Genomic DNA, 143,548 nt, shown 5'->3' with positions numbered 1-143,548 from the left:
ACCACTGAAGAACATACATGCTTTATCTTACATGAAAAAGTCTGTATTATGCCTGTGTCATTGTACCACAAAGACAATGATTGCAACACTGTGCTTGCAAAATAGAAGAAATAAGATGACCAGCAAATACATAAAAGATGGTAAAAGTGATCCCTGTTTAGTTTCTTGTCTGCTATCAGTGTTGGGGAGTAACAGAATACATGTACCAGAGTTACATATTTAAAATACAAAATATGAGTAACTGTATTCCGTTACAGTTACAGTTTAAAAACTGTAACGGACTGTGAGCTCAGGAGTCGCTGACAGTCCCCTCTGAGGCCTTCCCAAAATTGCAGCCTAAATTCATGCTCCAGCCATCTGCCATTATCTACAAGAAATGCTGTCAAACCTAAAATGAGGATGTGGTCTCTGTCAGAATTAATAATTTAAGATTGTCATTTGTGCTAAGATATATACAACCATTTCTTCTATGTGTCCTAATATGGTTGTCATTGTGCAGAAAGAGCTCGATCAGCTTTAGTTCCATTACTTGCGTGTGTGCTGATTAAAATAAAAATGTACCTTTGTGCAGACAGGAAGCAGCCTCGACGCAATAATTTCCCATTGTAGCTTTAGAAACCAGACTGTTCTGTTCTATTAAAGTGCAAGACTTCACACCTTTAAATGTTCAATAATGTACAAATAAACAATTACAGTCAGTGAGTTAGGTCTGATACATGTAGTCAATCTAATGAATCAATATTAAATATAAAAAGTACAGAACTGAAAATAAAATGAACATGTAATGGTAAATGAACTGGTTCTCATATAAAACTTTTCTACTCTCTACAACTTGCCTCATTCACCCAAGTACTTTTCTCTATGCTTTACTCTGTAAGCGCTTCGAGCCTGTACTTTTTTGCTTTAACTTGAGTAATGAAGTTGAATCAGTACTTTAACTTTCACTGGAGTATTTTTTAACAGTAGTATTTGTTCTTCTACTTAAGTACAGAATGTCTGTTCTTTTACCAACTCTGGCTGTCTCTCAGTCTCAGAACACCCACTTGTTGTCCAGCGGTGTCCTGGGAATATGGGAACTAGACAGACTGGGGAAACAATGGGAGGAGACACAAAGATGGAAACAGTTAAGGGACACGAGACATGGAGGCAGAGAGCGAGAGAGAAGGAACAAGAGACAGAGGGACAAACAGAGAGAGCAAGAGACATGAAGGTGGAAGAGAGGGAAGAGAAAGAGGCAAGACGGACTGGGGAACATACATGAATGCACACGACAGACAGAGGGGACATGGAATGAAACACAAGGAGGGGAATATGTAAAAAGAAAAATTAGACATGACAAACACAGAGAGGCAGCGAGGTACACAGATGATGAAGACACAAAGAGAACCTAATAGACAGTGTTGGGAAGGTTACTTTTAAAATGTATTCCACTACAGATTACAGAATACATGCCCCAAAATGTATTTTGTAACATATTCCAAATACGTTACTCAATGAGAGTAACGTATTCTGAATACTTTGGATTACTTAATATATTATCATGCTTTTTACAACTACATGAATGTACTATTGCTGTGTGACTTATTACTATTACTGAAGGTTACTCTCCATACCAATACCAACTAGATTTTTAAATCTTAATATAAAATGAGTAACAGTAGATGCACATTAGGTAAGGCTGCACTTTTTGCAGCGATCTCGTATGGGAGTGTTCAGTCTGACGTCACTAGCCGTGTCTGGGTCTAAACTCCGCTGCAGGCCCATATATCAAACGATCACTATAGCATTACTGAGAGTTGAAAAACTGTCTAAAGTCTTTCATCTTTAATAAAATGATCAGTGTTCTGCTCTACCAGGTGTAACAATTGAGTTTAACATCCAGGCATCCATGAAAACGGAATTTATGACATTTAACGGAGTTAGAAGTTAGCAGGAAGTTAGCTCGCTAGCTTCTATCTAAATACAATATAGCATGTCCTGACTGCGGGGTTTTGGAAACAAATGAAAACGTACAGCTCTGTTATCACTTCCAGCATAAATGAAGACAGAAAACTAAACAGCAGTGATGTTTGTAGGGTTACTGAAGTTGGGCTAGCTGGTATATAATGATGTGCTACGTGACCGCTAGCGACAGAGCTATGTTAGCATAACATAAACAAGCTTTTTTTCCACTCGATAAAAGTTAACGTGAGTGTTCTCGGTGGTCAGGAACAAATGTAATCGCATGGCAGAATGCTGTAAAAGGGCCAAACTTCAGCCAAGAGAACAACTGAGATAATCCATCCACAATACGAGGTTAGTCATTCATGTACTGCTGCATGGGCTGGGCTGTAGTTACATCCTAAGGTTTTAAAAACTGAGCTTAAATAAATGATTAGCGGTAATAAAAGCCGAGGGAGGTCAACAGTGATCACTGACTGTTTTAGGAGCTTTTTGAGATCAAATAGAAGAAAATGCAAAACATTAAACGTGTTAACAACACAAAAGCCATATTAAACGCAGACTACTTTAGACCCGGAAGTAGGATTCGTCGCGTCATCACTGAACAACCGGATAGAAAACTATTCCGCGCGTATATAAAACAGGTCCGCGGCTCCAAACAGTAGTAAAGGGACCTCTGACTAATCCGTCGGTTTCGGTGTCGGGCTCGTAGCTGAAAACTAGCTTTGCTTTGTTGTCTGGGTCAAGTTTGCTAGCGAGAGACAGAGAGAGGCGTTGAAAAGCTGAGGCTACATTCTTTAGGGCTATACCTGTAACACTTTGCCTATTGCCTTCATATTAAATCATTTTTTGAATAATAATTGTTAGGTTTATATTGTTGATTGTCATTTATGCTTAGAAATATGCACTCATATATGCTTAGAGTCTTATAATCGATTGCATATTGATAGTATGTCTGATCCTTAGCAGTCTGCAAAGACTGTGTGCCTCCCAGAGCACTCTGGCATACACACACATCTTAAGGTCATGAGAGAGGTCGTGCCTTCTCTTACTGATTTGTGGTATAGGAGGACACCTACTCTGTATCTGTTTAATAAGTATAAGAGCCCTTTGTTTAGAAGGACCGCTGGACGCCTGGCACCAGCTTTAAGGAGTCTTCACAGGATCACATCTTGACCACACACACACACACACACGACACACAAACAAGGTACTCTTTGTTTACATGTATACACCTATGTAAGACGTCATATGTTAATGATTCTTATGCATAGTCATATAACCGCAATAAAGAGCAGTGTTACGAGGGAGCAGACGAGAGTGGCTGGGGTTCGAGCGTCAGGAACAGCGCTCGTCACAGTTCTCTCCCTCGTGCACGAGATCAAACAAAGAGCTCTGGTTGGTGTTCAATGCTTTTTGCTGTTGTAGTATAATTGTCTCGTTACAGCGGTGGGTCTGTGCTAGACAGACCCATCAATAATTTTAAAAATGTTTTCTATGGGCAGAAATCTGTGCCATCAGAAACTGAATTTGAATAAGTTCAATTTGAATTTGAATTGCTCAGATTGAATCTGAATTGTAACTTGAATAAATGCTTTTGAAAACTGAATTTGAATTAGTCTAATTTGAAATTGAATTTCTGGTTTGAAAATGATCATCACTAAATTGAAATTGAATTTTATATTTTGAAAATGAATTGATTTGCTTTGAAACTGCATTTTATCCTTTAAAAATTCAGCTCTCGAATAATTTCAGTTTCACTTCTCACCATTCAGTTTCAGTTCTACAATTCAATTTCAGTTCCAAAATTCAGTTTTTTGGAACTTACATCCGGTTCCGGTTCAAGCGCAGATTAATAGAACTACGTTTTACTAGCGGACCGAAAGTGTTACCGACGGGAATCTACAGCGTCTTGAGCTGAATTAAGACTTCAGAAGTCATTCGTCATGTCGAATAACCAGCGAATAAACTCTCAGGTTGGTAATAAATGTATTACATGTATAAGAACAAGCGTCATGTTAACAAATGATAGCCGTATGGCAGAGGTGTGGACTCGAGTCACATGACTTGGACTCGAGTCAGACTCGAGTCATTAATTTTATGACTTTAGACTTGACTTGAAAAAATGTTCTAAGACTTGTGACTTGACTTGGACTTTTACACCAATGACTTGGGACTTGAATTGGACTTGAACCGGTTTACTTGAAAAGACTTGATATTTCACCCCAAATATAAAATTTAACATGCATATTATATAGAGATTGAAAATGTGACGTCATTCACGGGTAGAACCGCAAAGGATTCTGGGAACTCGTGGCAAGAAGTACTAGCGCACGCAGGCTTTCAATTAAAATCAGTTACACAGAGATAAAAAGAAACACAAAAATGTCAAGAAGCTGTTGTATTATTAACTGCAATAGCCGGTCGCATGACAGCCACGGGACGCCGACGGGTAAAGAGATCGGTTGTTATTGGATTACGACGTTTAAGAGAAATTGTTCGAGCCATGTTTCCGAAGTGACAAACAGGCGACGGATGGCCTGGATTGCAGCCATTCAAAGATCAAATATAACGTCCCAGAACCCTCCAGCTCACAGGTTAGTCTGCTCCAAGCATTTACACAAAGGTCAGTCTGCTGTTGTAGTTAATACGTCATTTTCATAACATAATTAGTGATATAGGTTACAAGCAAGTCTGGCGCTGAACAGAAATTGTTGCGCTATGCTCCTTTATTTATTGTGCATAAATAGTGAATTGTCCTGACACAATATTGCGTTTCGCTTCTGTTATTATGGTACATTGACAAAAACATATACTTTTATTCACAGGATAAAACAGGTTTTTTGTATCACTAATTGCCCAGTACGATTACAGCATACAGTATTATTGTCACTGCTACATTTCTGTGATGCGTACCAGAAATTATTTCCACTACTAATTAATTACCGTTGAGCTCAAAGGTCCTATTAATAAACGGTTAACGAATGTGTATTTATGAAGACGATTTGTGAGACTGGTAAACTTATATGATACGTACGATGGTCTTTCGTTCTACACGGTGCGTTTCAAGGTCCTGTACCCATCCGGCGGTAAACTGTACCTGGGCTTGTTGCAGTGACCGGAAGTTACTAAACTTCATGAGTGTATGCACTCACTCCAAGAACCGTATGCTTATAAATATGCATATAAATATGAGATAGCTGACTTCAATTAACTAGCAAATGTTTTCCAGGCTACGTTGGTGATGCAGTTTTTTTTTAATGTGTGTGATATTTTTGTCATGCGATTTTAAAGCCGGTCCTACAACCGCATCCAAGAATAACATGCAGCTTATCTCAGAACTGTCGGTGAAAATTATTCTTGGAGCTAGGTTTAATTGAGCTGCATTCTAAAGAGGTGCAATTTCACAATTTGTGTATATTTTCTAAGTTCACTATTTTGTCATGTGTTGAGAAAAACACAGATTTAAAAATTACATGGTCTAATATTTACATTTAGCATAACTGCAACATGCTTTTTTTCGTTTTTTTTTTAATGACTCGAAAGGACTTGAAATTCAAAATTTCAGACTTGTGACTTGACTCGGACTTTTACACCAGTGACTTGAGACTCGACTCTGACTTGCCTGACATTACTTGAGACTTGACTTGAGACTTGAGGATAAAGACTTGAGACTTACTTGAGACTTGCAAAACAATGACTTGGTCCCACCTCTGCCGTATGGTAACTTTTATGCTTATTGTAGCTGTTAGCTAAAAATGCTAATTTAGCATAGTTTGCCCTGAATTCAGCTTTGACAAACAAATATGATCGACTGTTTCTAGTAGAATTCCAAAGTTGTCATCTTGTACCCTCTCAGAGTACCCCCTCTGTATGCTTGCAGAGACCCTACAGTAGGGAAACACGCAAAACGGTGTCCAAACCTTTGTATTTTAGCTTTATTTATGTCTTACACAGCATCCCAACTCTTTAGCTGACTTAATAACTTTAGCTAAAGTGAATAGTTAGTCTAATTCATTAGTGCAGCCAAATATCCTTGGGCAAGATACTAACCCCAAGTTGCTCTCCGATGCATCCATCGGGAGGATGAATGCGTATTAATGTTAGATAGAAAGCACTTACAGAGAAAAAAAAGAAGTGATTGGGTGAATGAGGCAAGTTGTAGAGAGTAGAAAGGTTTTATATAAGAATCAGTTCATTTTTATATTTCAGATTTATTTTCAGTTTTCTACTTTTTATATGTAATATTGATGTACATGTATCACACCTAACTCGGTGACAGCAAATTTGAACAACTGTAATCATTTCTTTCCGGCATCTGAAATATTAGTTTAGTTTGGGGTTGTTGTTTTTTTTGTTTCCTTTTGGCTCCTGATATTAGTCAACTACTATTTGTCAATGTTGAATAATGATAAATGAATTATCTACAGTTGCCTCAAAGCGGTTTATAATGCAATTTCACCAGCTGAGACCACATCCTCTTTTTAGGTTTGATAGCATTTTTAGTAGATAATGGCAGATGGCTTGAGCATGAATTTAAGCTGCAGTTTAGGGAAGGTCACAGAGGGGACAGCCAGCGACTCCTAAGCTGTGCAGATTGCCGAGTGCTAATGAGAAGTAAACGAATTGGAAAAAGGAGGGAGTGAGGGGCTCAAAAGCAAGAACATACAGCTTGTAGTGCTGAGTGAAAACAAATATGTTCAAATTATACATTTTCACAATTTATTATCAAATGGTCAGAATTTCAAAGTAGTTTTACATGACGCCATGGACCTCCATCTCTCTGGCTCAAAGACAAAGGCCAAGAGCAAGAAAAAAACAAGAGGATGCAATGACAGAAGAAGCTGTGTCAACACACAGCTTCGATGGAAATGATGATGCAGCTTCAATAAGTGGTGCAAAAGTGAACATGAACGGTGCTCTGAGCTGAAACTGCTTTGCAGCTCCCAAAATGTTGATTCTGAAAACGTTACATCCAGATGAAGAGAATCAAAGTTTTCGTTATATGGATGATTGAGCAGCGTTTGATTAAATGAACAATAACTGCTGTTATTTGAATAGAGGAAAAAAAATGACTACAACATAATATCTGAACAGAGATATAACATGTGCTAAATTAACATTCACTGAGCCAGCCACTTGCTTGCATGAGATCTGAGACACTCGAAGCAGTAAAACAGCTTGTAACATGTTGTTATGTTTGATTCAGGTGGACTGAAAGAGTCTAATACGGGTAAACTATTAATGATATCAATAAATGAAAGACTGCAGTCCACTTTAGCTAACTAAATAAGATCCAGAGGAGGCAGAGCATTAACAAGAACACTGTCAGTGTCTGTGTGTCATGGTTCTGGGTCTTTGTCTCAGTTTTGTGTTGGTGGACTTTTGAATGTTGCTTCATCATTATTGTTGTGTTCTTATACTGACTGAAGTTTCCTAGTTTACTTTTCCTGCATTCGTGAATTTTCTGATTATTGTTTTTTTCAGTGTCTCCTGTGGATGTCAGTCTTGTTGTCACGTAACGTCTGTCATAGAGTTCGTCTCTGTGTTCTGTCCTCAGCGTCCCCTTAGTGTCCCCAGCCCGTCTTGTGTCTCCCTCTCTTTGTGTCTTAGAGCTGTCTCTGGGTTTTGTCTCCTTTACCTGTTTCCAGTGTCCCTCTCTTTGTGTTTTGTGCTTGTCTTCTCAGTCCGTCGTGTGTTGCCATGTTTGTTTATTTCCATCCTAGTGTCAAGCTCATGTGTCCTTATCTCAGTCTCTGTGTTCGTGCTACTTCTTGTCTTATTTTGATAATCCTAGTCTATGTTCCCATGTTTGTCCACTCCCTGATCACCCCTCAGTGTATATACTGTCTCTGTTTTCCTCTGTCCTTTGTCAGAGTGTCTGTTCACCTACCCCCTGTGTCTCCATATTCCCAGTGTTCAAGGTTTCCGAGTGTTTTCCCAGTTTAGGTTTTCATGGTTGGTTCTGTTTGCTACTCAGCCAGAATAAACAGCTCGCTCTTTTTAAAAGTAGGCTCCAGAATGGATGATGGCATGTTCGCATGTCTTTATGCAACACTGAGTGTGCTGAACTAAAGGTAGGCCTAGTTTCATTTTCATGGTCATTATTATCAAGACAATGATTACGCCTTATTCTGATTATTTCTCCCTTTTGGAGGTGTAACGTTTACATGAGGGGTGTAGGAACATTTCCCCCTAAATATTTTTAGATAAACTTTTGCTAAAGTCACAGTTTTTGTCGTATTGATGATGCAGCTAGAATAAGTGCTTTTAAATAAAAGAATAACCATTCAAAGTGCTCAGTGGTGAAACTGTAACTCTTTCAGAGTTTGACAGCTGGACAAGTGATGCCGTATTTAAAGAAACATGAGATGAGTGCAGCATATTATCTGAACAGAGATCATTCAATGAGCAAGAATAAACACTGAAAGAGAAACACTTCACTGTTGATTATCATATGAAGTCTAATGAAAGCTGTTAATCTGTTAATATCCTGTTAATCTGCAAATACAGAACATGCGACTTTAAAGCATCCAGCAAAGTGATAACTGTCCTCTGCCCACTAAGTAGTGACTCTACAAAAGATTATTTTCAATATCATCTTTATATTATATTTAGTTATTCTCCAGCGCAACAATGTAAGGAGCTCTGTGATTGGTTAGGAAAGGACAGACTGGCCACCTGGATTTTTCTTCACTGCACATTGATCCATAGCTTTGCTCTGTAAAGGCTAACAAAGTGCTTTTGCTTTACAAAGACATTCAGCGTCGGTATTGTCACGGTCCTGGGTCTTATGACCCAGTGTTTTGAGTTTCAGTTCATTTGCCTAGGTGATTCTAGTTCTTATTAATTCCCCCTCGTGTTTCCAACCCATGTTAAGTCTCCCCTGCTCTTCATGTGTTTCATGTCTGTGTTTTACGTTGTCAAGTTCTGGTTGTCATGTCTGCGTCTCATTATATTTCCTGTTTTATTGTGAAGAGGTCTGGTGTTTCTGGGTTTATCGTGTTCAGTTTACTCTTCCACTGTGACGTCGTTATGTTCACGTGTCAGCTGTTTCTCTATGTGTTGCCACTTTCCTCATTATCCTCCTGTGTCTATTTAGTCCGTGTGCTTTCAGTCATTCGTTGTCAGGTCGTCTGCTCATCCATGTCTCATCTCCAGGTATCTCTGTCAGTTCACTATGGTTAAGGTTTTTCATGTTTTGTTATTAGTTCACCCAGTTTAGGTTATTGTTTAGTTTTCACCGATGCCCTATTATTTTGTACCCTCGTTGCTAGCCTCAATAAACGGCTTGTTTTGTTAATCCACACCACGTTTTGGTCTGCGTTTGAGTCCTCCTCTGCAACACATACGGTCAGCCCCAGCCAGACCATGACAGTACGACCTGAACATACTATGGACTCAGCAGACCGCGAGCTCTATGAGCGTCGGGAGGCAGCCTTCGCCCAACTGGAGGAAGAGCTCCGTTGGAAGCCATGGCGTACTCCCGATTACGAGTGCATTTTCCACGGGACTCGGCTAGCTCTCAGAGGTCCCAAGAGCTGCCAAAAGTCCCCGCCTGTTGCGCTGCCTGCATCCAAGCGTCGCTCGCTTCAGGTGGGAGTCCTCCGTGTGGCTTCAGGCGCTCACGCTCCAGCCTCGGTGTCACCGTTCTGTGCACCAGGGGCTCAGTCGCTCGCTCCGCCAGCTTCCTCTGTTCGCAGGAAGCGGCGCGCCCGCCGCCATAAACTGGACATCGCTAAGCAACTCACGGTGGTGAGTGACAATGACTCCTATTCTCATGTCCCGTCTGACAGTAAAAGTAACATCCTCACCTCTGATCCGTGGGGAACTTCCCTTATGGATGATGACGTGGACTGGGAACAGTTATTTTGCTTTGCTCCCTCTGAACAGGGTGAGATCAAATACAATACCCGCTCGCCTAAGTCCGCACATGCGGTTAAAGGAAAAACTGTGAACACTTCTACCAGGTCTACAACACTCAGTTCAGGTTCTGTCAGTTCAGGTTTTGTTAAGTCTGGTTCAGTCATTACCAAGTCAGCTCACTCTAAGACCGTTAACCCAAGGACTTCAAAGACTGTTAATACCAAGACTGTAAAACATGAAGTGGACGGCGGGTTCATTTTTGATAGATCTGTTTTTGTCGACCCAGTTCATGTTGACCCTGAGCCTGTTAATTCTAAGACTGGTTTTTCTGAGCCTGCTCCTTTGCCTGTTTGTGTTTCTGCTGCCAGGGCAGCTCGGGCCCAGCGTACCCCTGCACCCGTAACAGTTTCTCGGGTGGGGGAGGCTGAGGCCCAGTTGGTCCCTGCTCTGGTTTCCAGGCCGGCTGAGGCTCTGTCCATTTCTGCACCCGTATCAGCTCCTCGGATGGGAAGGGCAGTTGCCCAGCCGTTGCCGGTGCCTGTCCCGGCTTCCGGGGTGAGGGGGGCTGTGAACCAGTCCACCCCTGCACCCATGCCAGTCCCCAAGGTGAGGTCAGCCAGGATACAGCCCGTCTCCGCACCCGTACCTACTCCTCAGGTGGGAGTGGCTAGTGTCCAGCAGGTGCCTGCACCCGTTCCTGTTTCTACTGAAGGCTCAGGAGAATTCAGTCCACAACCAACACCATCACTACTGCATGCTTTTCAGTCTATAGCTCAGTCGTTAGCTCTGTTAGCAGCCCAGTCTGTAGTACACTTTCCTGTGCTTCCGTTAACTCAGCCCTTAGCCCACTGTGCAGCTCAGCCAGCTCCCCATTGTTCAGCTCAGTCATTTGTTCCATCACCCACTCAGCCTTCTGTTCAGCCAGTACTCTCTGCACCTACTGGTCCTGCCGCTGCTTCAGCTGGAGGGCCCGAGGAGCCCGTCCAGCCTCATGCCTCGTCAGCTGGAGGGCCCGAGGAGCCCGTCCAGCCTCATGCCTCGTCAGCTGGAGGGCCCGAGGAGCCCGTCCAGCCTCCTGTCTCCGCTGGAGCGCCCGAGGAGCCCGTCCAGCCTCCTGTCTCCGCTGGAGGGCCCGAGGAGCCCGTCCAGCCTCCTGTCTCCGCTGGAGGGCCCGAGGAGCCCGTCCAGCCTCATGCCTCGTCAGCTGGAGGGCCCGAGGAGCCCGTCCAGCCTCCTGTCTCCGCTGGAGGGCCCGAGGAGCCCGTCCAGCCTCCTGTCTCCGCTGGAGGGCCCGAGGGGCCCGTCCAGCCTCCTGTCTCCGCTGGAGGGTCCGAGGGGCCCGTTCAGCCACCAGCTGCTCCACCAGCAGCCTCATCCACGCCAGCTGCGGCCTCCGTGTCTCCGCCCACGCCGTTGCCTGGTCCGGCTTCTGCCTGTGCTACGCCTGGTCCGGCTTCATCGTCTGCGCCTGGTCCGGCCTCTGCTTCGGCTACGCCTGGTCCGGCCTCTGCTTCTGCATCGCCTGGTCCAGCCTCATTATTACCTGGTGAAGAAAAAACAGAAACAATATTCTGATTGAGAATTTTATCCAGAAAAAGCACAAATTATTGCAACAAATATGTAATAAATTTGAGTCTACATGCTAACTTGTGGTTCCTAAAGTAGAATGGGAAGTGATAGGCTTGTAGCATAAACCTGTTCGCTGGAACGTTCAAGACAGTTTACTACACAGCAAAAAGTAAGACACAAGTAGGCAAAGTTCTTTGTGTTACTCATGCATGAGGGAGGCCTGCCTATGTAGCTGAGGTATAATGTACGAATTGTGAACATTCTCAAAACTGTATTGTACATCGGTTATGTTTTTTTATTGTGTGAACTTAATTTTTGTGGAACTAAGGTTCCGTGTGTCATTGTTGAAGTGGGACATTAATCAGTGTAACGCCACCTGCGGCCACGTTGCGGGTGTGGGGTTTCCTAGCCAGAGCTGTACGGACTCCACACTGGTGAGGCACGCTTTCTGTAGCTCTTCTCCCTGTACTAAATTATCCATCTAAATTCGGTGTATTTGTCTTTGTTAAGTATTGGCTCCTATGGTTAAAAGCTCTCAAAGTGTTTTCAATCGCATTGAGTGAGAAAAATTATATTTGGAACTGTGCTTTATCTGTTATATCATCCGTTTATGTGGAACTGACTTGTGTTAAACAGGGTGAGGAGAAGCCTGCTGCCGCTGTGTGACACTGATTTCGCTGCTACACTTTGTCTTATAGGTATGTGTAAATATGTAGTTTTCGTTTTATGTGTGTAATGAGCTCATGTCCCGAGGCTGCGCTCTGAATAGTATCTCCAGCCATGTTGGGAAGAGTTAAAAAGGTGTTTGAATATGTATTATGTAATTGACCTATTTCAATGGGAATTTGAATGTTATACGTTATTGTTAGTGATTTCATAATTGTCTCTGTTTTGCCCCACTGTAATATTTGATTTTGAAGTGGCGGTTGTGAAAATTGTTATTTTGATAAGTTGTATTTTCTTTTATATGATGCAAGCAGAGCTGTACGGACTCCACACTGGGTGAGGAGAAGCCTGCTGCCGCTGTGTGACACTGATTTTGCTGCTACACTTTGTCTTATAGAAATAAACCCAGTTTTCAGCCAGTCCGTGTCTGTCGTCACAACGCAGTCGACCATTTCACATCTGCTACATAAAAGTGGTGCCGTGACCCGGATGCATCTGATCAGCTGCTGCCGATCGCTGAGGTTGAGCTGAACACTTCTGACACCTGTAATATAAGTAAAATTATTCTGTGGGTCAGCAAAAAATTTCCAGTGTTCTGTTAGCAGGCATTTCTCCCAGTTACACCTGTTAGAGTCTAACTGAGCCGTGTTTACTTGTGTTGTATTTTTCTGAGTGATAGGTATTTTTGTATTCCTTTTGTTTCCGATCCTCTTTGTATTTATTGCTAACCTCCTGTAAGCAACATGGCTGGTAGGGGCCAAGACTCCTTTAACCTTTTCACGCCAGTCGCTGGGAGAGGTTGGAGACTGTCTGGGGCAGATGAAGTGAGAGACAGGTCTATAATGTCGCGTGATGAGCCAGCAGAGTCCGATGACATTATTCGAAATAAAGCTCATGAGCGCCAGTCCTCAACCCCTGCTTTGAGCGACGACAGCACACACAAAGAGCTACGTGAGCTCATTGGTGAATTGGGAACCCAGATAGGTGAATCAATCGCTAGCCGGTTACTATCCAGTCAAGTCCCACTTGCTCCAAACCAGACAGCTCCAGCCGAGTCCCCCAAAGTTAAGAGCCCTGACACCACTCTCGACCTCTCCAAAGTGAACTTAGTGGTCCGACAAGATATCAAAGACCCACCTATGTACAGAGGTGATGATGCAGATAAGTACTCTGTTCATGAGTGGATAGACATGATGGAAGTGTACTTAGAGAAGAGAGGGTTGTCTAGAGCCGTGCAGGTGGATGAAGTCTTAAACCACCTCCTCGGCAGAGCTAAAAACATTGTTAAGGTGGGTTTGAAAAGTAACTCATATTCTGGTGTAGTGACCAACCCTGAGACCATCTATGCCATACTCAGGCGTTATTTTAGTGATAGTCCTGGCTCCTGTCAACCACTGGCTGACTTCTATGCCACCCAAGCAGTTGCAAAAGAGACCCCAGTAGACTATTGGGTGAGGCTTAATATCGCTGCTGAGGCAGCTGACAAGCATTTACAGCGTCAGGGAGGCAAAATGGAGAACATGGAGGCAGAGATAGCCATGATGTTTATCAGAAATTGTCCTGATCCCAGCCTCGCCTGTGTTTTCAAATGTAAGCCCATCAGTAAATGGACAGTAATGGAGGTTCAGGAAGCCATTGATGAACACCAAAGAGAGTGTCATGCAAAAAAGAAGAGCCTGGGCTCTGCCAGACCACATCCCCTCCTCGTGGCCACTGCGACAACCACAAGCGAGTCGCCTGAGTTCGAACTGAACCATGCCCAAGTAGGTACAGTAAAATGTTCCCAGGACAGCCCGGTTAAGGCTACTGGAGCTGCTGCTTCAGACCCAAGTGCTCTAGACCACGTGCTCAGTATGCTGGAGAGGGTGTTAGAGCGCTCCAACCAGCCTGTCCACCCCGTAATTAGACCACAGCCTCTAGCCTCAGCCAGGTTCCCTTCGTGCCAGGTTTATGGCAATAGCTCACATTCCACACACACTCACTGCATGAGAGAGAGGAGATGTCTAGGTTGCCTGGAGGTTGGGCATCAGAGGAAAGACTGCCCCAGAGCAGCTGAGCCCATTATCCAGCAAAATAATCCCCAGGGAAACTAGGGTGCTTGCACTTGAGAGGGGACAGTGTGAGCGAAGAGTGTGAAACCCTCAATCCCAGTGATGACATACAGACTGTATACAAAGAAAGCCTGAAGTGTGCCCCACCTGGTACTGTTGTACTTTCCCAGAATATAGTAAGACTTGATGAGGCAGACAGCCTATTTTACACGAATGCATTGGTGAATGACAAAGTCTCTTTGCAGGCCCTTCTTGATGCAGGTTCCATGGCGTGTACCTTGAGCGAAGAGGCGGAGCGAGAGTTAAAGAGCGCTGGGGTCGCATTGGAATTAAGCGACACTCGTACCGACATTGTGCTAGTGGGCTGTGGTGGAGTTCAGGTTAAACCCAAGAGTATATGCGAGTTGAAGATGGAAGTGTATGATTGTACGTTCAGAGTGCCTGCCCTAGTGGTCCCCGGTCAGAAAGATCAGTTGATTTTAGGGACAAATGTTATCAAACACCTCCTCAGACACTTCAGGCTGTCCCCCCATTTCTGGCAAGTCCTGAGCAAACCCGAATCAGCAGAAGCGCCTGAAATAGTGCAGTTTCTGAATATGCTGTCTGGCATTAACCGGTGGAGGGGTGACAAAATGCCAGATGTCATTGGCACTGTCAAACTAGCTCAGGCAGTGACTCTACTCCCCAAGCAAGAGCACCTTGTATGGGGCAGACTGCCAGCGTCATCACCCCTTTCCGAGGGCAGCGCCATTCTGGTTGAACCACCAAAATCGCAAACTCATAAAAAAGGTGTCATTGTCTGTAGAACTGTGGTTTCTATGAGTGGCGATAGGTGGGTCCCTGTTCGAATCCTGAATACATGTGATAAGCCTATCACATTGAGACGAAACGCTAAGGTAGCAGATGCTTCCGCTTGTGTAGCTGTTGAAGATCTCGAAGTGGCTTCTGACCAAAACCCAAGTGAGACCCTTAGGGTCCAGAGCCAGACAGTGTGTAGCGACGCACAGAGTAGCCCTCCCTCCTGCCCTAGCCTGCGTGACAGCTTGCAGAAGATGGGGTTGGAGGACCTAGACCTCGACTCTTGTGAAGTCTCAGACCACTGGAAGGCTCAGGTACTGCAACTGATCCACAGGTATGAGGATGTCTTTTCCAAGGGTAAGCTGGACTGTGGACTGGCAAAGGATTTTGTCCATCGGATCCATCTGTCTGACGACAGGCCGTTCAGACTTCCCTATCGGCGCGTCCCTCCAGGGCAGTACCACAAGTTGCGACAGGTGCTCACAGAGATGGAGGAGCGAGAGCTGATCCGCAAATCCAACAGTGAGTGGGCGTCCCCACTGGTACTGGTGTGGAAGAAGAATGGAGATCTCAGAATATGCGTGGACTACCGCTGGTTGAACGCACGCACAGTCAAGGATGCCCATCCCTTGCCCCACCAGTCAGACTGTCTGGCAGCCCTGGGAGGTAACGCAATTTTCAGTGCCATGGATCTCACCTCTGGCTTCTACAATATTGAGATGGCAGAGGAGGACAAAAAGCTAACGGCCTTCACAACACCAATGGGGCTCTACGAGTTTAACAGACTCCCCCAAGGCCTGTGCAACAGTCCGGCGAGCTTCATGCGTCTCATGATGGGCATATTTGGCGACCAGAATTTCCTAACCCTGCTGTGTTACCTGGACGACCTGCTTGTTTATGCACCCAATGAAGCAGAGGCTCTCAGGAGGTTGGAGATTGTGTTTAGCAGACTACGTGCCCATGGACTGAAGCTGGCCCACAAAAAATGTCATCTGCTCCGAAGGAGTGTGAGATTTCTGGGCCATGTTGTGACTGAAGGCGGGGTTTCGACCGATCCTGACAAGGTTAAGGCGATCACCGCTATCTCAGAGGCTGATCTCATGATGGAGGATGGGGTTACGCCATCCCAGAAGAAGATAAAGTCATTTCTGGGTATGGTAATGTATTACCAACACTTCATACAGGACTGTTCTAAGATTGCCAGACCCCTTTTTACCCTGACTGCCGCTCCTAAAGGAAAGAAAGTAAATGCCCGAGATGCTGCTTCTTTCCGGAGGCTCAGCCCAAGTGATTGGAAGAAGGAGCATGTTGACTCGTTTGAACACTTGAAGGCTGCACTCCTTGACTCCGTTGTGCTTGCTCACCCTGATTTCAACAAACCATTTATCTTGTCGACAGACGCTTCACAGGACGGCTTGGGTGCTGTGCTGTCACAAGTCCAAGAGGGCGAGAGTAAAGCACGTCCCGTTGCATTTGCCAGCAAGGCCCTCGCCCGTGCACAGAGAAACTATCCCGCCCATCGCCTTGAGTTTCTGGCGCTAAAGTGGTCTGTCTGTGACAAATTCAGCCACTGGTTGAAGGGGCATAGCTTTACCGTCTGGACAGACAATAACCCCCTAACATATATTCTCACGAAGCCCAAGCTTGATGCATGTGAACAGAGGTGGGTGTCAAAGCTGTCCCCCTACGACTTCAGCATCAAGTACATTCCTGGCAGTAAAAAATGTCGTTGCAGATGCACTGAGCAGGCAGCCATTCGTTCACAACCGTGTTAGTCAGAGACTCATGACTGAACCCTATGCAACCCTGTTAGAGGAGTCGCAACAGGTCAAAGAAATCTCGGTTCAGGATGCATTCAGGCTCAGTGCCAGCCACCAAAGTGTTGAGTGTTTGGCCCCTGCAGAGAGCCTGGGGTGTTGTTCCCTGACTAACGATGAAGTTTCCGCAGTCTTCACAGGCCACGCTGAGTGGGACCAAGGCTCAAAACAGAGAGCAATCTCCTGGTTGACTCAAGGGCTAGATCGGCTTCCCTCACTGGGCCAGAACACCTTGTCTGCCTTCTCGCTCCAGGAGCTACAGGAGGAGCAGAGAGCAGATGTAACACTGTCTCAAGTCATTCCGTTCGTCGTACGTGGTCGGCGTCCATCACGAAGAGAAAGAGCCCACTTGTCGCACAGAGCGCAAAAGACGATGAAACAGTGGGAAAAGTTGAAAGTGTTGGATGGTATCCTGTACAGAGTGAGCAAAGACCCGCTCACTGGCAAAAAGCGCCATCAGTACGTGACTCCATCCACATTAATCAGTCAAGTCCTGTCAGGTGTCCATGATGATGCTGGCCATCAGGGCCAAAGCAGAACTCTGTACCTAGCCAGGCAGAGATTTTTCTGGATCAACATGGAGCATGACATTCGCGAGCATGTCAAGTGCTGTAAACGTTGTGTCGTCAGCAAGACACTCGAGCCTGAGGGGAGGGCCCCTCTTGGAAGCATTAAAACTACTGGTCCTCTTGAGCTCGTCTGCATAGACTTCTGGTCCGCAGAGGATCACAGGGGCAAGAGTGTGGATGTTCTAGTAGTGACTGACCATTTCACCAAGCTGGCCCATGCTTTCCAGTGCTCAGGTCAGACGGCAAAACAAGTTGCGCGCCAGTTGTGGGACAGATATTTCTGTGTCTATGGCTTCCCTCAAAGGATCCATTCAGACCAGGGCGCCAATTTTGAGAGTGAGTTGATCCAAAAGCCGCTGCAAGTGGCCGGGGTGCAGAAGTCAAGAACGACACCTTACCACCCTATGGGTAACGGTCACACCGAAAGGTTTAACAGGACCTTGGGAAATATGATCAGAGCCCTACCTCCGAGGGAGAAGCACAAATGGCCTCAGATGTTGCAGACACTGACCTTTGTCTACAACTGCACCGCTCATGAGTCCACTGGTTACGCACCGTTCTTCCTAATGTACGGGCGAGTCCCCAGGTTACCAGTGGATGTCATGTTTCACAATGTTGCAAGGGACAATGATGTAACAGACTATGACAGTTATGTAAAAAGAATGAGAGATGACCTCAGAGAAGCACTCGCATTGGCCCAGACTAACACCGGAGCTAGTCAGCAGCGTCAAGCAGACCTGTACAACAAAAAGCAGAAAGGTGTTGACATTGAGGAAGGAGATCGTGTCCTTTTGGCAAACAAGGGCGAACGGGGTCGTAGGAAGTTAGCTGATAGGTGGGAGTCGACCATCTACACTGTGATCTCCAAGAACCCCACATGCCACACGTATTGCATCAGGAACGTCAAGAGTGGACAGGAGAAAGTTGTCCATAGGAACTTGCTTTTGCAGGCTAATTTCCTGCCCATTGAGTCCGAGGGCGAACTAGAGATGTCTTTTGCCAGTGAATCAGAACTCGGCCAGGAGCAGAGTCAATCTGATGGAGAATCCCCTGTCGCTGATCCTGAGGACGATCGTACTGAACGCACAGCCCGTTGGGTGGCTCAGATGACGGATGACTGTGTCCCGGCTCCTAGAGGACCCCAAGAGTGTGACGGTATTGGAGACGGTGTCTGTGCGCAGTTGGATGATGAGGAGCATCAGGACAGTGACAGTGCCAGTAGTGAAGTAGCTGCTTACCCTGAAGTAGATGATGACAACAACAGCAGGGCTTGCACTACCCCAGTTGAGGAGGGAACACTACCAAGTATCAGTTACCCTGAAAGTCAGCCAGTCAGCGAGGTTGGGAGCCTCGTGAAACATGGTGGTGTACCCCCAAGTAATGCAGCAGGCCAGATCAGGACGAGAGTGGGTCGAATAGTGAAGCCTGTGAATAGGCTAATCCAGACTATGAAGCGAAGAAACCTACAAACAGGCAATGTAGTGAGCAGCTTTGCCAAGAACTTGTTTCTGTGAGGGCTACTTGTTTTATATGTTGGGTGATTTTCATGTCAGATGTTAACACCTATTTTGAGATTGTCTTCAGCTCAGAGTACTATTCATCATATAGTAGCTGTCACCGTGTTGTTTGTTCAGGATAGTGTATAAGGCACTTTCTCTTGCGAGTAAACATTAGGGTGTCTGGCCAACTTTCTTCTGTTTACTTTCCCCATGAGTTGGGAACCATATTTGTTGCACGTATCACTGGGTAGTGAATTTCCAGATCACTGACAGTTACGAATTGTTATATGCGACGCTCAGTTGCTCACCCTTACCTAACGGGTTTTGAGAAGTTCAGGGGGGAGTATGTAGCTGAGATATAATGTACGAATTGTGAACATTCTCAAAACTGTATTGTACATCGGTTATGTTTTTTTATTGTGTGAACTTAATTTTTGTGGAACTAAGGTTCCGTGTGTCATTGTTGAAGTGGGGCATTAATCAGTGTAACGCCACCTGCGGCCACGTTGCAGGTGTGGGGTTTCCTAGCCAGAGCTGTACGGACTCCACACTGGTGAGGCACGCTTTCTGTAGCTCTTCTCCCTGTACTAAATTATCCATCTAAATTCGGTGTATTTGTCTTTGTTAAGTATTGGCTCCTATGGTCAAAAGCTCTCAAAGTGTTTTCAATCGCTTTGAGTGAGAAAAATGATATTTGGAACTGCGCTTTATCTGTTATATCATCCGTTTATGTGGAACTGACTTGTGTTAAACAGGGTGAGGAGAAGCCTGCTGCCGCTGTGTGACACTGATTTCGCTGCTACACTTTGTCTTATAGGTATGTGTAAATATGTAGTTTTCGTTTTATGTGTGTAATGAGCTCATGTCCCGAGGCTGCGCTCTGAATAGTATCTCCAGCCATGTTGGGAAGAGTTAAAAAGTTGTTTGAATATGTATTATGTAATTGACCTATTTCAATGGGAATTTGAATGTTATACGTTATTGTTAGTGATTTCATAATTGTCTCTGTTTTGCCCCACTGTAATATTTGATTTTGAAGTGGCGGTTGTGAAAATTGTTATTTTGATAAGTTGTATTTTCTTTTATATGATGCAAGCAGAGCTGTACGGACTCCACACTGGGTGAGGAGAAGCCTGCTGCCGCTGTGTGACACTGATTTCGCTGCTACACTTTGTCTTATAGAAATAAACCCAGTTTCCAGCCAGTCCGTGTCTGTCGTCACAACGCAGTCGACCATTTCACATCTGCTACACCTGGAGCCAAGTGTCGTTCCACCCGCTTGACCTCCGTCAGACTCTCAGCCAGGTTCCCCATAGCACTCCTTTTATTGTGGTTACATGAATATGCATAGGGTCATTAACATATGAGGTTTCATATAGGTATACATGTGGACAAAGAATAAATTGTCTGTGTGTGTGTGTATGTGTGTGTGTGGGGTCAAGATGTGACCCTGTGAAGACTCCCCAAAGCTGGTGCCAGGAGTCTAGCGGTCCATCTGAACAAAAGGCTCTTACACTCATACAGATATACGTGTGTTTGCTATACCATATATCAGCAAGAGAAGATACGACCTCTCCTAGGAGGTGTGTGACCTATGCCAGAACCCTCTGAAGAGGAGTGAACGCACCCCCCTCTTCATGCTACACAGAGTTGTTACAGACCTCCTAGGATGAGACATTCTTTCAATCTACAAATGAATATATACTTCTAAGCATATATAAATATATATTTCTAAGCATAAATGACAATCCAACAATACAAATCTAACAGGAAGCAGAGGCTTCAACTATCACCCAGCCCTCTCCTGTTGAGCCTGCTCCTATTCTGGCTTCAAGCCCAGCAAGAAGCGTCGGATCAGCTGCTGAATGATTGCTTAGTTACTTTGCTTTTGTCTTTGGGTGCTCAGGGACTTCTCATACACTCCTTCCCCTTCATTCATATTCTACTGTTACATACACTATGTTGCCAAAAGATTCTGTTCCTCTGCTTTCACACACACATATAAACTTGAATTACATCCTATTTTTAATCCATATGATGTCGACCTCCCTGTAAATGCTTTCCACAGCGTTTAGGAGTGTATGGGGAATTTATGAGGTCAGCCACTGATCTCACACATTAACTTGCAGTCTCTGCTCTATTTATGAGCAGTTCTGTCAGGTTGAGATCAGGACTCTGTGCAGGCCAAACTCGCTCATCCATGTCTTTATGGATCTTGTTTTGTGCACTGGTGTGCAGTGACATTGGAACAGGAAGGGGCCATCCCCAAACTGTTCCCACAGACTATGGAGCATGAACGTATCATAAGTGTTTTGGTGTGTAGAAGCATTAAGAGTATCTTTTACTGGAACTAAGGGGCCGAGTCTTAAATTGCTGTTGAATCTAAATGTCTTATAGTGAGACACATTAGAATTTTGATTTTGTCTTTTCACAAACTGATCGCCAGCCAGAAATCTTTACATCACACAATGAAACAATTTGCAAGAACTTAAACGTCGACTCGGACATGAAATCATCATAAATGTAAACGCTGGAAGCTTTCCTCACATCTCCTCGTGTATTGTGGCTTGGTCTGTAATAACAAATCTGCACTGCACATCTGAAAACGAATAAAACTCAACTCAAGAACCTCACGACCTTTGCTGCACTAAAAGGCATCCAGCATGAGATTACCTTATTTTTGCTTCACTGATGAGTGAATGAGTGGTTGTTGGTTGGTTGGTTGGTTGGTTGGTTGGTTAACCTGCAGCGGTTCAGGCACAAGTGGGTCGTGTGGAGCAGCAGGTGAAAGGCTCTGAAGCTGGCGAAAGATTACAATAAATCAAATACATGACTGAATAGGCAACATCTGATAGTCAGTGTGAATGAAAATGAAAGATTATCTAACATAAAGACTGGTCTCAAACTGTACATGCATGTAGCTTATGCAGGATTTGTGTGCTCACAGAACCCAGATAATGTCAGCATGTTTTTAAGCCCGTGTCTGGATTGTAAAAGTAGGTAAAGTGTGGCAGGAGCGAGGGTTGTTATACTTCCTTGGAGGTGTAGAACATGAGCCTGTTGAGAATTAAATATTTTTATTGCACAAACAAAACATTCTTACCAAATGAGGAGCGAAGACTCGAGATGAGCAGAGTGTAGCTGAGACACGCTGTTACGTTCAAGTCAGTCAAACTGGAACAAAGAACACTTGGTTCTTGCCACTTTGATTTTTATACATTTCAGCAGCACCGCCTTATGTAATCATTTAAATTATCACCCGCATCACCAGTGCACCAGTTCTAAGAAAATGTACCACTTCTCTGTTTGTGTTTCAGAAACTTAATGCAACATGACCACAGCATCACGCAAATGTAGTTTGTGACTCATAGCTGGCTTTTCTACTGTTTTACAAAAAAAAAAGTTTTCTTGCATATTTGCAGGCCAAACAATCAGGTTGAACGATCAGGCTTGACGCCTCCATTTCTACCTGTTCGTGTTTCCAAAGTAGAATCACTGTGGCGATCGCTTTAAAGGCTGCATGGCTTTCATTGTTACATTGTGTTCATACCTGAATACTAAGAGAAAGTTCATATGTGTGTCCTCATTAGGACCGGGATTTGTGTTGGTGTGTGGGACTGTTTCCTAAGGTTTATACTGTTACTGGTTATAATGTGACAATGTGTTTCAGCTATTTTACAGAGTAACACAAAAGTAGAATAAAATAGAATAATCCTTTAATTGTCCCACAAGGGGAAATTTGGTTGTAACAGCAGCCAAAAAGACAAACATACAAACAAACAGGACACAGGACACAGAACAGAAACATACACAATTTTTCTTACATATTTACATTAAGGACAATGGTTACTATAAACAGAGAGTACTGTACAGTTATTAAATTAAATAAAAATAATTACAGGTAAGAGGCAAACCAGGTTGTAGTGCGAATTGGTTAATTAACTAACTTATTGCAGTTACAGCATTGATGTAAACATCTATGTTTGTTGGGAGCAGTTCTGATTGTACAGTCTGACAGCTGCAGGGAGGAAGGACCTGCGGAAACGCTCCTTCATGCATCTAGGATGCAGCAGTCTCTCACTGAAGGAGCTCTGCAGTTCAGCAACATCTACATGCATGGGGTGGGAGACTCTGTCCATCAGAGATGTTATTTTGGCCAGAGTCCTTCTGTCTCCCACCACCTGCACTGGGTCCAGGGTGCATCCCAGAACAGAGCTGGCCTTCCTGATGAGTTTATCCAACCTCTTCCTCTCAGCTGCCGATAAACTGCTGCTCCAACATACCACACTGTAAAAAATGACAGATGTAATGAGTAAATAATGCATTGCAATACTTTTAAGAACACTGTTCTGTGTAATGCATTACTTTTTTGACTAGGTTCATGTTTCCCCAGTATTGAACTCTATAAGAACGGGCGATGCCTCCAACATGCACAAACATTTGACCCACAGCATGCAATTCATCTGCATGAATGTAATGCCTTTAATATGCTGCTTAGAGATGGTTGTAGATCTCAACGTGGAGCCAGTTACAACCCAATAAGAATCAATAAGAGAATCATATTGATAAGTGAGAATGCCATCCCTACCTGCTTGTGTGTCACCCTACTTGCTCATAGGGGTTCATATAATTGTTGGGTCTTCTGTTGTCCTTGTAGTAGGGTTTTATCGTACAATATAAAGCACATTTGTGATTTGGTTCTATAAAAATAAAGTTTAATTAAAAATAATATTTTTTCCGCTGTGCCTTGGCTCAGCCAGTTTCTCTTTTTGGTAATAACCTCTCCATCTCTGGAGAAAAACCCTTTCACGTGGTACTAAGTAGGCAGGGGTTTAAGGGTATCCCACAGAAAGCCTGTAAAGATTTGGATAGATGCACCTCTGCTTAGATTATATAGATTAGGTGTTGTTGTACCCCAGTTGCTTGACACACACACAAAAAGAGGTGAAAAAGGTGAATCTCCAACATGAGCAGAAGAATTTTGCAGGGATCCAATAGCACATACAGTGGTCCCTCACTGTTTCGCTGATTTTTTCTTTTTTGTTGCATTTTTTATTTATTTTTTTAAGTGCATTGTATTCTGCGTCCTGACTGGCTGTAGACAATTAGACCATTGTCAATCAATCTCGTGTTGTGTCTCCTGTACAGTACAGAATGCGTTCAGCTGGTCAAATTTACATAAAGCTTCGATCGCTAGCAGTGTGACTCTGACGTGCTGTACTGTATGTTTGTAAGTTTTCTCCCCAACAAACACAACAATGTCGACAAAACATCGTCACCGGCGGGTGCCTTTGGTTTCCTTCTATAACACTGGACTTATTTTTCTACAAGACTTTGAGAGTGTTCAAACAAGAGAGAAAAGTGTGAAAATGTTCATGCCTGCCTGGGAAAAGTGTATAAAGTGTGTAGTGAGGGGTTTTACAGCCTTAAAACATCTATAATAATTGTAAAAAATAAAGTTGGCTACTTCATGGATTTCATCTATCAGTGACTCCTGCGATAAACCAGGGACCACTGTATATGGTCATTAATCACACCAGCACTCAAACCACTTTCTGAAACAGCAAGACTCTAATAATTTTCTTATCAGAGACATTACTCACTCTTAAATAAGCAAGCCTTGATACGTGCTTCATAAAAAACGTACTGGATTTCTCCACAAATGTTCAGTATGTCCCATCATTATTTATTTTCCTGTGTGCAGATCCCGTGGAGAAAACAATGTTGTGGTGAGCTGTTCAGGATTAATTCTAAAGTGTGTGAAGTGTGAAGTGGTTTGGATCTGTCAATGCCCTGTGGAATATCGCTCGCTATCATAATGAACAATAAGCTCATTTTTAACTTTGTTTCTTGAAAGGATATATTTTGCAAACTCTTGAGTCATGAGTTCTGTAGCTGCGTCTTTGGCTCAGTGAATTTGAATATCTTACTTTCACAGCTGTCTGTTGCTTATCTCTGCTCAGATATAGCGTTCTCATTTCTGGTTTTTTAATCAGTATAAAATGGTTTGTAAGGAACTTACAAAGCAGTTTCACCACTGAGCACCATATATGGTTAGTCTTTCTTTTACAGGCATTTATCAGAAATGCATCATCACTACCAGTATGAAGACAATGACTGCAGCGCTATTTGATCAGAATATGTTGTCTTTATATTGCTTGTTTTATGCTAGCATCTTCTTGCAATTGGGGCCTTCATTTGTTTCTCTATTTGGCTCCAGGAAGGAAACTATAAAATACTACAAGGTCAAATATCAACCATGGCTTTCGCTCTAGCATCCACATCACATAGACTATCTAGTCTTTTTATGCGGTACATGATCCCAGTTGTAGCAGAGTAACAAGCACATTACACATTTTAAGATTACTTTGATGCTTTTTTTTCTGATTTTGAAGTTTTCTCAGGTGTATGTTCAGGACAATTACTGGAAGCCACATTTCCTTACCCTTACCTCTAATGAATCTCTGTAGCCAATAAAGGCCCAAATACAGCTGCCCTCAGTTCTTATAACATACCAACAGTTTGTCATGGCCTGAGGCATCTCATAGTAACGTGAAAGGTATCTTTCCGCATCCTTATGAGATGCTCCAGATTCCCATTTGAAAACAACCGAACGCTGCTCGCAGCAGTAACACACACTTGGAGCAGAGGCTCCTAACATTAACTCTATCCATAACTTTAACCTTAACCCTATCAGGTAGTGTTTTTCAAAGCGATTCATGATCAGAACAAAAAGCACATTTACATGTATAGATTCATTCCAAACGGCTCTCATGCCTCCAAACGCATACTGATGATTTGTCACATAGCATCGTTACCTGTTGGGATGAGAACGTGTTGTTTCCAAAGCACCACAAATTGGGGTGTCTGTAGCTCAGGTAGGAAACCTACTAATCAGAAAGTTGCTGGTTCAATCCCCCTCTGCTCCAGCCTGCATGCCAAATATCCTTGGGCAAGATGCTAACCCCAAGTTGCTCTCCGATGCATCCATCGGGAGGATGAATGTGTATTAATGTTAGATAGAAAGCACTTACAGAGAGAAAAAAGAAGTGATTGGGTGAATGAGGCAAGTTGTAGAGAGTAGAAAGGTTTTATATAAGAACCAGTTCATTTTTATATTTCAGATTTATTTTCAGTTTTCTACTTTTTACATGTAAGATTGATGTACATGTATCACACCTAACTCGGTGACAGCAAATTTGAACAACTGTAATCATTTCTTTCCGGCATCTGAAATATTAGTTTAGTTTGGGGTTGTTGTTTTTTTTGTTTCCTTTTGGCTCCTGATATTAGTCAACTACTATTTGTCAATGTTGAATAATGATAAATGAATTATCTACAGTTGCCTCAAAGCGGTGTATAATGCAATTTCACCAGCTTAGACCACATCCTCTTTTTAGGTTTGATAGCATTTTTAGTAGATAATGGCAGATGGCTTGAGCATGAATTTAAGCTGCAGTTTGGGGAAGGTCACAGAGGGGACAGCCAGTGACTCCTAAGCTGTGCAGATCCCTGAGTGCTAATGAGAAGTAAACGAATTGGAAAAAGGAGGGAGTGCGGGGCTCAAAAGCAAGAACATACAGCTTGTAGTGCTGAGTGAAAACAAATATGTTCAAATTATACATTTTCACAATTTATTATCAAATGGTCAGAATTTCAAAGTAGTTTTACATGACGCCATGGACCTCCATCTCTCTGGCTCAAAGACAAAGGCCAAGAGCAAGAAAAAAACAAGAGGATGCAATGACAGAAGAAGCTGTGTCAACACACAGCTTCGATGGAAATGATGATGCAGCTTCAATAAGTGGTGCAAAAGTGAACATGAACGGTGCTCTGAGCTGAAACTGCTTTGCAGATCCCAAAATGTTGATTCTGAAAACGTTACATCCAGATGAAGAGAATCAAAGTTTTCGTTACATGGATGATTGAGCAGCGTTTGATTAAATGAACAATAACTGCTCTTATTTGAATAAAGGAAAAAATGAGTACAACATAATATCTGAACAGAGATATATCATGTGCTAAATTAACATTCACTGAGCCAGCCACTTGCTTGCATGAGATCTGAGACACTGGGAGCAGCAAAACAGCTTGTAACATGTTGTTATGTTTGATTCAGGTGGACTAAAGAGTCTAATATGGGTAAACTATTAATGATATCAATAAATGAAAGACTGCAGTCCACTTTAGCTAACTAAATAAGATCCAGAGGAGGCAGAGCATTAACAAGAACACTGTCAGTGTCTGTGTGTCATGGTTCTGGGTCTTTGTCTCAGTTTTGTGTTGGTGGACTTTTGAATGTTGCTTCATCATTATTGTTGTGTTCTTATACTGACTGAAGTTTCCTAGTTTACTTTTCCTGCATTCGTGAATTTTCTGATTATTGTTTTTTCTGTGTCTCCTGTGGATGTCAGTCTTGTTGTCACGTAACGTCTGTCATAGAGTTTGTCTCTGTGTTCTGTCCTCAGCGTCCCCTTAGTGTCCCCAGCCCGTCTTGTGTCTCCCTCTCTTTGTGTCTTAGTGCTGTCTCTGGGTTTTGTCTCCTTTACCTGTTTCCAGTGTCCCTCTCTTTGTGTGTTGTCCTTGTCTCCTCAGTCCGTCGTGTGTTCCCATGTTTGTTTATTTCCATCCTAGTGTCAAGCTCATGTGTCCTTATCTCAGTCTCTGTGTTCGTGCTACTTCTTGTCTTATTTTGATAATCCTAGTCTGTGTTCCCATGTTTGTCCACTCCCGGATCACCCCTCAGTGTATATACTGTATCTGTTTTCCTCTGTCCTTTGTCAGAGTGTCTGTTCACCTACCCCCTGTGTCTCCATATTCCCAGTGTTCAAGGTTTCCGAGTGTTTTCCCAGTTTAGGTTGTCATGGTTGGTTCTGTTTGCTACTCAGCCAGAATAAACAGCTCGCTCTTTTTAAAAGTAGGCTCCAGAATGGATGATGGCATGTTCGCATGTCTTTATGCAACACTGAGTGTGCTGAACTAAAGGTAGGCCTAGTTTCATTTTCATGGTCATTATTATCAAGACAATGATTACGCCTTATTCTGATTATTTCTCCCTTTTGGAGGTGTAACGTTTACATGAGGGGTGTAGGAACATTTCCCCCTAAATATGTTTAGATAAATTTTTGTTGAAGTCACAGTTTTTGTCGTATTGATGATGCAGCTAGAATAAGTGCTTTTAAATAAAAGAATAACCATTCAAAGTGCTCAGTGGTGAAACTGTAACTCTTTCAGAGTTTGACAGCTGGACAAGTGATGCCGTATTTAAAGAAACATGAGATGAGTGCAGCATATTATCTGAACAGAGATCATTCAATGAGCAAGAATAAACACTGAAAGAGAAACACTTCACTGTTGATTATCATATGAAGTCTAATGAAAGCTGTTAATCTGTTAATATCCTGTTAATCTGCAAATACAGAACATGCGACTTTAAAGCATCCAGCAAAGTGATAACTGTCCTCTGCCCACTAAGTAGTGACTCTACAAAAGATTATTTTCAATATCATCTTTATATTATATTTAGTTATTCTCCAGCGCAACAATGTAAGGAGCTCTGTGATTGGTTAGGAAAGGACAGACTGGCCACCTGGATTTTTCTTCACTGCACATTGATCCATAGCTTTGCTCTGTAAAGGCTAACAAAGTGCTTTTGCTTTACAAAGACATTCAGCGTCGGTATTCACTCTTTTAAAATGCCACTGAACACTGGAGTGAAATGGAGCCCTGATCCTCAGAGTTTTATTGTTGCTAACATTTCTTATAGATAGCACAGATAGTGCCCCACTGCAGTAATCACTCATGTCTAGATATTCCTGTCAAAAAGGAGTTTTTCCTCCCCACTGTAACATGGCAAACATAGCAAACGGATAAACCAGCTGAAGCTTCAGACAGCCGTCAGACAGTGAAACACTGCCATCTGCTGGACTCCAATAACAAAGACGCTGCTTTGACGGGTGAAGGAGTTTCAACAAGTCTGCAACGACTCAAGCATCAAACTACAGAACTATTATAGCGGACATGGTGCTCTAATGACTGCTTCATTAAGAGGGTCCTAGAAAAATGCATACACTATTGGTCTTAGAGCCACAAATCGACCACGCCCAAAAAAGCACTATAAAAAATTTATATATTAATATTTTTTTCCACTTTAAATTAGCCAATCTTTTAGACCTACTTCTCCTTGAAATATTCATGTCAAGTTTTAATTACATTTCGCGGATTTTAACCCTTTATATCCCGGTTTCGTCACATGAGCGCACTGCTTTTTTTGCCCCAAAAAACAAAAAACTTGAATATTTTCCAAAAAAAACATTTGAGGTAATATTCAATTGTTATTATAATTAGGCCTTTGGATGGACTAAAGATTGGCACCAAGAGTCATTTCGATCGCCTTTTATTTTTTTTCCAGGAGCGCATTTCATAAAATGCACACTATCGACCACGCCCAAAAAGTGCAATAAAAATATTAAATATTAATTTTTTTTTTCACTTTAAATTGGTCAGTCTTTTAAAACTACTTCTCCCTGAAATATTCATATAAAGTTTTAATTATATTTTCGTTGTTTTAACCCTTTAAATTACAAAAAAACGAAAAAAAAAACGAAAAAACTAAATATTTTCCCAAAAAAACATTTGAAGTAATATTTGATTGTTATTATAATTAGGCCTTTAGATGGACTAAAGATTGGCACAAACAGTCATTTCGATCGCCTTTTATTTTTTTTTTCAGGACCAGAAAATAGTCTCCAGGCGGCAAATGCTCCTCCTCTAGCCCGGAATCGGTGCATGCTCCCGGGTTGACTCGCGACGATGACCGGGGCATGTTGCGTCGGACCCCTTTTTCCAACACACACATCCGGTACCACGTCACAACAAATACGTCATTTCCTGTTGATTTAAAAAAAAAAATCCAACCTCAAACGGTCCTGGGGCCGAAAATTGTCCCGCACGATCAGCGGGCGAAACCGCGGCAGCACGCCGGAAAAGAGGCGTCATTTCCCGCAGGTCTCTTTAAGCAGCCCGCTGTTTTCCAGCCCCGGGTCAAATGTGGAGCAAGGGCGCCACCCGGTGGACAAATAAAAAAATTACAACTCCAAGGCCAGTACTGCAAGCGGAAGCGGAAGCATTACCGATCGAGATCGATTTGACCGTATTTTTTTTGCCGTGAAAAATAGCGTTTATAATGCGTTTCAATGGGGCACAAATCGACCCTAGGATCAATAGCGTAAGTTTATCGCTAGCTTAGCCCCTGAAGCTAATTTCCGGAAGTCATACTGAAATTTTAACAGTAAATGTGACCAAACTTTTTTTTTTGCAGACTTTCGCTATATTCCATTCAACACTGTGCAAATGGCAGGTAATCAAAATTTGAAAATAGCCGAAAAATAGCCACAAATCGACCCAAGACCCTCCAGGGGTTAACGCAGGTCAGAAAGGATCAAACATATCAATAAATTATAAAACACAAAACGTCTCTTATTGCCCAGGGCTCAGGAAGTGAGTGTGTTCCTTATAGCCTATTAAACCTTAGCAGGTTATTTTGATGTGTTACAGATGAAACAGCTATCCAGTAACATTCAGCTACAAAAATGCTTTTTTATAATTACTTTTTTACAGCTTCGCACTTTTACACAAGTTTTATCATCAGTGTCACAATGGCAGCTGCTAAAATTGAGTACAAGATATTTGTTGGCCTGATTAAAGGTCTTGATGCGTGCTCAATCATCCAGGGAAGTAAATCTCCAAAAGTTGATCCTGTTCTTCTGGACGTAGCGTTTTCAGTCAGAGAAACCAGCCGACTGAAGGAACAATGGGCTGGGAGGTCAGTTCCTTAATCATGATTATGCAAATTCTCATGACCATTGATCAACAACCACTGATCAATGGTCTTGAGTACCATTCACAGAGAGTTGGAGAACGGCTGCAATCACAGCATTGTAAGATGGTGACAGATGTACCCTTAGGCCCCCTCCTTGATTCAGAGAGGGTCTTTCCCTTTTCACGTAAATGGCCTCCTTGACTCCGCCCTCAAACCAGCGTTCATTGCAGTTATTGTTGACAATCACATTGTATCGTGTAACCATCCAGCTCACATATTCAATGTAAATGATTTGTTGAACTCAAGACATGATGAATGTTCCTGCATTAAAACACATCCAGCCTAGTGTTCTCACTCTCCCTAAATGGATCTGTTACATTAGTGATATGTGGGAGTTGTGTTTCAGTCTTTTCCACATGAGGACATTTACATTTAGTTTTTGCTTTACTGATGAGTGGCTGGTTAACCTGCAGTGGTTGAAGTATGTGTCGGTCGTCTGGAAGAGTAGGTGTAGAAGACGTCTTTAATGAATGTAATGCTCTGAAGGTGTCAGTGATTACTGTGAATTCATTATAAAAGTGGATTTCAGTGAATAAAGACAGGCCCTCATGGTGAAGCTCAGGAGTCCATAAAGTGTAACAGGAGAGCTGTGTCATACTTTCAGAGATTTTACATGAGCCAGTCTTTCAAAAAATACATAAATAAATAATTCATTCATTCATCCACAGGAAACACAATGCTCATATCTGAAAGTAAACTCTGATATATATCCCCGACTAGAGTTAGTACTAAATAAAGGATCGCCCCAAAATGACTAAATATATAAAGACACTCTCCAGAAGAAGAAGTTAAAGGGATTTTATTTATTGTACAAGCAATATCTTGATAAGAATTACAAATTCTGCAGACATATTACCTTCTTACTGAACCTGAATAACTCACACACAGACGTGTCTGCTGCTTATCTTTGTTCAAACATGATGTTTTATCTTCTCTTCAAAACACATTACTCATCTTTCTGGCATCGTGTTACATGAAAACACCTGCATTCTACCTGTGTCATTGTACCACAAAGACAATGATTGCAACACTGTGCTTGCAAAATAGAAGAAATAAGACGACCAGCAAATACATCAAAGATGGTAAAAGTGATTCCACCTTTGTGTCTCCTCCCATTGTTTCCCCAGTCTGTCTAGTTCCCATATTCCCAGGACACCGCTGGACAACAAGTGGGTATTCCAAGACTGAGAGACAGCCAGAGTTGGCAAAAGATCAGACATTCTTAAGTAGAAGTAAAAATACTATTGTTCCAGTGAAAGTTAAAGTACTGATTCAACTTCATTACTCAGCTAAAGCAAAAAAGTACAGGCTCGAAGCGCTTACAGAGAAAAGCATACAACAGAATGCTGATCGCGGCAGTAACACACACTTGGAGGAGAGGCTCCAGCCGTCCATTCCAGCCCTATCCCTAACATTAACTCTAACCATAACTTTAACCTTAACCCTATCAGGTCTTGTTTTACAAAGCGATTCATGATCAGAATAAAAAACACATTTACACATACCAATGATTTGTCACATAGCATCGTTACCTGTTGGGATGAGAACGTGTTGTTTCCAGAGCACCACAAATTGGGGTGTCTGTAGCTCAGGTAGAGCAGGAAACCTACTAATCAGAAAGTTGCTGGTTCAATGCCCCTCTGCTCCAGCCTGCATGCCAAATATCCTTGGGCAAGATGCTAACCCCAAGTTGCTCTCCGATGCATCCATCGGGAGGATGAATGCGTATTAATGTTAGATAGAAAGCACTTACAGAGAAAAAGCATAGAAAAAAGTGAGTGCATGAATGAGGCAAGTTGTAGAGAGTAGAAAGGTTTTATACAAGAACCAGTTCATTTACCGTTATATTTTAGTTTTATTTTCAGTTCTGTACTTTTTACATGTAATATTGATTCATTAGATTGACTACATGTATTAGACCTAACTTGCTGACAGCAAATTTAAACGACCGTAATAATTTATTTTCAGCGTCTGAAATATTTATTTAGTTTGTTTTTTGTTTTCTTTTTGGCTCCTGATATTAGTCAACTACTATTTGTCAATGTTGAACTAATAATGAATCTAAGAACAGCTATTTGTCACGGTTGGCCAGCGTCAACCGTGGGGATGTGAGGAAGGAGGAGCCAGGCACGGAGCTCTGAATGCAAGCAGTGCGTTTATTTACAGTGAATGGAAAATAACAATAAATCCGCAGTGCGTTCCCGACTCCCGTGAAATGTCCTCTTCCCACTGCTAGTGTTCCTTGTCTCCGCTCCTCAGTGTCTGAGCACCCCGTGCTCGCTGCCCTCTCGTCTCCACGCTTCTCCTGGGGAGATAACAAACAGGCAGCCGTAAGACACATACAATGCGGCAGACTATCCGTACTGACTGGCCGAGAGACTAACGTGAAGTCACGCAATGATCCAGCGTCAGAGAGAGCGCCACCGCATTCTTAAGTAGCTCCTCCGACAAGGCTTGATCAGCTGTGTGATGGTCTTCAGGTGTGGCCAACCACCTGGCAGGGCCACACCCACCAGGCCTGAAGGTGCCTGTAAACAGGTGCTCTCAGAAACGCCGGCATCCACACACACACACACACACACACACACACACACACACACACACACACACCTGCAAGCAGGGAGAAGGAGGGACAGCACACCAAAAACACACATGTCCATAACTGCTGGGTCGTTTAGACTCCTGAGCTGTGCACGAGGGGTTGAACACCCACTGGAAGGCCGGGCACTTGTTTTCAACCGTAATATACCTGATGTGCTCAGGTAACCTGTAGCGCCATGAAACCTCTGTCACACCAGGGCGCATAAAAAATGATGCTTTAAGAGACTGATGGGATCGGGCAGCAGGGAAAACATCCACAAAATGCTACTTTCAGTTTTTAAGTAGAGTCATTACATGCTTGTTAAAAGCAAACTCTCATATAGTTTTTAATGTGCTTCTTTCATTACAATGACTAGATAAAGAATGTGGCCCTGTCTCTATTTAACACTGGCTACCCCAAAATGTTTCCAAACCTTCAACCGTAACTTTCACTGAGAGATTTTTAGATACGGTTATTGAAGCTGTGGGGTTAATTTTTTAAGTAACACGAGACGAGAGGCAGCAGCATACACACAGAGCATCAGTGATAGAAAGCTAGGCTAACATAGGGTAGCTACCTGTTCAAGGAGAAACATGTATAGGCCCATCTCAAGTGCCAGTGAACATCTAAATGATTCAGGGAAGACTTTGGAGAAAGTGCTGTGGGGAGATGAAACGAAATTATGTGGCTTTAACTGACCTTTTGAAATAGGAGTGTGATGCAAAAAATAGCATCCCTGCAGTCAAGCAGAGAGATGGAAACATTATGATGTGGGCTACAGGACGACTTAGTCGGGGTTCCAAGCAGTCAGGAAATGTGACATCGTCAGACTGCAGGCCACGGATTGGCTTCTCAGTCGCGGCACTCAATGAGTCATGAGACGGTGTCTTTCACTAAAATCAAAACTGCAGTTTTTTTAAAACCCTGCAACAAGGCAAATAGCTGCACAACACCGTGGTTTCCAAGTGTGACAAAAAGCCACAGATACATCATCGCTGCGACGTCTTCCTTTGTTGTGGCATTCGTGTTGCTCATAAATGACAACATGGACATCGGGCCGCTTTGCTGTAATGACCCCACGCACATTAGGTGGTACTTGATTGTAATGGAAAATGAGTCACAGCAAGCTGATCTGAGTATGTACTAATGGAGAAGTGCTATAAGATCACGGAGTGGTCTAGTCAGTCTCCAGACATCAGTACTGTAGAAAATCTGTGGAGGGAGCTGAAGTTTCAACTTTCCAAGTGGCAGTCAAGAAACTTACAGGATTTAGAGAGTTTCTGTAAGGAGCAGAGGGTTAATGTTTGTGTGTCCTCACTGTAAAGACTGCAGGTTACTGGAGCGTGTCGTGTCATGTTTCCTGTTGCTCTGAGGTGCATCCAACAAATACACAAATCATTTACCACTAATAATAACACCTCCCCCACTTAAGTGTGTTCAACAGGAAGCTAAAGACTGGTGCTGTTAAAGTGTTCAAAAAACAGCAGGAGCTCGGTGTGAGGCCACAGTGGGCCAAAAAACACAAGATGACCTCCAGCAAGGACAAAATGTATCTGGACGTCTCTGTGAGCATCTGTCTCACTGTGTAAGTGTAGCACAGTGTCTGTGTGTGCATGGCTGGGCAAGAGAAACAGCACAACTGAAAGCCAGCACTCAGACGAGGACCCGGTGCATCGTCTGTCTCATCTCAGCCAGTTTACTTACAAACTCTTTAAGTTTGAATTTTAAAGCCGACAATGTGCACAGGGCAGTGATATTTAAAATGAAGGTAAACTATTCCAATCTCTGCAGCCCCAATTGTGTATCACACACACACTAAGTTCTCCTCCTGCCTTCAGCCCAACCGTTGAGCGCGATGACAAATAGAGCCGCAGAATTTTGCTGCTGTGTAATTAAATTGAGACGTGGGGTCAAAATTCCCACCTAGATTGAGTGAGATGAAATAGAAATCGGCTCTCCTCTAACTGACTTTATAGAAATAATTACATCAGCTGCATTTATAACTGTTATTAAATAACAGCAGCACACGAGAACTAAAGTGTAATCCCAGCACATTTCGCTTCGCTTGCACTGATTCTTTAGAGATGACGACCGTGGTGGGTAATTAAGGGCAAACAATATACAAGTGGCGTGAAAAATGGAGGCTGCATTACCTTTCCAAAGCTTCCTTTCCCGATGGCCCGCAGTATCTGGAAGTGGTCAAAGTTTACTGTGGAGAAAATGAGAAGCAGTTAGTGAGAACGTGTCAGTTTGAGCTGAGCTATAAAACAGGGAACATGACATGTACAGCACTGTGCAAAAGTCTTGAGCCATCCCTCATTTGCTTCCAGGGATCCGGACTTCCCTGTAATCTTTAAAGTGGTATTAAGGAATAGCTCTCCAGGCTTTTTAAAGTGTTTCTGATTTTTAATCCAGGGCTTGTATTTGACCACTTTTTGTCTGTTAAGACCCTTCACACTAATCTCTGAAACATTCAAACATAAACAGACACCTAAGTCACGGAAAGGACCAGAAAACTTAACAAAGAACCAATTTTAAATTGTATCTGTACACATTTACTTGCAGCCGATTGCAAAAAAACAAAAGCCCACATCATTTGTTCTCACTTCTTTAGTTGAAGAATGCAGTTAATAACACCGTTAACACAGACTGACCTGGCAAAACACGAAAAAATAAGGGGGTGGTTCAAGACTTTTGCTCGGTACTGTATGACAAATGCAAATGTGCACTTCACAATGTATCGATGCACTTCGGCAGTACTGTGCAGATTAAATGTTTTTTCCTTCCCGATGCATGTGAAAGGTTAAGACTTACATCTCCAAATGTACTGGAACTGATTTGAACCAGAGGACTCAGCCACACTGTTACTATGTACTGCATAAACACGTTTACCGATGAAGGTAAATCAGACGCTGTCCTGACTGTGTGGCTAAATTTTGTGCTGAAAGCATCAAATCAATTGAATATGATTAACTTGCTATGAGAGGTTTTTACTCCAAGTGTGACTTTTTCTGGCTTCATACACCTTTCAGGGTCAAATTCAAGCACTTTGTAAGCACGTTTAATGTCCATTTTCAACATTTTCCAGCACATTACCATAAAAAGGATGCATATTTCACTTCGCATCACCTGAGTAAGACCACGTGAAAGGCCAAATGAATAAGTCTTCTCATCAGATATTGATGCTTCTTTCTTATGTGACACAAAAAACAGGAGGAGACAGATCTTTGCTTGTGTTGTTTTTTAAGTTCATTCATTCAAAACTAACTGTAAGACGCTTAACTACATTGCAGTCTGTGTTATTGTTGTAGACCTAATTATCACCTTTAAAGTGTTTGTGCTAATAACATCATGTAGAGTAAGACAGGCATAGAGAACAGCACTGACTGGGAGAGGCTTTGAACACATGACATACTCAGATCAATTCAACACTTTAGACTTTAAAAATGCACAAGCGTCTTTCAAAAACCCATTTATTTAATCTATCATCATTGATATTATTATGTACAGTTAGAATGTACTGTTCATCTCCCTTAAATAAACAGGCAGCCTTAAAGTGTGAAATAGTCACTTGTCTACTGTCTCAGTGGCTGATAGTGCCCCACAGGCCTCAATGTCAGCTCGAAGCCATTATGTTTCAATTGTTTAATGATAAACAGATTTTGAATGAAAGCGAGGAAACTTCGCTAGCACAAAAAAGTGCCTATTCTTTCTTCCCATATGGTTCAGTCATATTACCGTCATTTCCCCCTAAGCTGTTCCCAAAGACACCAGGTTAATACTTGAAAAGGCTGCAGCGATACACAAAAATATCATCAATATTCTGTTTACTTGGTGACAACGTCGCTTTTAGCCTTCAATCAGAAAGCCTGACGTTGGCTAGTTAAGCATCGGGCTAACGTTTAACGCTTTCACTTGAGGGAAGTAACTCGTATTACTGCTACTGCTGTGTAATCTTGGTTCAATTCACAGCATATTCTACAAGTTACCCTGCAATAACTAACTGTTAGAATAGCGCCACCGTATTGTATCGCACTGAGTGCACTTCAATCCTTTATCCCGCGAGTTTGCTAGCTAGCAAAATAATAATACCAATTTTAAACAAATAACATGTGTAACGTACACACTCGAGAAAATTATTTACTAGTACTTACGCAAACTCCCCCGTTGTGAAAACGTACAAATCCTTCTTGTATTTTTCGTTTTCCAGCAAACACTCATTAAAACGGCCTCCAGGCACATTAGCGCACTCACCCCCGACTGATCAGGGAGGGGGTGGGGGGTCACACATTGAAACAGACTAACGTGCAGAGGTACAGCCCAGGCAGACAAATGTTGCTTTTAGACTTTGCGACTCGTTTTATTTCTCTATCTGATAAGAAAACTATTCAATCAGATAGTTCTTTGTGGTGAATGAAATACGGTTACAGTTTCAAGAAGTTTTAAGCACCAAATCCGAAATCCAAGCACTGCAATATTAAAATCCAATTCAATTTCTTGTTTGCTCCGAAATCTACGACATGACTATATACAGAAAAGCTTGACATGGTATGCAAAAAAAAACCCCGAAGACAATACAAATACAAATACATGAACAAAAAATGTTTTAACTGTCAGTTATGTCATTTTAAAATTTTCCAAAACTAACATTTTCTTTGATTGACTGATATTAAATTGATTAGGGTCAAGTTTAGTGTGAACAATATTACACAAACAAGCACGTGTGTGCGCATGCGCACATATTAGAATCCCTTCGATCGCTTCTCATATGTGCGCATGCGCACATATTAGAATCGCTTCGATCGCTTGTGACGTGATAACTTTGCTTTGATCCTTTCTGACGTCATAACTTTGCTTTGATCCAAAACCTATAAATAGAAGCGCTCACCTGTTACTTTATGCTTAACGGACGTTGACCTGCAGCAACTAAAACCCTTTTGAGAAGATTTGAGAGCAATTTACGAGAGAAACCAAAACAAGTTCAGTTTTGTTTCTCACCAATTCACAGCGCAAACAGACACATTACACCATGTCAGCCAACCCAGCCTTCGGCTCAGATGAGCTTGGAATATCTAAAGGGACCATTTTGGGAGATCACCACATGGTGGAGGCTTTCCTTGGAGAAGGAAGCTTTGGTGTTGTAACCAGATGTCGCGATACAAAAAACAACAAAACTGTTGCTGTTAAAGTCAACAAGAGCGACCCTGAAATTCTGCTCCAGGCAAAACTGGAAATTTTCATCCTGGAGCAGCTACGACGCTTGGATCCAGACAGGTGCAACATCGTCGAATGGAACGGCTATTTCCTCGATGGAGAGCGCATTTGCCTGAATTTCGAACTCCTCGACCAAAGCCTGTCAGACTACATAGGGGACCGGAATAACCAAGGTCTCCCAATGAGAGAAATCAGGCCAATTTTGAATCAGCTCGCAAATGCTCTATTCCACCTGGGTTCTGTGGGAATAGTGCATGCTGACCTCAAACCTGTCAACATCATGGTTGTGAACCGCAGTGAGTCTCAAGTCAGAGTCAAACTTATAGACTTTGGCATCGCATGTAACACCTCTGCAGTGATTCCTGGTGACTGTGTGGGGACAATTGGTTATTGTGCACCTGAGATTATGCTTGGCACTCCATATGATGAAGCAATTGACATGTGGTCTCTAGGGCTGGTAGCTGTGGAGCTTGCTACAGGGGTGCCTCTCTATCCTGGGGAAGACGATTATGATGTTTTGAAATTCATAATTGAAACCCAGGGTCAGCTACCAGATCATCTCCTAGAGTCTGGCTTGTACACTGACAGCTATTTCATCGAGGATAACCACAAGGAACAGCGCTGGACATTTAAGACCCCAGAACAATTTCAATACGAGACAGATTATCGATCCAAGGAAACTCGATCGATAAAACTTAAGTGTCTCGATGACCTCGAACAACTGCTGAAAGTTAGGCGAGGACCGGAAAATGGCCAAACATTATTTGTAAGGCTAATCAAAGAAATGTTGGCCTTGGATGCAAATCAGCGCGTAACACCCTCGGAGGTTCTGAAGCATCCCTTTTTCCATCCTGGCCTCTCAAGGACAACCCCCTGCACTGACATGAATAGTACAGGGGGAGAACTCCTTGTGCTCTCTCAGCAGCCTTCAAGCTGGAAAAGTCATGGATCGCAAAAATTCAGCTGCAGTTTCCAAAACTCAGTTGAATTTCCTCAAAAAGGAGACATCAACACCTCAGCCAACCCATCTGCCTCTGAAGATGATCTTCAAATAACGGAAGGGACCATTTTAGGAGATCACCACGTGGTAGAGGCCTTCCTTGGAGAAGGAGGCTTTGGTTTGGTAACCAGATGTCGCGATACAAAAAATAACAAAACTGTTGCTATTAAAGTCAACAAGAGCGACCCTGAAATTCTGCTCCAGGCAAAACTGGAAATTTTCATCCTGGAGCAGCTACGACGCTTGGATCCAGACAGGTGCAACATTGTCGAATGGAACGGCTATTTCCTCGATGGACAGCGCATTTGCTTGAATTTCGAATTGCTCGACCAAAGCCTGTGGGACTACATTGGGGACCGGAATAACCGAGGTCTCCCAATGAGAGAACTCAGGCCAATTTTGCATCAGGTTGCAAATGCTCTGTTCCACCTGGGTTCTGTGGGAATAGTGCATGCTGACCTCAAACCTGGAAACATCATGGTTGTGAACCACAGTGAGTCTCCCGTCAAAGTCAAACTCATAGACTTTGGCCTCGCATGTCCTGCTTCTGCAGTGATTCCTGGTGACCGTGTGGGGACAATTGGTTATTGTGCACCTGAGGTTATGCTTGGCATTCCATACAACGAAGCAATCGACATGTGGTCTCTGGGGCTGGTAGCTGTGGAGCTTGCTACAGGGGTGGCTCTCTATCCTGGGGAAGACGATTATGATGTTTTAAAATTCATAATTGAAACCCAGGGTCAGCTACCAGATCATCTCCTAGAGTCTGGCTTGTACACTGACTGCTACTTCATCGAGGATAACTACAACAAACAGCGCTGGACATTTAAGACCCAAGAACAATTTCAATACGAGACACATTATCGATCAAAGGAAACTCGATATATAAAACTTAAGTGTCTCGATGACCTCGAAAAACTGCTGAAAGTTAGGCGAGGACCGGAAAATGGCCAAACATTATTTGTAAGGCTAATCAAAGAAATGTTGGCCTTGGATGCAAATCTGCGCATAACACCCTCGGAGGTTCTGAAGCATCCCTTTTTCCACCCTGGCCTCTCAAGGAGAACCCCCTGCACTGACATGAATAGTACAGGGGGACAAAACCTTGTGTTCTCTCAGCAGCAATCATCGTTTGGGTGGCCAGAATTCTAGGGGAGCTAGAAATTCTTGTGGAAAAAAAGCCCAAAACAATAACATCAACAAAAAAAAGCAATGAATGTGGTCTTAAACTTGGGCACAATTTGGCTTGAAATCCATCAACTAATCTCTCAATATTCAAAGCGGAGCAGCAGACAACTTACCATCACATCAGTCCTTCAATCAGACCTACAACAAACGTCTTCAGTCTCTCACCCCAACCGGTCGCAGCAGATGGCCGCCCCGACCTGAGCCTGGTTCTGCCGGAGGTTTCTTCCTGTAAAAAGGGAGTTTTTCCTTCCCACTGTCGCCAAAGTGCTTGCTCATAGGGGGTCATATGATTGTTGGGTTCTCTGTATGTATTATTGTAGGGTCTACCTTACAATAATACATACAGCCTTGAAGTGACTGGTGATGTGATTTGCTGCTGAATGAATTCGGAACTAATTGGAAATCTGGATATTAATTAAATAAACCTGCTTTGACCATCAATTAATTGTTGTTTGAAATTCTTTATAAATATATAAATATAGTGCCACTCTTCTACTGTTTAAATTGCAACTGTTTCAAACTGACTAATTTATTCATACACTTGAGCATAAACACACGCACAGTAAATGGCCTGTATTTGTACAGCGCTTTACTTAGTCCCCAAGGACCCCAAAGAGCTTTACACTACATTCAGTCATTCACACATTCACACACACATTCACACACTGGTGATGGCAGCTACATTGTAGCCACAGCTGCCCTGGGGCGCACTGACAGAACATTGCAGAACCTTCAGCACCTCGTATGAAAAATATTTGACTGTGTGTATGCTTTTAGCGCTGTTTGGATTTGAGAAAATCTAAAATAAATTGAAATTTGTCTTTAGAAGTTGTTTTATACATTTCAGTGCTATATTATGCATACAATAGGACATCTATTTAGATTTACATCTTCCACAGAAAAAACTGCACATTACTGAAACTTAGTATACTGGACTTTGTTGTTGTCCCACACAGGTTCAATTTCGAGTGGTAGATGGCTCAGTGCTCAGTCAACCAAGATTTTATGATAGTGGGCACAATGAGATAGATAAGCTGCTTGTAAACAGTACTTTTATGCTCTCTTTTTCCATTTGGATAAGAAAGAAAGAACCAGGAAACAAAGGCAAACAAATAATCTCTGCCTTTATCCCAGATTCACATTATAGGAACAGCTGCTCAATGACCACTGTAGTCTTTGCTTACTGCACTTTTATCTACATCTATGCAAAGTGATCCACTACACCTACTTTTACAGTTAAATCGTTTTATGAGCACTCATGCCATTTTAATCTGAGTTTCTACTCAAATACAATCAGTAAAGAAAAACACAGTCTGTGACGTTTGTTTTGAAGGAAAAGGTATTCCCTGCAAATGTTTATCTGTGTGAGACTATTCAGAAAACAGTAATTTTCAGCTACTGTATAGCTCTGTGTAAATAATCATTCTGTACATTCGATAATCTTTAATCCTACAACTGTTTACAACTTGCATAGTTCCCATTTCTGTATAGCTGTATATCCCAGATTCTGTAAAGTTATTTATTTCATATTCTGTATAGTTTTTCATATTTATATCCTGTTCATATCCTGTACATAGCTTGTACTCACTACAGCCTGTACATACTTATAGTTATAGAATATTCACAACATACTTCATACCATGTACATTATAACATACCATAATAGACCCATTTCTGTAATATACTCACATGTCTATATTATTGCTAATATATATTGTAATATATCTATATCACTAAAGAACTTCTGGATGGATGCAAACTGCATTTCGTTGCCCTGTACCTGTGCATGTGCAATGACAATAAAGTTGAATTCTATTCTATTCTATTCTATTTTGTTTTATAGGTGAGACACTTGGCCTCTTTTTTTCCTTGTTCTACGTTTGTCTTTTGTCCGATTACTCTGGAACACAAGATGGAAAACTGATATTCTCATGTTAAAAATATAGAAAAAGGGTTTTATCACCCATAAATGTTAACTTCTCATGCCTCTTAGCACAAGCAGGAGCAGAAGCGCCCTCTGCAGTTTGTGTGTGGAAGTGCAAAAACTTACAGCACCTGGTATTCCCAGGCGGTCTCCCATCCAAGTACTGACCAGGCCCGACCCTGCTTAGCTTCCGAGATCAGACGAGATCGGGCGTGTTCAGGGTGGTATGGCCGTAAGCGAAAGCAAAGCTGTGAAAAAGACCTTTTATTGGTGGCAAATGTCTCACAGTTTGATCTATATTATTGTGCTAAACTTCATATGTTACAGCGACAACATGCAAACCTTCGTTATTAACTGCAGCTTCAAATTGAGCTGCAAAAATGCTTTTCCCGCAGTAACATCACGATAAGAAGACATGTTCGTTGATTACAGCACAGTGTTAAAGTGACAGAGAGCACACGGTGTGTTGGGTCGATTTGGAAGTCCAACATTTTTGTCGTTTGGACATTTTAACTTAAATATAGAAAACAAAAACGTAAGCGTGTATGTGTCATTACAGCATGTATAAAAACGCCGTTTCTGAGCTGACCTTTCGCTTACGGCCATACCACCCTGAACGCGCCCGATCTCGTCTGATCTCGGAAGCTAAGCAGGGTCGAGCCTGGTCAGTACGTGGATGGGAGACCGCCTGGGAATACCAGGTGCTGTAAGCTTTTGCACTTACACACACAAACTGCAGAGGGCGCTACTGTTTAGTAAGAAACTTCATGACCTCTCTTCTAATTTTTTGCTTGTGTACCGTTAAAAAATTAAAACAACAATCATCTCTGCAGCTTATTGGAGACACCTTTGTGATTCTGTTGTAGAGCAGAGCAGAGGCAGACATTTGATACACCCGGGGCTTAGCCCTAAAGGGTAGTATGCATCTGGGACTTGGGGGGTGGGGGGGAAGAAATGACTGAAAGATTAATTGGCTCTGTTTTGAGTTCATATTCATATAGGGAAAAATATATCACATGTGCAGGACACCTTAAAGTAGTTTTTTAATTAAGCAGCAAGGCAGAACAAAGTCGGGGCTGTATCAAGACACGAGGACTAAACCCCAATTCAACCAGACCCAGAACTGATCCGGAATTAAAACAGGACTACAACAGTTCAGAAGCAGGACTACTTAGGATTTAACCAAGACAGAACCAGAATCAGAGCTAGATGATAGTAGCACTAAAAATCATCATAGACCTGCACTACACTTATTTTTTAATTCTACCAAAGTCCACTATTTAGATTGAGAAAAGTTTAGATAATTATTCAGCCTTGTTGTGCAAACAAGCCTGCAAAACTTAATAAATATAGAATTTGAAAAATAACAAACCTAAAAAGAAACACTAGGTACGAGATACATGAGGACCTATGATACGCTGATACTTTTGGTAAACAACCATTTGACTAACATGTGTGTCTCACCTGCTCTTGTTCATCTCTGTTCTGTCCTCTCTCTCTCCCTCTTTGTGCTGACAATCAAACCAAACACCAACATCATCAAATATACAGTTGAAACCAGATATTTACAAACTCTTCAGATAAAAACAAAAACACTTTTTTAATTGTAACATCAAATCAGACTAAATGTTTATTTTTTATGTTGATAAATATAAAAAACATATTTGTTAACTTTAAGAGTAAAGAGAGAAACTATCTGTATTTCTTAATTGTAAATGGCACCAAATTGTATTCAAACTGAGCCACACTTATGGAGCTCCACAGTTCTTTTCCAGGTGTTTTGGTTGACATCTCTTGATTTTCCCATGTCAAAGAAACAGGCTCTGTGTTTTGCCTTATATGCATCCACAGGTGTGCCACCAACCTATCAGAAGCTTCTTCAGCTCAGAATGGAATCGTCTGGAGTTTTCTTATTAATTAACAATAAACTTAGTGTATATGTGCTCCTAAATTTGGTGAAAGTGATAAAAAAGAGACAGCTCTCTCTCTTTAACTAATTCAAAATATATTTCAATATTTATTTATGCAAAACAAAACAAGTTTACTCTAAATTGATGTTGTACAGTAAAAAAATGTTCTTGTGTTTTCCATAAAGTGTATGTAAATATCTGGTTTCAACTGTGAATGTACTGCTGTGTATTGAAATTCCTTTTGTTTTGCATAGAAATATACTGAACAACATACAAAGCATAATATATAAAATAACATCTACCAGAGTTTTTCTTTGAAAGAAGCTCCTTATGTCCAGTCTTGTATATCAGTGCATAACTGAAACCGATTTATTTAGCCGTGGAGGGAAACAACTGAAAATATGAAATAAACACACATGTAAGCTGAGACTCTCTAAAGAAACAGCATTGTTGTTGTTCGGCTTTTCATTTCACCTTTTGTTGATTCACTTGAAGAGCAAGTAACGTAATATGGGTCAAGTGATCAGTTTGATATCAATCTTTTGTGATGCACCGTCATATTTACATTATTTGTACAGTACGAATGATTTCCTTTGGAACCTGGTCAAACTTCAGTTCTCTGTCTGCCTCGCTGCGCTTCTCCAACAGCGCACTCGCAGGCAGCAGCTGCCCCGCCCCCTCGCTCAGTGCCTGAGCTGGGATCATACCAATATTAAGGGGAAAAGTTCACAGCAAATGTCTTTAGTGGCAGGAAGGATCGATTCTTCACCAATAGTGAATGACTTTTTAGCCTTAGCAATACGGTTAGCCACCAAGTATGATGCTCTTAGTGCACTTGTATTTGTTGTTGTGGAGGCCCTCAGTAATGGCTTCTGTCCCTGTTGTTCCTGCTTTTTTCTTTTAAACTAGTCCAAAGGCTTGTTTTTTAATGTCTCCAAGTGACGAAGCAGTTTTGAAGGCTTCATTGCCTCATTGGAGAGCTGGTCTCCACATATATTATGCAGAGCGGGCTTGGTGCATGGGAATCACTTGTTGCAATATATCCACTTGTTGTCTGTTAAATGCAGCTTTCTTTTTCTTAGTTGTCATAGACTCTTCTTCTGTCTCCTCACTGGGCCTTTTTTCCTTTGCAAAGAAACCCTCCAAAGACATCTGTTTTTTACTAATTTTGCTAGTTTGTGGGTTTAATATTAACTAATGTATCTTGACATGCGTCAAGAGTCAGTCATAGACTGAAGTAACTGAGAGAATTCAGTCTTTTTCCAAATAAAACACTGTTCAGAGTCGGATAATAAATAAAACGGAAATAATGTAAGTTATTTATTTTTTCTGTGCAGTACGAGCTTCAACTCTCTTGACCCGGTACCAAACGACTCAAGGCCTGGTACCGGTCCGTGGCCCGGGGGTTGGGGACCGCTGCTATAGACTACAGTGTACGCTCTACACCTACTTACTGGTTTTTGTTGCACCAGTCTGCATCTCCCAATTACTTTGTGTGTTTCGCTTACAGCTCCGCACCACCCAGGCGGCAAAAAATGTGCATGTTCTTTGTGATCTCGTAACCAATGCCCTCTGCCGTCAAAGTCGAGAATTAGTTAATGGGCATCATGTGACTAGTGGAAGCCAGATCCTTTTATTTAGCAAAATTGGGGTTATTAGTTAAATGTTATTGTTGAGGGGCACAGACAGCACATGTACACAGATTAAAAAATAGTAATGCCTCAAGAACAGGGCTCTTGGGACGTCCAAGAGGAAAGGGGCAAATGCTCAAGCCCCCTCCGTTATGGCAACGACGTTTACACTTTTGTCTTTTAGACATTTAGAAAAGTCTTAGAAATGAATCGCATGCCAAAATGAAAACAAAAAAATTGGATGACATTAAAAACAAAAGAAACAAGAGACAAAGCGCTGAATAAGAACTTGTCAGCTTGTGAGTCTTGTAACTGGTGATGCTCCAAATGTTAAAAAATAAATATATAAAAACCAACAAACACCAAAAAGTGACTTTTATTATATGCTTATTCTGTGATCAGATAAAAAATATTTTATTAGAAGCAAGCTGGATCTAAGAGATTATTTCTACACAGCATCCTACAGTCAGTACAATTAATATGTCGGTATTGGTGGGATGAATATAAAATTCCCTCATCAGAAGGAAATAATAGTTTTATGTTATTTCATGTAACATGTGAAGAAATACAGGTTGATCACATGTTAAAAAATATATACTTATCGCTAAGACAGACTCAAATAAAAACTTATAATGAAGAAGACGTTTCCAGCGACGTTTAGTTAGAGCTGATGATAAATGTTGCTCTTTTGTTATCTCAGAAATGTAAATTTGTGGGTACAGAAGTAGATCGCATGGGGATTTTTCCTATAGTTGCATTATTGGATTCAAAGGTCATTTCATCACCACAATAGTGCACAGGTAACTTTCCTTCACATTTGACCACAACTATTCTGTTAGTGAGAAGTGTGCCTTTATACTGACACTTGGGTTTCCTGGCTCCATTGTTCTTTAGGTCACATCTAACAATGCGAAACTTTGCTACACTCTTTGTCGTGCCATTCGTCTGATCATATCTTCCTTGACCGTTACAAATGGCTTTGACCTGTTTGTAATCACTGAGGATGAATGTGTTAACATCCTTACATTTGTTTCGATCAGCATATATTTTCTTTTTTTTTCATTTCTGTATCACATTTTTTCACGCTCATCTTGGCATCTACATGCTGTCGTCTAAACTTTTCATAATTTGTTTCATTCAGTCGCTTCTCAATTCGGTTGGGTTGAAGATTGGCTGGTTTTGAGAGTCCAGTAACAAAGGGCAGCACAAGCAGCAAACAGGTAAACATGATCCTCATTGTTTCCTGGAGAGAGAAAAACAGGAACATTTTCCAGATCAAGAATTTAATGCAACAAAAGCGTCATCACTGTAGTGGCAGAAGTAAGTATTTGATCCCCTGCTGAATTTGTAAATTTGTTCCCTTATGAAGAAATGAACAGTCTCTATTTTTTGTGGATGTTTTATTTTACTGGAGAGAGACATGAACACCAACAGAAAAAAAACACAATACATTATTTCTTTTCACTGATTTGCATATAATTGAGTGAAGTAAGTTTTTGATCCTCGACAACCCAACAAGAGTTCTGTGGCATGAACTGAGCCCACTTTGTTTGGAGGAAGAGAAATGCTGAGTGTAACCCACAGAATATCATCCCCACTGTCAAGCACAGAAGTGGAAACATTATACTGTGGGGCTGTTTTTCTGCCAAGGATACAAGACGACTTCACCACACTGAGGCGGCCAGTAGATGGAGCCATGTACTGCAAAATCTTGGACAAGAACCACTTTCTCTCAGGCAAAAGACTGAAGATGTGTCATCGATGGGTCTTCCAGCATGACAATGGCCTAAAACATACCACTGATGCAACAAAGGTGTGGCTAAAGAAGAAGCACAAGGACATGGAGTGGAGCTAAGGCAGTCTCCAAACCTCAGTCCTGAAGAAAATCTGTGGAGGGAGCTGAAGCTTAAAGTTACCAAACAGCAGCAAAGAAATCTAAAGAATTTAGAGAGTTTGTGGAAGGAGGAGTGGAAAAAAATCCCTCCTGAGATGTGAGCAAACCCAGTGACCAACTACAAGAAACATATTACCGCAGTGCTGGGCAATAAGGGTTTCTCCACCAAGTACTAAGTTGTGTTTGAGATCAAATACTTACTTCACTCAGTGACATATAAATCAATTCATTTATTTTAGCAAATACATTTTTTATTCAATTTTGGTTGATATTCTGTCTCATTACATCAAAATGAAAATACTTTAAAAAAAAAATTAGAGACTGATTATTTAATATAAGTGAACAAACTTACAAATTCAGCAGAGGATCAAATGATTATTTCCCCCCAGATAATAGCTTCTTTTTATGACCAGCTTTTCTCTTTTTTGTCTTTTTGAAAAGTTGTTGGCCAACAAAGTTTTATTCATTTATTCAAAATAAAAAATAAAAATAATAATAATAAAAAAGTTTTATTCATAGATGTTTTTTTGCATTAGATAAATTTGCAAACTGAACTCCACGCTTCCAGAACCTCTCAGTTTGTTCTTGTTTCTTTATTGACTTATATAGAAACCCACATAAGTTTGTTTAACTTATGTAACAAATGAATAAAGCAACTAAATTTAAGTAAAAGGATAATTTTAGTATTTCTGATCCATTCTTTACAGAATTTTTTCAAATCATTTTCAAACATTCAGATTTGTCTTTTATTTTCTTGTTAAACCTCATAAACGGTGAACTAAAAACCCTGGAGTATGGTTTGAAACGTTGATATTTTAGTCTGAAAAGGAGCATGTTTCGCTTTCTGGAAGCGTTTATGTTGAAACTGGAGCACTAATCAGTACTTCTCCACACCTGTGGCGCACGCGCTGCGCAGAGCATGCGCGCCAGAGGAGGGGGCTGACTTACTTGAGCAGGAAGCGCGGACTGAGAGACAAGTCGAAAAGAAAAGACGGAAGATCGCTGATGAGGAAAAGCAGAAAGAAATAATTTAACTGAGCTTGAAATGAAACAAGAGCTAGCGAATCTCTGCTGGACAGGTAATTACCGCTGTTTGGTTTAATATTCTATTTTAAACAGTGTAACTATGAACTAAGACGAATACGGATCATATATTTTCATACAGGTATGTTCCAGGTTGATGTTTGCGTGTCTTCACTGTAAAGACCGCAGGTTATTGGAGAGTGCCTGAAAGGAATTTATGCGCCAAGGATCATTTAAAAAATAATAATTAAAGTAAATGAAACTAACTAAAAACATGTGTCATTACTTTCTTATTCCTTTTAATGATGACTTTTAAAATCATTAAATGATAAAATAAAATAAAAATAAAAAATCAATATCAATATAACAGCTTCCAAAAATTCAATATCAAAACCAGTCTAATTTTTACTTTAGTAAATATTTTGAAACTTTTCAGAGAGCCACGGAGGACATGTTGAACAATAATATTGTGTAATTTTTAAAAGTATTACTTGATTTTTTTAAAACAGGAAATTGTAATCATTTACATACATTTGGTAGCATGTAGACATTATGAAGGGGCTGCTTTACCTAATAATTTTTTACATTCACAAGATTAAACTTGACTTTTTTCACGAAGACACAAATAAAATTGTGGAGTTTGCTGGTAAGACCTTATAATCTTAGAAATATTTGAATATGCCTGCATAGCAGCTCATTTGGGGTGATCGTGGCTCAAGAGTTGGGAGTTCGCCTTGTAATCTGAAAGTTGCCGGTTCGAGCCCCGGCTCGGACAGTCTCGGTTGTTGTGTCCTTGGGCAAGACACTTCACCTACTGGTGTTGGCTAGAAGGGTCGATGGCGCGATATGGCAGCCTCGCTTCTGTCAGTCTGCCCCAAGGCAGCTGTGGCTACAACTGTAGCTGCCTCCACCAGTGTGTGAATGACTGGGTGTGTAAAGCGCTTTGGGGTCCCTAGGGGGGGACTAGTAAAAGCGCTATACAAATACAGGCCATTTACCATGTGACAGAAGTTTTTATGTAAAGTAGTGGAAATTAACAACAAGTCATTTAAATAAATTTGATGATTTTTTTAACTCTCAGTTGATGAGTTCATGAGTAGGGCAGGGTATCGTCACTGATTTCTAGAATCGATTCGCTTCCAATTCACAAGGTACCGAATCAGTTCGATCCACGATTCGATTCGATTTGAATCTGGGAAATTTGGACAGTCAGAAATATTATAATTCAGATCAGTACAGTACATTTTATTGTATCTATAAAAAGGAAGCTGACACACACAAGACGTTATCAGAGGTGTGAGCGTCACAGCAGATGCCTTTGTGTCAAAGTAGCTGAAGATAAAACACAGAAAAACATGAAGGTGGTTTTACTGTTCTGGGATTTTATAAAAATATTCTGCAGTACATCAAAAATGAAAGAAAACCATTAATCAACATATGAACGTTACCTCTGACATTACCGCGGTTTTATTAGAGACACGGCTAAGCGTTTTGCATTTTGCATAATTTTAAAAAGTTTACATTTGTTTAGTATTGAACGGCAGAAATTGGGTTTTCTTTTTGGAAGTAAGTAAAACAGCAGCTGACAGCCTGTAAACAACGGTAGACTTCTGTGTAACAAGCAAGACAACAGACAGACAGAGAGAGAGAGCTGTGCATCGTGGTGGAAGCAAAACAGCAAAAGTCAGAGTGAATTCATGACGATGTTTATGTGAAGCGTAGTTTGCTGCTTCGTTTGCTGCTGGTTCAGTCAATGTTGTTTGGAGAGAGATAAAACTAACAGCTTTATGATCAGCGCAAAAAGGGCGTGAACACAAAGCGCGGACCCGCCGACAAATCAGAATCAGCGAGCTGTCGGCTTTCAGCCCCGACTGTGAGAAAGGCGACATCTAACTGATTCTGATCCGCGCTCCGCGCTGTGTGTTTACATCTTTGTGCAGAATCCGTGTTCCTGCTCTCATTTACTGTCTTAGCTGTTTGGTGGTTGTTGAAAGTTTGTGATCTTTCACCAGAGATTCTGGCATTTTGGGCAAAATAAATTTATATTAAAAAAAATCAATTCAGGATTTTAATGGATTGATTTCACGTTATCCAAGCCAGAATCGATTTTAATCGATAAATCGATTATAAAAACCCACCCCTATTCATGAGGTGTATCTAAAGACAACTTCTCTACTTGCATCCACACATTGAACCTTACAGAGGGAAACGGTCATTGCACTCAGTCATGACAACATTCTTGCTAAATATAATTATTTATATTATAAAGATATGAAACTTTTAAGCAAACTTTTCCAACTGAGGACACTTACCGTACTTTTTGCTTTACTGATCAGTGGTTGGTTGATTAACCTGCAGGAGTTCAGGCACGAGTCAGTCGTCTGGAACAGCGGATGGTGAAGATGTCTTCAGTAAATGAAATGCTCTAAAGGGGGAATTAAAATTGAACATTATTTGAACATAAATAAAAAAAGATAGGCCTCTGCCTGTGCATGCACATTTCTTATGCACGATATTCATGGTCACAGAACCCAGATGATGCATGTTTTAAAGCCCATATCTGGTTAGTGAATGTGAGTATAAGTGTGGCAGGAGATCGAGTTATTCAAAATAAACATGCTGTCTATAAAAGATTTTAAATATGCAAATAAAAAGTTCTTACCAAACGAGGAGTCAAGATGAGCAGAGACCAGGTCTAGTGCAGCTCAGCTGTTGTTAAATTCTACCCGAGCAGGTTGGAGCTCATTTGTGTCACAGACAAGTAAAACTTTGGGGGCTTCAGCTTTTAAACATTTCAGCAGCCCCACCTTAAATTAACTAGCATCAGTGTCTACATCACCAGCCCACCAGTTAGCACTGCTCTGTTTGTGGTTCAGAACATGCTGCAAACATGATGTGAGGACCAGTGACCACAGCTGCAGATGCAGGTTGTCTTTCATAGCTCGCGTTACAACAATTGCAGCTATTTTTTTTTCAATTCAATAAACCACATGTTTTAAAAATAAGTAAATAAAAAAATATTGACATTTGTGAAAAAAGTGCAGAAACGGCCTTTTGGCTTAGTTTTTGTTAAGTAAATAATGGCACGGTGTAATATATCACGTGTTGTTATTCCCCTGATGTTGTATACACCTAATTTTAAAGTGGGCACTAAGACTCTATTGTAGAGTCTGACAGCAGCTGGAAAGATATCTGAAATTTCTCCTTGCACACTGTTGTTGCAGCAGCGTGTCACTGTAGGAGCTGCTCAGTGCTGCTAGGATGACCTGCATGTGGTGGGAGGTGGGTTTTTGTTTTATTTTTAATATCCTGTCCTATCTGCCAGCTTTTGCAATCAGAATTGTGACCTGAATGCATTGTGGTGCAGAACACATTTTGCTTTTGCAAGATCAGCTACTTAGAATCTCTATAGGCTCCTCTTGTTCATGTGACTATGTTATCTGTTTATTTATTCATTTCTATTTGTGTTATTTCAGTTATTACACTGGTATAGTATGACTATGTCACCTGCAGCCTCCAGCAGTACCAGTTACCTGAGACCACACATCTCAGCGACGTGTGCGTGCCCATCCCAGCAGGGGAAAGAGGGAAGCCCCAGCTGTCCCAGCAGAACACACCATAAAAGATGATTGATGTCACCCCAGAGTCATAGACGGTCTTCAGAAACTCCAAAACAATTGAATCTAGCCTTCTAGGTGTCCATCAGGTGTGATGTCAGAGCCACCAGCCTGCAGCTGTTGTTCATTTACATCTGCCTAATTGATCATTTATCCTCAGCACACTTTTCAGTTCCCTTGCTGAAATTGGACAATATGTAAAGTCTAAATTCAAACAAAGGTTGGGGAAACCTGCACTGAGCTGAGACAGAAGAAGTCTGAAGTCGAACTCGGATGAGTGACAGAGCGTTCCTGCTACTGAAAACTCTACGTCCAGATGAACAAAATGAACTTTTCGGGGCAGGTCCCCAGATGTTTTCTCTTCTCAGAATCCTCTTCACAGATCGTATCTCTTTTATCTGACATACAGTCATGTGGAAAAGAGTGTTTTCATGGGAATCTATAGAGTACTCTGAAAAACTAAGCACTGTACATGAGTGAGTAGCTTGCAGAGCCACCTTTTAGCAGCAGTAGCGTCACCAAATTGTTTCTGTATGACTCTTAGTCTGTCACACGGTTGTGCAGGACTTTTGGCTGACGTTTCTTTACATCGTTTCGTCAGTTCATTGAGGTTTGTGGTATTTGTTTATGTACAGCCCTCTTAAGTTCCCAGCACTGTTTTTCAGGTTGAGTTGTGGACTGTGACCTGGTCATTGCAACACCTTGATTCTGTTGTAGCTCTGCTGATGTGCTTGGGATCTTTGTCCTGCTGCATTACCAAAACTCAGTTTTGACTGTAGACTACTTGGTATACAAGGGAATTCATGGAAAACTCAATGACTGCAAGGGCCCAGGTTCTGTAGCTGCAAGACAAGCTCAAATCATCACCCCTTCACCACCATGCTAACAGCTGGTATGCGGTGTTTGTGCTGTTATGCTTTGCAAATTTGCTACTAAACTTGCAGCCATGCTGTCATGCTGTTTTTAGAGAGCAGAGACTGTCTCCTTGCAACCCTTCCAAACAAGCCACACTTATTCAAACTTTTTCTAATTGTCATGGCCTTTAACATTTAACTTGCTAACTGAGGCCTGTAGAGTCTGAGATGTAGCTTCTGGATTTTTGAGCTTTTTCTGAGAACTGCAGTTTGACCCTGGGGTGAATTTTCTGGGTCATCCGTTCCTGGGAACATTTATGACATTGTGTTAACAAACACCTGAATACTCCAGACCAGCAAACTGACAAAATGTTTGCTTTTATAGAGCTGCTCACATATGCTGATGAGCAATTATTCAAATGCAGTGGATTAGCAGCATCTGGCTGTTAATCACCTTCTAATTTGCATTGAAGCAATAAAGGTGCTTTCTGAATAATATGAGCTGTCTGGTGTGGTATTCATATTTAAAGTGAATAATCAGAATCAGATTACTTTAATAATCCCTAAGGAAATTATGTGGATTACAGTTGCTCCAAGTGTGTGTGTGTGTGTGTGTGTGTGTGTGTGTGTGTGTGTGTGTGTGTCTGTCTGTCTGTCTGTCTGTCTGTCTGTCTGTCTATCTATCTATCTATCTATCTATCTATCTATCTATCTATCTATCTATCTATCTATCTATCTATCTATCTATCTATCTATCTATACACACGAATCACACAATCACAAATATCAAGAGGTGAGGGGAAATGTGTGTGACTGACATTTACAGTTATTCTCAGTCGCTTTGGTGCGTTTCTCAGAACACCATTAACATTTGCACAGCAGTTAGTGCATTTCCCAAAACAATTAGTGCAAACTGCAAAACCTAGTGGATAGCCTGCAAAAGCACGTCACATGCACAGAATTGATTATCCATACCTCAAAAGCAAGTATCCATGTCAATGAAACTGTCAGTGCCATCAAAATGAAAAGTCTTGACACCATCTTTATGAACAAGATAGTCAAATGGCATTGTCATGTTTCCACTATGACAGTTTATAATTTCAGTGTTTCCCATTGCAAAAACAATTGGTGACACCTGAAAATGCTGACGACAGCACTATGGCCTACCTGTACAGCCATCTGAAATGTGCAGTAAAGTCACTGTAGATGTTATGGGAGTCTTGGGAGTAACTGAGACACTGAATACGTACGTTTCACATTTCCATTGTGTAGAAGTGTTTGTAATCCTACAGAATTGTGCAAAAGAAAAATATGCTACAGTCACTTGTTCACTGTAGAATACATGTAAACATAAAATCACCCATTTGGTAGAGCTGTGCACTAATGTGAACAATAAACAGCACATGTAACAGTACAGTAAATCATTCTGGCACATCCAGACGTTCCTGTCTGTCTGGCCACATATTTTCATCTACATCACAACAGATGTTATCCCTCGCAATGCAGCGAGGAAAGTATCTCCTGGAGTGGCGAATCCATCCTCTGCAGGACCCTGCTGTGATGTCGTCACATGCTGCATCCATGGCTGCTAGCAGGGCCATTTGCTCATGTGGATTTAATTTTTCTTGAGTACTCTGTCAATTGTTGAAATTGGAACAGATTCAATATTGCCAAATACCGTGTAATTCTCTATGACAGCGCTTTGTATGTCTCTCAGCTTTATTGCATTGTTTGCAATGACCATTGCACAAATGGCTTCTTCTTGCTGTGGGGTAAAAAGGGGCCCTCTTCCGCCTCCGCGAGGTTGTCTTACAATCCTATGTGGTGCAGAGTGAACTTTTTGTGAAATTGCAAATACAGTACAGTAACATGTGATGTGTCTGAGATGGCACAGTACAGTACAGTGTATTACTGTTTGCATACCTGTTTTCCCTACGGAATGTTTGAATGATTGAACTGACAGTAGTTCTTCCAATATTGGGTTGCACCCTTCGACCAGCCTCCTCCATGGTGAGGCCGTGATTGACAACATGGTCCACAATTGTAGCCCTTATTTCATTAGGAATCCGCCTATATCTGCCTCTTCTCCCTCTTCCCCTTCCCCTTCCTCCCCGCATCCTCACCCCTCTTCCACGTTGCTGACCTTCCATTTTGTGTCACAGAAGTGTAGAAATGGTACACACTAGCTCCTGCGCAGTTTATATATGCTTGCCAATTGGGGATTCACAGGATTCATCCATTATTGACAGTGAACAAGTTGTTTGTCATTGGTTACAACTAAACTTTCACACGCCTCCTCATGAGTGACAGCTGTAATTCACCCGAGATCAATTGTTCAATTTCGGAGACATTTCCAGGAACAATGATACAGGAAGGTATAGGATTTGCTTGACAGATGGCCAATATTTGGCATGTGATAACTAGTTCAACAATTTTGTGTGTGATGACTCAAGCAATGGATGTATGACTATTCGTTTTATTGGGAACGACTATTCAGCATCCATAGGTATGATTACTTTTGACTGACATGACATAAGCAAATGGAAATGTCAGAAAGCAGCAGGGAAATGTATGGAAGCAACTGATTCATGTCCAAAATCATTTGCAGTTTGTTCAGAGAGAGGAGAAATTGCTACTATGATGTGCACAAATGACTGAGTGTTGTGGAGGTTGAACTAATAGTTATGAGAATTTCAATTCTGATCTGAGAAACGCACCAAAGCGACTGAGAAAAACTGTAACTCTAACTTGTGAATTATGTCATTTGTTATTTTACTGTAGAACATGTGCCAGCGGGTATAACTGTATTAGATGGAGGAGTTGTGCAGGGAGATGGCCACGGGCAGGAATGATTTCCTGTGTTGTTCAGTGGTGCATTTGGGTAATCTCAGTCTCTCATTGAATGTGCTTCTTTTCTTGGACGACATCTGCCTCTCAGACACCCTGAAGGAGTCCATCTCCATCTCCACTCATTACTGGCCTTGCGGATCAGTTTGAGTCTGTTGGCACCTGTGACCGTCAACCTGTTGCCCCAGCATGCAACAGCATAGAGGATGGCACTGGCCACAACAGATTTGGAAAAAATCCTGAGCATTGTCCTCAGAAAATAGAGACGACTCTGGCCCTTCCTGTAGAGTGAAGCTGTGTTCTTAACCCAGTCCAGTTTATTATGCATGTATACTCCAAGTCCAGTTAAAAGCATCAGCAACTTAAACATAGTTTTGAAATATACAATTTATATTTTTCAATTCATATTAAAATTGACTGATTAAAAACGTTTTTATAGAGATTAAAAAACATTCCTGCTTAGATTTAGTCCCAATGAAATGATGACTGTAAAGTTTTAAAAGTGAAATATATAAAGGTAAACTCAAAAGTTGTCAAAAACAGCCATTTATAACCTTGACTTCAGAGTTTTACATGACACAAAGTGTTACATTATAACATATGTAGTTAGTGTGATAACATCTAGAGTTATTGCATTCATAGAAGTTTCTTCTGCTCTCAGAACAGATTCAGTTGTTCACAGTTTCGGGTCACGGTGCATTACCAGGTTGCAAACACTCACAAGGTGTTGAGTTGTGGTCACGAAAAGAACAAAGTGTTTAAAGACAAGTCTCTGATGCAGTGTCATCAGACTGTTGACAAACCCTCAGTCTAACCACACTGTGACAGCAGGCCTTTGCTGAAAGTCACGTTTTGCATTGCTTCTCATGAAATGTTTTCTGCTCTTTATTTCACTTGACTTGAATATATTTACTTGAACAAACCTCTGATGTGTAAATCAGATCCAACTGAATGTCATCAGAACATATAATAATTTTTTTTCTTTTGGTAATAAGTCAAGAATGAGGATTTTGAGTATCATTGAATATAAAAGTTTTCCATCTCAGGGGGTCAGTTTCTATGTTGGATTGTAAACTCACTTTAGTGCGGTAGTCCTCCTCCTTCATTATTCATCCATGATCACTGATGAGAAGTTAATAGGCATTAGCCATGTCAATTTAAGACATTGTACAACCTCATATTAAAAGATTTTAATGTGTATACTTTTTAATATTTCACCATGAGATCAAAGCCCATCTCTGACAACAACGAGGCGGCCTACCTGAAGGAGATTAGGAATCTGGAGAACTGGTGCCAGAGGAACAACCTCCTTCAGTAAGACAAAGGAGCTGATAGTGGACTTCAGCACTAAGCAGGAGAGGAACTACCAGACCCCCGTCATCAACGAGTGCCCAGTGGAGAGAGTGGACAGCTTCAAATACCTCGGAGTTCACATCACGCGGGACCTGTCATGGTCCTGTCACATCAACACCGTGGTGAAAAAGGCCCGTCAGCGTCTCTACCACCTCAGACGCTTGAGAGACTTCCAACTGCCCTCCAAGGTGCTCAGGAACTTTTACTCGTGCACCATAGAGAGCATCCTGACGGGAAACATCTTAACCTGGTTCGGGAACAGCACCATGCAGGACAGACGAGCTCTACAGAGGGTTGTGCGGTCAGCTGAGCGCACCATCCGCTCCGAGCTCCCTGACCTGCACTCAATCTACAGCAGGCGGTGCTGGACCAAGGCCAGGAAGATGGTGAAGGACCTCAGCCATCCCAACAACAGACTGTTCTCTCTGTTGAGGTCAGGAAAGCGATTCCGCTCCCTGAAGACCAACACAGAGAGACTGAGGAGGAGCTTCTTCCCGCAGGCGATACGGTCTCTCAATCACACCACCACACAGTACTGACCCACACATATGGTTCTTACACACACACTGGACATTCTGGACATTGTTTTCACTTCATCACTTAAATCACTTTAAGCATATTTGCTCTGCACAAGACATAATGTGGATTGCACAACACTGGACATTATATTTCTTCATTTCCATAAATTTTCATATTTATTTCCTATCTTATTCATAGCCTTTTCTTTTTTCTTTAGGTCACGAGCAGTTGTGTAAGCATTTCACTGCATATCGTACTGTGTATGACTGTGTATGCGACATATAAAATTTGAATTTGAATTTAATGGGATGTTGAAGCTCTTCTAAATCCTCACCAGGTTTTGCTCAAATGCTACTGATATAAACTCACAATATATCGGCAGTAAATAATAGAGAGGAGAAAGGAGGAAACAAAAGCCAATTATAAAGTTAATAGGGCTGCTTGGAGCCATATCAACAGTTTAAATGATAAAGTTACAGATATCAGGGGGAGAAAATAAAACAACAGCTGTGGCTCATCAATAAGGCTCTGCAAAATAGAAAACAGGAGGGAGACTGATATTTACTGTGAGTAAATATCAGTCTCCCTCCTGTTTTGAAACCTAAAGTTAGGAAATAATAATGATGCTCTCTGACATCCACAAAATGTCAGACACTTGACACAGAGCTAAACCTCTGCTGGAAAATACACACCAGAAAAGTAGATAGAGTGAGATGATTATCAACTTTTGCACAAAAGCGAAATGCCTTATTTTTATAAGCATTTTAATGAAGTTTTTTTTTCTGGTTCTGTTTTCTGTGAGTGACCAGCAGCGCCCTCTGCAGTTTGTGTGTGGAAGTGCAAAAGCTTACAGCACCTGGTATTCCCAGGCGGTCTCCCATCCAAGTACTGACCAGGCCCGACCCTGCTTAGCTTCCGAGATCAGACGAGATCGGGCGTGTTCAGGGTGGTATGGCCGTAAGCGAAAGCTTTGCTATATAAAGGGCATTTTATAAGTGGCAAGTGTCTCACAGTTTGATATATATTATTGTGCCAAGCTTTATATGTTACAGCGAAAGCATGCAGCTATTCGTTGTTTACTGCAGCTTCAACACTGAGCTGCAGAAATACTTTTCCCACAGTAACATCTCCATAATAACATATGTTAGGTTATTATAGAACCGTGTGTTTTGGAATTCAAACATTTTTGTCGTTTGGAGACTTTAACTTCTATACAGAAGAGAAAATGTGTGCATGTGTCATCACAGCATGTTTAAAAAGGCTGTTTCTGTGCTCTTCTCTCGCTTACGGCCATACCACCCTGAACACGCCCGATCTCGTCTGATCTCGGAAGCTAAGCAGGGTCGGGCCTGGTCAGTACTTGGATGGGAGACCGCCTGGGAATACCAGGTGCTGTAAGCTTTTGCACTTACACACACAAACTGCAGAGGGCGCTAAAACTCTCACTACTCCTTCCTGTAGTCTCTAGTTTCCTCCTGCTTTCCTTGAAGCACAAAAGCGCCTCAATGATCATTTCCTAGATGCTAATCAAGGAATATTTAAGGAATATTTCCTTTTCACAGTAACTACTATAAAACCTAAAGCAGCACCTCACTGTCAATAACAGATTAAACGAACAAATCACAGTACTATTGCAGAGTATAACATGGAGACATGAAGTAAGTTAGAGAAAAAACAACAACAAGATGTGACATGTTGAATTTAATATATTTATAAAAAGCAGAAGCACAGTTTTGGTTTATAGTTTACAGAATTTTACAGGAAAAAAAAACACTGCGTCATATTCATATAAATGCACCGATCTGACAGACTTGCACAGGTACAAAGCTTTTGGCTGTCATATTTTCCTTTTTAAAAAAACGGCATCTTGAAATATAAAAATGTGCTCGACAGTCCTGCTACTTTAACCACAAATCATTTCCTGAAACTTGGAAAGTGTCCCTGTGGCTGAAAATCACACATCTTCATCATATTTGGAGGAAGCGGCTTGCAGCTCTGGTCGGTAAGATGTTTCCCTGGAGGAGAGAGAAGGACATTTGAGAGATTGATGACTCACAAGAGTCTAATCACATCAGTGCAACCAGTGGCTACTTGTATTAGTTTATTAATTAGAGATGAACCGATCTGATATTACGTATCGGTCTGATACTGACGTAAATTACTGGATCGGATATCGGAGAAAAATAAAAAATGTAATCCGATCCATTAAATATCAAAAAAGCACCTGACAAAACTTGCAACATGGCATAACTCGGCTCATAACCGTAGCACGTCTGAGCAGTGTGCTCATGTGATAGAGCAGCTGTGTGTATTTGTAGCCTCGCTACCAAACCAGCATTTCATCTCCGTGGAAGTGATCCCAGAGAGAAGTAAAGCAAATGTGTAAGTTCATCTCTGAATGTTTGTAAAGCATTCCCACGTTAAGCTTAACAATCAATATATGGAGGGACTGCCTCTTCTCTCTCCCTCCCTCTCCTGCTGCTACTTCAATTCCGTCTCTCTTGTTTGTTTTTGGCCCACTTTCCACCAGAAAGAGGAAACCAGCAGCTGAACAACAGCAGCACGTTTAAGCTTGATAAGCTGTTGTTAGAATTTATTTAATATTACTTTCTACACCAGGAGCTGACAGCTGGTAACTGTGCAGGGGCAGATCTAGCAAAGTTTAGCCAGGGGGGCCGATAGGACATTAACAGGGAAAAAAGGGGGGGGGGGGGCACAGAGACATACTTTTCTTTTATTTAAAATGTCTCGCTTTTAATAAATAATCTGATGTAAAATGTATAGAAGTCCATTACTGTATATAGTAACTATTAAGTCTAATATACCCTAGTAAGCTGTAGTACTTTTTCCTTTTGGAACCATCTGTGCAGTCTGCAGTTCTGTTGAAGAAAGATGTTGAATCTATTTAATTATTGTGGAAAAATAATTGATTTCTGTGCATTTTATTTCACACTGCATCAAATCAAAGTTGATTACGTCGATTAAGCATCATGAAGTGGAGGGTGATTCCCTGGTTTTTTTTTTGGGGGGGGGGGGGGGAGGGGGGGCGGGGTTTGCTGGGAGTTTTAGAACCCTATTAGTTGCTTACTCTTTAAAATACCAGAATAGGGAGGATGGAGTAGTTTTAAGTTTATTAGATTGATCAGTATTGTTGAACTATGAAATATTTTGGGTGCAGTGTATTTTTTGCATACAGGTATAACAGAATAACTTTAGTGTTTCTTTGTTTTTTTTTAACTTGAGTATTAACTTATACAAAAACCAGCAAGATATTAAAAAAACAGTTTTATTGATTAAAAAACACACTATATCGGATTCATATCGGTATCTGCAGATATCCAAATTTATGATATCGGTATCAGACATAAAAAAGTAGTATCGTGCCATCTCTAGTTTGTATACTTTCTGCCCAGTTTGACCCATTTAGCAGAAGTCTGCCTGTTTAAGGCTCTGATATCTATTCTGTATGACTTAAAGCAGTTATGACATGGTCTGATTTTCTCACCCAATAAAGGAATATTTTATATATGAGTCTACTCTTCATTCTATCAGACACAGTTATCACAGCTCGTACATTTTGTTTTTACATATATGTAAGCACTGAGTCAAATTTAGTAATGCCAACATATTAAAAGAACAATATTTGTCTCTTATATATAATACATCTATATATACACTGTTAAAGATACTTGTCTTTGAGTGAAGATTTAAGGTGATAGGAAATATAAATAACTGCAACTTGAATCTTTGACCCCGAGTTCAAGTTTAATGCTGTAATAACTAATAATGATTAATATAATAACTATAATATTGGCCATATTATATTTACATTACCAAAGTGAGTTGACTTTAGTCCAGAGGTAGGCAACTCCAGGCCTCGGGTTGGCATCTAGACAAATGCGATTGCATTTGTCCCTAACCATCAGGAACCCTCACGTTATTTTTTATGGAGTGGAAAAAAGTTAGCATTTATCCTCCAGCTTCACTGTGGTTATGTTATGCTAACATAGTTGTGTCACTAGCAATCAGGTAGCACATCATTATATACCAGCTAGCCCAACTTCAGTACCAAGAGTCACTGTTGTTGTTTTTTTTCTGTCTTCGTTTATGTTGGAAGTGATAGCAGAGCTGTACGTTAGAATTTTTTCAGAAATCTCTCAGTCAGAACATGCTTATGTTTAGATGGAAACTAGCGAGCTAACTTCCTGCTAACTTCTAACTCCATTAAATTTAATAAATTATGTTTTCATGGATGTCTGGATGTTAAACTTAATTGTTACACCTGGTAAAGCAGCAACGCTGATGATTTTATTAAAGATGAAAGAATTTAGACAGTTTTTAACTCTCAGTGATGCTGCAGTGTTCGTTTGACTTTGGGACCTGCAGCGGAGTTTTGGACCCAGATTACTCTGTGAGGCTCATACTATAACCTAATGCTCCGAAAATCCATCAAGCAGTGCGACGTCGTAGCTTACCAAAGTTGTAGTGCAACATTTTTTGACAGATTTTTGAGCAATGTGTACCACATAAAATCAGTTTGAGGTCAGTAACCACAATCAGAATTCATACATAAGGCGCACTATTGATTCTTTAGAAAATTAAAGGATTTTTAGAGCGCCTTGTAATGCTGAACATACAGTACTCTGACATACAGAGTGGAGGAGCCAGGAAGTGAAGCAGCAACCTTTGTAAAAAACCTGATTTGTAAACGACCTGCTCTACCTCCTGAGCCTGAGTTTTATTCGTCAGCAACAAAATACTAGAACAAATGGTTCAGAAGCAGCAAATAGTTTTTATTGTGTTTGCTTTTTTGTGCTGTGTTTGTTTATTGTAATTGAGGACAAAATAAGTACATAGTGGATTCTAATTATACAAGAACCACTGAAACTGCAATTTTTCAATACAACAAAAAATCCTATAAAATATAAAAACACACAGGGCACTGAGCAAAGACATGTCAACTTGTGAGTCTTGATGTTTGAAGTGTTCAAAGAACATTTTTTTTACACATTTACTCTGTGATCAGACAATAAATCATTTATTAGAAGCAAGCAGGATCCCAGAGTTACCAAAATCACCTTTCACATTATTTAATACGTAACTGTACATCTGTATTCTGAAGTCATTGCTATTAATATATCAGTATCGATGATAAAAGAACCAAATAACAAAATTTTACTTCTTTGTTTTTTTTCTTATCAGTAACATTTAATACAGTTTTTTTTTACCTGCATTTGTAGTAAAAAATGTTTAACTGTTTTTCATACAATATGAGTGGAAATGCAAGTTGAACACTTGCAAAACATGTATGCACTTAAAAGACAGGCTCAAGTAAAAACTTATGACATGGAAGATGTTTCCAGTCACTTCTAGTTAGAGCTGATGCTAAATGTTGCTCTTTTGTTATCTCAGAAATGTATATTTGTGGGTACAGATTTAGAGTCCATGGAAATTTTTCCTGTAGTTGCGTTATTGGATTCAAAAGTCTGTATGTTCTTTACATAGTGCACAGGTAACCTTCCTTCACATTGGACTACAACACTCACGTTACTGAGAAGTCTGCCATTATACTGACAGTTTAGTTTCCTGGCTCCATTATTTAGTTTACATATAACAATACTAAACTTTGCTCTACTCTTTGTAAAGATAGTATTCTTATAAGGTGATCCTTTACCATTACAAATGGATTTGACCTGTTTGTTATTACTAAGGATGAACGTGTTTGTGTACTTACAACCATGGTTAACATCGTAGATCCACTTTTTTTTTATTTCTGTATCACATTTTTCCACACTCATATTAGCATCTACATGTTTTCGTATAAACTCTTCATAACGGGTTTCTTGCTGCGGCCATTTGAGTTGGCGATTAGCTAGTTTTGAGCATCCAGTGTCAAAGAGCAGCACAAGCAGCAAACAGGCAAACAGGATCCTCATTGTTTCCTGGAGAAAGAAATACAGGAACATTTTCCAGAATAAGAATTTAAAGCAGCAAAAATATTGTCACTGGTCAAAATAATCATTTGATCTCCTGCTTAATTTGTAATTTTGCTCCCTTAAAAAGAAATGAACAGTCTCTAAAATTTATGGTAGTTTGAGTTTAATGGAGAAAGACAGAACAACCAAAATCCAGGAGAAAAAAACATTACATGAAGGGTTTTAATTGATTTGCATGTTATTGATTGAACTAAGTATTTGATCCCCTATAACCAAACCAGAATTCTTGCACACAGATTGGATTACAATTAATCAGTTACAGATTCTCCTGATCTCAGTTTATTTTGTGTGAACACCTGTCCACAGTATCAGTTTCTTCCATTCCAACTTCTGCACCATCATGGCGAGACCAAAGAGCACTCAAAGGACTTTTTACTGAGGTCTACAGGGACAATACAAGATCATCGACCTTCTTCAGGTCTACAGTTCCCCTGCAACATCTTCCTTTGTTGTGGTGTTCGTGTCGCATATGAACGACATCACAGACATTTGGCCACTTTGCTGTAATGACCCCACGCACATTAGGTGGTACTTGATTGCAATGGAAAACAAGGTGAGTCAGATCAAGCTGATCTGAGTATGTACTAATGGAGGACTATAAGGTCACAGATTGGTTTAGTCAGTCTCCAGGCCTCACAGTCACACAGTCAAGAAACTTAAAGGATTTAGAGAGTTTCTGTAAAGAGGAGTGGCCTAAGATCTGTAAACCAAGAGACGTGAGTACTTTTTTTTTTATGACCATCTCTTGGCCAGACAAAATATGTAAACATATTCGGTGACCCTTTAAAGTCACATACTGAGACCAAAAGCACGCTCCTTTTTTCTCTTCTCTCTTGCTTCCTACATTTTAAGAGCCACTTTTCACTGATTTACGACCATCACGTAATTTTTCGCAGCTCTCGAAACTTCTATTTTGAAACTGAAACACCCCGAAAAGCGGAAGCATGCTTCTGCATGAATTTATGAAGTGGACCTAAAGGCATTTAGAGTTCTCTACTTACATCCACACATTGAACCGTACATAGGTAAATGGCTGACTGCAGTTAATAATAGTACCTGTATCTTAGCTATCACAACAAAATATTATCTTCATACATGTCACAGCTGTGTTAGCACTGATATTTATAATAGATGTGATCATAAATAGACAACACTTTTGCTAAATGTAATTACTATATTAGAAATTTATCAAGATTGAATTCACAATTTTCCAAATGAGGATATATGCCTTATTTTTTACCTTACTGATCAGTGTTTGGTTGGTTAACTGCAGGTGTTCGGGCACAAGTCCGTCATCTGGAAGAGCAGGTGGTGAAGATGACTTCAGTGACTGAAATGCCCTGAAAGTGGAATTAAAGTTCAACTTGATTTGTACATGAATCAATGAAGACAGGCATCTGTCTCGACATGCAGTAATTACATTGCTTATGCATGATTTGCATGCTCACAGAACCCAGATGATGCCAGCATGTTTTGAAGCCCATGTCTGAATGTGAGTATAAGTGTGGCAGGAGAGTAAGTTTCTTTCTTGGAAGTATGCAAAAGCCAACAAATTCTTACCGAACGAGAAGTGAAGCCTGGAGATGAGCAGAGATCAAGTCAAGTGCAGTTCAGACTTGCTGTTATTAAATTCTACCTGAGCAGGTTATAGTTCATCTCAGTTATGGAAGAACAAATAACATTTGGCTCTGGGAGCTTCAGTTTTTATACATTGCTGTAGCACCGCCTTAAGCAGCCATTTACATCAACACCTACATCACTAGCCCACAAGTTCTAAGAAACGTCTCTGTTTGTGGTTCAGAACCTAATGTGACACCAATGACCACAACAGCATGCAGCTGCAGGTTGTCATTCACACCTGGCTTAATGGTAAAGAGGCATATTTGCAGGCAGCTGTTTGAAATTATTTTTATATAAATAAAAAAAAGGTGTCTAAAAAATAGGTAAACAATCAGAATAATTAATTTTTTTAAAATACCGAAAACGCATTTGGCTTAGTTTTTGTTAACTTTGGTGTAATATGTCATGTGTTGTTGTTCAGCTGAAGTCTTCTTCCACACAACATGATGAGTGCTGCCTGCTGCAATCAGAGACAATGTAAAATGCAGCACTGTTAAAACAATAAGATTAACACTGCATTAAAACAAACATTTAGCACATAGAGAGGATTAAACAGATTAAATTGAGTTAATTATTTATAAGGCAGTTGCTACACATTAAAGCTCTGAAACGTCAGATTGGACACATTCAAATGTTAAAGCTTACTCTCTCACAGACTAACAGAAGAGACGTGGAATCACTTTAGTTTGTCTCCAGATACAGTCTGTGCCTCATTCAGTGGAATGGTGCAAAGTTTAAGAGTAAAGACAGAATATAAAAAGAGAATTCAGATATGGCTCCAGTCTGGGACAGATTGGGTCTAAAGCACAAGTTACCATGGCAATATACCCCAGTAAAAAGCAAATCACCTTTGTAGGACATAAAACCCAGAGCTAACCCTAAAGTTACCTGGTTAAGACAAAATTGTGCTTCATTTTCGTGACTATTTACATTGTAGATTCTCACTGAAGGTATCAGAACTATGAATGACACATATATGGAATGATGTAGCAAACCAAAATGTTAAAAATAACTCAAAACATGTTATATGTTAGATTTTTCAAAACAGCCACACTTTGTTGTGATTATTGCTTTGCACACCACCTGAAATGGTTTTCCAAGAGTCTTGATGGAGTTTCCAGAGGTGCTGAGCACTTGTTGACTCTATTGCTTTCACTCTGCGGTCCATCTCATCCCAAACCATCTCAATATGGTTTAGGTCAGGTGACTGTGGAGGCCGGGCCATCTGCCACAGCACTCCATCACTCTCCTTCTTGGTCAGATAGCTCCTACACAGCCTGGCGGTGTCTTTGGGGTCATTGTCCTGTTGAGAAAAAAAAAAGACGGTGGTCCAACTAAATGCAAACTTGTTAGGATGGCATGTTGCTGCAGGATGCTGTGGTAGCCATGCTGGTTCGGTGTGCCTTCAGTTTTGAATAAATCCACAACAGTGTCACCAGCAAAGCACCCCCACACCATCACACCTCCTCCATGCTTCATGGTGGGAACCATGCATGTAGAGACCATCAGTTCACCTTCTCTGTATCAGTCAAAGACATGGCAGGTGGAATCAAAGATCTCAAATTTGGACCCATCAGACTAAAGCATGGATGTCTACCGGTCTAATGTCCATTCCTTGTGTTTCTTGGCCCAAACAAATCTCTTCTGCTTGTTGATCTTCCTTAGTAGTGTTTTCTTAGCTATTTGGCCATAAAGGCCTGATTCACACAGTCTCCTCTGAACAGCTAATGTAGAGATGTGTCTGCTACTGTTTATTGGTCAGATGAACACACTGCTTCTGAGTCCTCTATCTTAATGTTTATTCCCTGTTCACTTTTCTTAGGTGGAGAATGTTTGTCCTACCAGCTTCTTGGTTTTCCCAGTGCTAATCTGGAGGCGGAGCTGCTGGCACCAGTCATCAAAGTCCTCAGTCAGTCTTCTGTACTTCCCGTCGTCCCCATTTACCAGTAATTACTGAATGATCAAATAACTTTTCCAGGAATCATTTATCAAAAGTGTAGGAGAAGTCTATTGTTTATATTGTGATAGAAATGGAGTCAGAACTGTTCCCTGTGACGTACCTATACTGCAAAATTCCCATTCAGACACATAATTATGAGCACTTGTGTACTGAGGGTGGTTGGTAATAGTGATGGGATTTCCGGCTCTTTTTAGAGAACCGGCTCTTTTGGCTCCCAACCGGCTCTTCAGGTTGTTTTGTTGCTTTAATTTATTTATTATTAACAACAATATAAAATTATGGACAAAAGGAATTACTAATGTAAAAAAAGTAGTTTTATTTATATATGTTTATATATAAATATTTACGGTGGCCCCTAGAGACAAAGCACGTACAAACTTGTTACTACCACACACCAAATCTGGTCGTTGGTACTTGCTGGCTTGTGTAGCCACTAGGTAACAAAAGCTCAACACTGCGCCCAGCATCCTGGAGCACTTCTGTTGTGTTTTGTACGTGCTTCGGAGTTTGTACGTGCTTTGTCTCTAGGGTCTAGGGGTCACCGTAAATATACTTTTATTTATTCACTTCACATAAAATGTAATAAATAAATCATATAATACAAAAAACAACTATTTACATTTCAACTTTTAACTATTTAAATTTTCAGCTTTTTCCTTTTAAACAAATTTAAAGTGAAACAACACAAAACACTGCAAACCACAACACAATTAAATATAAATTTCAATATGAAAACAAAAAGAACATGCATATTCTCTGTCATATACAGTGGGGCAAAAAAGTATTTAGTCAGCCACCGATTGTGCAAGTTCCCCCACCTAAAATGATGACAGAGGTCAGTAATTTGCACCAGAGGTACACTTCAACTGTGAGAGACAGAATGTGAAAAAAAAAATCCATGAATCCACATGGTAGGATTTGTAAAGAATTTATTCGTAAATCAGGGTGGAAAATAAGTATTTGGTCAATAACAAAAATACAACTCAATACTTTGTAACATAACCTTTGTTGGCAATAACAGAGGTCAAACGTTTACTATAGGTCTTTACCAGGTTTGCACACACAGTAGCTGGTATTTTGGCCCATTCCTCCATGCAGATCTTCTCGAGAGCAGTGATGTTTTGGGGCTGCTGCCGAGCAACACGGACTTTCAACTCCCGCCACAGATTTTCTATGGGGTTGAGGTCTGGAGACTGGCTAGGCCACTCCAGGACTTTCAAATGCTTCTTACGGAGCCACTCCTTTGTTGCCCGGGCGGTGTGTTTTGGATCATTGTCATGTTGGAAGACCCAGCCTCGTTTCATCTTCAAAGTTCTCACTGATGGAAGGAGGTTTTGGCTCAAAATCTCACGATACATGGCCCCATTCATTCTGTCCTTAACACGGATCAGTCGTCCTGTCCCCTTGGCAGAAAAACAGCCCCATAGCATGATGTTCCCACCCCCATGCTTCACAGTAGGTATGGTGTTCTTGGGATGCAACTCAGTATTCTTCTTCCTCCAAACACGACGAGTTGAGTTTATACCAAAAAGTTCTACTTTGGTTTCATCTGACCACATGACATTCTCCCAATCCTCTGCTGTATCATCCATGTGCTCTCTGGCAAACTTCAGACGGGCCTGGACATGCACTGGCTTCAGCAGCGGAACACGTCTGGCACTGCGGGATTTGATTCCCTGCCGGTGTAGTGTGTGGAGAGGAAATGGCGTGTCACAAATTTAGAGGATCATCATTTAGCCTGGAGAAATAGTTTGCTGCTTTATAAGAAAGCCCTCCGCAAAGCCAGAACATCTTACTATTCATCACTGATTGAAGAAAATAAGAACAACCCCAGGTTTCTCTTCAGCACTGTAGCCAGGCTGACAAAAAGTCAGAGCTCTTGTGAGCCAACAATCCCTTTAACGTTAACTAGTAATGACTTCATGAACTTCTTCACAAATAAAATTTTTATCATTAGAGAAAAAATTACCAATAATCATCCCACAGATGTAATATTATCTACAGCTACTCTTAGTACCATTGATGTTAAGTTAGACTCTTTTTCTCCAATTGATCTTTCTGAGTTAACTTCAATAATTACTTCCTCCAAACCTTCAACGTGTCTTTTAGACCCCATTCCTACAAAACTGCTCAAAGAAGTCCTGCCATTAATTAATTCTTCGATCTTAAATATGATCAACCTATCTCTAATAATCGGCTATGTACCACAGGCCTTCAAGCTGGCTGTAGTTAAACCTTTACTCAAAAAGCCATCTCTAGACCCAGCAGTCTTAGCTAATTATAGGCCAATCTCCAACCTTTCTTTCATATCAAAAATCCTTGAAAGAGTAGTTGTCAAACAGCTAACAGATCATCTGCAGAGGAATGGTTTATTTGAAGAGTTTCAGTCAGGTTTCAGAGCTCATCACAGCACAGAAACAGCTTTAGTGAAGGTTACAAATGATCTTCTTATGGCCTCTGACAGTGGACTCATCTCTGTGCTTGTCCTGCTAGACCTTAGTGCAGCATTCAATACTGCTGACCATAATATCCTATTAGAGCGATTAGAACATGCTGTAGGTATTACAGGTACTGCACTGCAGTGGTTTGTATCATATCTATCTAATAGACTCCAATTTGTGCATGTAAATGGAGAGTCCTCTTCACACACTGAGGTTAATTATGGAGTTCCACAGGGTTCAGTGCTAGGACCAATTCTGTTTACATTATACATGCTTCCCTTAGGCAGCATCATTAGAAGACATAGCATACATTTTCACTGCTATGCCGATGACACCCAGCTCTATCTGTCCATGAAGCCAGATAACACACACCAATTAGTTAAACTGCAGGAATGTCTTAAAGACATAAAGACCTGGATGGCCGCTAACTTTCTGCTTCTTAATTCAGATAAAACTGAGGTTATTGTACTCGGCCCTGAAAATCTTAGAAATATGGTATCTAACCAGATTCTTACTCTGGATGGCATTACCTTGGCCTCCAGTAACACTGTGAGGAACCTTGGAGTCATTTTTGACCAGGACATGTCCTTCAAAGCACATATTAAACAAATATGTAAGACTGCTTTCTTCCATTTGCGCAACATTTCTAAAATTAGAAATATCCTGTCTCAGAGTGACGCTGAAAAACTAGTTCATGCATTTATTACTTCCAGGCTGGACTACTGTAATTCATTATTATCAGGATGTCCTAAAAACTCACTGAAAAGCCTTCAGCTAATCCAAAATGCTGCAGCAAGAGTACTGACAGGGACTAGAAAGAGAGAGCATATTTCTCCTGTTTTGGCTTCCCTTCATTGGCTTCCTGTTAAATCCAGAATTGAATTCAAAATCCTGCTCCTCACATACAAGGTCTTAAATAATCAGGCCCCATCTTATCTTAATGACCTTATAGTACCATATCACCCTATTAGAGCACTTCGCTCTCGCTCTGCAGGCCTACTTGTTGTTCCTAGAGTATTTAAAAGTAGAATGGGAGGCAGAGCCTTCAGTTTTCAGGCCCCTCTTCTGTGGAACCAGCTTCCAGTTTGGATTCAGGAGACAGACACTATCTCTACTTTTAAGATTAGGCTTAAAACTTTCCTTTTTGCTAAAGCATATAGTTAGGGCTGGACCAGGTGACCCTGAATCCTCCCTTAGTTATGCTGCAATAGACATAGGCTGCCGGGGGATTCCCATGATGCATTGAGTTTTTCCTTTCCAGTCACCTTTCTCACTCACTATGTATTAACAGACCTCTCTGCATTGAATCATATCTGTTATTAACCTCTGTCTCTCTTCCACAGCATGTCTTTTATCCTGTCTTCCTTCTCTCACCCCAACCGGTCGCAGCAGATGGCCGCCCCTCCCTGAGCCTGGTTCTGCCGGAGGTTTCTTCCTGTTAAAAGGGAGTTTTTCCTTCCCACTGTCCCCAAAGTGCTTGCTCATAGGGGGTCATATGATTGTTGGGTTTTTCTCTGTATCTATGAAGCGCCTTGAGGCGACTTTTGTTGTGATTTGGCGCTATATAAATAAAATTGAATTGAATTGAATTGAATTACTGATGGTGACCTTTGTTACTTTGGTCCCAGCTCTCTGCAGGTCATTCACCAGGTCCCCCCGTGTGGTTCTGGGACCTTTGCTCACCATTCTCATGATCATTTTGACCCCACGGGATGAGATCTTGCATGGAGCCCCAGATCGAGGGAGATTATCAGTGGTCTTGTATGTCTTCCATTTTCTGATGATTGCTCCCACAGTTGATTTTTTTCACACCAAGCTGCTTGCCTATTGTAGATTCACTCTTCCCAGTCTGGTGCAGGTCTACAATACTTTTCCTGGTGTCCTTCGAAAGCTCTTTGGTCTTGGCCATGGCGGAGTTTGGAGTCTGACTGTTTGAGGCTGTGGACAGGTGTCTTTTATACAGATGATGAGTTCAAACAGGTGCCATTCATACAGGTAACGAGTGGGGGACAGAAAAGCTTCTTACAGAAGACGTTACAGGCCTGTGAGAGCCAGAGATTTTCCTTGTTTGAGGTGACCAAATACTTATTTTCCACCCTGATTTACGAATAAATTCTTTACAAATCCTACCATGTGAATTCATGGATTTTTTTTTCACATTCTGTCTCTCACAGTTGAAGTGTGCCTCTGGTGCAAATTACTGACCTCTGTCATCATTTTAAGTGGGGGAACTTGCACAATCGGTGGCTGACTGAATACTTTTTTGCCCCACTGTAGGCCTGCATGAATAAACTTTCTGAATCCTTTATCATCTGCAACTGAAAATAGTTGTGGATGATTACTATACCTTTCTAATGTGACCTTGTTGTCCCTGGCTCTCTCTCTCTCTCTCTCCCTCCCGCTCTGTTCCTGTGCTACTGAGTGTAACTACCGCCCCTCCCCCCTCATCCCAGCGCAAAGCACAAGGCTCACATGGGAAGCGAAGTGGAAAAAAGTGCGAGAGAGAGGGTGAGAGAAAGAAAAAAAAAAAACATGGCTCCCAATAAGGAGCCGGCTCGCGTCGTTCACTTCAAAGATCCGGTCCTAACAGCAGTTTCGTTCACGAACGACTCATGAGGTAAGACTCACCAGGATCCATGTGGTGATGGTCCACACCTGTGTAACCCAGCCTGTCCTTCAGGATTGTCGGCATAATGGTGTTAAAGCACTGGAGAAATCAAAGGACATGATTCTCACAGTGCTCCAAACAATTTCCAGGCAAGGGATTGATGTCAGAGGTGGATGAGAGCATCATCTACCGTAATGTTGGTGTAGTAGGTGAACTGAAAGGGGTTCAGCAGTGAGCTCACCTGGGGCCGAAGATCAGCAAGGACCAGCTCTCCAGGGTCTCCATCAGGTGTGATGTCAGAGCCTCCAGCATCTAGCTGTTGTTCATTTACATCTGCCTAATTGACTGGACAACATGTAAAGTCTTAATTCAAATTCCGCTGCACTGTTAAGAAAATCATAACTTAATCCTCATAGCACAGTCACAAGAAAACAAACAAACATACAGTCATGTGAAAAAGAGTGTTTTCATAGAAATCTATTGCATACTCTGAAAAACTAAGAACACTCCAGGATTCAGTCATTTATAGAGCCACCTTTTAGCAGCAACAGCGTCACCAAATTGTTTCTGTATGACTATCAGTGTTTCACAAGGACGTTTGGCTCACTCTTCTTTACATTGTTTCTTCAGATCATTGAAGTTTGTGACATTTGTTTAAGTACAGCTATCTTAAGTTCCCTGCACTGAATTTTAAGTTGAGGTCTGGACTGTGAGCGGGTTATTGCAACACCTTGAATCTTGTCTTTTTCAGTCATTCTGGGAACGTTACCCTGCTGTGTGACCCAAACACATTTTTGACTATAGAGTACTTGGTAAACAGGGGAGTTCATGGAAAACTCAATGACTGCAAGGGCCCAGGTTCTGTAGCTGCAAAACAAGCTCAAATCATCACCCCTTCACCACCTGTTGACAGCTGGTATGAGGTGTTTGTGCTGGTATTCTTTGCAACTTTGTTAACAAATTTGCAGCCATGCCGTCATGCTCTTTTTAGAGAGGAGAGACTGTCTCCTTGTAACCCTTCCAAACAAGCTGCACTTATTCAACTCTTTTCTAATTGTACTGTCATGGACTTTAACATTTAACTTGCTAACTGAGGCCTGTAGAGTCGGAGATGTAGCTCCTGGATTTTTGAGCTTTTTCTGAGCACTGCACAGTTTGACCCTGGGGTGAATTTGCTGGGAAGATTATGACATTGTGATTAAGACACATAGCTGAATACTCCAGACCAGCAAACTGCCAAAATGTATGATTTCATAGAGGTGCGCTCACTTGCTGGTAAAACAATTTGTGAATTGCAGTGAAGTTGGTTAGAATTAATAAAGGGGGAACATATTACCCTCGAGAGTCTACAGACAAGCTGGAGCATCCAAATCACATGATCAAGTTAAGATTACTTCAAACATTTACTGAGTCTTGTTTCAATTTGGGTAAGAAGTGCAGACTTCAAACTACATAAAAGTGTTTAAATTGTGCTGATGGATCAAGTAAAACCAGAGTTGTGAAAGATAATGTAGCCCATGCATTTTCGCAAATACTGTCATCAGCTTGAGTGCAGGAAGAAATAATAAAAACTGTTTTATCTAAGGATAAAAAAAACCCCAAAAAACTTTGAAATAAAACATGACTCTTCCTATTGGGAAAAAAATGCAGCATGTCAGGCATTCACAAAATTATATGCCAGAGTGTGGCATTTGGTTGCTGAGGAAAGGGGAAGTTATTGGAGTGGAGGCAAATATATGCTGCGGCTGTGCTAAAAAAAAAAAAAAAGACACCAAACAAGGCAAGATAAGCAGTTTGTAAAAGTGAAATATATAAATAAACTCTAAAGTAATCAAAAACTGCCATTTATAACCTTGACTTCGGAGTTTTAAATTACACAAAGATTGCATTATAACATATGTAGTTAGCGTGATAACATCTAGAGTTATTGCATTCATAGAAGTTTCTTCTGCTCTCAGAATAGATTCAGTTGTTCACAGTTTTGGCACACGGTGCATTACCAGGTTGCAGGGTGTTGAGTTGTGGTCATGAAAAGAACAAAGTGGTTAGCAAAAATTCTGTGATGCATTGTCATCTGACGGTTGACAAACCCTCAGTCTAACCACAGTGTGACAGCACGGCTTCACGGAAAGTCACATTTTGAATATTTTCTCATGCAGTTTTTTCTTCTCTAAATTTCATGTTCATTCACTTGACCAAGCCTCTGATGTGTAAATCAGATCCAACTGAATGTCATCAGAACATATTATATGTCACGGTCCGGGGCAGCGGCCGTGTGGAAAGTGGAAGGAGGACTCAAAACGCAGCACTTATTCAGGTGTGAGGGTGATTTATTGACAATATCAAATATAAAGTGGGGATGGTAAAACAGAACTAAGGATGAACTAACTGGGAGAAACTACACAAAGAAATAGCAAACCTGAGCATGAGGGGAGAACAGCAGGGAGAGCACGCAGGGGATTACACCAGGTATGAACACAGACGACGCGACGAGGAGCAGAGGAAATCACACACTATAAGTACACAAAGAGACACTGGGAAATCACACACAGGTGGGGGAAACAGCTGGACCTGATTAACCTGACGAGACAGGGGAACACTAACACCAGGGACCAACAGAGGGAGCACAAACCCAGAACCCAGTATCTAAAATCCCAAAACACAAACCATCCCAAAACAGCCCATGAATAATAAAGAGAATAATAACAATAAGGGACACAAACACAAAGTCACTCAGTCATGGCCGCAAGACCATGACATTATATGTCAATAGAAAATTGTCAGTATAATCTTTTAATAATATAAGTTTGCAAATGGTAGTGATAGGATGTGCGATCCTTAATAGTCTGCAAAGGCTTTGTGTGCATTCCAGAGTGCTCTGGCATTCACACCCACATCCTGGGAGCATGGGAAAGGTTGTACCTTCTTTTATTGTTTTACGGTAGGATAAACGTAGCTATGTCAGTTTGAGTCTAAGTGCCTTTTTTACTTATAGATGAACTGTTGGATTTTCCAGACCAGCAGGTTAAGGGAAGTTGTTTATGGGGTCACACTCTGACACACACACACACACACACACACACACACCAATGTAAGGAACAAACACCCACTGATGTATAAATAAAGACCAGGGCAGTCTCAGAGTTGCGAGTCCCTGAACCTTCACTCTCGTGCGAGAGCTCAGAGCTGCCTTTGCTAAGCAACAAGTAAAACTGTGTGTTTCTCCTCTCTGATTCTCAGCTGAAGAAGTGTCTTAGAATGCATCTCTTGACATTATATAATGAAATTTGTTTTCTTTTACTAATAAGTTGAGGATTTGGCGTAACATTGAATATAGAAGTTTTCTACCTCTGAAGGTCAGTTGCAATTATGGGTTGTAAACTCACTTTAGTAGTCCTCCTCCTTCATTATTCCATCCATTTTGTGATCAGTGCCACTGGTAGCAAAACAGCCCCGGAGCATGATCCTTCCACCACCAGGCTTAACATCTGGCACAGTGTTCTCAGATTTCAAAGGATCACCTTTGATACATCAAACATACTGTTGTCATTGTGGCCATATAGCTCAGTCATAGTCTAGTCTGCCCATAAAGCTTTCTTTCCAGAAGCAAATGGCTATTTGTGGTTGGGATCCTCTCAGTTCACAGTAAAAACAAATTCCCTCTGATCTAAAGCTGGTCAAAGTGGTTAGCAAAAATTGGGCCAGATTGTGGGATTTTTGGCCCAATTTAAGATGAATTTTCAGTCGAGCAACCGTTTTGGGAATCGGCCCAAGTTTCACCTTAGTCGTGTGTCATGCATCGAGTAGGTTGGGGTAACGAGAAGCAATTAACACCTCATGACCAGCTCCCGATCAGCAATCATATAATTGCGACCAGAATTTCAAACCTGTTAGAAATTCTGGTCGCCCCTCATGAGGGTATCGCACCGTTGAAGCGGTGCCACGAGCCAATTTAACACAACCTGTCACACTGCACACGCACAAACACAGAAATGGAAATGAAAAAAACAAAGTAGTATGGCAGTGTGTAACACTTCTGGAGTCGTTACAGTATACTAGGACCAGTTAGGTTCGACTACTAGAGCAGTAATGAGCGTAGCATGTAATAAAGACCACAGACCAGTAAATACGTTTAAATTGCCGGCTTATTATTTTGTGAAGACAGAGAATAGACAGTTATAGACACATTACATAAAACATTCAACATCACACATTTAAGGAAAACAAGATGTTTTCTTTCCCCTTCTTAGTTCAGTATGTTCTGTCAGTTCATCCTATTTATCTCAAAACCTTTTATTTGGCTTTAGAAGGATGTTATTTTCAACCTAGGTTATTGTTTTATTTATTTCAAGTTCTAAGTTCAAGTTTATCCTTTGATCTATTTGCATTAACACTGTGTTATTTTAAATCAAGTTCAGTTCTTTAGGCCCAAGATTTAATTTAATCCTGGTCTAGGTTCACCTTTAAATTCTCAACCAGTTCTTATTTTGTTTTAACCCAACAAAATTATTTACACTTCCATTAACACCATTACAGCATTAAAATGTAAGGTTGACCAAAATAAATTACAAAAATAAATAAATAAATGTAAAACTGAAAACAATTCAGCAAAAGGCTGTATAAATCCCTTAAACAAACAAATAAACAAAAGAAAGTTGTCTTTGTGTCCTTTAACTATTAGTCCTGGAATTACTCCGAATGATTATCCAGTGCTTTGAAAAGTCCGCTGTTCTTTTGCAGAGGTGTATGGATTAATCCTACCAGTTTTATCAGCGAAAGAGCTCAACGTCCAGCAGGGGGCGTTTTCCTTTTTCCTGCTCGGTACAGTTCAATGGGTCCGTGGGTGGCTCGCCATCTTGTTTCTCGCTCAGCGGATCAAACTCCGATTCTAGCTCAGCATTTCCCGATCCAAACCTTAATGGCCTACCATAACAACAAAATAAAGTGCATAAACATTCGAAAATAACACACGGGTAGCCCTTAAATAACAGTAAAAGTCCGTTTTTTCCAGCTTATTTAGCCGTAAATGAGGTGATGCCAATATGGCGCGCTGAAACACCGTCAAAGGCCTTTGAACTGCAGCCTGTGTGTCGTTTAAGCACGAATCCACCGTTTTTAACATAAAACAACATAAATCTGCTACCTTGGCTCTCCATTTGCATGAAATTAGCAATATAATACAACAAAAATTTCTTGCATGAAATAAAAGACAATTTCTGAACTCACCAAGTCCCGTTCGGTTATGTTCACAACGTCACCAAGGCAAGGACAGGTCGGAAAAAACAAAAATACATTCTCCAGAGTACAAAAATGGCTTTAAGTAGATTTTTGGCTTATTTTTACTATTTTTTTCACTCATTTAAGCAGCAGCTCTGCAAGGACTGTCTGCATTTCTCCCTCTCGAGCATCAAAAAGAAGGAACAACCCGATTGGGTGTGGCTAATCACAGGAGTCACGCTGCAGCGTGCCCTTTCACAATAAGAGTCTCAACACATATTTTAGCCATTTTACCTGAATTAACATAAAACACCATGAATTAGCAAGTTCTGTACCCTTTTAACATGTTTTTAAACACAAATGAAATCCTATACCATGAATTATATCATTGCTGATGTTTTTAATGAATTTTCTAACCATTATGATCTATTTATTGACTATTTATCACCTGTAATATATTTCTTATGACTGTTTTTACTAACAGGCTTTTATTTGTTGTTAGCTATGTTAACCAGGGTTACACCCTCCCCTCTTAAATGTATGCAAGTCCCTTTGCATAATGCATACTCAGACTACCTGGATATCATGGATTTCAATAGAGCCTGTGACAGCTTCACTTAAGCTTTGGAACAAAGACTGTACTATGCCAACAAGAGGGTTGCCTAATTGAGGGTATGTTAAGTGCTTGGGCTTTGTTCTCTCTCGGGATGATCTTCTGACTGATTGCTCTGCTTCGGGGTGATTTCTTTCAGTTTCATTGTTTACAGGTTCAGTTTCATTCACGTGAGTTTGAGTTGCTTCCTCATCATTAGTTTTCGTTGAATCCGATGCATTGTCCATTTCATTTGGTGGAGTTATTTGAGCTCCTTCCTTTGCAGGTTCAGGCAAGTTTTCCATTTCAGGTGGTTTCTCCATTTCAGGTATTTTGTCATTTTCAGGTAAGTTTTCCATATCCGGTAGGTTTCCACAATCAGGTAAATTTACAGTTTCCGTCATGTCCATGTGCTCTTGAGCAATATCAGGCACTGTCACATCTTCTGAGACTTGAGAATTGTCTGATTTGGGTTGCTCATTAGCATGGTTTGACTTAGCCTTGGGAGGAAAAACTACCTCGTATTCCTCAATCGACCTTGAGATCTCCTTGGGAGGAAGTGGAGGGTAATACAGAGGGTAGTTATCCTCCTCAGAGTGGTATTCAAGTTCAGGTTCATCAGGATCAGTTGTTGGGTGTTGACGTGTGCTTGGCCGATGAGGCTTTACTTGGACTGCTGGAGGATTTTCAGGGGCAGTTGGCAAAAACCCACAAGGTAACAAAAGGTCTCTGTGGAGAGTTCTAGTGGAACCTTGGTGATGCTCGGGTTTGACTGTGTATACTGGGAGGTTGTCTTTTTGGCTTACAACCACGTGGACGACGGACTCCCACTTATCAGCCAATTTGTTTTTTCCCCTAATCCGAACATTCCTTACAAGCACGCGATCTCCGACACCTAAGACAGATTCGGTTACATGTTTGTCATATCTAGTTTTGTTACGTTCAGCAACTTTGCTTACATTTTTGGTAGCCAGTTGGTAGCTCTCCTGAAGGTGAGATTTGAGGGCTTTAACATACTGTGAGTGAGATTGCTGCTGGCGATGGTTCAGGGGGACATTGAAGGCAAGATCAATGGGTAACCTAGGCTGTCTGCCAAACATTAACTCGTACGGCGTAAACCCTGTACTTTCATGTTTGGTGCAGTTATACGCGTGAACGAGTGGCTTAACAAAGTCACGCCAATGTTTCTTGTCTTCGTCTTTGAGTGTACCCAACATGTTTAGCAGGGTTCTATTAAACCTCTCCACAGGGTTTCCCCTGGGATGGTAGGGTGAAGTTCTGACCTTCTGAATCCCAGCTAGGTCGCATAACTCTTTGATAGTTTTTGACTCAAAGTCTGCTCCCTGATCGCTATGCAACTTCTCGGGAAAACCGTAGTGGATTATAAAGTTTTCCCACAGGGCCTTGGCTACAGTTTTAGCCTTTTGGTTGGGAGTTGTCATTGCTACAGCATACTTCGTAAAGAAATCTGTAATAACTAAGACATCTTTAGTGTTGCTGCGATCTGGTTCAATTGTCAAGAAATCAATACACACCAACTCTAGAGGTCTGGTGACTTGAATGTTTACTAGGGGCGCCGCCCTCTCTGGCAGAGTCTTTCTGCAAACACACCTGCTACAGCTTTTGATCTTTTGCTCTATGTCTGAGGCCATTTTTGGCCAGAAAAATCTGGTTCTGGTTAAATCAAGGGTCCGGTCAAGACCAAAATGACCCATGTCATCGTGAAGGCTTTTGAAAACCATAGATCTTAGACTTTCAGGAAGAACCAGCTGGTACTGTGTCTCTTCACCTACTTGTCTTTTTCTGTACAAAATCCCGTTCTGCAACTCAAGTTTGTTTAACTCACGCAGAAGGATGCTAAGTTGTGGGATCTCGTTGCGTACAGTAGGAGGAGATGTTTCACCTGTTTCAAGCTGGTGTATGATTTCACTGATAGCAGGATCGTTTGTTTGACTTTGTCTTATCTCTTCTTCTGACAAGCTTGGAATGACAGGAAAAGCATCACACTGGTCGAAACTGTCGGGAACAGCATCAACGGACGTAGACAGTGAAGTTACGAGTGGGCAGGCGAGAGCATGGTCTGTGTCAAGAGACTGGACTAGATGTTTCTCACATATTGCACTGACAGTTTGAGTGGGAACGTGAGTGAAAGGATCGGTGCCAGGCAAGTGGTGTTGCACAAACTGACGGATCCGCTCCTGTTCCTTCAGGGAGACAAGGTCATTTAATGGCTCGAGATGCGGACGACGAGATAGGCCATCTGCGTCCATGTTTTGTTTGCCTGCTCTGTACCTAAGCTGGAACTCGAAAGAGGACAGGGCGGACAACCAGCGATAGCTCGTCGCGTCTAACTTAGCGGTGGTCAAAATGTAAGTTAGGGGGTTGCTGTCAGTTATTACTGTGAAAGGACTGCCATACAAGTAATCACAAAACTTTTCCGTTACAGCCCATTTGAGGGCAAGAAACTCAAGCTTATGAGCGGGATAACGGCTTTCGCTTTTTGATAGTCCTCTGCTTGCGTATGCAATTACTCGCAACTCTCCCTCCTGCTCTTGATAAAGAGCTGCCCCTAACCCGATTGTGCTTGCATCTGTATGTAATACATAAGGCAACTTGGGATCGGCAAAGCCTAGAATTGGGGCAGAAGTCAGTTTGTCTATAATAGTCTCAAACGCTTTCTGACAACTCTCTGTCCATCTCTCCCCGAAAGGAGCTTTTGGCTGAAAGTATTGGACATAGTTGGACTTAGAGCTATTGTTTTTTCGCAGTGGGGGGTATCCAGCAGTTAGGTTGGTAAGGGGTTTTACGATCTTAGAAAAGTCCTTAATGAACCGCCTATAATACCCCGCAAACCCTAAGAAGGAGCGGAGTTCTTTCAAGTTCTTGGGACTTGGCCATGTTTTTAACGCAGCTACTTTCTCGGGGTCTGTTTCTACACCGTTTTGGGAGACAATGTGCCCCAAGTACCGAACTGACGTCTGAAAAAACATACATTTTTCAGGCGATAGCTTCAGACCGTATTCTTTGAGACGATTAAGCACATGGAGAAGGCGGGTCTCGTGTTGTTCGAGGGTTTCGGAGTAAACTATAAGGTCGTCTAGATAGACCAGGACTTCCTTAAGGTTGATGTCGCCCATACATTTCTCCATCAGCCTTTGAAATGTGCTGGGAGCGTTTGTTATGCCTTGAGGCATCCGGTTGAACTCAAAGAACCCCATCGGACATACGAAGGCTGTTTTGTGCTTATCTGCCTCATCGACCTCAATCTGGTAGTACCCACTTTTGAGGTCAAGGACCGAGAACCACTTCGATCCTGTCAAGGCGGAGAACGCTTCTTCCAAGTTAGGAAGCGCGTAGGCGTCTTTGATGGTGTTCAGATTCAACTTACGGTAATCTACACAGAGTCTTACGTCTCCATTCTTCTTCCTTACCACCACTATCGGTGAGGAAAATGGCGACTCGGATTCGCGAATGACACCTGCATCGCTTAGCTCCTGCAAATGCCTCCGTACGGCGTCAAGATCTTGTGGTCGTACGGGACGGGGTCTGTGCTTAAAAGGGGTTTCATCGCTCAGTTTGATTTGGTGTTTTACTTTGTTAGTGCAACCAAAGTCTGTATCGTGTAGTGCAAAAACCTCCGACATAGCACTTAACTTTTGTGTGATTCGTTCTTTCCATTCAGCAGGGACTGGAGAATCAGCAAAGTTAAGATTAAGCTCAGCAGGGTTTGAGCTGGGAGTCTGTTTGGACTGCTCTGTGATCTGACTGTTTGGTATGATCTCTTGAATAGCATGCATTTCAGCAATGACACTTTTCGCAGGGATAACTATGTCATGCTTACTTTCATTTCGCAGGACCACTGGAAGCTTTTGTGAGGGTTTCTCAGCAAGGGTAAGTAGACAGTTGGTGACCAAGACACCACCTGGCAAGGAGGATGTAGAGGGGGTCTCGACTACTACCCACCCACCTGAGTGTTCAGTTTTTGCGTGGACTAAACCTTCTAACACTCGAGTTTGGCCTGCAGGAATGACTTCAGGCTCTTTCCCTGACAAAGTGACAAGACCAAGGCTGTCGTCCTCTTTTTGCTTGTGTCTTTGTTGTAACACGCTCAGCACTACTCTATAACCATAAGGCAGGATACTGAGGTCTGTATTAGCCAAGGAGAGGCTTTCAAAGACAAGGTCAAGAGTGTTAGTGCCAATTAAGAGAGAAGACTGAACACTAGAGCGTGTGTCTGGAACAATTAATGCAAGAGAAGACACAGTAAGTTCAGTACCAAAACAGTTCTTTGGAAAGGTAATGTCGACACAAATATAGCCTGAATATGGAACATTCTGACCATTTGCAGCTTCGACTTCTAGCAGGTCCTGTATTGGATGGATTGCAAGGTCTGCAAGATTGTTTTCATAGAACGATCGGGACACTGTGGTCACTTGCGATCCGGTATCAAGAAGGCAGTTGCAAGCTTGATCATTGATTTTCACTTGAGCAGTGTACTTAGCTCCAATTAGACCCTTGGGTAGTTTCACAGTGGCTGATTTATTGTTTGAGAATCGTTTTTTGGGTTTATGTGAAGGCTCGGTGGGACTAGTTTTGTCCGTAGCACCCATTTGTCCCGCAATGAGGGCTCCCTTTAGTTTAAAGGCTGTGTTTGCTTGTTTCGTCTATCCCACAGCAACTGTTTTTCTTTCAACTGTTTCCTTTTGTCAGTGACTAAAGACGGGTTTGGGTCATTTGGGCACACAGAGGCAATATGGCCGTCTTCGCCGCACTGGAAGCAGTAACCAGGCCTGGGCCTACTCTTCGCAGCTTGGGATGTCAAAAGGGTTCGTTCGGGTACTTGAGAGTTGGTCTTAGCAGTAGCTTTTGGAGGGTTAGACTTTTTCCTAGGAGGGTTCGGGGTTAATGTTGCGAGATGGCTTTGAAGCTGACTGATTTGTGCCTTTAATTCTGTGACCAGATCCTTTTGAGCATCTACTGGTGGGTCTACTTTCTGGGGTTTCAATCTCGTCAGTTCACTCTGAAGCGCAGTTATTTGTGTTCGCATTTCAGTGAGATCGTCTTGCATGGTGAGCGCAGGAAAGTCAGCATTTGCAGCAATAGAGTGAGAGGCTACTTTTGGTCTGGTGGCAGCAAAATGTTTTTTCATTCGGCTTTCTTTTGCAGTATGCTTGTCCTCTTCCACTCTCAACTGTAGCAGCAGCTCGGTGAATGAGGGGGGTTTATCTTTTTTCTTTTCGAGCTGAAGATCTGTTAACAAGGCATTATCCCAACACCCCCGACAGAATTGACGCAGAAGGTGTCGGTCTGCTTCACTAGCTACGACACCGCCTCTTTTCAGAGCTTTTGAGAGAGCTGTTTGCAAGCGATGGAGGTAGTGTGAAGGCTTTTCACCTGCATCTTGTAATGTGTTGAGGAATTTGGCGAAAAGCTCGTCGCCATCCTCCACAGTGCCAAAAGCTGAATGGAGTAGTTCAAGATAAGCTGAGGGCAAGGCTTCAGGGCCCAGAGGTTTCACCACGTTGGCAGCAGGCGGTACAAGACTGTCTACGATTTTCCGCGAGCGGTGCAAGTCAGACAGATTGGGATCTTGAAGTATGAGCTCTACACTGTGGCGCCATGTATCAAAGTCCACCTCATGACTAGGACAGGGCAGTTTGCCTGAAAAATTTCTGAGGCGGAAGGAGGCGATCACTGGTGAGACAAGAGCTTCACTTCGCACTATGTGCTCTACTACAACCTTTTGCACATCAGGGTGTGTTATAAAGCTCTGTGGAATGGTAGTTTGTAGATCTGGTTGTGTCTGGTTGACTGACTCAGAATCGCTGATGCATATGTTAGCTTTGATCAGTTCTGCAGTTTCACTTTGGATAGGTTGGTCATTTGCTTGTACTTGGGTTGTTAGTTCACTTTGTGCGTCTGGGGTAGGAGCTTCTGTGCTGTGTGTGACTGACTGAGCACATTGGGAAAGGTGTTCATGCAGAACAGCTTCAAAAGATTTGCCACTAAGTCTAGCAATGTTTTGCAGTTCATTGAAAAAACTGTTGGTGGCGACGTTGGTAACAGCTGCGATGTACTCAGGTGACAGGGCTCGTATCTGATAAGTGACTTCATTTGGACATTCAAGTGTGTAGGGTAGTAAGGGTTCAAGTGTCGACAGAGCAGATCCACTCTCATACTCTACAATAGCATTTTTGTGGTAAGAACACTTAGGGTCATCTATCTTAAGGGTTCTTGCTGTTCGACCATATCTGCTTAAAAAGTCTTTTAAAGCTTCATCAGCGTCTGTGCCTGTAATCCCACTAACAATAACTGAGTTTGGGATTTTAACATTTTCTCTGTCAACTATTTCCATTTTGCCGGACTTGGCCTATTTTTGAGGTCTGGGTCAGGAAAAAAGCTTGAGGGATCAATTACTACTCCTGGCTGGCTCGCCACTTCTGTAACACTTCTGGAGTCGTTACAGTATACTAGGACCAGTTAGGTTCGACTACTAGAGCAGTAATGAGCGTAGCATGTAATAAAGACCACAGACCAGTAAATACGTTTAAATTGCCGGCTTATTATTTTGTGAAGACAGAGAATAGACAGTTATAGACACATTACATAAAACATTCAACATCACACATTTAAGGAAAACAAGATGTTTTCTTTCCCCTTCTTAGTTCAGTATGTTCTGTCAGTTCATCCTATTTATCTCAAAACCTTTTATTTGGCTTTAGAAGGATGTTATTTTCAACCTAGGTTATTGTTTTATTTATTTCAAGTTCTAAGTTCAAGTTTATCCTTTGATCTATTTGCATTAACACTGTGTTATTTTAAATCAAGTTCAGTTCTTTAGGCCCAAGATTTAATTTAATCCTGGTCTAGGTTCACCTTTAAATTCTCAACCAGTTCTTATTTTGTTTTAACCCAACAAAATTATTTACACTTCCATTAACACCATTACAGCATTAAAATGTAAGGTTGACCAAAATAAATTACAAAAATAAATAAATAAATGTAAAACTGAAAACAATTCAGCAAAAGGCTGTATAAATCCCTTAAACAAACAAATAAACAAAAGAAAGTTGTCTTTGTGTCCTTTAACTATTAGTCCTGGAATTACTCCGAATGATTATCCAGTGCTTTGAAAAGTCCGCTGTTCTTTTGCAGAGGTGTATGGATTAATCCTACCAGTTTTATCAGCGAAAGAGCTCAACGTCCAGCAGGGGGCGTTTTCCTTTTTCCTGCTCGGTACAGTTCAATGGGTCCGTGGGTGGCTCGCCATCTTGTTTCTCGCTCAGCGGATCAAACTCCGATTCTAGCTCAGCATTTCCCGATCCAAACCTTAATGGCCTACCATAACAACAAAATAAAGTGCATAAACATTCGAAAATAACACACGGGTAGCCCTTAAATAACAGTAAAAGTCCGTTTTTTCCAGCTTATTTAGCCGTAAATGAGGTGATGCCAATATGGCGCGCTGAAACACCGTCAAAGGCCTTTGAACTGCAGCCTGTGTGTCGTTTAAGCACGAATCCACCGTTTTTAACATAAAACAACATAAATCTGCTACCTTGGCTCTCCATTTGCATGAAATTAGCAATATAATACAACAAAAATTTCTTGCATGAAATAAAAGACAATTTCTGAACTCACCAAGTCCCGTTCGGTTATGTTCACAACGTCACCAAGGCAAGGACAGGTCGGAAAAAACAAAAATACATTCTCCAGAGTACAAAAATGGCTTTAAGTAGATTTTTGGCTTATTTTTACTATTTTTTTCACTCATTTAAGCAGCAGCTCTGCAAGGACTGTCTGCATTTCTCCCTCTCGAGCATCAAAAAGAAGGAACAACCCGATTGGGTGTGGCTAATCACAGGAGTCACGCTGCAGCGTGCCCTTTCACAATAAGAGTCTCAACACATATTTTAGCCATTTTACCTGAATTAACATAAAACACCATGAATTAGCAAGTTCTGTACCCTTTTAACATGTTTTTAAACACAAATGAAATCCTATACCATGAATTATATCATTGCTGATGTTTTTAATGAATTTTCTAACCATTATGATCTATTTATTGACTATTTATCACCTGTAATATATTTCTTATGACTGTTTTTACTAACAGGCTTTTATTTGTTGTTAGCTATGTTAACCAGGGTTACAAGTGCAGTGTGTGATCTGGACACAAGCGATGGAGGCCCAACTTGTAGAACGTTGGGAAGCTCGTCCCAGCTTCCCAACACGCAAATGAGAATCTGCGGATGCAAAATGCGGAACACACAAATCTAACCGGTTAACGTAAAAAACATTTTAGCTGGAACACCGGAGCTGTGAGCTCCAAAAACATCAGAGCACTTTTGCAAACATGTTCTATTTTGACCAGCTGACCAGATGGGAACTTTACGCCACTACATTCACAAAAAAATGGGTAGTACACATTTCCTGTAAAATTAAAGTAACATAATTACAAGGAACATTTTTATTAATCAACTTCATGTAATATTTATTATGTTTGGTGCATTAATTAACAGTTCATGACCTTTTGCTATTAAGTATTAAACCAAACATGTGTAAAACTGTACACAGACAGAGACTCATATCTTTACATATTTGGCTGTGCAGACAAACAGCTTATAAATTGGTTTTTTTTGTAGTCATGTTTGTGTAGCGCTTCATGTTGATGTATATATGCCATATATGGGCTCAAAGACACAAAGTTGACAGGAAATGTGGTTGCTAAGCTGCTGCTATGTGCGCTGAATCTATTTATGGCTAAGGCAGTTGTGTAGTATAAAAAGGGCTGACATGGAAATCACTGATCTTTTTTACTCTTGTCCCTTGGCTTTCTTTCGTGGTCCTTTTTGAGTGATCCCCAGCTTGACACAGGTCAGTCTTTAGACTTGTTATATTTTAACTTTGATTTTATGTCTCTTTACTTTTGCATAACCTTTTACTTGAGTGTAATAAAACTTCAGGTCACGATTAACTTTTTCATCCGAGTATTAAAAACAATTTTTATATTTAAAAAGATGTTAGTTTGTCCAATTTCTCATGAGTGCAGATGTGGTAAAACACATATTTTTATCATTTAAGTACAAATGTACAAGTACATGTGCTTGGGTTAAAATTAGTCTAGTAAACTTTGAGATTCAACTTCTTTACTCAAAAGTGAGGAAAATAAAATCTCTAAAATGTACTTGAGTACATTTTAAAGCCTATTTCTACAATCTATTTTGGTGCAAAGCTAAACAAACCTCATTACTAATATAATAAAAAATATAAAGAAATTAAAACTTTATTTAAACTTAAATTATAATTATAATGAATATAATATGTTATCCTGTAATCTTCTGTAACACAAGTAGAGAAAAACAAAGTTTTAAAAAAGTTCTATTTGCTGTTGTCAACATCGTAAACAGGCCAACTGACCTCAACACCTAAATATTTGAAGTTTCTATTGTGAGCTCCAATAGATGTGGCAGACATGGCAGAAACACACCAGACAGAATAATACAGTGGAAGTAAAACCTGGAGCTAGGAAATTAGAGTGCCAGTCAACTGGTTCAGGTGCAGCAGGTGGGAGGATCCTCCTAATTGCTCACAAGTATTTGGCTGCTTCACTTCGTTTGTTCCAAAAAAACATGTCAGCTTTTAGATGCATGTTGACTGTTTACTTTCCTAACATTACTATTTTTCATATTTTACTTCCATGTATCATATACAGTCAACTTTACATAATTTCTGTTTAAACAAATATCTTCATTCAAACTGATCTTACATGCAGCTGCTGTTCATTCAACCATTTAGTTTATTAACTTATAGCAATTAATCTGACATTTCAGAGAATTTCCTTCCCTGAAGATCTTCATTGATCCCTGCGTCAGAGAGCCGACTCCCACCAAACACTGCACTGCACAACAAATCACTCTGCTAACTGAAGAAAGAGGTAAAAGTAATACATCTTTACCAGTTGTTGTTTTGGTTCATCCAACTGGGATCATCCAGTTTGTTGTATTAAATGTGTATTTTAAATGTGTTTTAATGTGTAAGCATGTTCAAATGGTAAAACGTTTCAGAAACAAACAAACTGACTACTTTACTTACTCTTATCAGTGTTCTTTTTTTGTCTTCAAAATAGAAATATGAAGCTCTCCATTTTCTTGCTGGTGGTGCTCTCTGTCACTGTGCTCTGTGTGGATTACGAACATGTTAAGAAGGTCAAAAATCAGCGTATCATCGAACCAGACACAAAAATGTCGTCTGTTTCTTCTAGCAGATCAGCACAAGAAAGTGTTGACGAACGTGTTGACAAACGTGTTGACAACTTTATAAACCAGCATATCATCAACACAGAAGCGTCATGTGATAAACTAATAGAAGACCGGAAGATCAAAGATGTTAATGGTAAAGATAAAAAAAAAAGAAACACCTTCATCTTTAGCACTTTTAAAAAGGTCAAAGATATTTGTAAAGAAGAACAACGTGTTTATAAAAATGACAATCTTTATAGAAGCTCTGAAGAGATGGAGCTTTTGCACTGCAAACTGCAAAATGACAAAAGAAAATACGAAGGCGTAAAGATAAAGAAGCATATTGAAATTGCATGTGTGGAAATCGGCCGTGGTCTTCAACCTGTACACTTGCAATGCTGCTGTTGATTTGAGAGCTGCTCTGTACTCACTGTGATCTTTCTATCATTGTTTCATGATGTTGCTTTGGATTTCTTCAGATTTGGAATTCTTAAGACTTTGTAAAGTTTGCATAAACAATAATGGGAATATTATTATTAAGGAAATATGGAAGAATTGTTTGTAAGTGAATGTGGAATAATACCACAATCACAAGAGTTATTGAAAGAACTTTTGACTTTCTTGTCTCACTTGCATAAGTAAACATTACATTCTGACATTTTTTTCTAACCGGCTGTTCATCCTGTTCTCTCAGATCACAGACATTGCTTGTCTTTCAGCATTCAATAAATAATCTACAAAAAAAACCAAGTTGCTGCTCCAGAGAATTTTTTTATACTTAAAGCAAAGCTCTTGTAAAACCACAAACACTCACTGGTTTTAAAATCATTGATGAAGAGAGGAGCTACAGATTTTGTCTTAGTGCTGAGGTCTGAGTTAGTGCTGGAGTTCATCTGGACTGCATTGGATTTCTATCTGCTCCATGTGTGGGAATAAGCAGAGACAACTAACAAAGAACTTTCAGCAGTAGGGCTGGGCCATATATCGAGTTTTTAAATATATCGATATATTTTTATACGAGATATGAGATGTGACAATATCGTTTACATCAATATTGTCTATTTTACATTATAATTATACTTGTGGAGCCACAATTTTGTCTCTCTTTCGTCCACTTTTGTCTTTGACAACAAAAAGAATAAATGGCTCTGTATTTGGTGCTTGTTTATGTGTTTCTATGCAAAAGCACCCTGTGATGTTAATGATAGGGGTGCAACAATACTCGTATTGATATTGAACCATTCGATACAGTGTTTTCGGTTCGGTATGCATATGTATCGAACAATTCAACATTTTTAATTTATTTTATCAACTTTTCTTCTGACGATGCTGTCTGTGTTGAGCACTCAGTGGATCTGTGTTCGACTACTCCGCCTAGGCTGCACTGTCGAGTGTAGATCCACTGAGCGCAGCGCAAGCTAGCAAGACTGAAGCTCAGCTCGTTGCAACATGGCAACTGCCTCACGCTACCCGAAATTGAACCTCCCCCACCGTCATTGAGATCTGGCATTTGGAACTATCTCGGTTTTCATGTGAAGCATGACCCAGATGGTAAGCGCATCATGGACAAAAGTAAAACAGTATGTTGGATGTGCCACGCAATGCTCAATTGGTGGGAACTAGTGCGTTAGCGCAGTTAGCGTGTTAACATTTTGACGCCGTCCAGCCCCACGCACGGGTCGATCCACGGTAACTCGTTAACGGAGATTTGCAGCGTTATGGCGTTAATGTCATTTTAACAAGGTTAACGCTGACAGCACTAGTGGGAACAGAACGAATATGACTGCACATTTACGCCGACATCATCCTAGTGCAAAGACAAGTGGAAGCAGACAAAAACAACAAGCACGCATGCTACAAACTTTACCTGAGTCATTTAGACAGCCATTAGCACAGGATTCTCCTTATGGGGACCTGATATGTTTAATATGCTGCTGAGAATATAGCCCAGAAGAAGCGTATAGTATAGCTTTTATTTTGGAAAGAGCCATTTCTCTGTAATAAACTCTCTTTTTGCATTGAAAAAATATCGAACTGTGACACCAAAGTATCGAACCGAACCGTGAATTTTGTGTATCATTGCATCCCTAGTTAATGATGACCATGTCTCTCAATTTGAAATGACTCCAACAAAGTTACATTTTTGTTTTTAATATGCTTTTAATTCTATTAACAGACTCAGTTCTATTAACAGCTCTCTGATATACATTAGCATTATAATATTAGGGAGAAAACTGGCCGTCCCTGTTCAGTCATTAATAATAAATAACCTCTTAGTTCACTTGCCTCAGTTCTGCTGTGTTCACGACATCAGCGGAGCGGGAGGTGGCTTACTGGGCTTAAGCCCGGGTTGTTGTTTCAGAAGCCCGGGGTCTTTTGGAGTGTAATTTGTTTCATAGTTAGTTGCCTGACTGACAACTGTATAAAACAAAAACTACACACAATATTCAAAGCACATAGCGCACAGTCCTAAATTCCCCCTAATTTTGCTATGATCCGAGCTCAGGCACTAGCCGACTGAGCAGAGGCGGAGCCAGACATCTTATAGGGCTTTGGAGCGTGATGTCACGTGAGGGGGGGCCACGTCCCCTCCCGCCATGACAATAGGCCAAACAAAGCACAGGGAACCTCCAAAAGTTGATTCTGTTCATCTGGACGTAGCAATTTGTGGGAGAAACGTTTCGTCACTCATCCAAGTGACTTCTTCAGTCTCAGCTGACTGCAGGTTTCCTCAATCTTATAAACAGTACATTTGCATAATGACTGAAACCAGCCGACTGATCAACAGCCATGAGTACCATTCACAGAGAGTTGGGGAATGGCTGCAATCACAGTTAAAACCTTCGTAGAAAAATAAGTCCAGTATTACAGAATGAAATCAAATTATTGTGTTTGTTGGTGAGAAAACTTACAAACATACAGTACAGCACTTCAGAGTCACACTGCTAGCGATCGAAGATTTAAGTAAATTTGACAGCTGATCAAGACGCAGAACACAATGCGCTGTAAAAAAAAAAAAAAAAAAAAGCATGTAAAATTGCAAAAACCAAACTGCGACACAGCGAGGCCACGTTATAGCAAGGGACCACTGTATTATATATGCAGGACACCTTGAACTAGTTTTTTTTTAATTCAGCAGCAAGTCAATGCTGTCATGTAAAGTCTGAATTCAAACACAGGTTGGGGAAACCTGCACTGAGCTGACTGAAGATATCAAACATTTCCAGTAAGACATTTGACCAGGTCTTTTAAGACTTCCCATTAACCAAGCAGCATTCTCAAGCTGCTGCTGCACTGTTAAGAGATTCATAACTTAATCCTCATAGCACAGTCAGAAGAAAACAAACAAACATACAGTCATGTGGAAAAGATTGTTTTCATAGAAATCTATTGCATACTCTGAAAAACTAAGAACACTCCAGGATTCAGTCATTTACCTTTTAGCAGCAATAGTGTCACCAAATTGTTTCTGTATGACTATCAGTGTTTCACAAGGATGTTTGGCTCACTCTTCTTTACATTGTTTCTTCACATCATTGAAGTTTCTGACATTTATTTATGTGTTTATATGTTGACAGCTGGTATGAGATTGCAACTTTACTACCAAACTTGCATCCATGCAGACTTTCTCTTTGCAACCCTTCCAACCAAGCCACACTTATTCAACCTTTTTCTAATTGTACTGTCATGGACTTTAATATTTAACATGCCAACTGAGGCCTGTAGAGTCTGACATATAATCTTGGATTTTTGAGCTTTTTCTGACCATTGCACAGTTTGACCTTGGCGTGAATTTTCTGGGACATGATTCCTGGGAAGATTATGATAATTGTGTTAACTGTCAAATATTATGCTTTCGTAAAGGTGCTCACACTTGCTGATAAACAGTTAATCAAGTGCAGTTCATTAGCAGCATCTGGCTGCTATTACAAATGAAGAAGATAATTATCTTCTTCATTTGTATTGAAGCATTAAAGTTGCTTTCTGAATTACAGGAGGCTGTCTGGTGTGAAGCAATAAACTGAGAACGTATCACCCTCTAGAGTCTACAGACAAAGCATCCAAATCACGTGATTGATTTAAGATGACATCAAACCCTCACTGAGTCTCGTTTCAGTTTGGGTCAGAAATGCGGACGCCAAACTACATACCAGTTTTGAAAATCACCTTTAGTGCAAGAAGAAACAGTAAAAACGGCATCTTCTAAGGAAAAATGTAAATAAAACACAACTTCAATTTCCTATTGGGGGGGAATGCAGCATGACAGCCAAAATTATATGACAGCATGTGGTATTTGCTATGGAAAGGGGTTCTTGGAGTGAATGCAAAATAAAGAACAGCAACACTGACAGCAAATTTTGAGATTTGAGAGATTTCTGGAATTTTTTGACTGTGTAGTCTAGCTTTGTGTGTGTGTGTACGTGTGTGTGTGTGTGTATGTTTGTTTATCAAAAATACAGTCAGAATGAAATAATAACTGTAAATTCTTATTTGTACTGTTGTTCTGAAAAGAATGAACTCAAACAAGGCAAAATAAGCAGTTTGTAAAAGTGAAATTAATGAAGGTAAACTCAAAAGTAACCAAAAACTGCCATTTATAACCTTAAATTACACAAAGATTGCATTATAACATATGTAGTTAGTGTGATAACATCTAGAGTTATTGCATTCATAGAAGTTTCTTCTGCTCTCAGAACAGATTCAGTTGTTCACAGTTTTGGCACACGGTGCATTACCAAGCTGCAAACACTCATAAGGTGCTGAGTTGTGGTCATGAAAAGAAGAAAGTGGTTAGCGAAAATTCTGTGATGCAGTGTCATCTGATGGTTGTGACACCACGGCTTCACGGAAAGTCATGTATTGAATATTTTCTCATGCAGTTTTTTATTCTGTATATTTCATGTTCATTTACTTGACCAAGCCTCTGATGTGTAAATCAGATCCAACTGAATGTCATCAGAACATATTATATTATGAAATTTGTTTTCTTTTACTAATAAGTCGAGGTTGAGGATTTGGAGTAGCACTGAATATAGAAGTTTTCTATCTCTGATGATCAGTTTCAATGGTTGATTGTAAACTCACTTTACTAGTCCTCCTCCTTCATTATTCCATCCGGCAAATCAGCCCCGGAGCATGATCCTACCACCACCAGGCTTAACATCTGATACAGTGTTCTCAGATTTCAAAGGATCACCTTTGATACATCAAACATACTGTTGTCATTGTGGCCATATAGCTCAGTCATAGTCTAGTCTGCCCAGAAAGCTGTCTTTCCAGAAGGGGTTGGGATCCTCAGTTCACAGTAATAACAAATTCCCACTGATCTAAGGGGGACTCTTTGGTCTTCTTCCAGTCCTTGGCCAAGTGGTAACATATCCAAACAACTTGTAATTACAAACGATTATTTGAACCGAATCTGTAAGTGTATAAAAATGGCTTAAAATGGTTTACAGTGAGTTCCTTGGACTTTCTGTTGTTCTAAATATTGGTCAATCCAACAAGTGCTTTCAAGCTGATCCTTTTTACGCTGCGAAGAGAAACTAACACTTGTAGTCGGCCATGATCACTAATGAGAAGTTAATAGGGCTTGTTGAGTTATGAGGTGCAGAACCTTCAGCACCTCACATGAAAAGATTTGACTGTGTGTATGCTTTTGGCACTGTGTGTATTTGAGAAAATCCAAAATAAATTCAAACTTGTTTTTGAAAGCTGTTTTATAAATTTCAGTGGTATATTATTCATGCAATAGGGAGTTGTCTTCTTCAACTACTGGGGCTGAAATAAGTTCATCTAGTTTAGAAACTTCCACTGAACAGTCTATTATAGTGTCAGAACTAAGCATATGCTTTTAAGAACTTAAACACTTTAAATGAGAATAATAGAAATTTTCCTTTATAGCTTCTACTCAAGTACAATCAATAAAGAAAACCACAGACTCTTTGATGTTTGTTTTGAAGGAAAAGTAATTTCCTGTAAATGTTTATCTGTGTGAGATTTTTCAGAAAACATCAATTTTGTTTAAACGTGAGATACATGGCCTATTCTTTCCTTGTTCTACTTTTATCTCATCATTAATCTGATTACTGTTTAAGACAAGATGGAAATATAATATTCTCATGTTAAAAAGATAGAAAAAAGATTTTATTACCCAGAAATCTAACTTTTCATGCCTGTGAGCATAAACATGAGCAGCAGCGCCCTCTGCAGTTTGTGTGTGTAAGTGCAAAAGCTTACAGCACCTGGTATTCCCAGGCGGTCTCCCATCCAAGTACTGACCAGGCCCGACCCTGCTTAGCTTCCGAGATCAGACGAGATCGGGCGTGTTCAGGGTGGTATGGCCGTAAGCGAAAGCTTTGCTATATAAAGGGCATTTTATAAGTGGCAAGTGTCTCACAGTTTGATATATATTATTGTGCCAAGCTTTATATGTTACAGCGAAAGCATGCAGCTATTCGTTGTTTACTGCAGCTTCAACACTGAGCTGCAGAAATACTTTTCCCACAGTAACATCTCCATAATAACATATGTTAGATTATTATAGAACCGTGTGTTTTGTAATTCTAACATTTTTGTCATTTGGAGACTTTAACTTCTATACAGAAGAGAAAACGTGTGCATGTGTCATCACAGCATGTTTAAAAAGGCTGTTTCTGTGCTCTTCTCTTGCTTACGGCCATACCATACCACCCTGAACACGCCCGATCTCGTCTGATCTCGGAAGCTAAGCAGGGTCGGGCCTGGTCAGTACTTGGATGGGAGACCGCCTGGGAATACCAGGTGCTGTAAGCTTTTGCACTTACACACACAAACTGCAGAGGGCGATAAAACTCTCACTACTCCTTCCTGTAGTCTCTAGTTTCCTCCTGCTTTCCTTGAAGCACAAAAGCGCCTCGCTGATCATTTCCTAGATGCTAATCAAGGAATATTTAAGGAATATTTCCTTTTGACAGTAACTACTATAGAACCTAGAGCAGCACCTCACTGTCAATAACAGATTAAACGCACAAATCACAGTACTATTGCAGAGTATAACATGGAGACAAGTAAGTTAGAGAAAAAACAACAACAAGATGTGACATGTTGGATTTAATATAATTATAAAAAGCAGAAACAAAGTTTTGGTTTATAGTTTACAGAATTTTACAGGAAAAAAAAACACTGCGTCATATTCATATAAATGCACCGATCTGACAGACTTGCACAGGTACAAAGCAAAGGAAGTGTTGAGTTCATCTGCATGGAGCCTGAATGACCGCCTCAGCAGATCATGTATGTGGCATACGGCCAACACTGGACCAATGAGCAAGCTTTACCTCATCCCTGTCCTCTCATCTTAGTATGCATACTGAAGTTTGCATGTTACGGAGTTTTGGGGGGTTTTTTGTTGTTGTTTTTGGCTGTCATATTTTCCTTTTTAAAAAAACGGCATCTTGAAATGTAAAAATGTGCTCGACAGTCCTGCTGCTTTAACCACAAATCATTTCCTGAAACTTGGAAAGTGTCCCTGTTGCTGAAAATCACACATCTTCATCATATTTGGAGGAAATGGCTTGCAGCTCTGGTCGGTAAGATGTTTCCCTGGAAGAGAGAGAAGGACATTTGAGAGATTGATGACTCACAAGAGTCTAATCACATCAGTCCAACCAGTGGTTACTTGTATTAGTTTATTAATTAGAGATGAACCGATCTGATATTACGTATCGGTCTGATACTGACGTAAATGACTGGATCGGATATCAGAAAGAAATTTTTAAAAAATGTAATCCGATCCATTAAATATCACGAAAGCATCTCACAAGACTTGCAACACGACGTAACTCAGCTCATAACCGTAGCACGTTGGAGCAGTATGCGTCACGTGATAGAGCGGCTGTGGCGTGCGAGACCTGTCGGCGGTCTGGTTGAGCAGTTGGAGCCTTGCTACAAACCGGCATTTCATCTTCGAGAAAGTGATCCCAGAGAGAAGTAAAGCAAATGTGTAAGTTCATCTCTGAATGTTTGTAAAGCATTCCCACGTTAAGCTTAACAACCGATATATGGAGCGACTGCCTCTTCTCTCTCCCTCCCTCTCCTGCTGCTACTTCAGTCATGAAACTGATCAATGATCAGCTGATCGGCTTTTCTGTCGCGACTCCGTCTCTCTTGTTTGTTTTTGGCCCACTTTGCACCAGAAAAAGGAAACCAGCAGCTAAACAACAGCAGCCCATTAAAGCTTGATAAGCTGTTGTTTGAATTTATTTAATATTACTTTCTACAGTAATAAATAAAAGAAAGACAGTTAGAACAACCAGTGGTGCCGTCATGCATTGTTTGTTGCTTATCATGTAATTACCATGTCTTCCCCGTGTACAGCAGCTTCTGCTCCTCTCCCTCCACTCGTCAGTCTTCCTTCAGGTTATCAATGAGCTCCTGCGTCTGCTGGGCCAGCCTCCTCTTCTCAGCCTGCTGCTTCTTCAGGGCCGCCTCTGCTTTCTTACTCTGGTAGATCTTCACCCCAGCAAACCCCAGACACAGCAGCAGCGTCTTCAGGGCTAAGATGTAGAAAAGCAAGGGGACGTTGTCCAAAGCCTGAGCATAGATAAGGGTACATATTTAACATAAATATGTATATAAATATATATGCAGAAATACTGTTTGTTAGAGAGTTTCTTTATAGTATTTCTGTTTTTTTCTGTTAGATTTAAGAGGTTTGCTGCAAAAGAAATGTCTGGAACAGTCTGGGACCCCAGAGGAGATTTTCCTCCTCCTCTCTTCTACCTCAGCTGCTTATGCAGGAGGTGGCAGTTATAAAAAGGACAAACAGCTGCACACCATGTGCTTTATGAGCTTGTAGCTGCACCGGGTCACACACACTTGTCATTACCGAAACAGCATTCAAAATCTTTGTATTTTAAAAATTTTCTTTACATAATAATTTAAATTAAGCATCCTATAAGAAAATTTCTAATTCCCACATTCGGCATAGATATTATCTAGCAAGTGACCGCGGCTTTAATGTTTCTACTAGTCACCTCTATTAACGCTATTATCAGCTTATTTCTGTGGTTAAATATAACAACACGTTTAAAAACTGGAGATGCCACTTGCGGTTTAAAACATACAGGAATATACACGCAGAGAGAGAGAGAGATGTATATGCTATTTGATATATGACGATAGTAAAAGTTTTGGACGCGGTTGTAACAAATAACGCGAGAGTCTATGGTAACGTTAGCTTTAAGCTAGTGACAGCTGCGGCAAAAAAGGAGCAAAAGAAAACCTAAACGAGCACAAGAGTTATACACTCATAGCCAAGCGTGCATTTGGTCCATTTAAAATGATATATCTACTGATGGTTACCTTCCAGTTAATCATTTTTCGCTCCTGTGATGGTGCAGTCGTTCTCAGTCAGCAGCCAGAGAGCTATTAGTGGTCGCGAGAAGAAGGCGGAGCTTACAGTAACTGGCCAATAGAAATGCGATATCTGCTAGCTGGCACTTATGCTACATTCAAAGTTCATGGAGTAAATCAAATCGAACCAACTCGTAAGACGAGTTGGAATACATCAAATAATGTGGAAACATTAATTTACATCAATCTAATGGTAGAAAACGACCTTAAACATTAAAGGGATTAAATTATTATTATTATTATTTTTAAAACTCGGCTTTTCCTCATTTCCTACTGAAGTGGAATGCATCATTACTAATGGCAGTGCCGATGTACGGGGAGTGTGACTGACTCGTACCTGCTTGAAGGTTCTAGTAGTCAAGTAAACTAGATATACATTACATCTTCCATTTCTGTGTGCTCACAGAAGAGAAGTCGGTAACAACATTTGCTCAAAAACAATGTAAAATATGTAATATATCCGGTCTATTAGGTCAATAAGGAAACTCAAAGGCTTTTGATAACTGGTGCTTGCTAATGGATAATTTTGCCAGTTAAGAAATTGGCCCATTCATAGTCTTTGTTGCTGTGTTCTATAGGACGAATTCTTCGTAATGTTATAATGACGTTTTGATAAAGAGTGCGTGTCCGACAATACATAAACTTTAAGCTTGTCATACGTCGGCTTTGTGTCTTGGGTTGTATACCAGTATGCCGGCTTCTTGGGCATGCGTAGTCACGGTGGCCGAGAGGTTAAGGCGTTGGACTCGAAATCCAATGGGGTTTCCCCGCACAGGTTCGAATCCTGTTCGTGACGAAATTTAATTTATGTTATCCATTAAAGTGCAAGCTGAAGCCGAGGTGCTAGCTAGCTGAAGTGTTCCTCCCTTACAAGTACGAGCATAATTTCAATATATATAACTGAGTTTTGTTAATTTCATATTCAGTTACACATTACAAATGTAACAGGTAAATACTTTTAGTTTTAAATTGTTAGCTTTGATAACTCATTAGTTTGAGCAAATTAGTTATATTTCTGCTACATAAATGGGTGATAATTACTTAGTATAATTCTTTTTTTTAATCTGTCTTTATCTGTCTTTTTCCCCCTTTCCCACTAAAGTTGAATGTAACATTACTAATGTATTTGTAAGGTAATTGTTTTTTTGTTGTTGTTTTTTTCTTTTTTATATTATGTGTGTTTATTGTGGGGTGGCACTTCTATTTGTACTCAAAGGAGCTTGCAAAGAAAAGCGTCTGGACTTCTTTAAGTTGCTTGAAGACGTTTCACCTCTCATCCAAGAAGCTTCAGTTCTAAGGTCAAGTGGTGGAGAGTCCCAGATTTAAACCTAGTGGGAGTTTCCCCCCACAGAGGGACAAAAGGACCCCCTGATGATCCTCTAATCGCCTGAGCCAAGGTGTGAAACTGGGCCTGGGTCCCAATCAGCCAGAGTTTCGGGTGAGTTCATTGTGAAACCTGGCCCCATTTTATCATGCGAATTCCTGAGATCAGATGGCCCAGGATGTGAGTGGGCGTTAAGGCGTCTGGGGAGGGATCTCAAAACTGGATTATAGATGGCAGAGAGTTGGTGTCGTAAAGCCCCGCCTCTGTTCAAAGATGGTCGCTCACAGTGGACATAGATGGCTTCTTTCACTCCTCTTTCAAACCATCTGTCCTCTCTGTCCAAAATGTGAACATTGGCATCCTCGAAAGAGTGTCCTTTATCCTTAAGATGCAGATGGACTGCTGAGTCTTGTCCTGTGGAGGTGGCTCTTCTGTGTTGTGCCATGCGCTTGTGAAGTGGCTGTTTGGTCTCTCCAATGTAGAGGTCTGGACATTCCTCGCTGCACTGTACAGCATACACCACATTGTTAAGTCTGTGTTTTGGTGTTTTGTCTTTCGGGTGAACCAGTTTTTGTCTGAGCGTGTTGCTGGGTCTGAAATGCACCGGGATGTCGTGCTTGGAGAAAACTCTCCTGAGTTTTTCTGATACACCGGCTACAATGTTGTTGCGTCTGTCTTTCTTATCCTCCCTCGCTGGTGTCTGATCTTCTTTTCTGTACCTCTTTGTTGACTTTAAGAACGCCAATTTAGGATAGCCGCACGTTTTGAGTGCTTCTTTTTCCCTTCAGGCTAGAACTGGGTTACTTAGATTAACCAGTGTAAATATAGGACAAGGTTACAGTGTACCTTATGATTCAAACCTCAAGCACAGTCAGTGGCTGCTGTGCTTTATGTAACTGTCACGTTTCTTGAAGCTGCAGCATGAAGGACAACATTAAGCACTTATTAGTTTCAGATTGGTTTTATTACAGTTGTCATGATCACAGGTGTAATAGTTACACAGGTTGTAAAAAATTAATATATGACAACTGAAGTGTGAAATGTAAACACTACAAAACAAAATGCACTTTGCCTCTAACTGAAGGATGAGCATTTAAAGTATACAGTATAACTGGTGGCCTCATAAATAAGATTGTCATTGAAGGACAATATGATGCATACAGGATGCACTGGCTCACATCCTGTGTGCAGACAGTAAATTATGCATGGATATAAGAAAAACGTGCACTTTTTCAGTAGAAACCAATCTGTATACTGATTTAAACAAGGTTGCACATTTTGGGATTAACAAATAACCCACGCAGGCTCATAGTCAAGTAGAACTTCATAAATAAGGAGGAGTATATACTGGTTTTCAATAAGGATTATAGCATATATTTAAAATTATAATGGGAGGTCTGTCTGTGTTTGTTTCAGATGGAGTTGGCTCAACTGTGCTACTTAAAAAGCTGCCAATTATATTTTCACCCCAGCTTTTCTCTCTTATTAGAAGGACCTGGATTGACTGTATCCAGGTAAACGTACTGCACCTTCATGCTACACTATAGATTATTCGTTTTTAATGAATTAAAAACAATCGATTTATGATTTAGGAGAGAAAAAAAGAATCAGCAAAAACATACCAAACATGAAACTCCAACCAAAGCTTCTTTATAACGTGCTGATCTTGAAATAAATAGCTGATTAATAAATATATTAGCTGTCAGTTTGCTAAGTGGGACTTGTCCTACATGACAGTGCAGCTCAGTTCTGCCTGGCTCTTATATAACACTAATATCTCATTTAATGAGCCTCATGTACAGTAATAACTTGATGACACAGGAATGGACGTGTGGGGTTGGAATGTATTTACACAGTGAAATTCATTGGAAGCCACCAAGTAGACTTAAGTTCTTCCTGATCTTTTTTATACTGAAGATTTTTTTAATAATGGGTTAGCCATGCAACGCATCTTAAGCTACGCGATTTAGAGTCTCACATGCTCTCAGCTCATAAAGTCATCAGCACCCAAGTTAAGGTGCAGCTGTATGTTAGTGTGTAAATGCTGATGTTTTGGCTCATCGTCTTCACTTTGGCTTTGCACAATCAAAGTCACGCATCCTTCTCAGTTAACAGTGTGACAATCCATTGCTTTACAGAACACATGCTGCATCCATCTGTTCAGACTTCCGCTGGTCCATCCGTCTGTCTGCCCATCTCGATCGATCCTAACACATGTAACGGCTGCTATGAGAAAACCAAACCCAACAGTGGCTCGAAATACCTCCGTGCCACAGAGCTGCACCAGAAACAAACCAATGAGCCTTCGTGGCCGCTCAGCCAACCAGGCCTTAGTTTCTAAGTAGAAACTAGAGATCGTAGGTCAATCAGAGAGTAGCACGTCCTCGCTTTTGCTTTGTTCATGGGGTTAATTAATCTGATATAAAGCGCCAGCCTCAGACACAAACTGAGACTTTTCCATCCTTCGTGGCTTTGATCCAAGTCGTTGCAGCTTTAATGAGCAGGGAAAGCTCAATGAGACGACGGCTTCTGCAATCCCGACCTAAATAGTAGCGTCTTTGTTTTTTCCTTGATAGTAAATCGATGATGCTTCTGTTTGTGTTATAATCAAATCCAAGAACAGAAATAAAACGCTCTCGAGTATTTTTATCTTGGCCCGCGTCCATGAGGCCCGGGCAGCCATCTCCACATTCGGCCCTGTGAGGAGTAAATCTTCGCTTCCTTTTTCTTTCCTCACATCTGCGTCTCTAGGTGATGCATCCTTAATCTGAATCCTGGCCGGCTGTCTTCATCCGTCCTCGTTTTTTTTTTGTTTCAATGGTATTTTGGCTGGCGTCATGGAGAACCAAAGAAACGGCCTGACAGCCGGTTCTCTCCTCCTCTTGTTCAGCAGTGCTCATGCTGGCTCCAGTCAAAAATCACTTAAAACTAGAGGTAGGCTGTTGTTGTACACATATCATCCTCTGTTCACCCTCTTTCAATGATTTCTTGGTAACTTGCTTCCTAGTAACTACAGAAGTTCTCCCAGGAAACAGTTAACTGCAAAGAAAATCAGTCCCTGCAGCGTCTGAGCACATTTTTTTTGAGGAGGAGCGTCACAGCATCATGGCACATCCACCCTTAGCTCGTGATAATCATTATTAGGAAAATTGTGAGGGTGTACATGCTCAGTAGCGCGCCCTGTGGTTCGTTCTGGACATGGTGAGGGGCAGGGAGACTGAGGACAGAGAGGACACCTCCCAGTAAAGAGAGCGAGACAGGAAGAGCTGGTAGAGGATGACCATGGAGATGGACTGGCAGAGGATCACCCCCATGGTCACCACCTGCAGAGGAGGAAGACAGGTGTAAACTTGGTGGCCAATGGAGGACAAAAGGTAAGAACTGAACATTTAAACTCAGTGAACATGAAAGAATTATCCTCAATAGCAAAAACTGTTGTTGTCTTTGTGCGGGAGTTCAAACCTTTTCCTTCTGATGCTCGTTGAAGATCACAGACATGAGGACGAGGATGGGATGACAGAGGAACCACAGGAAGCATCCCTGCACAGAACAAGACCACATGACCGCCCGAGAACCTGCAGGCGTCTGTTATGTCAGTTTTATTGAGAAATCGTTTTTACCTTGGCGAAGCTGAGGTAGAAGTCTCTCTTTAGGGTGCTCCTCTCGGTGGAGATGATCTGGTAGAGGATGGAGGCCAGCAGGAGGGCCAGGCCCACTCTCAGAGCCATGAGGAGGAGACCGGCCACACTCTGCTGGGCGTGATAGCTGTGGTGCTCACTCTCCGACTCTGAATACTGCTCCCACAGCAGCAGCACCGCCTGAAAATACAGTCCGGTTCTTAACAGTCATCTTATGGCAAATACCCCAAATGAACTCCCACCTCATTCTGAAAACATCATGTTTACCTGATCGGGATTCTATGTGCTGGATCAAATTTTCCTTAAAAATTAAACACTTGAAGTCATCTCAAGTTCTGCATACCTGTGTAATAACTCCACCAACAGCTACAGCCGTGGAGGCCGGAGACTGTTCCCACTGCAGAGGTCGGGACTGAGGCTTCCTGCCTCGGCTCAGGGTCCAGCCCATACACAGACTCAATAACATGTACAGCATGGACACCTGGGACACCATATCCCAGACTGCATTGGAGCCAAAAGAGAGGTTAACATGATCAGAGAGGTTCATTTTTTCTTTTATTGACTCTTTATAATGTTGCAGGTAACATACACTCAGCCAGGCTGCCCATCAGTGGAAGACCGATTCCATCTCTGGAATACCTGCAGACAACAGGAGGCACAAACAGAAACACTGTTGTCTTAATTCACATAGTTTTTTATTAACAACTCTGTACTAAATAAATACAAATATTCCGAAAGACTTAAAATACATTTTAGGTCATAGAACATTACTGATATGTAACAGTGGGCCATCAAGAGTAGCATGAGCTTTAGAAACATTATAAATATTGCGCTGCCTTTCTCTGGCTCTGCTGAATCTACCTGGCCAGGTGGATGTAGTTGCAGAGCGCAGAGCAGCCCTGTAAAGCCAGCGCTGTAGTCAGTACTTTGAGGACAGTGTGCATGGGTCCTCCTTTCCTCAGAGCCTGGTACAGAGGCTGGATATAGATGCAGCAGGCGATGAAGTAGGCCAGCAGCAGGAGGAAGTAAAAACTATGGAGGCCTAAGAGAGCGAGAGGGGAAAAATCATCAGCAATCCATCAGGATCAAACATAAAGTCCTGTCCTAATGTATTAATCAGGTCTGACATAGCACCTGAAGAGCCCTTACAACTTTTTATTAGTTTTACTAGATTTGGGACTTTATGCCGACAGTCATACTCTCACTGCAGAGGAAGCTAACAAGCATGAAATGCATCACCAGCTTGAGCTTAGTGATGCACTGACATTATCTGCTGTAGTCTGACAGCGGAGGGCATATTCGGGGTGTCTGACCTGCCTCCTCTGCACTGAAATGCTCCAGAGGGTTTCCAGCCGAGTCGGCATTAAACAGCAGGACAGTGAAATCAAGATCAGCGTGGCCGGCAATCAATACGTTTTCCTAAGGAGAGAACGAAAATCTTAGTGATAAGCAGAATCCATATAGTTATGACTATCATTATTACTCGATCATGCAGTACTGTTGAAGGCATTACTATCTAGTATAACAGCATTACTACCAATATTTCAACCTACTTTTCCAGAACCAGTTTTAAATATTTAACTGTGCATTCACACTGTCAGTGTTGTGTTTTGTGTTAGAATGAGCTCGCTGACAATAAATGTTTATTGTGACAGATTTATGACTGTGTGTGTATTTGACTGTATATATGCGTACATGACTGTGCATGCACTGACCTGTAGGTGTGATGCAAACCAAAACATTTGCGACCCTACATCAGTTTCTGCAGGAGTAGGACTGTATTTCACTGTATACTGCAATATAGAGTGCATGTGTCTTTGCACAGAGTCTCCTTTAGAGGTGTCCTCTTATTTGTTCATATTTGTGACAACAGCATCGCTGCTGCAGGTTTGCCTGACTGAAGCCCTAGTTGCATTAGTACATTAATATTATATATAATTGTGTTACCTGACATGTATATCTGTCAGCATATAGGATCTGCCAGGCTGTGGGCAAAGACTGCCGAGGGATCGTCTGGTTGTGCTCTTCTTGACTGAGTGTAACTGTGGGTGGGTAGGGGTGGGGGAAGAGAGATGAGGTGACAGTGTGGAGGAAGGAAAGTGGAGACATAAATCAATATGGCATCATGGCAGGAGAATCCAGAATTGTATCAGCGATTGCTGGTTTCTTACTGGTCACGTCGGCTTTGGCGAGCCTCTCGGAGCAGCTGAGGTTGTCCAGCTCCGAGTCCATATCCTGATACAGCAGCAGTCTGGACTCTCTCTCTTTAGCCAGCGTTGAGCTGTCCACCCGGCACACCAGCAGACCGTTGCCGGCTAAACGAAGACAAGGCACCATGGTTGCAGCAGCTTCTCAGATGTAACATTTAACACTCAGATAGCATATTCGTGAAATTTTACAGACCAAACGGCTAACTAGTAATTCAATAATGTAGTCAACTGATTAGACTTTAATATATAAAACATTCATTTTCAAATATATAAGCTGGAGAACAAAGAGATTGTAGCTTTCAGTGGCCTTTGGATCTCTGAGGTCCAATGATGGGTCCCTAGTTTGCCAGCATGGTTTCTACCCATAGGCCCTTGTGCTTCACACAGGGTTAATCTCCTGAAACAAGTGAGATTAGCTGACATCTGGTAGCTTCAGACCTTTTTAAAGCAAAAAGTCTTGCAGAAAACACCCCCCACTATGCCATGTGACATGTGCAGCCAGCCTCTGTCCACACTGAGGGTGCAATCAGCTCATTTATGGGTCGGAAAGAAGTTGGATTCCTATAAGACCTGTAAAAAATACCTAAAAGTGTCCTGAAGCAAGTTTCCGGAATACTTGTTGGAGGTCAGCCCGAATAAAAATGCTATAAAACAAAATACAGAGGCTTAAGACAAACAGTAATTTGACATTAAGTAGCAAAGGTAAAGATAAAGCGCCGGCTGAATGCTGCCAGAACTGCTAATAATCAGTGCACACGTTATCAGATACTCGCATGACACGTTAGTTACACCCATTGTTGAGCGGCTCAGTGAGAGCTGTTAGCAAATAAAAAAAGGAAAGCAAACACGGGCACTAAACTGAGCCGTCAGCTCGTTATTACCCCACGTTAATCATTAAGGTGGCGTGAAAAGAAGCTAAGCCCGCTGTCAGAGCTGGAATGACACGCCAGCAGCAAGCACATCAGCACCGTCAACGTTACCTTGGTACATGAATTTAGTGATGAACTGGCCCTTCTGCTGTCTCGCCGCTTCGCTCTTAAAAAGTCCCGTAACAGTTTTCCCGGAAGCCTCTGAAGTGAGCAGCAAAACAGCCGCAAGTGTGGCTAATAAGTACGACATTTTCCCGCTTGTGCAGTTTAGCGTTATCGACAAATATAGGATGCCTCATCGATTCAATGAGCCACGAAGCCAGAAGTGAACCAGCTGCGTCAAGACCCCCAAAAGTTCGCCAAGCTGTGACCGGAAGTTGGATGTTCTTGCCCTCAAATAAAAGCTAAGCTTGGAAATAATGGATAATAAACGCGCGCGGAATGACACAAAACACATTCACATGAAGACACACCTGAAATAATATTATATTTAAGTTTGGTATAAAACTAAACGCAACACACACAAGTGTTGTAGGTTAAAATACTCGATATGACCTTTATTTTGGAAAGCACCACCGGATGATATGTGTTTATTTAAGAGGACTTGACTGGTTTTCGCTTGCCTACAGGTCTACGTTGACAGTTTGATTGATTCGGGATTCACGCAATCACATCGCGCTAACTTCACTGCGTCATGTAGGACAACCAATCAGAGAGTAGAAACTAGTACACACACTATTAATGACCCGCCCACTTTCAACGTGTCAACACTGCCGTGAAGCAGCCGGTGACTGTCGCACAATCCGGCTACTGTTATGGAAGGAAATAAAGCTCTGCTGTTTCCGTTAGGATAGCTAGCTTCCAGGCTTGATGTCGGAAAATATGTTTTTATTATACCTATAGGAGTTCATGTTGTGAGGTAACAGCTGCTGGAAGACCGGGAAATGGACTTCAACAGGACTGTTCTGGTGACTGGAGGCTCTGGATTCATGTGCGTTCGTATTTCATATCAGTGTACACTTAAGCTGAAATAACATTACGAACTTAGCATTTAGCTTGATAAACAGACCTGGCCGTGGTTCCTCTTTTAGTTATCAAGACTAGGACCTGTAAGGAAAACCTTTGCACAGGTGAAACAGAGGTAAACAATAAAGGAACATCTGTTAGCAATAGCAGTTATTTACTAAGAAATAAGCACAATCTTATTAGTGAAAAAGTATTTATTGTAAAAAACAAACGAACTAACATTACTCTGGCTTATTTTATAAATCATCCCGGTGTCTCTACAGCAGGGGTGTCAAACTCAAATACACAGTGGGCCAAAATTCAAAACTGGAACAAAGTCGCGGGCTAACATTAATATTTATTGAAAAAAAAAAAATCTTCCTCCAGATATAAGAATGAATCTTTTCTTATGGACTCAAATAAGTTTTTCTGGAAAACTGAATATGGAACAAGCAAAGCTTAATACTAAACAATACATATATTAGCTGTATAATACCAGTAGGCCAGCTCTAATAGTCATTTGGTATGGCTTCGCGGGCCAAATGTAATTAGGCTGCGGGCCAAATTTGGCCCGCGGGCCAGAGTTTGACACCTATGCTCTACAGGTTGAGTAACTGTTCACAAGTCTTGGAGTAGTAGTTTCAGTCCTGGGGTATATTTCAAAATATTATGGCAGACTGAGAATTGAGCCCACAAACACATGGAGCCAAATGCTCAGATGAGTGTTAAAGTGTAGTTAGCACTCAGTTAGAACACTTGTAAATTACTTGTTTTGCCTGTAATCTGTCAAGAAAGAACTTCCTGTGACAACACAGAAGCTGGAACCAGTTTTTGGCAAAGTGATCTCCATATATCCTTTATTTATCCTGGCAAAAAGTCTTATTGGCATTAAAAATGTCTTTTTCGAAATAGCTGTGACCAAGTGGGCAGCAGAAATTGCAGCAAATTTAAAATCAGAGTTCTTTCGAGATATTGGAAGTGACTGAAATGGACTGGATTATTTATAATGTAGGTACAATAACAGGTGATTTCTTTGTGTTAAATATAACCCCTTAGCAAATCCTGGTTAATACAGCCTCTTTACCAATATAAGCAAAGATATTAGACATAAAAAACACATAGAGACAGGTTTATTAACAGCAAATGGAGGAACAAGCAAAGTTTTCCCTTTTATTATAAGAAAAATGTAAAATTTGGGAATGCTCAGTACACAAATCAGGTTTCATTTCATTATTATGGTTTTATCTCACCAACAAATGAAGGAATCTCTGTTTGTGGGATGTGATTTCTGTAGTGTTTACATATAGGCAATGCAAAGTGGTCAGCTCATGTCGTCTTCTTGACATAAATGGCACAGACATGTGTGGGCTGATGGAGTCTCTGCCCAGATAAAGGCCAGTGGGGCGTAAATGAACTGTCTCAAATTTCTCTGCTCCTACAGCGGCTCCCATCTGGTGTGCTCGCTGGTCCACAGACACCCGGAATGGAGAATTATCAACCTGGATAATGTAAGTCTTAATTTTCTTCCCCCCCCCCCCTCACTCCGTTTCCAAATATATCACTCTGGGTTTGTTGTCTTTGTGACGTGCAAAGCTGCAGCTAGTGTCTGCTGTGTGCACTCTGGCACGTCTCACTGTCTGATCTCTTCCAGTTGGATTACTGCTGCAGCCCCAGGAGTCTGAAGAGCGTTGAAAACAGAACGAACTACATCTTTATCAGGGTGAGCGCTGATAAATAAACACATCAGGTCAAGAATAACCAGACTGACACCAGATTAGGGCTGCCACGATTAGTCGACTAGTCACGATTATGTCGACTATTAAAATCGTCGACGACTAATTTAATAGTCGACGCATCGTTTGAAGCTTTGTAAGATCACAAAGGACGCAGGAATGAGTAGTAGGATTTAAGAGTGTAATAACGGACTGAAACAGAAGATGGCAGCACTGCATGTACAAGGATGCCAGCTGCCGTTAAACCCCGAAGAAGAAGAAGCTGTGTCCCAGAATTCATAGCGCAGCCGTCAACAATGGCGGCAGCTAGTTAGTTTTAACTTTACTCTTATTATTCTTTCTGGGTCACAAAATAAACCTTTAACATATTTTCAGGCGAGAATGTAGCTGTGTAAACCTCAAATATCTGCTCAGTTTATCAAGGCACCACGTATTTTCAAAAGCGCTCCGACGTTTTCGGAGACTGTTACCCACTAGCTCGTTAGCTAGGCGGGGGCAAGGCTAACTAGAGCCGTGAGAACACTGGACTCCCGGCAAATCGTTTTCAAACCCACCGCCGTCTTTCGCTAGTCAGGTTAAACATATATATAAGTCACTTAGATAACTTAAAAATGTTATTGTTTGGCTTTCTTTAGTATTTTATTTGTTCCTGAGTAAATCGGTTTGGCTGAGATTAAAGTTATAGTTTTTGCACAGCTAAAACTGTCAAGCAGACAGCTGATTATCAGAAGTGTGAGATGCTGGAGAATATACTCCGGTGTCCTGTTATATTTTAGAAAGCAAGGAGTTTATTAAACTTCACCGAAACAATCTGCAAATTTCATTAAAAATTAATAAACTACCATCTTGTCTTTATTTTTAGTTAGCACAAACACTTCAAGCTGTAAGCTAATGATAGTTATATAAGACCAGATGCTGCTGGTGCAATAAGCTGTACGCTGTATGTCCAATGGATGATGATCTGATTAGTCGACTAATCGCAAAAATAATCGGTGACTAGTCGACTATCAAAATAATCGTTTGTGGCAGCCCTACACCAGATGTCTATTTAATTTAATGCTACTTTTGTATAATTGCATGTATTATTATGCTTAAAATAAGGTGTAATTTGAAGGGTTTATCATCAGTTGAGCTTTAACTGTGCTGGGTGCACAGTTACTCATTTGGACTCTTTTCTTCAACAGGGGGATGTGTGTAACCCGCGGCTGCTGAACCACATCTTCAGTTCCAAAAACATCGACGTCATCTTTCACCTGGCTGCCAAAACTCACGTCGGTGAGCAGCAGCTTGTTCGGGCAGTTCTTATGAACAGGAGCTTTTGCAGTTTCAGCTCTCGTGTTAAAGTTCTTTTCCTCTCTCCTTCCTCTCTGTGCTGTCAGAGGCTTCCTTTGAATCCCCGTCCACTTTCCAGCAGGTCAACATTGAAGGGACCAGAGTTCTGCTGGGAGCGGCCCATCAGGCCCGACACCAGCCACAGCGCTTCATCTACATCAGCACCGATGAGGTGTACGGAGCCAGTCTGCATGAGGCCAGTGGATAGATTGGGGTTGTTGGTTCGTGCTTTTGTTTATGGATCAGGCAGTGACGCTGATGTTTGTCCCCTACAGGTGTTTGATGAGAGCAGCCCAGTGAGGCCCTCCAATCCGTACGCTGCTACTAAAGCTGCTGCAGAGTATCTGGTCAGATCGTACTGGGACCAGTACAAGGTAAACCCATACAGATGGGCCAGTAGCTTCCAAACCAAATAAATGACTTTAGATATTAGTTTTTGATTTTTCAGTTTTGGCTTGGATGTTAGTTACTCAGTTTAACAATCACAGTAGTGAAAACAGCATTATTATTGTGACCATATGACATGAACTTTGGAGCTCGTTGCCTTTGAAATAGTTGCTTGGCCACTGATTGTAGTCAGATGCCATCTTTAAAGATACTTTAGTGCATTTAGATGGCAATAAGATCGGGTCAGCCTGCTATCAGTCTACAACTGAGCCCGGTCGGATTGGCATTTGATTGCAATCAGTGATCAGAAAGCAGTTAACTTTCGCTGTCTACATACATAGAAATTCACATTAAGTCCTTATATTCAGAGTCCAGCCAGAGACTTATCGATTTGATGAGAAATCCTTCCATAAATAGTGATGTCGTTGCTGCAGGAAAGCTATGTAACTGCAAAATGATGTGGGCGCTCCACAACCTTCCAGTTTTACAGGAATATGACTAGAATGCAACCAGCTGGCAACTATAAGTCAAGTCCCCTGTTGCTGCAGACTAGTTGCGCTTGTACTCTTGTAAGAAAGAGAACTTCAAAACTGGGCAACTCTCATCAAAATAATCGACATGGATACATGGCACTAGAGGCCAGAGGTTAATGTGATTTGAGGTGAACTGTCCCTTTAATTTTAAAACCTGAATGACTTTTTTAATCTTTGTCATTTGAATACTGCTCTGTTACCAGTTTCCCATCATCATTACCAGGAGCAACAACATCTACGGGCCCAGGCAGTACACGGAGAAGGTCCAGTATCATGACTAAGCACACCCATTTGACATTAAGTGGCTAATTTTGCAGAAATATGCTCCATTTGTACAGTTTAAGATTTGAGGCTGTATATAAGATATCTGCGCAGCTGTATGTAGAACTATTTTCATGTATGTAAAGCAACATCAGGTCACACTGATGTCATCTGTGCAAGATTAATCTACAGCAGGGGTGGGCAACTCCAGGCCTCGAGGGCCGGTGTCCCTGCAGGTTTTAGATGTGTCCTCGAACCAACACAGCTGATCTAAATGGCTAAATTAGCTCATCAACACGTCTTGAAGTTCTCCAGAGGCCTGGTAATGAACTAATCATGTGATTCAGGTGTGTTGACCCAGGGTGAGATCTAAAACCTGCAGGACACCGGCCCTCGGGGCCTGGAGTTGCCCACCCCTGATCTACAGTGATACATATTTTAAAGATTTGTTTTAAGGTTGTTGTAATTACTGTCATTGCCACAAGGGGGAGACAAAAGTTCACCCTGCAGGTTTAAAAATGCTGCAATCAGCTGTGTGTTAACATTTGACTACAACTGAATGCACAGACAGAAAATGCAAAATCAGACTTTCACTTTCAGTTCCTTCCAAAGATTTAACTGGTTTTAAAGAGTTAAACATATCTTCTTCTTTGTCACCAAGCTTTTAATATAAATTGTCATCTTGATCTTTCAGGTCATTCCAAGGTTCCTCACCCTCTTACAGATGGACAAGAAATGGTGGGTTTGTTTTAACGAGCGCTGTCGTTCCGGTCTGTGTTTCACAGTAACAGAAGTGCTTATCCAATTAAACCCGTTTCTGTGCGTTTGCTCTGCGGCAGCACTATCCAGGGAACCCTTCCAAAATCCCGCCACTTCCTGTTTGTCAGTGATGCCATAAACGCCTTCCTGTTGCTTCTGGAGAAAGGGATTGTGGGAGAAATCTACAATGTGGGGACAAGCTGTGAGATTCCCATCATGCAGCTGGCGAGGGAACTTGTTAGGATGGTGGGTTTAGGAACTGTTTATTCAAACATTTAGCAGGAGCTTTTAGGAAGTAAGCGAATTAAATGAATACTAAAAGGTGTGTGTGTGTGTGTGTGTTCGTTCTGTTTAGGTCAAGAAAGTGCCAGAATCTGAAGTAAATGATTGGCTTGAGTTTGTGCCTGACAGGTAAGTAGAGAAAGAGCTGGCAAAAGCAGGGGAGAATTCCAGGAAGTAGCCAAAGCCTTCCACTTTGGCTTTAGACTCAAAATCTCCGTCTTTTGACATCTTGACCTTAAAAGCACACTCTTGTCCACTTTTAACCTTTGACCTCTGCTCTCCAGGCCGCGGGTCGACCTGCGTTACCCCATCAAGTGTGAGAAGCTGCAGCAGCTGGGCTGGAGAGCTGAGGTGTCCTGGACTGAAGGCATCAGACAGACAGGTACAGTCACACACACACACTCACACTCCCTTCCTGTATGGTGTGTTAGTGATTCATGCGCTTCTTGTTTTTACAGTGAAATGGTACCGAGACAACCCAGACTTCTGGTCAGACATCAGCGAAGACCAACCACCAATCAGGCGCGAGTTTGAAAATGCTGCCACCACAGTGGTCCCGATCAGCTCTGAATCTTGACTGACAGGAAGAGACTTAATTTTTTTTCCATACAAGTAATTTCACGTGATATTTATGTAGCACAGAGGCCATCATGGCTGGTTTAAAGCTCAATGAACAAAACACTGAATCCTTCAGTTAGCATCAGTCTTACTCTGCAGAACATTTCATTCTCAGCCGTCTCTCAGTTAAGACAGTCTGAGCAACAGGACCTGAAGTGCCAGATAACCAAGGGGAGAGCCTTCAAAGCAGACGTACAGCTGGAAATTAATGCACTTTATTAACTTCATAGTAATTACAATCTTAGCTGATATTAACAGTGTCTTGTCCTGCTCATTGTGATTTTTTTTTAATTATATGTTTGCACACTGTGGGCTGAGGGACATTAATCTCTGATTGGTTCAACATTTTCATTTAGTGTTGGCAGGATCCTGGAGTCGTACAGACAAACAGGTTAAAGTGTCAGCGCAGTAAGAAAAACTGAGGGGAAGAGCAACGCCTCACCTTTGATTGCGTTTGGCTGAGTATGCAGTGCAGGCACAAGTTTAAATTAAGACTCCTCTTTCCTGTTGGCTTTCATCAACAGAAAATAATCAGGATTGTAAGAATAGATTTTTAAGTTGGGCTTTGTTAACTTTAGCCTTCTTTTACCAAATGGCCTGAAATAGCAATGATCTCTGTTGATGTAGGTAGCACAGACTCAGTGCCTTATTTCCAGTGTACATGGATTATGAACCCAAGAGGCTCATTTTGAGACCAGAAGAAACTGATTTGACCTTCTTCAGCCTTTTATCTCATGTGTTTCCTTTAAGATTGTTAATGCAAATATTCTGGTCGCCGTTTGGCCCAGACTAGAACGACACATTACATAATGGAACAGGTTTCAGAGAACAAGGGTTATGCAGGTAAATCCTAGATAACCCTCTAATGAACGGATGTCTGCCATTGTACACCGTGGGCCAAATACTGTGATCAGAAGACAACTGGATCAGAGAAACTCCACACTTAATGCCTCATATGTTAATAAAATAAGTTTTTCTACATGACAAAGATCTGTCAGCACAACTCTTTGGGCTTAAACCGTAAGAAATGTGAATAATTGGTAGCTCAGTTTTATAATTTTAGTACATTCTGGACAAAGTTTTTGTTCACTAATTTTTTTTTCTTTACTGTTGACTTAAAAAAAAAACATTTAAGTTTTTTTTAAATATTTCATTACTTTGGTGTATCATGAATGGCCGCAGGGGAAGATCTTTGGAGTCTTTGCTGAACTGGCTCCAAGGCCTCATGTTTGACACCCTATTGTATGTTAGTCACCAGTATTTTGCACTTAGTCACTTCAATCGCTTGCATCAAAGTTGAGAAAGGTTTCTAAGCAGTTTTACTTTTGCCAGATCTCGACTTTTTACGGTCTCTCGTCACAGCATCACTGCGAATCACTTCCTGTGTGGACGCAGCTTTATTCAGAGTTAGAGGCTGCTGTTCTGTTGTTCTACACAAAGCTAATAAAACTGACTCCAACTTTTAAGAAACGTGGCTGTCAGGTCATTTTAATCTGCTTATTGAATGAAGCAAACAGCTTCGAGTCATCCTCTGCTACCAGTCAGCAAGGCTCTGTACCAAGTTAGAAAGATGTAGGTGCAACTTCAGATTTCAAATTAGTTGTTTATGATTTTTAATGATCTGTGTTTTAAGGACAACAATCATTCCTGTCAGATGCATTTTATGCACACCGTTTTTATAATTTGATGCTGTAGAATGTATTTATTTTCAAATAAACACTTTTTAATAACTTCACAGTTTGTGTTTTTCCATGTCTGTAAAGTCACACACGTACACAAACAAAAGCCAAAACCACTGATTACATCTGCAAATCCAAACCTTTATTTGTGGTAAAATCAGAATATTTGCACAGTTTTGTTTTCTTCGTGCAGTGCTCTTCGTGCACATCTGCTAAACTAATACATAAGCAAATACTAACTACCAGGCTGGTGCAGCTGCCCGTCCACACTATGGGGTCTGGCCATTCAGTAATGACGACAGCACTGGGCTTCATTTCAGTTCGCTCGCTAAGAGAACAGCAATCGTTCCTAAATGCACCTCAGCATCTGAATTTCAGATCACTTTAACAAACTGAACTTGAAATAAAGCCACAAAGTGTTTTGTTTTTGTGTGTCTTTCACGACACCCTGACAAAAAATACAATTACTTTGTTGCAAAATGTAGTTTGTGCATACAAAAGGCTGTAAAGTAATGGTTCACCTACGTCTGATATGCGTCAGTGATTGCTGAGGCTACAGTCTTTGGACAAATCAATCAGTCCCTGTGTAACTACAGTGGGTCTGTGCTTAGAGGAGCACCAGTACAAATGTCCGTTATATTACTGTCTCTCCTGCAGGTCAGATAAATACTGATCAGCTGCAAGAAGGGGAAAAAATAATAAATAAATCCCCATTTCTGATTGGCCAGAAACACCCCTGTGACAGCTCTAACAACGCCTGAAAAGATGCAAACCACAACAACGGAGCAATAGAACCACAGTTAAGTCTGTGTTATGAAGACTTTAAAGATCGCCACTTGTTTTTGCCAGACATTCACAACAAGGGTATTAACGAGAAGGAAAAGTGTAAAGAGTCAACAAAGAAAAGGAAAAATAAAACGACTTGGAGAAAATCTGGACACTTTTTTTTGTACTGCATGTTTTTGTCGTTTTTTACAAAATGGTCTTTGATCGTTAACTTGTTATTTTTTAATCCAAACCTTGGCATTTACGGTGGTATTTTCTCAATTTGTTTGCCGATTAAAAATGGCTGTTTATGGTTGATTATTATTGGCAATGAAGCCTGTCGCATAAACAGGTTTGCGGATGTGATACTGAGTCCAATGTGACTTTAAAGGTAACCAGTGGAGGCTGTTTCTCGTAACGTGTCGCCATCACATCGGCTGCAATCAACAATCTGTGGTACACCTCGAACCTTCATGTTACACCACATGCACATCTTTACACATTAACAGAAGACCTGAAGTTGGAGGTTTCAGCTGGGAGAAGAGTACTGTAGTGCTGGAAAACACTGGTGTTGAGCTTTACGCAGGGATACACAAGATACTGTGGCATCTTTAAACTGTAATTGGCAGAACTGACTGGACTATTTAGTTGAAATCGGAATTTTCAGGAATGACAGCATGAATACTGCCAAAAATAAAATCATAGGCATTGCGTAGATTCAGCAGATTTTAGGCCACAGATTGATGGCTAGCGCTAAAACGTAGGGTAAGTGCTAGTGTGCTAAAAATCTATAAACCAAGGGGCAAAAGTAATACAGGATGAAAACAACAAATGATAATGAAGGTTATTTTTTGAGTTATTTAGGTTTAGACTAAGTTGTGGACTGCTGATGCTAGCACGTCACAGCCATGTTGCTAGCATGGCCGATAACCAGGAAGCACTGCGAGTACCTCCACCCCCAGAGAACCCCCGGCTTTCTGAGGTTTTTAAACAAGCTGATCATAGAAGGTATAAAACAGATTCATTTTTCTGACTCAATAGCTATGTCCAAGACAGAAGTGCCTAAAACCTGCATTCTATCTGAAGACCACCAGATGGCGATAGCTGTGCTTGCTAAAAGAACGCTTTCCTGCTGAGTTATGGGCTCAGTCACTCATTCAGTTTTTAATGTTTTTTTTTAAGCCTATTTTGTAAATCTTGGTCATAATATGCTTCCAAAAGGATTATCTATGGTACACCTAATGGTAATCATTCACAAATTTTTAGCCAATGAGCAAGCAGTCTCAGTCATCTGTTTTTTTGTTTGTTTCTTTTTAAATCAAGATGGTAAAAGTGAAGATGCCAATATTAAGACTTCAAAGTGGGACTTGAGGATCAGATATATGGGCCAGATTTGCCTGATAAAATTCAGTTTCATTCTTACAAGTTAAATAAAAAAAAATGTAAGGAAGAACCGTGGCTGCAAAAACCACCCAGTTAAAAAAAGAAAAGATGTGCACACAGGATAGGAGCGAGGTTTTAGGGTGTTTTGTTGTTTTTTTGTTTTTTTTTTAATGGTCTTACACAAAATATATGCATCTGTATTTATGAAATGCAGGTGATTTTTGAAAATTACAACCACTGTTGAAACCCAGCCTTGCTATGGTGAGACGCTGACGGAGAAACGCTCCCCCACGTCGCATCTTTAACATTAAAAAGCTCACACTACCCCAGAAAAATAGAAATTTTTCACTCATACCAATGACATTCAACATTCAAGTGCCAGTGTTTTTGTTTACTGTCTTTTGGTCAAGTCACTTTGTAAAATATCAGCTTTTGTATTAGGCATAGAAAAATAAATATTTCTCAAAAATGCTTGATAAATTACACAAACTTGCAGTGAAAGTAGACTCAAGAACTCTGTGTGCAAACAGCTGAATCCTACCTTTGCTGTTAACTAGAACTCCACCTGGTCCCCAAAAAAAAAAAAAAAACAATTAAAAATTTAAAAAAATTAAAAACAAAAATTCTCAAAGAACCTTTGCGCGCGCACACACACACACACACTTCTTATTTAACATCTCTACACTGTCTTCACACTCACTCTCAGTCGTACCTCTTTAGGATTAAAGGACGTGTGCTACAGAAGACTTTTGTTGAAGTCTTTTGTGTAAAACTCAGTGGTCTTTCTATAACGGAGGGGGCCCTGCAGGCCGCAGCAATGGAAGCATAGCACCATTAATTGTTCTCTGACCATCAGTGCTGTCTGTATCACAGGTAAGTTTGCTATCAGCTCCATTAGGGCTGGGTATCACCCTTCATTTAAGGCATCAGAAGGTTTTGGGAAACAAAAAAACAAAAAGAACTAAAGTGCTGGATCAGTTTTGCAGGAAGTAAACAAAGCATTTTCTGCATGACACAAACTTTTGTGTTTTTTCTTAAACTTTGTTTACTGCTGAAAGTGTGTGAGATAGTTAAGGTACATGCAGTGACACTAGCAAGACACTGATGATCAGTTAGCATGTAACAGTAGCACTGTTTACCATGTTACATGAGCATGCTACCAAGGTAGATTTGCTAATTAGCAGATGAAGAGTTTTGCGGTATTTTGCCAAAAAAATGAAGTCTTTCAGAATTCGTAATTGTGAGGACCAACGCGGTAGATAAAGTGCCTGATCTACATTCCTATCCATAATGCCCTGCTGCTCATATTTTCTCAAAAACGTAACATTAGCGGCACAAAACTGCAACATGTCCAAGTTTTAGCACCGGGAATCAGCTGTCAGTCAGTAAAAAATGTGCCTGAATTGTTCCGAGTCAAAAGCATTTACATAAAGTTTTAATTTTTTTTATCCCCGCATCATACCAGCATCTGACCGAGCAAACATTCCTACACTTACATAAAATAATCAAAAATTTTGCAATAGTTTGAAATACCCAGCCCTAACCAACAAATTTCAGTCTTTAGTGATTCAGCCACTTCAAAAGGCACCGTTCACATGTAAAACTCTGGGCTATTTCACATGTGCCAGTTTGTACTCGAGCAGAAAACTCGTGCAGAGAATCGTGGCGACCACACAGCGAAAGCAAGCCACAAGTTACTGAACTCTATTGCACTTGGGGTAAAAGTTCAGAGGGTTTTTTTTCCCCCCTCCACGCAGGAATTTGGGGGCACAGTGGTATTTAAGTGTTGCTCTAACACAGCTCAATGGTAAATACAACTGACAGGTAAAACCAGCCTGCCCTAGAAAAACACTGAAATACATTGCATATTTATGAACAACACTATTTGACACGATTGATCTACAAAGCAAGAGGTAAACTGAATTTTTACTCTCACAAGTCACACTGCATTTAAAAAGGTTCACCGGTTCCTTCATTTTTTAAATTTTTTTTCTAAAACAGATTCTCAATGTGCCGCCAAGCGCTTGTCAGAAGGCACAGCAACATCTACGCAACCACATCCACTCAATGGATTCGCCTGCGACGCCGCATGCCTGCAGCATTGGTAACAAAACAAATGGGACTACATTAAGCTTATGGTCAGCAGAACCCACTGATTCAAGTAAGAAATGCTTTCACACAGGGAAAATCAGTCAGCAGTATCCGACTGCCAGTTCAGTCAGTAAAGTTCCTCCTACAGAGTTTTAAAGGTTGAAGCTGATTTTATAACAATGCCAGCAAGACAGCTATTTAATTAAACCTCTAGGTGTGAAAGTGCAACTTAAAGACTTCTGTTTGTGTGTGAAGGGAGTTCTGTGATTGTCATTAGCAACTTGCTGTCCTGTTTCCTGCTTTTTCATTCCTTCAATGCTTTGCAACAGCTCTTACAAGAAGTCTGCAGGAGAAAGTAAAATGTTTCATGACCTCAAGAAGAAAGCTGATCAGTAAACAGGTGCTTTAAGAAAAAAGAGAGAGAAAAAAAATCATCTATTGGGACACCTCTGACAGTTCTGGTCAACATTTGAATCACCGATTCAACCGCCGCTCATAGTCATTAAGCCCGTGTTAGACTGCAGTCTCAAACTTAGTGACAGCTGCGACAGTAACTGTTTATCTGACCCGCGCTGGAACAGCAGCTGAAAAGAAAACTCAAATTTCCTGTTTTTGGTTCGTTTGTAAATGCATAAAAAGGGACAGGTGGACATCGAGGAGTACAGCTGAATTCTATCATTCCACAGCCGTCCTTGAATGCAGCATTGTTCCTGGCCCCTCATTTTGAGTCAGACCAGGCTTAGTGAGATATCGTACAGTTATATTTGACTGGTGTCTTTTAGCACCAGAAAAGCTTCTGGAAAAATCTACTTTGTATATTTAGTAAATGAACAGCCAACTGCTTTAACTGCTTTAACCCCTTCAAACTCTTAAGGAAAAAAAATGCTGTTAAACAAAGTTTCCCCAACGTCCCCCTCAAATGTAACCCGAGGGAAAGGGAGCTTAAGACTGATTAGAAGAGGCAAAACAAAACAAACAAACTATGATATAAAATAAATAACTGCAACATAATTAAAGCCTGCTTTAGAATTGGATTCATCTGCTTGGCATTTGAAACTTCTTGACCAAAAAACAACAACACTTGAATATGTTTTACAGTCTTGGTCCTGCTTTGTCAGAGTCAGTGGGCAGTTTGAGGGTTAATCCACCTGGTGCGCATTAATTTGGGTGAATTTATTTCTATACAGACGTGTGTATTCTCTTGAAAGAATACAAGCTTTTGTCTTCGAACTTTAGTCAGCGGTGTTCAAACTGCCCACTGTGCTAAGCTCACCAGACCCGTCTTGGTCTAGTGTTGAGTGATCAAGTGTGACTCTCATGCACACCAAGTGTTGTTTAACTTCACATTCTTTTTCTGTGGAGATTCCTCTCTGTTGAAACTATTTACATTTAATCTGAGTTCTACATGTAAACATAACTAAATTAATCCACCCCCACACTGGAGTAACAGAGCTTTTTTTTGGCTCTTAATAGGCCCAGTTTGGGGGGGTGGGAGTAGGAGGAGGATTGGATTTCTACCACTGAACCATCCAAATGTTCAGCGGAGATCCCTTTTCAAGTTCAATCAGGGACGAAACATGGACATCCTGGGTCAACAGGCCCCTTGAAGCCTGGTTGAAAAGCAGAGCCAAGTAGGGATAACCAAGGATTTAAATGCATGCGATCGGTTCTGTGCAGCAACTTTTCCACAAGCACAATTTACCCTGACAGTTTCTCACTGTGCTGAGCCGAGTTGGGTTTCGCATTCGACAATCGCGGCGGGACGCTGTCATCGTTTATTAATGTGCAGCACGTGCTGGGACGTGTCGTGCATGCAGAAGGTGAATACGCTGTAATAGCTGCCAAGACTGCCAGTCCAGATAGCAAACTACTCTGGAGAGTGGACGTGCATCAGTGCGAAGAAGTAGGAGTGTGGCCCATTTGGGAGCTCTGTGGGCTGGGTGGTAAGTGTTTTGAAAGCAATCATATGCTGCCAGTGTACGGCTGTTGTGCGCGTTGGCCGAAATCTAGTTTTGTAAACATTTCATCGAGGAAGTGACTTCAACACTGAGAAACACTATCTGCTGACTGAAAGCAGTAGTAAGAGGAGGAATTGGACCGAGACGCGATCTTGCGCTTGATTACAGTTGCACACGTGGCTAAAACGTGCTGTAGATACGATGCATTGCATTCCTTGGGAAGCCCCAAGCTGTCTCTGCAGTGAAATTAATTCGTAAGGATGATCCAGTTCTTCACTTTTAACGCCCGACTTCAACAGAGCTTAAAAGACCTAACAGAATAAACTGGAATGACTACTTTTAGAGAAGACTCTTCATGCAACTCTCCAGGATAGAGTGAGCGAGAAAATTTGGACCTCTTTTTAGTTTGCATATTTCCCCCCCCTCAAGAGAAAGCTTCTCCCAAAACAAGGGTTTCAATGTTTGTGGTTAAAAGCAGCGGTAGATTCCCAAGAGCATGATGGCACTAAGAGTCAGCTGAACGGCAGCAGACACAATCTGGGAACTGTTTTCAGCAGCAGCCATGTAGTGTTTTCTAAGCAAAGGTGTTTCAAACTGTGTAGCGGTTACAGTAATTTAATGTGACTCGAGTGGCACCAGACTTTGGCTTCTTTTTTTTTTTAAATTACAGCAAGCTATGAGGAATTTGACATTTACGGCTACATATCTGGATAATAAGAGGGGGAGGAGCAACATAACGTGACTGCTGCTGGCCCTGTTAGTGGCACACAGTGACCCAACAATTAGTGACAAGATGGCTTTGAGAAACCAAACTGCAAGCTCAAAGCTGAGCTATAGATGTGACACAAGTGTCAATGAGTAGGACTCGGGTTCCCAAAAGCATACAGCCACTGTGGTCGGCCCTGCTCGTCGGCTCTTTGACTTTAACAGTACGATTAATGTTATTTTTGACCCATTTTATATTTACTCATCCAGAGTGAGTAAAGTAATCCACAAATATGCTTACAGTGGTTATATGCTTTGGGGAATTAGCTCAGTCTCTAATAGACAGATAAGGAAATGCTTTGAGTTTCCTCATCGTAGTTTTAGTTTAGTTTTTTTTTGCCAAGGTTTGATTTAGTTCAAGCCTAGTTTGCTTCCTTCCAAATAAAAATAAAGAAAACATATTTAAACCAACAAATGACACTGAATACACACTTTTAGTCACCGTGGGCCAATACTTGTGGACAGTTAACGTATTACGGCAATAAAAACAATGGAAATAAGAGACAAAGTTTAAATTCTTAAAGGCACAGTACAGAAACAAATGATTCTCCATAAACACTTATCTTAAAATTAAACAACAAACCAAAAAAAATGCTATTTGCAGTAACAACCATAAGTCCTAAGACTGTCTGCTATCCTCACTGCTAATGGCCGACAGCGCCATTTCAGTTTGTCCAGCCACTCGTCTCTTTGTTAGACATCTGTGTCAGACCTCGATAAAGTTTCATGTTTTAAAAAAGGTGAAAAAAAGAAAAGATTTTGTTTCTGTGGCCTCCAATACGTGAAGGCCAGTATTTTTGAATTTATACGCAGACATGTTTTGCTTTTATGTCCTGCCTATAGCTATATTTTAGAAAAGTTTTTGGCCAGCGATTTACAACATGGCCGTGCGTTAAATACAAAGATGACATGAGGTCACGCGGGGAGTGTAAATGCAGACGAAAACACAGTGAAATCAAACTCAAATATAAGGTGGGGGGAAATAAAGAAAGGATTTTCCCCTCTTTGAAGAAGCCCACACGCTGAAATCTCAGGGAATTAAACACCCAGGTCTTTTTACCAGCACACACGTGTCACAGAGGGAAAATGGTCTTAAGGTGGCTGCTAGCTGGAAGCTAACAAGTAAGCCTGTGTCCAGTGTTTAAAAAGTAAACAACTAAAATTCAACAATCTCTTCATAATGTGGTCTTTTTCAAGAGGAGAAAAGCTAATTTACCAAAACAAAAAAGGTGGACATAGAAAGCACAAGAAAACTCTTCCAACGACTTAAAAGACATGAAGGATGGGGATGGAAGCTACATAAATGAGCATAAATAGTTTAATAACATGCATGGGGGTTTCTTGGGGTTAATGGTGGTAACAAGACAGATGGGATGCAGACGTTGATGTGGAGAAAGAATGGAGGATGAGTGAGAAGAGGAAAGAGGGATGAGCGAGGGAGGGAGGGATGGAGAAACCTAGTTGCCCCACCAGTCAACTTGAGAGTGTGAGTAGTTTCCTCCGTAGCCATCACTGGTGTAGAAGTTGCTGAAGCCGCCTGAGAAGACAAAGGGAAGAGAAAAGAAAGCCTTCTTAATCAAGTAAAACTTTTGTAGCATTTCATCGCCCAAGTATCAGAAATTAGTGTTTCCAGGCAAAACAAATCTCTATAATGCAGGTCTGGTGTAAAACATTTATCCTGAATGTGCAGTTCTGTAAAACAATAATTCGCACTGAATATATTCAGTATATATTCGCCATCAAAATATATTAAAAGTACAACAATATATGGCAAACTCAAGTGCTCTTCTTTTATTTCTCTCTATACAAGCTCTCAGAAAACGGGAAAAAAGTATCCCGGGGGGCCCAGTAAAAAGCAACACAATGAACATCATGTGACTACAATCATGTGCACAATAATCACCCTACATCAGGGGTCTCAAACTCAAATGAGCCGCGGGCCACTTCTGGCACCATCATCTTATTGGAGGGCCACTTTAGTGTCCAAATAGTACAAAAAAAAAAACCAAACAACAAGTGTTTTGCTTGTTTTATTTAATTCCAAATATTGTGTAACAAGACAAAATTGTAAACATGAACGCAATTTTTTTTCTCACTCTCAACCAGTGTTGGTCAAGTTACTTGAAAAAAGTAATCAGTAACTAATTACTGATTACTCCCCCCAAAAAGTAATCCCGTTACTTTACTGATTACTTATTTTCAAAAGTAATTAATTACTTAGTTACTTAGTTACTTTTTAAAAACACGATTTACAACCTGAAGAGGTGATAAAGTGATAGATCTTTCAGCCCAATTCTACTTTTTCTACATAATCCATCATACAAAATGTAATCAAATGGAAAAGTCTCTTTTTTAACTTGTTTTATCAGTTTTAATCTTTTAACTTTATGCATCAAGCAAAACATTTAATTATATGCAAATTTCTCTGAGTTGAATAAATTAGTTTAACATTTAAACCTATTTTCTGCACATTCCAGCTCATAAAATAAAATATTTTTTGTGTTTTCACTCACTCTTTCAAACAGATGCAAGTAAAACACAGCAGAAAATAAATAAAGTCAAAGACTCAGCGGTCCTTTTGCTCTATTTTCACCTGTAAAGCAGGAGCAGGGTAGGCGGAGGGTTACCCTGGTGCAGGTGTGCCGCGGTCAGTTGAAGAATCCGCGAGTTTCTGTGAGTTTCCCATTACGTCGTAGCTACTCGGTGCTTGCTCGGAAGTTTAGGGGTTTTTTTCGCTGTAAAAAGAAGTTTTCTTCCCACGCACAGCGGACGCTAATGTTTTTGTCACTTTTTATGGAATCAAACTCAAAGTAAGGTCAGTACTTCCACGCTTTAAACGCTGCACGCTCATACTCTCTCCCGCACTCGATATGTTATCCATTGTTGATCTGCACACAGCTGCTGTCACCAACGTCGCACTTGCTTACGTCACTGTCATGACACATTCTCGCAAAAAAAATCACGGTTTTAGTAACGCAGTAACGCAGCGTTCCTACGGGAAAGTAACGGTAATCTAATTACCGATTTTGCAATAGTAATCCCTTACTTTACTCGTTACTTGAAAAAAGTAATCAGATTACAGTAACGCGTTACAAGTAACGCGTTACTGCCCATCTCTGCTCTCAACTATCTGAAGCCTTTCAGTTTCAGTTGTCATATGCAAGTTAGCACAAGGTCAACATTGCAATGAGATGTATTTGAGGAGCAGAAGACAGTCACTCAGCAGTGTAGTACAGTAGTTTCATTGAACTACCAAATAAACAGCTGGCAGCACTTTTGCTACAATTTTGTTTGTATTTAACAAAATAAAAATGCAGACATAAGCGTACACATTAGTTTTTGACTGCAAGTGAAAATTGTTTTCTTTCCAAATAATTCTCTCACTGAACTAACACAGCCCGCAACATGTTTGCACTCTCTTGTTACCTCGGCCAGGTCCGCGGCTCCGAACCGCGGTAAGGAGACCTCTGGCTAATACTTTGGGTTCCGGCTCGTAGCCGGGAACTAGCGTTACTGTCTGGGTCAACTTTGCTAGCGAGAGACAGAGAGAGGCATTGAAAGGCTGCTCCAGCAGAACTTTATTGTTTCGGAGGAAAAAACGAACACAGCGTACAGTCGAGTCTTAATAGCGTACTTACAACTGGGCTCGTCAGGCACTCTTTTTGGCTGTAGTGGTTATTTTTATATTTACATGCTTCCAGCTCCCGTTTCTGCTCGGTAGCACCTTGTACTTTTCTACTTTCCTTTTTCTCCCTCCCTCACGCTCACACAGAGAAAAGCGGGAGGGGCGGTCCCACACATTCTCCCTGCAGCACAGACTACACCGCCCGTGAGGCTACAGTCTTAACCCTTTAAAGCCAGTTGGAGCGGGCATGCTCCGTTTTGCGTAGCTATTTTTAAATCCCAGTAGCACTGAAACCACGTAAGCTTGCCCTCGGTCACAGTTTCCTTCCACATATAACTTTGCAAAAACTGCATAAAAAGCACTTGCAGCAACAAAAACATAATATTCCAGAAACACGCTTTGCCGATCCGATCAGCTGTTTGTAACACTTCCTACGTCCATCAGCGCGAACTATCGCATGTTCCCCATGACCTGCCCGAAACCGGAAGTGAAGTCATTTTGCAGAAATGTAGTTTTTCACCATCAGGGGCTTATGAGCCTATACTTGTGTTTTTAAAAGTTATGTTTGACTTTATGACTTTCTGTGTCGTTTCTGGGATGCTTAGGACTCATATTGCACTGCTGGAAATAGTTTATTTTGATGCATATGCTGTTTTTTTGCAAATTTGCATTATAATATTTATTTTTGTTTTTCCTGCATTATATAAAAATTGGTGTATTTCAAAAATAAAACTATGAAGACACTTAAAATAAATTTCCTGTGGTGGGAAACTATTTTGTGCAACTTTTTTGTATTTACAGTTTTGAAGGATGAGCCTCTTAAATTTCTCTAACTAGAAATATATGTTAAAAAAACAAAAACGATTTTCAATTTTTTTGTAGTTTATTGCATTTTTTGCAATTTATGTAATTACTATGCACTTAATGCAGATATATTATTTAAATTTGGGCTATAATGGTTGTATTGATGTATATCAACTTGAAATGCTCCCAAAAATGGCTTCACAGCATGTAAAAATATAATATAAGCTCTGGCAGACTTGGTTCTATGCTAGGTCTTAAAGGGTTAAAGGGCCATGCCTGTAACACTCTGCCGTCGTGTTAAATCATTTTTGGTAAAATAATTTCTTTCTTCACATCAATATGCGGGCCACGAGTTTGAGACCCCTGCCTTACATTAATGAATAAATTTCTATCCAAAGATCAGAGCCTCACCTCCTCCAAAGGCACGGTTTCCTCCATGTCCTGCCTGGCTGCGTCCTCCTCCACGTCCTCCAAACCCTCCGGCGTTGACTCCTGCAGCAGTCTGACGATAATCTCGTGCTCCAAACCCGCCAGAGAACCTGTGGGATAAAAGAAAAATAAATAAATCAGTGTTTAGGGATTCTGATTAGACCAGCAAATGTTTTAATACTTATAACAAAAACAAACATTTGCAAGTTAAAGACAGAATCTGTGTGTGTGTGTGTGTGTGTGTGTACCTCTTAGAGCGCCCTCTATTACTACTCTTGTGCTGGTGTTCATAGGCCAGGCTCTCGAGCCATGAGGGAACTTCCTGTTTGGCCTCTACTAGGATGTCCAGGAGGTCTTTAGTGATGTTCCCGTTTTTGTCATTGAAGAATGATGTTGCCAGCCCTACAGGAAACAGAAAAAACCCCCAAAAAACACTTAAAAACAGGAGACATTTTTTGAAGCAATATAAGTAAGAGCAGTAAATGGGGTTCATCCTAAATCAAGAGGATGCTTCCCTTAAATCACATTACTTTTAGCCTTACCCAGGTTTCCTACTCGTCCCGTACGTCCAATACGGTGGACGTACTCCTCTATGTCGCTTGGCAGGTCAAAGTTAATAACATGTTTCACGTTGGAGATGTCCAAACCCCGAGCTGCTACCTGAGATCACAAAAACAGGAGCAGATACTTTAAAAACTCACACCTTCAGTTTTATGTCGATTGTGGTTGTCAGTTAACAGAAAGGTTCCTCTTGTGGTTCACCGTAACGTGCACCCAACAGGATGTTTTTACTGACCGCTGTAGCCACCAGGATGGGACATTTTCCTGATCTGAACTGGTTCAGGGCCTCCTCTCGATCTCTCTGGGAACGGTCACCATGGATACTGGTGCAGGCGTAGCCTTCCCGATATAGGAAGTCCTCCAAGGCGTCTGCACCTTTCTTGGTCTCCACAAAAACCAGGGTCAATGAGTCCTTACCTGGTCAACCAAGAGGGGGAAACACTGGGTGTTAATGCTACAAAGAATAAAACAACTGTAGGGCTGCACTGTGTTTGGACTAAATAAAGATTGAGTTTAATAATCCTGCGCCACTATGACTCTGACTTTATGTAGCAGACATACTGGACCAAATTGTGGAACAAACAAATAATGAAGTTACAGTCATGCTGGAATTATATAGAATTTAAGTGCACGAGCAATTATGAGAACCAAGCACATAAATTAAAATCCATCCCTGATGGCCTAGCCTGCTAAACTGAACTTTAAGCTTCTCAGTCCACTACATGAGATTGATTTGCCTTCTAGCCAATGGGATCAGTTAGCATCTAAATGAATCATACAATTTTACGTGTGAACGGTTTTCTGCTGCCATGCACACATAAATCAACGCCCTTGATTGTATAGGAAATCCTCCATAGCACATCAGTTAGTGGGTTTGTTGCAGCAGCCCTGTATACAGATCATATGTTTACATGTATATACGTGTGTCAGTCCATGGGGTGACTAACATGCAGGTTTCAGGGTTAAATCTACCAGCATTACTTTACAGCAGATGTTGTTATATGAGCAGAACAGTGCAACAGGCAGCAGGAGGTGCAGTGTGGGTAAAATGACCAGCAGCAATGTGTTTTCATGCAGATTTCACTAGAGGCACTGATGGAAAGATTCTGGTCACTGTATTCTTCCCGCATCAACATCATCAATTGACCTACACTTATATCAAAAGTTAGATACACGGCAACACACGAACACAACATGACCAGACTCTCTCCATTAAAGCTATGGGTTTGACCTAAAGACATCACAGCAACATACTTTAAAGATGACACAAAAACAACCTTAAGCTATAAAATCAAACAACAGGCATGTTTAATTTCACATGAGAGGACCTGACGTGTGAAATGGGACACAGAACCTAAATAAACATAATAAACAGGAGATTCTCCATCCACGAAAAAAAAAGAACAGAACAGTAAAGTCGAGCAAAATTATTTAAAATATGAAATGACAGATAAAAGTTTCCTGTTTGAGGATCTTACCAGGTTTCTCTATGTTGTCTCCAGTACTGTCCTGTACCTCACTTGGGATGGCTTGGGATAAAACCACAAACCACTGACATGTAAACTCCAGTTTGAAAGCAATGCTTGTGTGTCTGATATTGCTGATTTAACAGAGGTTTAAAATGTTGCCATATAATCACTAACAAAACAATAAGGTTGTTTTCCCAGCCACAAACAATTAAAAATCCTCTTTTTTTTTTTAGTTCAGTCTGAAGAAGAAGATATTTTGTAATAAAAATAGACCACTGCCATCTGGAGGCAAATATAATCCAGGAAACAATGTTTCTTGCCAACTACCACAAATATAGAAAGAGCATCTTTTAAATTAGAGGTTTTAAACCTTTTTCAGGGCAGCCTAGAGGTATACATCTTCCTAATTTCACACACAAACATATCTAAGTGAAATTTTCACTGAAAGACAAAGGGTGCTGATGGACATTACACTGTGCTAAGCATGGGGAACACAGTAATGTATTGGTTGAGATGTGAGGATGACAATATGATGATGACCATAAGACAGGGGAAATAAAATCGCACTGTGTGTGTGTGGTTCGAGATAATTGCAGATAAGTCTACTCAGGCTGCAATCAGTATTTATGTTATGTGTTGGGACATGTGGCAGTTGAGCTGAGATCGGCTCACCTGTAGCGCTTAGCAGGTCCAAGAGGAAAGACCGCTTATCACTCTCTTCCACCCACACCACTTTCTGCGTGATGTTCTCCGAGGTGGAACCCACTCTGCCCACCGCCAGGAAGATGTAATCCTCCAGGAAATCCCGAGCTAAGATCTGCAGGATGAGCAAAATATGTGCTTAACACAACTGTTTTGCACCGTCTGACTAAACAGATGGAAAATTTTACATCTTTAAAATGAAGCACTGATCACCATGTGAATGCTTGCTGCACTTTTCTTTATTAGTAACGGGCGGATTAAAACAAAAAACAAAAGAAAAAAGAAGAAGAAGAGGAAGAAGAAGAAAAGTTCCAATTTCTATCACAATTACTGCAGATAATGAAGATATACCTGGATTTCTTTGGGAAACGTAGCGCTGAACATCATAGTTTGTCGGATGCCTTTAGGAGGCATGGTGTCCTGTTCGACGATGCGCCGTATCTGTGGTTCAAAGCCCATGTCCAGCATACGGTCAGCCTCATCTAGGACCAGGTAGCTAAAGGAAACAGAAGAAAAGAGTTTGAAATTTGGAAAAAATGAAACAGACATTTACCCATCACTCACTCCTCGCGTTTAGGTCTTACTTGCAGTAGTCCAGTCCGATCTTCCCTCTCTCCATCATGTCCACGAGTCTTCCTGGAGTGGCCACCAGCAGGTGACAGCCTCTCTCCAGGTCTCTGATCTGCTGGCCAATGTCTGCTCCTCCATACACAACACAGGGACGCACTCTGGAGCGGTAGGAAAACTAACAGGAAAATACAATGTATTAACAATTACACACAAATTTAAAAATCACATCATTAAATAAAATTATTACACACTAATGTGTTTAAATACCTTCCTTGCTTCATCATATATCTGCAGTGCCAGTTCTCTGGTGGGAGCCAGCACCAGGGAGATGGGGTACTGCTTGCGACGGCCATACTTTCCATTCTCCTGCAAAGCAGCAAAGACACAACATTTAAGTCTCACAGCAACAAACGTGATTGAGAACAGAACATGTGGCAAACCTATCAGGGACTAGTATGACTCGTGAGAGCAAAAATCCCCTAAAGGCTTCACAATGTAAATTAGGGGAGAACTCGTGTAACAGGAATTACCAGACAATTATCAGAGACGTGGCACTCAAATAATTCCAGATTTAAAGTTCATGGAATAATTCAACAACAGTGAAGTTAGCCGAATAAAAACTTCCAGAGGAAAGAAAGACAAGCTTTAAAATCAGACTTACCTGCTGATAATTTTCTTTCTCAATAACAGCTTAAATTAAATTAGACAAAATAACTCCCTAAATAGGTGCCAGGTGTCATATCGAGATGGCTGCTGACAGGTAGGACTTGTGTCTTAAAGGGTTTTGCTTTTCTTTAACTGCTGCTTGTTTTGCCTCTTCTTTGATGGTCTAGTATACTACTGGTATCAAAAAAGATCAACTTAAGCAGGTCTGCTTGTTTGTTGCAGTGACTGAAACTTGTGCTCACCGTTTGTGGTAGCATATGAACAATACCCATTCATTTGTAGAAGTGTGCACGTGCCTGAAATTAATGCTTTTATTTTTAATCTGGAGGATATGCTTTAATTAAATTACTTTACCATGAAATCCCCCACAGCACCTGAACCATTTGTTTTGCCCCTTTCAAAGCCATGATGAAATTAGCTGTTTTTAACTAGATAATATTGATTTTTCTCTTTTACCTGTCCTGATGCTTTAGCTGCGTTAAGGGCCTCTCCTGGTCCATCAGTGTAGATCTGGCTGAGGACTGGCAAGAGGAATGCTGCCGTTTTCCCAGAGCCTGAAACACACAAGGACAGCCTCATCCATTTCTGCTGTTCCTCTCATCGACCCAATTCCAATATTTTGTTATGTTTGTGCACTACCTGTCTGTGCGCAGGCCATGAGGTCTCTCTTCGATTTAATAATAGGAATGGCGTATTTCTGGACAGGAGTGGGTCTGGTGTAGCGACTCAGAGCAATGTTACCCATGATAATCTCACCCATGTCCACGTCTTGGAACTGAGATCACAAACAGAAACGTGTACAGAAAGAGCAAAGAAAAGCAACAGTGCAGCTGGTATCTGATACAATGTGAGTAACTCACACTCTCGATGTGCTGAGGGCAGTTCTGTCCCGTGGCCTCAACAGGAATGTCATCGTATTTCTCAAAGTTAATCCCAGTGTTACTGCCAGAGAACAATTCACTACGGAGAGAGCAGCAAAGGTTAGTCGAATGCTCTGGAACTTTATTGCTCAGAGTAACTGCAGCAATTTCTTGGGATAATTTATCTGAATGACGAATTTTAAAAGAATAAAAACCTAGCATTATTTTTACTGGGGCTGGTCAGCCATTTGAATTTATCATGTGTCAGGTAAGGGAAATGCTGCAGAACCATAACAGACAAAGTTAAAGATGCTTCCATATTGACATCAGACTAGAAACCTGCAAATAAGTTAAGAACAAATCTCATTAAGATGACAACTGGAAATAACAAAACGTCAAAGAATTTGCTTTCACCTTCCTGTGTTTTACTCTGTTACACAAGAACCAATGAAATCCCAACAATATGACTCACAGTCTAATAGTGAAATTACACTAGTCTAATAATCTAATTCTGTGGACTAATTTTTAACTTTTGCAAAGTTTACCTGAAATTTCCTGATCTTACAATAAATTAGAAAGTAGACTACACCTCCCACAGCGGCTCAAAAGCACAGACTCACTGTTCAAGGCGTTCGTTGCGAGGGGTTGGTTTGGACCAGTCTCCGTCATCTCTGGATTCCTCCACCCAGCGGCTGTTTCCTCCTCCTCCTCCTCCATTACCAAATCCTCCATGCTCAAACCTGAACACAGCACGCACACATTAATGATGAATAATGAGGCTGATAGGTTTGTAGCTTGAACCCATCCGCTGGAACGTTGAAGACAATATAATTACACTGCAAAGCAAGACACAAGTAGGCAAAGACTTCATGTTTCTCGTGCACGGGAGAGAACCGGACAGGCACCGTTCCTTCGCTTGACCCCAGTTGCTCTCGTCCGTTCTCCCGTACCACTGTTCTTTTATTGAGGTTACATGAATATGCATAAGTTCATTAACATATGACGTCTACATACACACAAAGAGTACCTTGCCTGTGTGTGTGTGTTTGTGTGTGTGTGTGTGTGTGTGGACTGCTGATCAAAGGGTCAAACATCCTTGGTCAGGAAGAGGGTAGCCTCCCCCTCACCCTAGATGGTTCATCCTAGATAACACGGTGAGGAAGTCCTGCAGTTCATCTAAACAAAGAGCACTTAGACTAGAACAGACGCAACTACGTTAATCCTACCATAAAACAATAAGACACGGTATGACCTCTCATGCTCCCAAAGTGCTGTCTAATACACACAAAGTTTGCAGACTATCAAGGATCAAAACCTCTACCAATCTACAACTAATTACAAAACTCTAAGCATATATAAGTAAATATTTCTAAGCATAAATGACAATCAACAATACAAATCTAACAGAGGCAACTTTTTCCAAATTATAGAACCACAGCTCTCCACTTAACATTTTTTGGGTAATAATAAACCATTTTAAGGGTTCACAAGAGGGTCGTTTTTTAGCTTTTATAGTAAACATGGGAATTTTCTGTTGACGCTGAACATAAGCTCTCAACACTGTATGTGATCCACTCACCTTCCTCGGCTAGCGTTGCCTCTGTCATTGAAGAAAGCAGACTTTCCACGGTTATTGCCAAAACTGCTATAGGCGTCCTTGGCAGTGTTCCAGCCACCTGCGTCTAAAAGGAGAACACCACAAAACTATCAGGTTTCGACAGCTAGCAGACGCATCCAGTCATTCATGTAGTGGAGAGGCAGGTAAATGAGCACATACTGGATGCACGAGCTAAGTAAAAGAAATGTTGGAAGCACTAAAACTGAATCGCACCTTTATTTTCATACCCAGCAAAGCCCATTGGCTGTGCTGGGTTAATGGGGTTGAAGGCTCCACCCCTGTTGTTGCGGTAACCACCTCCAACGCCACCTCTTCCCCGCTCCATGCGAGGCGGGCCACGGTTAAATGAGTTGCCCGTCATGCGATTGTCGTGGTAGCCGTTGACAAAGTTGTTGCGCGTGCCGTCCCAGCCGTCTGCAGAGAGGAAACAGTGCACAAAATAATTAATAAATACCATCACACCTGCAGGAACATCGTCTTCATGACCATCACTGCTGTTATTGGTGGAGCGCTGGCAATACATGCTATATGGGCAAAAGTATTTGGCTACACCTCTTACATCTTTTCAATTCAAGTGTTTTCAGTCCCATTGTCACGGGTGTAAAACTCGTAAAGTCGCCAACGCTTTGCTGACTCAGCAAACCTCCTCTAGCATTAACATCAGCACAAAAACTGCGCTGGGAGCGTCATGGTATGATCAACAGCTTCTGTAGGTGTAATGTGTGGGTGGCCCAGTATTTTGTCCATATAGTGTTGTTTCAGCATACCAATAAAACACCAGCAATTATATTTTAGCCCTTTTGACATCTATCAAATTAATTTTTAATGAAAAATGTACTTTTGTGAAAAGGTAGGAAATTAGATGCATCAGGTCAAAATGATTAAACAAACCAACTCAAAGAAGCACTTTCAGATGCTTCTGCTGCTGCTTCCGATATGCAGCCGCACTTAAATGTTAAGGCATTCACTATGAACTCATCAATAAGTCAATTTACAAAAAACAACAACAACTCTAAAATCAATATAAAAAAAAAAAAGACCAATTCCCCAACTTCTGCACAACTCTATCCAAGAAAATCAGAAGTTCAGAGAGGAACTTACAGTTGGCTGCAGGCGCGATGGTGTAACCACCCTGTCGCCCAGCAGCAAAGGCATTTCCTGCTGGATTAGGAGATGAAATTCCAGTTGTAACTCATGGTTAAAAACAGATGCTGATATAATAGAGATACTTTGTAGAGTTACAAGTGTGGGGTCTTTTAGAATACTATGTCTTCCTCACTATTCCAAAAATCAACCATAGGTGGTAATAACGTTTAAAAAAAACAGAGCATAGAGGAAGGAGATCGACTGCTAATCATAGAGAAATAAAGATGGACAGAGCTGAAAATTGTGTCTGAAAAGCAAAACCAGACCTGAAGTGCTTTAAACTTGCACTCTTTTTATTTGCCATATAGGGAAAACCTGACATCAGCTCCCACTCTGTGACCTCACTAAAACATTCCCTGCTTCAGGTCACAATCAACACAACTTAAAGGCCATCTTGTAAATTTTATTTGTTTCAAGAGTCACAAAGGAGCATTATCCAGGGTACGCTCGTTGCTACTTGGCAATCACAAATCATTAGCCAATGAGAGTGCACTTTCGCAGTTCGACCTGCCCTTCGCACATCACATCAAATATCACGATGTCGATGGATTTCACTAATCAATCAGTGAAAACACGGAAATTCAGCTATGAAAGCTGAAAATGAAAATGATTTATTTGGTAGGAATCAGTGATGGGAGTTCCCAGTGGCCTAAAAATAAACACAATTCAGATTTTTCTTTATAGGAAACAAGGTTAAGTGGATCCTACTCACCATTTTTGGGAGCATCTTTGTTCCTTAAATGTGGAGGTATATATCGCCCTGCAAAAGAGACAGACAGCCAAGAATCAGTCAGCGCTTACGTCACACTGCATTTATAATCAAATCTAACTAACCATTTCAAGGTTGACCCACAAATTATGACTGCAATGACAAAAGATTATTAAACTATAATGTAAAGAAAAACTTAAAGGTGACATGCAAATATTCATTTTCACATGGTTGCAACTAAATGTCACTGTATTAAAAACAGATGTTCTGCACTTAAATAAAAATAGATCATGTAACTGAAAAGTCACCGTGTTTAATGAATAATAAAAGATTTAAAGACAAAATTTCTTCAAAACCTTTGCATCATCCAAAGACATGCATATTTTAAGTTAACAGAAAAATCTGCTTTCAGTATCACCACACAGCACCAGGGATGCATTGTACCACATGCAGACATACAGCAGTCACTTTTTTTTTTTTTTTTTTTAAACCTGTTTGTTTTTATCATGACAAAATGAAAAATTCTAACAAAAACACAAAGGCTGCTTACTGCTATTGCCACCACCTTGTCCGTCTGCAGCGCTCAAGTCTAGGACAGCGAGCTAGAGGGGGGAAAAAACAAAACACAAAAACAGAAAAGGACTCACTGACCCACTTCAAGCAACCTAAAACTTTAAGTTACATTTTAACAAAATGAATTATCAAAGCTATTACTGCCCATGTCTTACATTAACTGGTCGCATTACAAGTTGATTTTTCTCCATCATAGACACAAACACAGAGTAGCATTTCTGTAGTAATCTCCCTATCCGGTTGTTCAGTCTGACGTCACTAGCCGTGTCTGGGTCTAAACTCCGCTGCAGGTCCATATATCAAACGATCACTATGGGATTACTGAGAGTTGAAAAACTGTCTAAAGTCTTTCATCTTTAATAAAATGATCAGCGTTCTGCTCTACCAGGTGTAACAATTGAGTTTAACATCCAGGCATCCATGAAAACGGAATTTATGACATTTAACGGAGTTAGAAGTTAGCAGGGAGTTAGCTCGCTAGCTTCTATCTAAATACAATATAGCATGTCCTGACTGCGGGGTTTTGGAAACAAATTAAAACGTACAGCTCTGCTATCACTTCCAGCATAAATGAAGACAGAAAACTAAACAGCAGTGACGTTTGTAGGGTTACTGAAGTTGGGCTAGCTGGTATATAATGATGTGCTACGTGACCGCTAGCGACACAGCTATGTTAGCATAATATAAACAAGCTAACTTTTTTCCACTCGATAAAAGTTAACGTGAGTGTTGTCGGTGGTCAGGAACAAATGTAATCGCATGGCAGGATGCTGTAAAAGGACCAAACTTCAGCCAGGAGAACAACTGAGATAATCCATCCACAATACGAGGTTAGTCATTCATATACTGCTGCATGGGCTGGGCTGTAGTTACATCGTAAGGTTTTAAAAACTGAGCTTAAATAAATGATTAGCGGTAATAAAAGACGAGGGAGGTCAACAGTGATCACTGACTGTTTTAGGAGCTTTTTGAGATCAAATAGAAGAAAATACATAACATTAAACATGTTAACAACACAAAAGCCATATTAAACGCAGACTACTTTAGACCCGGAAGTAGGATTCGTCGCGTCATCACTGAACAACCGGAATGCTACAAGACAGCTCAGTGTCACTGGTATATGTATCCACCATCACCAACCCCAAGTCAATATTTTTCCTCTCAAATACCGTTGGTTCCCTGTTTCTTTCTGTAGTTTTCCATTACACCCAAGCAACATTTAGTCCCATAAATTAAGAATGCCTGTAAAACCAAATAAGTGGAAACTAGTCTTTAGATTGTTAGGCAGGCTGTGTTTGAGGCCACAGACCACTTATCCTTAAGAGTAGGTGACACAGAGAGCTGCTGCCTACCTTTAAAAAAAACGTTTCTGTATAATAAGGAGTGTGAAAATTTTTCTTGCATGGACTGGTTTGAGTACTCAGATTTGACATGAAAAAAGAAAACTAGAAGTCATTTTTATTTTTGTATTCTGCAGCAGACTTAAAAAACAAACAAAAAAAAGAGCGAGGGAAAGGGAGACAGAGATGTGAGCTCCAGCGTGCTGAATTCCTATCATGATGATGTCAGCAAACTGCACCCAGCCACAGCTGGTCTGGGATACTGAGATGCGATGCTGGTGCGTCAAATCTCACTGCTGTCCAGGGAACAACTTTGTATTTAATGCTTTCATTACCAAAAATCTAACTGTGTTGGGGGGTGGCGGCGGTGACATTCAGCTTAAGCCAACTAAACTCATGAGGATGTATAAGTCGCTGAAATAGGGGCCTAGGTTGCGCATCACACTCCTTCTTAGACATTTTTCCCCAATAGGGGCTCTCCAAAATATCAACCGAGTACATGCAGTACTTTTCTGTTACCATCCAGCCAGACACAGATAGACTACGTTGCTGGTGACGCAGAAGAAATGACCATCTCTTAGCGGGACGCAGTCAACATAAAAACATGGAAGTCTGGAAAATGCTGCGTATCATCTAAAAGCCGGGGAGGGCGACAGTCACGCCGCATTGTTTGTGTAGCAAGCAGACCCGCAGGTTCCAGCCACATTGACCTCCATTTTATTATTATATCGAGCTGCAAGACAAGCGCAGTGGACGTAACAGTTGAGGGGTGCGTTTCATGTGTTCATATGAGGGGGCCAGAGGAACCACTCGTGCGTCATTTCGCATTTAGCTCTTCGTTTTAAAGAACACCGATCAGTCTAGCAGCAAAACACGGATGTTTTATTTCTAGAATGCAATTCAATAAAGGCATTCTTGGTCAGGTTGTAGAGGGGCCAAAACATTTTTCATGTCGTATGCTCCGCAGCCACCGTCAGACGTGTGCGCGAACAAAAGCAGCGCACCCGACGTTAAGCTAGCACAATAGCATACTGTTAGCAGACCCAGGCTAGCCGGCAAGCTAATGTTTACCACTGCCGTTTTTTTACATTACTTCTAAAGCGAACATTTAAGACATATAAAAGAAACACAGCTTACCTGCTGTTCTAGACCGTGGGCATTTTCGACGGCCACATGACTCATAACTATAGAATATGGAGGAAAAATGATGCCGTTGAAAAGGGGACCTCTTTGTTTGCCGGGTTTTGATGTTGTTATTATTTCTCCTTTGCGTCTCGCCCGTTTCTGTGGTTATGTAAAATGACAGCTATTTCATTTCCTTAATGGTTTCAGATAACTTTTTAAAACGATATTACTGAATTTCAAGTGGCAATAAAGTCCCGTATTTTCAGCTTCAAGGTTGATACTTCAAGCAAACACAGCTGTTGTCTGTTTGCTCTTTAGCTGAAGCTGAGACGAAGCCACCACGAAGCGCGTGAAGGGAACGCGAACAATGTGAACGCAATTATCCGGTGACGCCAAAATAAAAGGTTAAAAAAAAACCAAACTAGGTATAATTTTATATCTATATCAAATTTTAGGCCATAATAATAATAATAACAATAATAACGTATACTATCATACTATTAATGTTTTGTGTTCTTAAACTTGTTCTTAAACTTAAGAAAGACGATAAGAGGCTTACATCCCCTTAATCTGAAATGTCCCTATTTCCGGACTGCTAGTAATACTAGCAAACTTGGCAGACGCCTCTCGAATGTTATTAATCTAGAAATCGCGAGATTTTAGTAGTAGGTTGTCGCGATATCGCCGTTACACAAATATTCTAGCGGAGAATTAAGTAGATTTTCAGTTGCTTTTTTTCACTTGCTTTCAAAATCTTGGCACTCACATAAAACAAATATGATAATGCTTTTATCACACATCTTGCATTAGGTTGTGCCACACAATGTTTAAATTGCAATTTGTAATGTGGTCTGAGGCATTTGTGCAAGTTTCCCGACTGAAAAGCAATCAAGTCTGACAGAGGTCAGAGTGTACAATGCGCACATAATATAAATAAAAATGCATGCATATATATATATATATATATATATATATATATATATATATATATAAAAAAAACACCCAGCACGCCCCTGCGGGCGGTTTATCCTTCAAGCTCGGGTCCTCTACCAGAGGCCTGGGAGCTTGAGGGTCCTGCGCAGTATCTTAGCTGTTCCCAGGACTGCGCTCTTCTGGACAGAGATCTCCGATGTTATTCCCGGGATCTGCTGGAGCCACTCGCCTAGCTTGGGAGTCACCGCACCTAGTGCTCCGATTACCACGGGGACCACCATTACCTTCACCCTCCACATCCTCTCGAGCTCTTCTCTGAGCCCTTGGTATTTCTCCAGCTTCTCGTGTTCCTTCTTCCTGATATTGCTGTCATTCAGAACCGCTACATCGATCACTACAGCCGTCTTCTTCTGTTTATCTACCACCACTATTTCCGGTTGGTTAGCCACCACCATTTTGTCCGTCTGTATCTGGAAGTCCCACAGGATCTTAGCTCGGTCATTCTCCACCACCCTTGGGGGCATCTCCCATTTTGACCTCGGGACTTCCAGGTTATACTCGGCACAGATGTTCCTGTACACTATGCCGGCCACTTGGTTATGGCGTTCCATGTATGCCTTGCCTGCTAGCATCTTGCACCCTGCTGTTATGTGCTGGATTGTCTCTGGGGCATCTTTACACAGCCTGCACCTGGGGTCTTGCCTGGTGTGATAGACCCCAGCCTCTATGGATCTTGTACTCAGAGCTTGTTCTTGTGCTGCCATGATTAGTGCCTCTGTGCTGTCTTTCAGTCCAGCTTTGTCCAGCCACTGGTAGGATTTCTGGATATCAGCCACCTCCTCTATCTGCCGGTGGTACATACCGTGCAGGGGCCTGTCCTTCCATGATGGTTCCTCGTCTCCCTCCTCTTTCTTGGGTTTCTGCTGCCTATTCACTGAGCACTCGGTTAGTTGGGGCCATCTTCCCAATGTATTCTTGGATGTTCGTTGTCTCATCCTGGACTGTGGTGCTGACACTCACCAGTCCCCGGCCCCCTTCCTTCCGCTTAGCGTACAGCCTCAGGGTGCTGGACTTGGGGTGAAACCCTCCATGCATGGTAAGGAGCTTTCTTGTCTTTATGTCAGTGGCTTCTATCTCCTCCTTTAGCCAGCCTATTACCCCAGCAGGGTACCTGATCATGGGCAGGGCGTACGTGTTGATGGCCCGGATCTTGTTCTTACCATTCAGCTGACTCCTCAGGACTTGCCTGACCCTCTGCAGGTACTTGGTGGTTGCAGCTTTTCTAGCGGCCTCTTCATGGTTCCCATTTGCCTGCGGGATCCCCAGGTACTTGTAACTGTCCTCTATGTCTGCAATGTTGCCTTCTGGTAGTTCAATCCCCTCAGTTCTGACTACCTTCCCTCTCTTTGATACCATCCGACTACACTTCTCCAGTCCGAACGACATTCCAATGTCATTGCTGTATAGCCTGGTAGTGTGGATCAGTGAATCGATGTCTCGTTCACTCTTGGCATACAGCTTGATGTCATCCATGTACAGGAGGTGGCTGACAACTGCTCTGTTCCGTAGTCGGTATCCGTAGCCAGTCTTGTTAATGATCTCACTGAGGGGGTTCAGGCCTATGCAGAACAGCAGTGTTCTGCATAGGTATATATATATATATATATATATATATATATATATATATATATATATATATATATATATATATATATATAAATGACTCTTGTAAGTCATTGATTCATGCATTTCTAGCATTTTTAGCATCCTATCATATTTTTCTGTTTTTACTGTTTTCTCTAATTCACGACCCTTGCTCTTCTGCTTCTGTAACAACTGAAGCAGGGCTAATAAAGCAAATATATACATATGTCTGTAGGCCAAAATGAAAAAAACAAACAAACAAATATATCAAGAAATGCCTATTTAATTCCATTTTATTTATATTGTGCCAAATTACAGCAACAGTTGCCTCAAGGCGCTTTATATTTTAATGTAAAGACCCTATATATAATACAAAGAAGACAGAGAAAACTCCAACAGTCATATGACCCCCTATGAGCAAAAGATTTGATGACAGTGGGAAGAGAAAGACGTTCTTTTAACAGGAAGAAATCTCGAGCAGAGCCAGGCTTAGGGAGGGGCGGCCATCTGCCATAACCGCTTGGAGTGAGGGAGGGAGGGAGAAACATGAGTAGGACAAAAGTTATAAAATAAAAAGCATTGAATTGTACATAACCTACACTCCCATTTAGGATCTTTGTCATGTCTGAACTGCACGTAGCTTTTATTATCTGCCTAGCTGTTTTGTTTAGTTAAAGTTTCATTTGTTGTTTAACCTACTTTAGCGTGACTCTGCTAATGTTATTTGTTGTCTAATAATGTAATAGGATTTCTGCCAGAGAGAAATATTGCATTATAGAGAGTGACAGCATGGTATGAAAGATTTCCTGTCTCTGTTGTTGTGGCAGCAGGGCCGAATCAGTCTGTCAGAGAAAATCCCTGTCTGCCAACAAGTGCTGCAGAGGGAGTTCAGGATTATCCATGATGGATAACTGTTTGTTCAGTGACATTCTCTGCAGCGCTCCTTCCAAAGTGTCCAGTTTGCAGACAGCTTTCATAATCAGTTTATTCCGTCTGGTAGTATGCTATACAAAGTATGCTGTGCTCGCCACAACTGAATGATATGAAATCAGTCTTCAATCTATCATTTTGCTGTACACATTAACGCATCTCTGCTTCCTCAGGAAATAGATGCTACTCAACCTCTTTTTGTGCTTAGCCTCTGTGCTGCTCTTCCAGTTCACCCTGTTGTCGACATAAAAGCCCAGGTACTCTTGTCGCGTGTCCCTCCTCTTCTTTCTGAAGTCGATCACCGTTTATCTGGTCTTATTCACATTTAGAAGCAAATTATACATTTCTCAAAACTCACTCTTTATTCCTCCTGCCCATCACCTTTGCATCTATCTGCTGCAGATTTGAGTATTTCTGTATGTGCCATGACTCCAAGTAGTACTGAATCAGGAATGAAGACAGCACAGTCCCCTTTGAGCTCCCGTACGGCACATCAGACAGACCACCTTCCAATCTCGGATACTACAGCCCACTTGTCAGGCATTCAGCAACCCATGACCTATTGGATGTGTTACTGACATATCCTCATCAGTGTCCATTCTGGCACACTGATGTGGTAATTCATTGTACTATAACCTTCATTTCTCTAGTGAAAGCATTGTTTTCATTCAGCTTTATCAGCTCTCTATTTTGTGTTGTATTTTCTTCTCTTAATTTCTAATAAATGTGAGTCACTTTAAATAGACTCCATCAGGATCAATAGCACTGATTCTGGAGGAGCATCTGTGTAAAGCATCCCGTATATATCCCTGATTTAGTGTGCAACTTCTGGAATCACTTTAAAGAACTTGTGGCACAACTTGTTTAAAGATTCCGGACGCCCACACTCAACACTCAACACTTGACACTTGACGGCAAAGTCTTAGTAAAATTACTCAGAATCAAGTTGTGGGCTTTCCTTGAAATGAAAAAGCCTTAAAATGTGGGTTTGATTTAACATTAAGCGATTCAATAGAAACCCTTTCATGTCAATTCTGACAAAAAAAACAAACGTCAAAACAAACCTGAGTAAGAAAAGACAGGGTCACACACGATTGGGGGGGGGTGGTTAACCAAACTAAGACTCTACATGGATTCCCAGTATGTTGTTGGTTTTAAACCACAAAAAAAACACACACACAAAACGGTGCACACACATTTTGTTTTCTCTGTGGTTTTCAGACAGTTTCCATTAGGATACCAATTTACGGCCACCTCACATGCACACAGGATGTGTATGCAGTGACTATGAGGTGCTGTTAAAGAGTAGCCTCAACACTGCAAACATATGCAAACATATTGAGATGTGTTTGTAGAAACATCGAGTCTGACTGCAACCAAGTCAAGCAAAGCTTCCGTAAACCATGCTGTATTTCTGTTCTGTAGTTGTACAGCTGTCTATTTTTAAGCTCCAAACTTGCAAAGTAAAATACTTGCAGCTTTGTGTCGATCAATTATTTCTTGATATGCTGTACTGGAAGGTAGGTATGTCTGAATTGATGGGCCCTCGTTTGCTATGCATTTGGTTAGTCTCTTGTAATACCCAAAATACAACATAACAAACATGAAGCACAGTTTGTTCATTCTAACAAGTTTCAAAGTCAATATTTGTTATGACCTCCTTTATTCTTTAACTCAGTCTGAATTCTCTTAGGCAGCTTTCTTTAAGTAGTCTTCAGGAATAGTTCTCCAGGCTTCTTGAAAGACATTCAAACCTCTTCTCTAGATGTTTCTGCCTTTTGTTCTCTTCTTTGTCAGGATGATCCCAAACTGCTTTAATAACGTTGAGGTCCAGGCTCTGGGGAGGCCAATCCATGACTCGTAGCATTTTTCATGTCTTTTCATGGAAAAGTATTGCTCAAGATCAAGAAAGTTTGATCCTGTTAGGGTTGAAGATGATTAAATAAAGCTCTTTTTATTATTTTTAGATACA

General features: G+C 41.1%; 4 protein-coding genes, 5 long non-coding RNA genes and 7 other non-coding genes across 22 annotated transcripts; 6 read left to right on the top strand and 10 right to left on the bottom strand.

Annotated features, from left to right (window-relative positions):
• Positions 1–32,230: 32,230 nt before the first annotated feature.
• LOC143415110 (uncharacterized) lies at positions 32,231–37,853 on the bottom strand. Its single transcript, XR_013095721.1, has 3 exons — positions 37,393–37,853; positions 35,392–35,447; positions 32,231–33,267 (listed from the first exon to the last, which is right to left on the bottom strand). It is a non-coding gene; the product is annotated as an uncharacterized LOC143415110 (long non-coding RNA).
• A 4,830-nt stretch (positions 37,854–42,683) lies between these two features.
• LOC112433167 (5S ribosomal RNA) lies at positions 42,684–42,802 on the bottom strand. The gene has a single exon (XR_003023405.2). It is a non-coding gene; the product is annotated as a 5S ribosomal RNA (ribosomal RNA).
• Positions 42,803–43,158: 356 nt separating this feature from the next.
• On the top strand, positions 43,159–43,277 carry LOC112430958 (5S ribosomal RNA). The gene has a single exon (XR_003022260.2). It is a non-coding gene; the product is annotated as a 5S ribosomal RNA (ribosomal RNA).
• Positions 43,278–46,537: 3,260 nt separating this feature from the next.
• On the bottom strand, positions 46,538–51,771 carry LOC112431102 (uncharacterized). The gene is made up of 3 exons (XR_013095704.1): positions 51,685–51,771; positions 51,335–51,447; positions 46,538–47,348 (listed from the first exon to the last, which is right to left on the bottom strand). It is a non-coding gene; the product is annotated as an uncharacterized LOC112431102 (long non-coding RNA).
• Positions 48,966–54,019, top strand: LOC143415098 (uncharacterized). The gene is made up of 3 exons (XR_013095703.1): positions 48,966–49,078; positions 52,247–52,304; positions 52,499–54,019. It is a non-coding gene; the product is annotated as an uncharacterized LOC143415098 (long non-coding RNA).
• Positions 54,020–59,056: 5,037 nt separating this feature from the next.
• LOC143415372 (5S ribosomal RNA) lies at positions 59,057–59,175 on the bottom strand. Its single transcript, XR_013096010.1, has one exon. It is a non-coding gene; the product is annotated as a 5S ribosomal RNA (ribosomal RNA).
• A 319-nt stretch (positions 59,176–59,494) lies between these two features.
• LOC143415361 (5S ribosomal RNA) lies at positions 59,495–59,613 on the top strand. Its single transcript, XR_013095999.1, has one exon. It is a non-coding gene; the product is annotated as a 5S ribosomal RNA (ribosomal RNA).
• A 285-nt stretch (positions 59,614–59,898) lies between these two features.
• Positions 59,899–98,359, bottom strand: smim11 (small integral membrane protein 11). Of its 2 annotated transcripts, none has more exons than XM_076880462.1 (3): positions 98,230–98,359; positions 97,223–97,458; positions 59,899–60,227 (listed from the first exon to the last, which is right to left on the bottom strand). In XM_076880462.1, the coding sequence occupies exons 1-2, from the start codon at positions 98,242–98,244 to the stop codon at positions 97,270–97,272; spliced, it is 204 nt and encodes a 67-aa protein (XP_076736577.1). In that variant the 5' UTR covers positions 98,245–98,359; the 3' UTR covers positions 59,899–60,227; positions 97,223–97,269. The 2 variants fall into 2 exon arrangements, with proteins under 2 accessions (XP_076736577.1, XP_024654525.1); XM_024798757.2 differs by lacking the exon at positions 59,899–60,227 and adding an exon at positions 95,962–96,468.
• LOC143415077 (uncharacterized) lies at positions 65,122–73,185 on the bottom strand. 2 transcript variants are annotated; one of them, XR_013095686.1, is made up of 4 exons: positions 73,079–73,185; positions 72,858–72,936; positions 65,769–67,131; positions 65,122–65,548 (listed from the first exon to the last, which is right to left on the bottom strand). It is a non-coding gene; the product is annotated as an uncharacterized LOC143415077 (long non-coding RNA). The 2 variants fall into 2 exon arrangements; XR_013095685.1 differs by having other exon boundaries at positions 65,122–67,131.
• LOC143415175 (uncharacterized) lies at positions 85,189–86,786 on the bottom strand. The gene is made up of 2 exons (XR_013095808.1): positions 86,288–86,786; positions 85,189–85,984 (listed from the first exon to the last, which is right to left on the bottom strand). It is a non-coding gene; the product is annotated as an uncharacterized LOC143415175 (long non-coding RNA).
• Positions 95,118–95,236, bottom strand: LOC143415350 (5S ribosomal RNA). Its single transcript, XR_013095988.1, has one exon. It is a non-coding gene; the product is annotated as a 5S ribosomal RNA (ribosomal RNA).
• Positions 95,556–95,679, top strand: LOC111501063 (5S ribosomal RNA). Its single transcript, XR_002721366.3, has one exon. It is a non-coding gene; the product is annotated as a 5S ribosomal RNA (ribosomal RNA).
• A 635-nt stretch (positions 98,360–98,994) lies between the features above and the next one.
• On the top strand, positions 98,995–99,076 carry trnas-cga (transfer RNA serine (anticodon CGA)). Its single transcript has one exon. It is a non-coding gene; the product is annotated as a tRNA-Ser (tRNA).
• Positions 99,077–100,546: 1,470 nt separating this feature from the next.
• Positions 100,547–106,657, bottom strand: gpr180 (G protein-coupled receptor 180). Its single transcript, XM_004573849.3, has 10 exons — positions 106,433–106,657; positions 105,414–105,557; positions 105,190–105,284; positions 104,556–104,661; positions 104,104–104,284; positions 103,832–103,881; positions 103,586–103,743; positions 103,225–103,422; positions 103,067–103,144; positions 100,547–102,927 (listed from the first exon to the last, which is right to left on the bottom strand). Exons 1-10 carry the CDS (start codon positions 106,569–106,571, stop codon positions 102,772–102,774), a joined length of 1,305 nt encoding a protein of 434 aa, XP_004573906.1. The 5' UTR covers positions 106,572–106,657; the 3' UTR covers positions 100,547–102,771.
• A 431-nt stretch (positions 106,658–107,088) lies between these two features.
• On the top strand, positions 107,089–114,966 carry tgds (TDP-glucose 4,6-dehydratase). The gene is made up of 12 exons (XM_076880001.1): positions 107,089–107,312; positions 108,768–108,834; positions 108,978–109,046; positions 110,244–110,334; positions 110,439–110,587; positions 110,667–110,765; positions 111,515–111,574; positions 112,267–112,310; positions 112,412–112,577; positions 112,687–112,742; positions 112,898–112,995; positions 113,072–114,966. Exons 1-12 carry the CDS (start codon positions 107,266–107,268, stop codon positions 113,188–113,190), a joined length of 1,065 nt encoding a protein of 354 aa, XP_076736116.1. The 5' UTR covers positions 107,089–107,265; the 3' UTR covers positions 113,191–114,966.
• Positions 114,967–115,030: 64 nt separating this feature from the next.
• LOC101487926 (ATP-dependent RNA helicase DDX3X) lies at positions 115,031–138,422 on the bottom strand. 5 transcript variants are annotated; one of them, XM_004573841.4, is made up of 20 exons: positions 138,082–138,422; positions 135,582–135,633; positions 135,035–135,082; positions 134,278–134,337; positions 133,390–133,590; positions 133,138–133,240; positions 132,179–132,298; positions 131,559–131,658; positions 131,338–131,473; positions 131,155–131,252; positions 130,300–130,398; positions 130,047–130,207; positions 129,814–129,958; positions 129,433–129,577; positions 128,770–128,820; positions 127,527–127,708; positions 127,273–127,390; positions 126,979–127,132; positions 126,713–126,840; positions 115,031–123,409 (listed from the first exon to the last, which is right to left on the bottom strand). In XM_004573841.4, exons 1-20 carry the CDS (start codon positions 138,124–138,126, stop codon positions 123,330–123,332), a joined length of 2,226 nt encoding a protein of 741 aa, XP_004573898.1. In that variant the 5' UTR covers positions 138,127–138,422; the 3' UTR covers positions 115,031–123,329. The 5 variants fall into 5 exon arrangements, with proteins under 5 accessions (XP_004573898.1, XP_004573899.1, XP_004573901.1 ...); XM_004573842.4 differs by having other exon boundaries at positions 134,278–134,334; XM_004573844.4 differs by lacking the exon at positions 134,278–134,337.
• Between the last annotated feature and the right edge of the window lie 5,126 nt (positions 138,423–143,548).

Source organism: Maylandia zebra, linkage group LG23 (genome assembly GCF_041146795.1).
Source record: "Maylandia zebra isolate NMK-2024a linkage group LG23, Mzebra_GT3a, whole genome shotgun sequence".
In the NCBI taxonomy this organism is placed as follows: domain Eukaryota; kingdom Metazoa; phylum Chordata; class Actinopteri; order Cichliformes; family Cichlidae; genus Maylandia; species Maylandia zebra.
The sequence above is the reverse complement of the archived record's forward strand: the minus strand, read 5'-3'. Positions and strand labels throughout refer to the sequence as shown.

Excerpts from the sequence above, each read along its gene's own strand:
- gpr180 (XM_004573849.3), bottom strand. The coding sequence starts at position 106,571 with ATGTCGTACTTATTAGCCACACTTGCGGCTGTTTTGCTGCTCACTTCA. Across the intron at positions 104,662-105,189 it reads CTGACAGATATACATGTCAG|GAAAACGTATTGATTGCCGG; the intron begins GTAACACAATTA and ends TTCTCTCCTTAG. Across the intron at positions 103,423-103,585 it reads TTGGTGGAGTTATTACACAG|GCGGTGCTGCTGCTGTGGGA; the intron begins GTATGCAGAACT and ends CTGTATTTTCAG.
- tgds (XM_076880001.1), top strand. The coding sequence starts at position 107,266 with ATGGACTTCAACAGGACTGTTCTGGTGACTGGAGGCTCTGGATTCAT. Across the intron at positions 110,766-111,514 it reads CGTACTGGGACCAGTACAAG|TTTCCCATCATCATTACCAG; the intron begins GTAAACCCATAC and ends CTCTGTTACCAG. Across the intron at positions 112,996-113,071 it reads TGAAGGCATCAGACAGACAG|TGAAATGGTACCGAGACAAC; the intron begins GTACAGTCACAC and ends TTGTTTTTACAG.
- LOC101487926 (XM_004573841.4), bottom strand. The coding sequence starts at position 138,126 with ATGAGTCATGTGGCCGTCGAAAATGCCCACGGTCTAGAACAGCAG. Across the intron at positions 128,821-129,432 it reads GGACCTGCTAAGCGCTACAG|CCATCCCAAGTGAGGTACAG; the intron begins GTGAGCCGATCT and ends TTTTATCCCAAG. Across the intron at positions 123,410-126,712 it reads AAACCGTGCCTTTGGAGGAG|GCGGCTTCAGCAACTTCTAC; the intron begins GTGAGGCTCTGA and ends TTGTCTTCTCAG.